General features: G+C 41.1%; 5 protein-coding genes across 18 annotated transcripts in view; 2 read left to right on the forward strand and 3 right to left on the reverse strand.

Moving 5' to 3' along the window:
- Positions 1-2,255: 2,255 nt before the first annotated feature.
- On the reverse strand, positions 2,256-24,644 carry immt (inner membrane protein, mitochondrial (mitofilin)). 5 transcript variants are annotated; one of them, XM_061251093.1, is made up of 14 exons: positions 24,451-24,644; positions 21,012-21,085; positions 20,520-20,709; positions 19,978-20,101; positions 18,033-18,161; positions 17,234-17,350; positions 16,874-17,010; positions 16,352-16,455; positions 14,021-14,156; positions 13,736-13,865; positions 6,899-7,122; positions 4,296-4,427; positions 3,734-3,863; positions 2,256-3,453 (listed from the first exon to the last, which is right to left on the reverse strand). In XM_061251093.1, the coding sequence occupies exons 1-14, from the start codon at positions 24,490-24,492 to the stop codon at positions 2,846-2,848; spliced, it is 2,277 nt and encodes a 758-aa protein (XP_061107077.1). In that variant the 5' UTR covers positions 24,493-24,644; the 3' UTR covers positions 2,256-2,845. The 5 variants fall into 5 exon arrangements, with proteins under 5 accessions (XP_061107077.1, XP_061107076.1, XP_061107074.1 ...); XM_061251092.1 differs by having other exon boundaries at positions 17,234-17,347; positions 24,328-24,644; XM_061251090.1 differs by having other exon boundaries at positions 6,899-7,119; positions 24,328-24,644.
- Positions 14,934-16,019, forward strand: LOC133134728 (uncharacterized; the record flags this gene model as incomplete). Its single annotated transcript, XM_061251061.1, has 2 exons — positions 14,934-15,063; positions 15,253-16,019. Coding segments are annotated over 2 exons (897 nt in total), but the record flags the coding sequence as incomplete, so codon positions are not given.
- A 6,616-nt stretch (positions 24,645-31,260) lies between the features above and the next one.
- mrpl35 (mitochondrial ribosomal protein L35) lies at positions 31,261-35,555 on the forward strand. The gene is made up of 4 exons (XM_061251001.1): positions 31,261-31,382; positions 32,244-32,442; positions 34,903-35,047; positions 35,227-35,555. Exons 1-4 carry the CDS (start codon positions 31,355-31,357, stop codon positions 35,413-35,415), a joined length of 561 nt encoding a protein of 186 aa, XP_061106985.1. The 5' UTR covers positions 31,261-31,354; the 3' UTR covers positions 35,416-35,555.
- Positions 35,556-36,214: 659 nt separating this feature from the next.
- On the reverse strand, positions 36,215-116,013 carry reep1 (receptor accessory protein 1). Of its 9 annotated transcripts, none has more exons than XM_061250993.1 (10): positions 115,877-116,013; positions 89,488-89,560; positions 88,847-88,923; positions 85,164-85,284; positions 80,579-80,692; positions 58,166-58,216; positions 54,102-54,273; positions 51,262-51,297; positions 43,759-43,979; positions 36,215-40,508 (listed from the first exon to the last, which is right to left on the reverse strand). In XM_061250993.1, the coding sequence occupies exons 1-10, from the start codon at positions 115,906-115,908 to the stop codon at positions 40,437-40,439; spliced, it is 969 nt and encodes a 322-aa protein (XP_061106977.1). In that variant the 5' UTR covers positions 115,909-116,013; the 3' UTR covers positions 36,215-40,436. The 9 variants fall into 9 exon arrangements, with proteins under 9 accessions (XP_061106977.1, XP_061106976.1, XP_061106980.1 ...); XM_061250992.1 differs by having other exon boundaries at positions 43,738-43,979; XM_061250996.1 differs by lacking the exon at positions 115,877-116,013 and adding an exon at positions 97,498-97,576 and having other exon boundaries at positions 43,738-43,979.
- Positions 116,014-132,801: 16,788 nt separating this feature from the next.
- The window catches only part of chmp3 (charged multivesicular body protein 3), an 11,906-nt gene continuing 528 nt past the window's right edge, over positions 132,802-144,179 (reverse strand). Inside the window, exons 1-6 of one of the 2 annotated variants that reach the window (XM_061252116.1) lie at positions 143,592-144,179; positions 141,523-141,583; positions 140,054-140,233; positions 139,754-139,875; positions 134,621-134,735; positions 132,802-134,283 (exon numbers count right to left, since the gene is read on the reverse strand). The exon at positions 143,592-144,179 is cut by the window's right edge and continues 330 nt beyond it. In XM_061252116.1, the coding sequence (XP_061108100.1) occupies positions 134,144-134,283; positions 134,621-134,735; positions 139,754-139,875; positions 140,054-140,233; positions 141,523-141,550 (585 nt within the window). In that variant the 5' untranslated portion in view covers positions 141,551-141,583; positions 143,592-144,179 and the 3' untranslated portion in view covers positions 132,802-134,143. The remainder of the gene's footprint in view (positions 134,284-134,620; positions 134,736-139,753; positions 139,876-140,053; positions 140,234-141,522; positions 141,584-143,591) is intronic. The other variant, XM_061252115.1, reaches the window with a different exon arrangement.

Below are 144,179 nucleotides of genomic sequence, written 5' to 3' on the forward strand. Positions count from 1 at the left end.
CTGAACCTTAAACCTGGAGTTTTGCAGGTTTGTCCTCAAGACACTGTCGTCCTAGCAACAAGCCCGTCTAAATTGTGAAATCCCTTTACAAAACCGAACGTCCTGACTTCAACAACATCAACAATCTAATCGGGCTAACAGAGTTAGTGACATACAGTTGTGTTCAAAATAATAGCAGTCCAACATGACTTACCAGATCAATCACTGTTTTTTTAGAAAATATATTACTACATGGCAAATAATTTACCAGTAGGTGTAGTAGAGTCATAGAAAACCAACAGACCCAACATTCATGATACACATGCTCCTGAGTCTGTGTAATTGAATAATTAATTGAAAGAGACGTGTTCAAAATAATAGCAGTGTGGGGTTCAATTAGTGAGGTCATTCATTCTGTGAAAAAACAGGTGTGAATCAGGTGGCCCTTATTTAAGGATGAAGTCAGCACATGTTTGCATGCATTTCTCTCTGAAAACCTGAGAAAAATGGGTCGTTCCAGACATTGTTCAAAAGAACAGCATACTTTGATTAAAACGTTGATTGGAGAGGGAAAAACGTATAAAGAAGTGCAGAAAATAATAGGCTGCTCGGCTAAAATGATCTCCAATGCTTTAAAATGGAAAGCAAAACCAGAGAGACGTGGAAGAAAACGAAAGACTACCATTTGAATGGATCGAAGAATAGCCAGAATGGCAAAGACTCAGCCAATGATCAGCTCCAGGGTGATCAAAGACAGTCTGAAGTTACCGGTGAGTACTGTGACAATTAGAAGAAGAGCCTGTGTGAAGCTAATCTATCGGCAAGAAGCCCCCGCAAAGTCCCACTGTTAAAAAAAAGACACGTGCTGAAGATGATACAATTTGCCAAAGAACACATCAACTGGCCTAAAGAGAAATGGAGAAACATTTTGTGGACTGATGAAAGTAAGATTGTTCTTTTTGGGTCCAAGGGACGCAGGCAGTTTGTCAGACGACCACCAAACACTGAATTCAAGCCACAGTACACTCTGAAGACAGTGAAGCATGGTGGTGCAAGCATCATGATATGGGGATGTTTCTCTTACTATGGTGTCAGGCCTATTTATCGCATACAAGGGATCATGGATCAGTTTGCCTATATCAAAATACTTGAAGAGGTCATGTTGCCTTATGCCGAAGAGGAAATGCCCTTGAAATGGGTGTTTCAACAAGACGAGCAGCATCTTGGTTCCAGACCAACAAAATTAAAGTTATGGAGTGGCCAGCCCAATCCCCGGACCTTAATCCGATTGAAAACTTGCGGGGTGACCTCAAAAATGCTGTTTTTGAGGCAAAACCAAGAAATGCAGAGGAATTGTGGAATGTTGTCATCATCCTGGGCTGAAATACCTGTTCATAGGTGCCAGAAGTTGGTTGATTCCATGCAACACAGATGTGAACCAGTTCTCAGAAACCGTGGTTACACAACTAAATATTAGTTTAGTGATTCACAAGATTTTTCAGTTTATACAGTAAATATTTGAGTTTGTAAAGAAAAATGCAGACACTGCTATTATTTTTTTGAACAGCCCAATATTCATTTTTCTTCATTTTCTGTAAAGTAATTAAAAAATTGACATTTTTCTTCATGTTTTCATTTAGGATATAATGTGCAGTATTCCCAATGCATCAAAATAAAAACTATTATAAGGATTTTGAGCTTTACTCACGTTTTTAAACACACTGCTATTATTTTGAACACAACTGTACATGAAATAGTTAACTTTGAGAGTTGAAATCGTGCAAGGTAAAGTGTAATAAACTCAAACTAATGTTCTTCTGCAGTTTAATGCCGTGTGCCCTGCAATGAACTGGCACCCTGTCCAGGGTTTATTCCTGCCTCTTGCCCAATGCATGCTGGGATAGATTTCAGTCTCCCTCAGTGACCCTGACCATGTCCTAAATGTTTTACTTGCCTACAATATAGTATAAAAGCTGTATAGAACTTGTATTCAATATTAGGTCAGTAAACTGTGTTTTTAACACAGCCCAGGAATAAGCAGGTTAGATAATGGATGGATGCAGTTTATGTCGGAGTCCGTAAGCTTCAATACTGCCACCCTGTCGGAGTCCGTAAGCTTCAATACTGCCACCCAGTTTTGGGAAGGTGGGTCGTTCATATCTTTGAACCAGTGTTATTTCATTGGCCATCGCAGAATAGTCCCCAGTAGTGGTACACAACTGGCTGTGCTAGCATCACCATAAATGAAAGGAAATAAAGTTTCAAAACATGGTCAGTCTGGTTAATATCTTCCATGTTTTATTGATATGAAGAAGTGCTGAAGGGAGGGGGGAGAAATAGTGTGTCAAAGATAATCATAACTTCTTTTTACAAAGTCTGGCCAAAAAAAACAGAAAAACACAAACCATCTGAACAAATCATTACATAAATCTGCCATAAACCATTAACATGGTGGGCATCAGACAGTGAGGTCTAGGAAGTGGCTTTCTTGAATAAAGAGAGTGATCAGATGTTGCACTGGGAGCTCTCATGTCTACTAAACTTGCACACTTGCGTTTCACTCAGGGCAGAGTGCTCAATAGGAGCATGGAGGTGTGTCACCTGTACTTTACCGAAGGGACAGCTGGAGGGGTGTGTGAGGTAATGTGCATCTGAACATCACAGTGCAATATGAGATGCTCCCTCGCACTGGTTTGGTGGAGCTGAAGGACAACGTTCTGTGAACACACCTCTACTGGCACCATATTATGTCCAATTTATATTCATTTGTATTTTCCACACAGATAGATAATTTTTTTTAACTCAAAAGGACCTGAACCAGCTTGTTTGAATGAGATCTCTCCCCTTAATCAGGACTTCATCCATTCTATGGAGCCTGGGTGGTGCCCAGCCCAACCGCATTGGCGTAAGCGGACAGTAGACTGACCACCTGCCGCGTCTCCAGGGTGAGCCGTGCCTCCTTCAGCCAGTCCTGCGCCACTCGCCGTGACTCGCCCCGCAGCTGGTTGACCAGCTTCGCCGCTAACTCCAGGTCGCCGTGCTCCAGGCAATAGGTGGCATAAGAGAGTAGTTTGAAAGTGTCATGGTCTTCAGAAGAGAGCTTGGCTGGGGGCACTGCCTGCTTCGGCTCAAAAAGGAGGACAGACTGCAAATACGACAGGAAATACTGGTACAGGCTGTTGCGCGTCTCATCGATCATGGCAACGCGGCGTGCTAGCTGGCGGATCCTGTAGAAGCGGGCACGGAGCGAAGCCTCACTGTAGATGCCGCGCTGGAGCGACTCTTCAGGCAGGGCAGTAGTCAGTGCCAGAGCAAACTCATTATCGGAGCAGCTTTCCCGTACTGCTCGAACTGCTGTCTCCAGGGGCTCGGTGGGGGCATTAACGCCCACCAGCCTCAGGGAGTAGTTCAGGGCCTCCACCGAGAGCCATAGCTGATGCGCCTTCCTTGCCTCCTCTTCAGCAATCATATGAGCTGGAGAAAAGGCAGAGTAGCATCACTGCTAACCCCTCACAGACTGTGTAGGGTGTACACATAACTACACAGTATTGGCACAAGTACACATAGTATACCCAAAACACCGTAAACATGGCCTTCGGGATGTGCATTGTGGGTCTTTCAATGAGTGCCAGGTCTTTGTTCTAGCTTAAGTCACCTCACTTTATTGGAGGCACTGATTACATCAGACCTCAAAACACCTGATGAGAGGACTGTGATGCCTGAGATCAAAGAGCCATGCAAGATGTCTACTTACTGTCGATGGCCTCCTCCATGCCTTTGAGTCGAGCGTAGGCTGCATTCATGTCCAGGGTGAAGCCATCCAGCTGCTCCTGGGCTTGCCGCCGGAACTCAGTCTCCTGATCCATCAGCTTATTTGACAGATTCTATAAAGCAAAGCATCCCCATCCCATCAACATCAGGTAGTCCTCGCATAACCCTGTGGTTTGCACTTGCCAAAGATTCAAAACATAAAATGGGAATTTTCAATAGGCAACTTAGTTAAAATAGCAGAACTTTTCCTGGATCTTATTTTTTAAGGTAAGAAAAGGATGGAGGGGGGACCCCATACCATTAGGCATTAGCACTCTATTATTGATCTATTATCCCTAGTAGTTAGTGTGTGCCTTAAAACTATTAATTTCAGTGAGATCTTAAAAATCAATGGGAGTGAATTTGGAGCAGGACAAATGGGAAATACGGCAACATCGATAACAGTTGGGACAGCTGTTGTTCTACTAATTTTTGGAAGAAGCTGGTCTCAGGTACTGGTGTGGAACAGGCAGGTCAAAGGGGCAGGTTTCGGACATACTACTTACCTCCTGAGCCTCTGCATGCAGCTCTTGCTCCTGCACCTTCAGAACATCCCGTAAGTGGTCCGTATGAGCAGCGGCTTGTCGACGCAGCTGAGTCCTCATCTCTGCCTCCATCACCCCCCGCACCTCCTCCACCTGTGCAGACAGATTTGGCATGGTCCAACAATAAGGACTGCCCGATTGCCCAGGACAACTAAAAACAAGCATCTGGCTAGTCACTGAAATGCGTGATCAGACAAATGAAATGCAATCGCAAAAACAACAATAACATAACAAGAACAAAAATGAACCAAACAAAGTACATTACAATGTTGCTAAAAGCTACTGCCGGGTAGGAGCAAGGAGTCTGTCACATAGTCCAGAGTACAACGAAACAGAATGGAGAATCCAAAATGCGTGTACAAAAACCATAAAAGGAAACATGAGTTTCTTAATTTGTGGAAAACGCAATACACTTGAAAATGATGTGGCCATACCTGCAATGTACTGCACTGTACTGGTATGCTTGGACTGTAGAAAATTTGAGGTAACCACTTTACTCTGGCGGTAAGATTCAATTAGAGTTGAGGATTAGATCCAACAGGGCTGTCTGGCTGGCTGTGCTCAGTCAGTTGAATCAAATAATCGAATTATCAATTTAATTAGGGTAACTTGTTGATTGAGTATCGGAGGGAGCAATTACACATGATTGATATAGGTGTTTGATATTTTAACATTAAATAAATGAAATAATGTATAAAGTTTACTTCGGTTCAATTTTTGTCCAATGATCTGAAACCATTCAGTGTGACAAATATGCAATAACAGAAATGGGACAAATACTTACTATATGTATGATGCTCTCACTTCGTACAGACAGTACGTACTACAACATACAAGATATAGTTCTTCTTGCCAAACCACATTAATACCCAACCAAATTTTTATTATGTTTATTTCATTTATGTTGTATGCTTGAAAGTAATGCAATTTAAAAATACTCCATCAAATTTATCCTTAGATATACAATCAAGTGTCATATTGGATGTAGCAATAATACTTAAAAGAAATAACCGATTGTCTTCGAGAGGACACTAGTATAATATAAACTACATTTGCATGTTTGAAATACTTTCAAAGTAAATGGGGCCCAATGGGAGCAATTTTCCATTTTCAAATTAACTATTGTTGCCAAATATCCACGTTATCAGTGTAATTTTAAGTGCAGAGGGTGAGGTAAAGCATCGTAATACAATCAGGGTTCCCACGCCTTCAATGACTTTCAAGGATCAATAGCCTAAAATTCAAGGATCCTTTGCGGCATAGTTTGAGAGACTAATCTTTATAATCAAAACAAGCAGCTCACAGACAACAATTAAAAAGAAGCTTGAATGTGTGTTCACTAGGTCTGTAGGTCTCTTGCCATCTCTAAGAACACCAACAAAAATATGTGTAAATTGAATAGAGACTTATTTACGAGTCTCGAAACTTGCAGTTTCCAGGCATGATACTAGTTGACAGTTGATATAGCTTTTTAGCTTGCTTGGCGCCGCTAGCTTTTTAGCTCTTTATATATAAAAACTTACATTTCCATTATTTTATATATATATATATATATATATATATATATATATATATATATATATATATATATATATTCAAGCACTTTCAATGACCCATGTCTATTTTCACAAACTTTCAAGGCCTTGACTTTTTTCCCCCTCAAATTCACTAACTTTCAAGGATTTCAAGGACCTGTGGGAACCCTGTATAATTTTTCAGGCTTAATAATGTTTTTGTACTATTTATATCCTTCTAGTCTAAGTTTGAGGCTGCAGGAAGATGGTGTGACTTTGCCTCAGGCCTAGGCTGCATCTGAGACAGCTTTGCTAGTGTTAACCAGCATGCAGACCACACCAGGAGAGAACTTGGGGAAGTTCCGTGAAGAGATGTGAGATGGGAAGTTCCACACTGGAGTTTCTCCATTATAACTAGGAATCTGACACCCAGCAGACTGCAAGAATATAGAGCCCCCCTTGATGAAAAAAGAAAAATAAGTATATATGTACATTTAAACATAAATTTGTACTCGGTCTTGCAATCTATGGGTTCAGTTAGCCAATCCATACCCTCAATTTTGTAAACAGTGCGCTCGTTGTACTGAGGGTAAGGATTGGCAAATGTTTGCAAAACAGTGTACGGATTTCCACATTGAAAACATACATTCTTTTTATCATTATTATTACAATTTATCTTCTCAGGGTATGATATTGGGAGAACAGGGAGGATGAGCACCAATCACAAGACAGTACCATAGCAAGGCATGGCTAGAACTACAATATACAGTTTGCATCAATTGTTTCATAGTGTAGGCTACTGCAGTCTTTAAACCATGTTTAAACCATTTGCAGCAATATTTTTATCTGTCAAAATTATAAAACCGATAAAAAAGCAGAAAATGACAGTAAATTTTTGGTTAATGAAACCCCCATCTAGAACCACACTGACTACTGACTACTGAAACTGACACTGAATACAAGTACAGCTACTTTAGTGCAGTGTCATGGCCCATTGTATACTGGTAGGAGACGTCCAGCTTGAGCGGACACTCATTTGTGCACCCTCACCTTCCTCTGCTGCTCCAGGCGCATTTCTTCACGGTTATGTTCCAGAGCCGTTGCGACAGCCACCTCCAGAGCCTTCTTGTTCTCCAGTTTCTGCTGTTCCAGTGCCGACTCGATGTGGATCTGCTCCCGCACACGCTGCTCTGCCAGCTCTCGGTTCAGCTGGTCGATGCGCCGGTGTGCGTGGGCAATCAGAGAGTTCAGGTCATCAGCGGAAAGCTTACCTGCTGGACCGCACAGAGAGAACTAGTCAAACAAGAGGTTGTGGGGGAAAGGGGGGGGGGGGGGGGCTGTGGGGCAAGGAGGGGGGCGGTTGGAGGGCGTGGCACAGGGGTACTTTGCTTGTTTGGTAGTGGGGCTTTGCTACAGCCATGGTAACTATATGATCTGAGGGCAGTGGTTCATGGTCCTCTGCCTGATCATCTGCACAGGCTGCCCCAATGGTCTACCTGCCCTAGAAAATGATCCCATTCTCAAGCCAAACCCTTAATCTTTGGGATTTAAAATCTGTACACACACACAGATAAAGACTTTGATTCTCCACCATCATCAATCACATTTTAAATGATGGATTCATAAGGTTTTTAGGAAGCATGCAGAACATCTTAATGACCATAAAGTCGTAACAATACAAAGTGGGTATATGCATGTTTTGTGGACATTTAGATGAAAGTGTCTGACTATGTCAGCTATCATAAAGCTGAGGAGCTTTTCTTGAATGCATTATGATTATATTATTATTATAATGCCAGGCTAGTGAACATGCTATGCATTATGAAGGCACTGTGAAGTTATGCTGAACAAATTGCCCACACTGCCATCACCAAATCATAAAATTAAACAGGCAGAAGTCAGGAAACTAATACACTTGCAAGCCTGCACAAGACCATGGGAGGCTTAAATAATTTTGGTATTCTTGTTACATTACATAAACACTAGAATAGATTAATTTATTTGCTGGGAACCTACAGTGAGAGCACCATGATTCATTAGCCAGTGACATTTTTTTAAAATTTTGGTTCTGTATTATACCACTTTGGGTTTGAAACGACACATGCCAATGAGGTTGAAGTGCAGAATGTCAGCTTTAATTTGAGGGTATTTTCATACATATCGGATTGACCATCTATAAATTATAGAACCTTTTGTCCCCCCAATTTTCAGGCATTAAAAATATTTTACAGTTTAACAAAATAATTTTTAATATTTGGCTCGCTAATCCTTAGCATCCAATAACTGCTTGAAGTCTGCGATGCATAGACAATATAGACAATTAGGGGCGGCACGGTGGTGCAGTGGTTAGCCCTGTTGCCTCACAACAAGAAGGTCCTGGGTTCGAGCCCGTGTCTGTTTCCTCCGGGTACTCCGGTTTCCTCCCACAGTCCAAAGACATGCAGGTTAGGGACTACAGATGAAAATGAGCTCATTAGCTAACTCGGGTGCATTTATGTGGAAACCGAAAATGTTGATTAATGTGCACTGTCTCAGATAAATAAATAAAAACATAAACACCAGGTGCTGGGTATCTTCCCAGGTGATGCTCTGTGAGGCCCGTACTGCAGCCATCTTAAATTCATGCTTAGTTTAGTTTCAGGAACTTTTTACCTTCAGTCTCCTCTTCAACATGTATGCTTGTTCAACGTTCAATTGGATTCAGATCCGTTGATTGACTCGGCTCGTCAAGGATTTTCCACTTTTTGTCCGTCAAAAACCCCTTTGTTGCTCTAGCAGTATGTTTCGGGTCATAGTCTTGTTGCATGATGATGTGCCATCTAATAAGTTTCATTTGGTTTTATCTGAGCTGATAAAATATTTCTGTAGACATCAGAATTCATTGTTCTACTTCTGTCTGCAGTCACATCAATGAAGACAATGAAGACATGTTTCAGGGATGAGGTGGTATGCTTTTGATCATGGGCACTTCCTTTTTTTTTTTTTTTCCTCTCCACACTTTACTCTTTCAATCACTCTGGTATATGTTAATCTTTGTCTCATCTGTCCACAAGACTTTGTTCCAGAACTCTTTTAGGTGCTTCAGGCTTCAGTGGTTTGCATCTTGTAGTGTACACTCTGTAGTCCAGCTGGTGTAGTCTTCTATGTATAGAAGACTTTGACACATCTACATCTGCATCTGCATCCAGGAGTGCTTTTGAGTGTTTTTGTTAGACCATTGTCAGGGGGGTTTTCTTCATCACAGAGGGTATTCTCCGGTTATCCACTACAGTTGTCTTCCTCCGCCTACCGGGTCTTTTGACAGAATTGAGTTCGCCAGTTGTTTTTTTTCTTATTAATAATGAACTAAACTGTTGACTTGGATATGACAAGGGTTTTTGCAATGTTCCTGTGATTGATTTTCATTTCTAAGCCTTATGATGGCCAGCTTAATCTGCACTGACATTGCAGTCTTCTTCATGTTGTTACACCGTGACAGGCAATTGCAAAGTGTAGAATCAAGACTAGACATCAACAGCTCTCTTCTGCATTCACTAACAACACAAATGAATACACCTGCATAACAAAACACGTCTGCAAAAAAAAAAAGAATAATAATAAAAATTTAAAGAATTTAACAAATACTTGTAGTACCTTATAATGGGGGGACCATATACAAAAAGTGCTGTCATTTGTAAACAGTTAAAATTGACAGTACTGACTGTACGCACTTCAACCTCATTGTATCCTTTCAAACTCAAAATGCTAGGGTACTGAACCAAAATAACAAAAACTGGGTCACGGTCCAATGAATTATGGTGCTCACTGTATGCTTCCATACTTTAAGACAATGACTAACTTACAAACTTCTTTGAACTTGCATTAAGATATTACGTAACTGAACCGCCAACACTGTCACTTAAAAAATTGGCTACATATCTGGTGTTGTACTAGCTATGTCCTAGTTATAGAGGGTCAGAAAGTAATGCCAAAAACACAGTTAACAAGCGCGGTTTCCAAATTTAGCACGATTTATTAACTGAAAATAAAGATTTAAGAATCGTGAACATGAACATAATAGCGTCTATGGACACACTATTAACCCTTTAATGTGTACGGCCACACGGGTGTTACAGCTCTACACTGGTCATGATTCAGCCCCTTGAAGTACCAACAGTTGAGTCGCTATCTAGTTAGCTAGCTAACATTACACGGTTGAATCTGTCATAATGAGCAAACTACATGCTGCCACAAAGCAGAATATAAATGTTCAGTCAACTCATAAGTGGTTAAAATATCGGAATAAACACTCTAAAAAAGTTTGAAAAGAATCCGACAATAATACTAGTTCTTCCGCATTCAACCAAAGATAATGTGGTCAGAGATGCTGCACTTCCTCCTAATTTAGCTTATCAATAATAGGGTAATCATGTGGAAAACAAGCTAGTAATCCAAGTCACGTTAACATCTTTGGTTTGACCAGATGACGTTATATTGCTGTGACCGTGTGAAGTGTTCAATAACAGTTGGGTAGTTTTACGTCTATGTTAGCATATCGTGATCGGTACAAGCCTCATAGACCTACACAGACCGATTACATAACATTATTGGCATTTGGCAGACGCTCTTAACCAGAGCAATGTACATCAAAGTGCATACCCATAACCAAGGATAAGTGCGCTAAAAGAGGGAAGGAGAATTTCAAGTGCTAGTACATCTAGCGTTGTTTGTTATATTCCTTGTATATTTAGCTATATTGAACAGAATTAAATGGTCAGATATCCAATGGATGTGCACATACACAACCCCAAAATAATATAAATGTTCAGTCAACTCATAAGTGGTTAAAATATCAGAATAAACACTCTAAAAAAGTTTGAAAAGAATCCGACAATAATACTAGTTCTTCCGCATTCAACCAAAGATAATGTGGTCAGAGATGCTGCACTTCCTCCTAACTTAGCTTATCAATAATAGGGTAATCATGTGGAAAACAAGCTAGTAATCCAAGTCACGTTAACATCTTTGGTTTGACCAAATGACGTTATATTGCTGTGACCGTGTGAAGTGTTCAATAACAGTTGGGTAGTTTTACGTCTATGTTAGCATATCGTGATCGGTACAAGCCTCATAGACCTACACAGACCTATTACATAACATTATTGGCATTTGGCAGACGCTCTTAACCAGAGCAATGTACATCAAAGTGCATACCCATAACCAAGGATAAGTGCGCTAAAAGAGGGAAGGAGAATTTCAAGTGCTAGTACATCTAGCGTTGTTTGTTATATTCCTTGTATATTTAGCTATATTGAACAGAATTAAATGGTCAGATATCCAATGGATGAGCACATACACAACCCCAAAATAATATACATGTTCAGTCAACTCATAAGTGGTTAAAAAAATCAGAATAAACACTCTAAAAAAGTTTGAAAAGAATCCGACAATAATACTAGTTCTTCCGCATTCAACCAAAGATAATGTGGTCAGAGATGCTGCACTTCCTCCTAACTTAGTTTATCAATAATAGGGTAATCATGTGGAAAACAAGCTAGTAATCCAAGTCACGTTAACATCTTCGGTTTGACCAGATGACGTTATATTGCTGTGACCTAGTGTTGTTTGTTATATTCCTTGTATATTTAGCTATATTGAACAGAATTAAATGGTCAGATATCCAATGGAGGCAAAATTTAATAACAGCAGCTGCAAAACAGCAGAATTCTAGAATAGCTTCTGCAAACAAAACAAAAAAACACGCTGTTGTAGGGACCAGAAGACAACGCACAGCCCACGGGAACATCCCAGCTCTGCGCATCTGCCTAGCACAACGGTTCACATTACCATCGCGGCTCCAACCAGGACAGCACGTCTTTTGGATCCAGCAATGCGTATGGACTCAGTAAGACAACAAACATTCAGGCATAGCCAGTGTTTAGTTTAGTCTTAACTGTTGTGAATCTGTGTTTCTATATTTGCTTTGTCATTTGAATGTATTCGGTCAGCCGTAAATGTACGTGAATTGACTCGCCATCTTTCATGCATATACAGTAAACTACGCAAGTCGTCGCTCTTCTCACAGCTAACACTAAAGGCCCTTCCACACCAAACAGGATTCGGATTGCGGTGCGGAAATGCGGAAAAAAAGCGAATGCGAAAATTCCGCACACAAGGTGTCCACACCAGGTGCAGTGCGATTTTTTCGCGTTCTATTTCGCGCTGCTTTCGCGCCGTGACTGTCAGTCGCGAAAGTGTCATTAGTAAAGATGTCGTCAAGTGATGGAAGATCTCATAGTGATTGATATGTTAGTGAATAACAAAAAAAGAAAGTATTGGGTTCACCAATAGTTTCATCAGCTCATCCAAGTTGATGACACTAACTACTGATGCCTGTATGTATGCCTGTATACTACAATTGCCGAAACATAGCCAGCTTGGTAGCCTCTAGGCTACTTCTGACCATAGACAGTCTGACACTACCTCAGCAGGCGATTGGCTAATATTCACTATGTTTACACGTTGTTAGGCAACCATTACCACTTTTGTCGAGCTATCCCAGCCCATACATTGTCCTTCAGCTCGGTGTCGATATAATCTTGCCGATTTTTGTCGAATAAAGGCTGGGTACTGGCTGACGAGGTTTATCAATTGCTCACCCATTCCCCCCCCCCCCCCCCCCCCCCTCTGCTTTGCGTTCTATTATGTCATAGTAGAACACAATCAAATCCGTATCTTATTGACCAGACACATGCGAAATTTCGCATCAAAACGGACTGATCCGATATTTTTTTCCGCGCAGCGAATTTCGCCTTTTGGTGTGCACAGACTCATTAGAACACGTGTTTGTTAATCTGCGAAATTCCGCGCGGAAAATCCGCCTTGGTGTGGAAGGGCTTTAACACTTTTACCTTTCCTTTGTTCAAGGGACGCGCGCGCACACAAGTATCCTAACATACCTTACCCTAGTAACCTCCCGTTAGTCTAACCCTATATCTGTTCTGTGTTTGAACTTTTGTTTAATAAATAGATTTTATTAAAGCCGATGTCTGTTTTGGCGTCACATAGACATGAGAGCAGAGTTAAAGCAGTCTTTCAAAGCACTTCCAACCTTCAGGTTATTGGTATGTTTAATCATTGATATTGGTTATTTTAATTATTAAATAAATACTAAATTTGTGGTTATATATTTCTGATAAGAGTCATTTTATGAGACTGATTACCTTTTGCAGTTATACTGCTCCATAACGGTTTCGTATAGAGTAAAATCCTTAAGTTATTTGGCGGCCTGTGCGAATTCCACTACACTGTGTAGTCGTTGGAATTATTTTAGAACTTACGTGCAAAAGGGTAAAGCATTGTTCTAGCCAGCTTTCCAACCTTGCGTGTCAAAATTCCATCCATATAACGCTATTAGCGGGTAGACTTGCCCAATGATAAAATAATTATAACAGTAATAATACTGTTAATATCTAGTTAGTTTTCTTAGGTTTTAGTTAGGTAGCTTGTGATGAATTAAGGTGGATAAGGGCCCTGAATAGCTACCGTTATCATTTTAATGTAACTTGCATTAATTGAAGTTTTAACTGAATATACTATCCCAAAGCGAGTTTTCATCTGTAACCGCAGATTCGATTGCAGACCCAATAGTCTCCAGTGTTATCTCAGCCAGAGAAAGCCTGCTGAGATTCACTGGTTTCAGTATATCTAGGCATTATTATGGTCCGTTGAGCAATGCTATTTTGGGTTCAGCTGACATACTGAGGAACCCAGAGTAAAATTACTCAAGAATATCAACCAAATGATTTTTCAATGCCGTTAGCCCTGTTACAAATTTTGTCTTTGTGGAGAGTCTTCTGAATATTCCTGGGTAAATCATGTACAGCATTCCTGCCCGTCTCGACTTACTGAGGCCTTTCCAGCCAGATTGGATCTCAGGGGTGATGCTGTCAAGCTCCTTCTGGAACTGCGTCTTGGCCTCAGTCACAAGCTCGTTGTACTGGGAGAGGATTTTTGCTTCACCCTGAGCCGTTGTCACCTGGAACATATGTGTTGTGAAATGTGTCACCATTTTTCACTTGAATAAATGTTTTATTATTTTTATGTTTGGCTGATTAAATATTTGCATTAACAAGCTGGTGTACAGGTCTACCTAATAAAGTGCTCATTGAGAGTATATAAAGTTAAACTCACCTTGTTCACCATGTTGTCCAGATCCACCAGCATGTTGTGCAGGTTTTCCTCAGCTGCCAGGATCTGAGCACGAGCTGAGGACAGGTTAGCCTTCTTTCCGTGATCGATGACTCCCCTGAGCTTCTCCAGTTCAGTCCTGTTGTGCACACAGGTTTTATTTCACAAAAACATGCACACACAAAGAGGATACAATATGCACAGACACACACACACACACACACACACACACACACACACACACACACACACACACACACACACAATATGTTCACACAGAATGATGTGTAAGCAAAAAATAAACTAACAAATAAAGCATTTATAATGAAACATAGGCCAAACTACTTCTCTCAGCCAATGAAACTCCTCAGTTGCTTCTGCAGTCTGCCACATTAATCCCCTTTCAGACTCAAATAGTTCCATCAATTCTGAGACACCATTTACTGAGATGCAATTTTACATTTAAGAATTGTAAATGCATATCTATTTTGCTTAAGAGCTGGGGCTAGTCTTGTTGCCCTTCTCTGTATTAAATGTATCCAAGGATATGCAAGGAGGGCCATATTTGCCAACCGCCACTCTTACGTATGTAATTAGCCATATCAATCGGCATCCGGCATTTCCGGCATCCTCCAAGAGGGCCCACATCACTCCGCTGCTAAAAAAGCCTACTTTGGATCCCTCCATCATCCAGAACTACCGCCCGGTATCTCTTCTTCCTTTCCTTTCTAAAACTATAGAACGAGCCGCTTCTACTCAACTTTCTTCTTTCTTTTCTAACAACAACCTGCTAGACCCCCATCAGTCTGGCTTCAGTTCGGGCCACTCGACAGAGACTGCGCTCCTCTCCGTCAGTGAATCACTCCATGCCGCACGAGCAGCCTCCCTCTCCTCTGTCCTCATTCTTCCAGATCTCTCTGCTGCCTTCGACACTGTGGATCACTCCATCCTCCTGTCTGCCCTGTCAGCAATGGGCATCTGTGGCACAGCCCTGGACTGGATTGAGTCCTACCTCTCTGGTCGCTCCTTCCAGGTTGCCTGGGCTGGTTCGGTATCAACACCTCGGCCCCTCACCACAGGAGTTCCCCAGGGCTCAGTCCTAGGCCCGCTTCTTTTTTCTCTTTACACTCGCTCCCTTGGCCCTGTGATCAATGCACATGGGCTATCCTACCACTGCTATGCGGACGATACCCAACTCTTCGTCTCGTTCCCGCCGTCTGATACGCTGGTTTCAGCCCGTATTTCTGCTTGCCTGAGGGACATCCAGAGCTGGATGGACAACCACCATCTAAAGCTCAACCCAGGCAAGACTGAAATGATATTCATCCCTGCTAAAACCTCTCCCCATCTGGATCTCTCCATTTCCCTCGGGGATACCACACTCACGCCGTCACCCAGTGCAAGGAACCTCGGTGTGGTGATGGACAGCAGACTGTCCCTCTCCGAGAACATTGTGGCAGTGACTCGGTCACGCAGGTTCTTCCTATATAACATACGGAGAATCCGCCCCTTTCTCACTCCCTACTCGACCCAGCTCCTGGTCCAAGCGATGGTTCTGTCCCGCCTGGACTACTGCAATTCCCTCTTGGCTGGCCTCCCAGCTTCCGCCATCAGACCCCTCCAACTTATCCAGAATGCAGCAGCTCGTCTGGTCTTCAACCTTCCCAAATACTCACACGTCACCCCCCTGCTTACTTCCCTCCACTGGCTGCCTGTCATGGCTCGCATCAAATTCAAAACATTGGTGCTAGCCTTCCAAGCAGTTAAAGGGTCTTCCCCAGCTTATCTACAAAAAATCATCAGACCCTACACCCCTGCCAGACCTCTTCGTTCAGCCTCCACAGGCCGCTTGGCACCTCCCCCTCTCCGAACCTCCACATCACGCTCACGACTACTGTCTGTTCTGGCTCCACGGTGGTGGAACGAACTCCCCGTTGAGGTCAGAACTGTAGAATCTCTCCCCACCTTCAAGCGCAAGCTGAAGACACACCTCTTCAAGCAGCACCTCTCCCCATCCCTCCCTACCTCCGTGTGAACCTGAATTGTTGTCTCTGTGACTTGCTTTGTGTATTGGTATTTTTAGTTGGCTAGGTAAGCAGTGTTTGGATAGTTAACTTTGGTCACTTTTGCTCTGTTTGTTTGTTTCTTTGTTCTCAAAAAAAAAAAAAAAAGTTGAAATTGTACTTCCCTCTAGGGTCTTTCAGCGAACTTATCCCTGGTTATGGGTATGCACTTTGTTGTACGTCACTCTGGATAAGAGCGTCTGCCAAATGCCAATAATGTAATGTAATGTAATGCAATCGAGACCTGTGTGAGATGTCCCCATGTACTGACCTGGCAGTCTGCAGGGCGTCAGCAGCTTCATCCACCGTCTTACTGCGCTCCTTCAGTGCATCTTCAAGAACACGCCACTGCATAGCCTTTTTATCTGGGGAAGCCTAGTCGACCAAAACAAAGTACAAGCAATTTTAGAAAGCATCAGGACAGCATGGTAACTGAGCAACAGTGCCGTGATGACAACATGATTCTGTGGCACTAGTGTTAGAACATTGCTGTGATGTTGTCGTAGAAGCTTAGCGGCTCACACAGGCCTGTCACATACTCGATGGGAGAAACCCAAATGCCAGCACAGACTCAGGACATAAGGAAGTTTCTTTCTTACGTACAATACTCACATTAACTGGCTTATTAGGCTTACTAAACTAATCTGGTTGGAGTAACATTTTGTGCCTGCTGTTTGCGTAGCTTATGAGAAATGCCCCTCGCATTGCTCCTCGAGCAGAGTACGTAATAGCCTTTAGAGTAGTATTCTGGTGGTGCAAAAATGCTGACACAGTGGCAACCATGGTCCCGTACCTCTTCATCCTCCATGGCATCCTTCAGTCTCTGGGTGTGCACATTGATGGCCTCAATCGCTGCATTCTGGGCTGCAAGGGCCTTCAGGGTCACTTCGGCTGAACTGCCGAGAGCCTCCTCCAGTGACGCAGACAACGCTGTGCACACAAAGGCATCATCATAATCACCACCATCACTAACCTAGATCACCATAATCTCACCATAATCATCGCTACAGCCAAGATTATCAAAATAATCTTCATGGACATCAACATAATCCCTAAGAAATGTTAATATCGATAGAACTAATAATCGTCACTGCCCATATCCACCATAAATTCTGAGATTGCACTAAAGGTATAAGAAAGCAAAAACACCTACAGGCCAGGTGGTCCTCTTCAGCCTTGTCCTGCTCAGCAAGGCGGGCGGCTACCTCCTCTGGAGGACGCTCTTTAACTGCGTGCTGAGCCTCATGAGCACACTCGGTACACTCTCCTGCTACAGGCACACACAAACATATTCACACAAAACTATACATTTGCAAGTACAGACACACAAAGATATTCACAAACATTACACACCCCATCCTAGATGTATTGCATACACGCAATTATATTCACACTAATACCCCCACCAACAGACACTACATTCCTACAATGCACACTCACGAACACTCGCATACAAACACACACTGAATGCTAGTTATATTTACACCTTTATACTGCCCAGTGAAATGATATGCACATACACAACCCCAAAAGGCAAGACAGACACAGACAGATGGGTCATGCAGTATGACCACTGGAAACCCTGCACCGCGGAGGTTAATACAGATGTTAATACAGCAGACGGTGTTATGTAGTATGCGCAAAACAAAAAGCTTCCACAGACACAAACAACGAGAAGATGGAAGAATGGAAAGGACACGCCCACAACCGAACTTTCATGCGCGCAACGCAGGGCAGTGCCATGCTGGGTGGAGTCGCATGCACCCAGGTCTACACCCACACAACGGACTCAGGCTGGGCGGAATCGCATGCACCCAGGTCTACACCCACACAACGGACTCAGGCTGGGCGGAGTCGCATGCTCCCAGGTCTACGCCCACACAACGGACTCAGGCTGGGCGGAGTCGCATGCACCCTGGTCTACGCCCACACGACGGGTTGTCTCCTCTGACCTGCCGGGGCATCCGGAGCAGCCGGGGGCAAGGCCTCAGGCTGGGGCTCCGGCTCGTTGATGACAGGCGCAGGCACAGAGGGCACTTCGCTGATGGTGGAAATTATGTGCGCCGCCTCTACGGAGGCCTCTGGAACACAGTGGCGGGGCGCCGGGAGTGAATGTTCAACTCAACACATCCATGCCAGGGACATGCACTCCAGTAAGCTTATATCCAAAAACTACGCAGCTCCAAGACGGAATATTCAAATCATCAGACCCTGCAAGTCAAGAGCTGGAAGGGTAATCCTGATCGTGCTTGAGCGGTGGAAAATGGTCCAATTTGAATGTGTTCTCAAGCAGTCAATATACAGCCTAGCGCTAGTTAATTACTCCAAACTGTCGGTTAATGTTCAACATATTTATTTGTATGGCTTTATACCATTGGAAAATTCAACACAACACAAAATAACTGATTTGAATGTCTGATTCTGAACAAAGGTTTCTTGCAAAGGTATATTTCTATATAGTAGTACCCATTTTGCCAGTTGTTGAGCAACCTACACTGCTTCACAATGTTCATAGAAGAAAAAAAAAAAACTGGCAAAACAAAAACATTTTCTGAGGAGAGTATGGCTGTGCAATGCACACAGGCAGGCACGTATCTACATATACAGCTCAATCATAGAACATAGAACAAACATATTAAGTACAGGATTAGCAAGTGGGGACTCCAATCTCAGGAAGCACACATAACCTCACATAACTAACTGGCAGTTCATCCACAGAGGGGCCCAGGAACAGAGAAAATGAATACAAATATGTATAGTATTTAGGCATTGTTAAGAGACTTGTAGGTAAATGTTGCTGTGATCTGCACTTAATAGTTAGTAGCCTTCTGAACAGTATACCCTTCATCACTTTAGTATAGTGTTAAAATTTTCCTTTTGTTATTTTTAATTCATTTGCACCATCACTTAAAGGCATTGCCATGAAATGGTATTGCACTTCTCACCTGACATAGTCTCATCTGGAATTGCTTGAAAAAATCATATTTGGGAGCAACAACAGTTTAGGGCACCATTTCTCATTATCAACATGGTTTTCCACAATTACTATATTGCCATTTACATACCCAAACATAAACTAAAATAGTGGACAGTTGTTGAAACTGAGGGCTTTCTCTTGGTCACCTGACAATACAGAAACCCCTAGAAAAGCCACTTCTTCCTTTGTCTGCCAGTACGCTTTGGCTCAGCCTAAAATCATTCATTCATTTTTCGTTTACAAGCTTCAGCAAATTACTCAATTGATTCGATTCACTAAAACGTAACATTTTTTTATAGCTAGTAGCCCTTCACTTAGCTCTTCACTAATGGCTGAAGTTGTGTGTGGATCTTAAAATGGGATATGTTACATACTGGTTATGCAAAAACATGTTTAAATTCAGAAAAGGGCCATACTTATCTGATCATTTTTTAGGACTGGGAACTTGGTAGTTCAAAAACCACAATGTGATACTGCATCTCAACCGAAGGCTAAATGTGTAGGCCACACAAAATAAACACTTTAAAAATTCAACTTCAAGAACAAAGGTATGCTGCTTGGCTGCCAATTTATTTATTTGTTTCACCAAATTGTTTTTTACTGCCAACTACATTTTTAAAGAAAAGCACCAGCATTTTGTGATTTGTCAACAATCGTATTGCAACATTACTCTGTGATACATCAGTCTTCCTTTTTTGTGTGCTCAAACTAGCCTCAGTAAATCATGCCCTATGGATTAATCCTATGGAATATTCCTGCTCTGTGCATTTTCATCACATCCGACATGGTAAGACTGTACTGTATCACAAAAAAAAAAACTGTAAACACCAAACAAGCCAGTGGGAAGTGGTAAAGTTTTTCTGTGTAAATGACCCCTGGGACCAGAACATTTTCTGTGATGCAGACCGTAACATGCTCACCCTCAGTGGTCTGTGGAGGGGGTAGGGGTGGAGATGGTTCCAGAGCAGCGGGTGCCTCTGCAGGCTCCTCCTCAACCTTGGATTTGCCCATCACTTTAGGTGGCTTCAGCTCCTTGGAGGAAACCTGCAAGGGTTCACAGTTCACCTTGAAACATGAAAATCAGACAGGTGACAAAAGCAGTAATGCTGGTTTCCAAGTGATTTCCTAAATGTTTGCAAAGCAATTTGTCGCTAAATGTTAAGGAATTTTATACAAACAATTTATCCACTGGTAGTTTGTATCCTACATCGGTATAGTGTCCTCAAACTATTCACACCCTCGATAAAGATGTAAAGAGAATCAGCATTTTATTTTACTCTCCTCAGTTGGAAAATAGTTGTCTGTTTATTAATTTACAAGTGGGCCAGTCCATTTAGTTCAGAGAGTTAAAATGTCATCCAGAGTATGGCTGTAGTCCTACTATTATTGTGGTTTCTCGTAACTCTTACAATTGCTATAAACATTGCATAAGTATCCAATAAAAACCGATCTGTCCTCTTACCGGCTTCTTTGGCAATGGTAATGAATATGTGGACGGACCCAGGGTCATTTCAAAAACCTGGTCAGAGTAAGGAACAGACTTCTCCATATTGGCCCTGAATTTGGGATCCCATTTTGCATACAAGATTGTGCCTCCAAGACCGCCACCCACAACAAGCAGGCTGGCTCCCACGATCTTGCCTGCAGTCACCCTGCAAACACAAAGAGAACCATTACCAATAAGCAGAAATTACTTTTCCAGGACCGATTTCAAACCAATACATTAATTTCCATCGAATGATTCATTAATCTCTTAAGAGTCCAAAGACATCCTTGAGAATATGTAATATAGTGCACCACCCCTGCATCTGCACTGAGGCAAAAAAAATACCCCATTCTGGGGTCAGTGGAAGCAACAAGATGGAACTCGAAGTACTTTTTTTGGTGGGGCTCTGATGTCACAAACTTATCCCAGCTGCCTCAACCTCCCCCCTGACAGTCAAACTGTACCTACCCAGTGTCTCCTGCTGAGGTGTACCGGCGACAGGGCTGCAGGGGCCGGAGCGGCACATTCCCACACAGGCACTTCTGTAGGAATTGCAAAACATACACTTTCATATGGTTGCTCGTTGGCCACAGCCACAACTTCACATTCACTTTCACTGTTCAAGGAGCCATGTTCAACTAAACCCCCCTTTTTAGCCCATCTTCAAAAGTGCCATAGAGTAGGGAATTGCACTCACTGGCTGAAAGCTAATGGCGTGAAATGTTCTTTAATTTGTTGAGAGTAAGTCCAGCTGGAAAATTGTGGATTCTAACTTGCAAAGGACAGCAGAAATATTTGGGTGGTGCCCGGTACCAGTCTCTTGCCAGTAAGGATGTTTCTTCTTCTACTCAGAGCAGTTCTCCTGCACTTCACAGCCACCCAAATTGTGATAATGCACATGAAATGCCGATTTGCTACAGTAAAGTACAGTAGTACAGTAATTCCCTCAGTGCTTAATTGAAGTGTATATGCATCAATGGCAGCTACTGAGATTGAAACAGAAAAGGTATAGGCCAAAAAATGTATTTCTCAACCCTTGTGGAATTCACAGTTCCTGAAATTTTCCAAATGTGTTGATATCAAGTTGCAACTTGCATGCTGGTTCAATTCGGACAGTGGTGAGGTATTAAACTCTGATCATTAATTCACAGTTGATTTGGTTAGCATTATTAAATGTCATCAGATCATTACTTGCATTGTATTATACGGTGCAACAAATTACTGAATCAGGCTGAGACACCAAGGACTCCCATAATTGTGCTAAGTTACACGGGAAGCCATGGGTGGTAGGGGACATTAAGATGCACATATATAAATTCAGTTGCCTTTCATTGAAAGTTTGTAAGCAATAATGGGAGAAAATATGACAATGACTTAATACTGAGGAAATAATCAGAATGTAGTCAGCTATTGCATCCAACATTGTATTCAGCTCCGACCGACTTAAGTATACACACAACTGCAGTGGGTGCAACAAAAGATTACTATTCAGATGTTGGTGTACATGAGAGATTTTTCAGCACTGGTCAGTACTCAGGAGAAATTATCAACGGGTGGGTGACACATTGTGGGTCCTGTGGGCCCCTGTATATGCTGGTTTTCTTTCCAACAATCGCAGAATTTTAACAAGTAATGCATTTTATTTAATTAGCTCCTTTTTAGGTTTTGAGGAAATATTTACCCTCTTAAGCCATATTATTTCTGAAATACCATGCGCGCCATGATGAATAAAAGTCCCATAATCACATTGCGCTTACTGTGCTATATTGAACGACAGAGGTTAAAAAATTTTTATTTATCAAATTAAAGACCCTTGAGGTGAATCAAAAGGCTCCTAATTAGTGATAGTGCAGACACCTGGCTACTAAAACTAACCATTTGGTAGATAAAGAATTAAAAAACAAGCAAGTGATAACTTCTGTTAATAAAGTTATCACCCCTCCCATAATGATTTAAATTAATAAGGTCACAGGTCACAATAAGGTTTTACTATTTGAAAACAATGGAACGGTATAAACCATCATGATGGTGTAACTTATTTTGTAACAAGTGGTATGGCAAAACAAGCTTTTGGGGGCCTCACCATCAATGAGTTTCATAAATCCAGACAACACAAATCAGGGTCAACTTGGTCAACCATATCACAGCAAGTTCACTACTTCATGGTTGTTAATTCCAAAAATGTGCCAATTTAAATAGGATGTCCACCATTTACTTAGAATTTGTCCAGAGGAATTATCGTTGCGGTTTGTTTTGTAATGCAGAATGCTCACTTTTGGAGAAATTGTCATTGAATTTGAAATGGGATTTGTCCTGTTTTGCGGCTGTGGCTCCATTGTGTTTCCAAGCCCAAAACAACAAATCATTTAGAATAATGTCCCATGAACCATGCAAATACACTGCGGAATAAAACGCATCCAAGAGGGGAAACCCACGGGCTGACCAGGCACCCGGGGCAACCAATACCAGTAAGTATTCAGTCCATCACCTAAACGTATAGTTGCTGGCTGACTTCACACGTTAACGTTAGGTAGCTACGAACTAATTAACTAGGATTTTACTACGCTTTTCGCAGCAACGGTTGTCGTCGTGTATAGGTACTTCCTATTTAGTGTTTATTTCGTTCAACGTCATACCTGAGCTAGGAAGCTTCCCAGCAAGAACTACCTATGTATCATTCATACGGCTAGCTAACGTTGACTCACCTTTGGTGTGTGTGTGTGTGTGTGTGTGTGTGTGTGTGTGTGTGTGTGTGTGTGTGGGCAATCAAATTCCTTCAGTTTTCATAAAAACTTGGTAGGAGTCACTCACGCAGGGTAATGGTGTTCCCCAGCGACAGTGTGGAGGGGAAGCTGTTGCTAACGCGAGACCACGAGCCGGCCAGGCCAGGGGTAGGCAACCCTGGTTCTGGAGAGCCGCAGGGTGTGCTGGCTTTCGTCTCCACCTTAAAATAAGCAACCGATTCAGACCCAAGAAACCAGGTGAGGCGAGTTAACTGTGTAATCAACGCCTTTCATTGATCAATTAATGCCAAGTAACAACGAAAGCCAGCACACCCTGCGGCTCTCCAGGACCAGGGTTGCCGATCCCTGGGCCAGGCTTATACGGCAGTTAGAGCAGAGCAGGTGCTGTTCGAAACATCTTGAATTGGAGTTCGAAAAACTACCATTGAACTGACGTTAAATTCTAGTAGAAGCGGCCGCTTCCCTGTGTTCTGTTCTACGTTAGCTTTCTCTGAACTCTAACTTACTGGCAAGGTCATGTCCTCCTGCGTAAAAAAATACCAGTTGCTTTATCGATATGAACTCTTGGTCTGCCGTCATTTTAAACGCAGTTCTTAATATTCTAAATCACGTTGTGTATAATGCGCTGTCATTTTATGGGAACACAAGACAAATCGGCTTCATCGTGTTAGCTAGCTTGACGTGTTGCCACTCGAGTTTCGTCATTGAAGAGAAAAGGAGCGCTGTGTCCAATCCAATCTTACACCCGTACCGCATCTTGGCAAGCCAATCGGCATATAAGCAAAGGGAGCTTATTGGTGGAATTGCCTGTCACTCTATGAAAAATTGGCGGTCATTCGTTAAACCTTGACGTCAATTAGCGAAAAAGAAACACACCGGCGCGTCGCTTTCCGTTCACGCACGCGACATAAAACCTTGACATACAACCTACTAAGTGGCTAACGTTCGCTCTAAATGTATTTGTTTGTATAAACATAAGTCAACGCATTAAAAGTCATGCAAAATGAATGCCACACACTGTTAAATAAAATATATCCTACCTGATACCGTTTAAAATGGCTTCCACAAAGCGATTCAATTTTTTCTATTTGTGCAGCAGGCCTAGAGCGCTGGGTCAGTGAATGACAGTAGCTAACCAAGTCCCATTCTAGAATTGTCCTTACCTGAGCTGCAGCACTTGCCGCTTTCCTACAGACACGCAGCATGTTTGTGATTACGCCTTTTAAGTGTTTACTATCGGTAAAAGAAAAGTATCTTTGTTCAGTAAAACATTATACAAACGATCAACCTCAAAAGCAGGTTTTCACTGACCACCGTCTCCAACCCCGTTTCGCCCTGTAACAGAGACAGACCATACTACGCATGCGCCATAGGCACGCCCAGCTGCGAAAAAAAACGTCATGAGTTCACGATGTCTTTTTTGTTTTAATAGTAGACAATTATTAACATTAAAAACAATTTCCATAGAAAAAAATATCTTTCCTCCTAAGAAACCAGCATTATGGACCGTGTGCAATCAAAATCATATTTTGATAGCTACAATGGACTCCAGAATTATTGGCACCCTTAATAAAAATGGATAAAAAAGGCTGCATATAATAAACAACAAGGATAATAATGTATATTTTATGTTCAAACAAAAGAAAACATATACTTTTATTTCAATACATTTGCTTTCATGTTTCAATGTTTTTTATTTAATAATCTAATTCTTTCTGAAAACCACACGTGCCAAAATTATTGGCACCCCTAACAATTATTGTAAATAAAATCATACAAAGTGAAATTGGTAATACAATTTTACTTAATATGGTTAATCCCAGTCTAAAGGAAATATATTGTGTCATTCCAATACTTCCTGTTTCACTGGTGTATAAAAATTAGGTAACAAGCATGCAAAATCCCTTTGACAACCATCTGCATGGGAAAAGCCAAAGAGCTGTCAATTCAGAAGACACAGGTAGTGATTGATCATCCAAAGTCTGGTAATGAGTAAAAAAAATACATAAACAGTTAAACATATCATTTTGCACTGTAAGGGCAATAATAAAAAGGAGTAAAACATATGGAATGGTTGCAAACTTGCCAGGAAGAGGACACAAGTGCAGATTAGTCCCACAGATGGTAAGGAAGATGGTGATAGAGGATAATAACCCAAGGATCACAATTTAAGAATTGTAGAGATTGGTTGCATCTTGGGGTCACCAAATCTCAAAAAGAACCATAAAATGGCACCTCCATACCAACAAACGTTACAGAGCACAATACACAAAGCCAAGCAGCTGGAGTTTGCCAAACATAATTGGAATTATGACTGGCGAATGAGACAAAAATGGAATGTTTTGGCCATACAATATGAACATGTTTGGTGGCAATAGTGGTATGCACATAAGGAGAAGCACCGACTGTTAAGTATGGAGATGGGTCATTGATATTTTGGAGATATGTTGCTGCCAGTGGTCCAGTGGCACTATTTAAAATAAACGGCATAATGGCAAAGTATCAGGAAGTTGTGGGAGAAAAGGTGTCTCTGCTAGGAAAATGGGACTTGGTCATAGGTAGATTGTCTTGCCAGAGAATGACTTCAAACATAAAACATCAAAATCACATACATGAAAATCAAATAACATACATGTTCTGCAATGACCATCCCAATCTCCATCCCATCAAAAAGCAGTGATTTGAACTGAAGGGGAAGGGGGAGGGGGGGTCCATGAGCACAATCCCAAAGATATCAATGACTCTGAAAGTTTCTGGATCGAGGAATCAAAAATCCCTTCAAATGTGTTCTTAAATTATAGTAAAAGATTGTCATCTTTGCCAGGGGTGTTTGCACAGTGTATTAGCAAAGTATTAAACCAAGAGTGCCAATAATTCTGAAACCTGTTTTTTGGGGAAATATATTTTTTAATTTGAAAAATGTAAGACTGGTTGAATCAGTAAGGCTATTTGCTTAAATTTCCTGATGATAGAGGAGAGTAATGCTTAAATTGATGGAAATTTCATTAGAAGAAGAAGTTATGTTTGTCTCAGTGAGATACCATACCTGAGAGAGTGTTTTTAGATTTTGTCAGCTATAGGGTGAGGGCATTTGAAAGGGTTCTACTGAATTGCTTTTGGGGTCAAAATTATGGTCATGTGGCAGCAGTAAGTAGGAAAGGGTGTAGGGGAAAATTCACAGAACGAAAGATCTCCCTCCTAAAAGCATGATAACCAATCACAAGTCAAAATCAGACTCCACCTTAGTGAGCAGGCTGGTTCCTCCAAAACTCTCGACGATGTGTGCTAAAAGTTTATCAATATATCTGTATTAAAGTATGATATGTACCCTGTATAGTTTCAAACGGATTAACTGCTAAATTGTGCTAGGATTACACAGTGAGCCCAGCCAGCTGGCAGGGGGGGGCCTGTCTTGAACTGTGTAGACCAAACTGTCAAGGACACGGGCAGAGCAAGATCTGACTGTACAGCTGATTTCTCCGGGACTCTCGATGTTTTATGCCAGAAGTGTATCTATTTGACCTAGAACATTAATTATAGCTGAGCTTATGAAAACGCAAGAAACCACAGTGAAAACTGTTGAAATGAGAGTAAAGAATGCTACGTACATTTACTCCCTTAGAAGAGAATAATGAATCAAATGTTTAGTATGTCTGTATATTAGAAAATATATTAGAAGTGAATATTAATGAAATGTTTAGTTTGTCTGTATATTTTAAATGATTACTGCTGCTTAGTTTGTCTTATAAAAGCGAAAGATACAGAGTGATGTGTATGGATGACGTGTTAGAGGGAGGGCATCCAGAACTTTATGAGGTCTGGTAGTTTGCCAAGAGCAGGTGTGGGGTGAAGTGAGGACACGTAGTTGGCAGAATGCCCTGAACTTTGTACAGAGTTGGCAGAGCATAAGGACCGTTGGCAATTTGCCACAATGACGTTGTGGGAGGAGCGTTGGGAGGAGTTACGATAAGAAAAGTGTGGGTGATTTGCCAGAATGAGGTTTGAGGAGGAGTTGTAGGTGGAGTAACTGTGTATAAAATGGGTGTACAAATGCCAGTCGGGGTTCAGTTCTGATCCAGAGCTGATCCGGCTTTATGCACGTGTGCTAATAAAGTCTGATTTTCCTGAAGATCTTGCTGCCTGGTGTCGTCTTTTCCCTCGCAAAGATGTTTTTCGACAAATTGAAGATTTGGACTCTGTCGTTTCCTAGACACGACAAGGGTTGCAAAGTTCTAGGAGGAGTGTACAGAAAAAGAGTGCTAGCTATCAAAAGAACAGGCTGTATGTTTGCACGGCAACCATGAAGTAGGTGCAAAGCAATGTGAGAGGAAGAAGATGGAATGTGAGGTTGAACAGGCTAGAGCCCAGTATAAAATGTAATATGCAGAAGCAACAAGGAGAGTGAAGGAAAATAAGGGAACTGGGAGGAAAGACAGGCCTGGGTCAATGGGTAAAAAAAAAAACGGTACCTGACAGAGGCAATAAACCGCGCTAGTGAAATTGAAACTAATCAATATTTGGTGTAACCACCCTTTGCCTTCAAAACAGCATAAATTCTTCTAGGTATACTTGCACATAGTTTTTGAAGAATCTCGGCAGATAGGTTGTTCCAAACATGTTGGAGAAGTAGCCACAGTTCTTCTGGGGATTTAGGCAGCCTTAAATGCTTCTGTCTCTTCATGTAATCCCAGACAGACTTGATGATGTTGAGATCAGGGCTCTGTGGGGGCCATACCATCACTTCCAGGACTCCTTCTTTACACAGAAGATAGTTCCTAATGACATTGGCTGTATGTTTGGGGGTCATTGTCCAGCTGCAGGATAAATTTGGGGCCAATCAGATGCCTCCCTGATGGTATTGCATAATGGATAAGTATCTGCCTGTACTTCTCAGTATTGAGGACACCATTCATTCTGACCAAATCCCCAGCTCCATTTGCAGAAATGCAGCCCCAAACTTGCAGAACCTCCACCATGCTTCACTGTTGCCTGCAGACACTCATTCTTGTATCACTCTCCAGCCCTTTGGCGAACAAACTGCCTTCTGCTACAGCCAAATATTTCACATTTTGACTCATCAGTCCTGCTGCCATTTTTCTGCACCGCAGTTCCTGTGTTTTTGTGCATATGGTAGTTGAGTCGCTTGGCCTTGTTTCCAAGTCAGAGGTATGGCTTTTTGGGTGCAATTCTTCCATGAAGACCACTTCTGACCAGACTTCTCCGCACAATGTTGCCCGTTTCTTTGTACTTCTTCAACAGAGCTTGGACAGCACATCTGGAAACCCCTGTCTGCCTTGAAATTTCTGCCTGGGAGAAATTTATATCGTTTTATACATTTATAATGTGGCTGATGCAGTATAACTACCTGGTGCCTTGTTGCTGTGCTCAGTCTTGCCATGGTGTATGACTTCTGACATTAAACTGTCAGCAACCTCACCTTGGAAGCAGAGTTTGGCTGTTCCTCACCCAGTTTTAACCCTCCTACACAGTTGTTTCTGTTTCAATTAATGATTGTGTTTCAACCTACATATTAAATTGATGATCATTAGCTCCTGTTTGGTATAATGGGTTAATCACACACCTCACTATCCCTGGCTTTGTGCAAGTGTACCTAGAATAATTGATGCTGGTTTGAAGGCTAAGGGTGGTCACACCAAATATTGATTGATTAAATTGAGATTTTTCTTCTGTTCACTCACTTTGCATTTTGTTAATTGATAAAAAATAAACTATCAACATTTCTATTTTTGAAAGTATTCTTAATTTACAGCATTTTTTTGCACCTGCCTAAACAATTTGCACAGTACTGTATAGATACAGTGGTGTGAAAAAGTGTTTGCCCCCTTCCTGATTTCTTTTTTTTTTGCATGTTTGTCACACTTAAATGTTTCAGATCATCAAACAAATTTCAATATTAGTCAAAGACAACACACGTAAACACAAAATGAAGGTTTTTATTATTAAGGGAGAAAAAAAATCCAAACCTACATGGCCCTGTGTGAAAAAGTGATTGCCCCCTAAACCTAATAACTGGTTGGGCCACCCTTAGCAGCAACAACTGCAATCAAGCGTTTGCGATAACTTGCAATGAGTCTCTTACAGCGCTGTGGAGGAATTTTGGCCCACTCATCTTTGCAGAATTGTTGTAATTCAGCCACATTGGAGGGTTTTCGAGCATGAACCGCCTTTTTAAGGTCATGCCACAGCATCTCAATCGGATTCAGGTCAGGACTTTGACTAGGCCACTCCAAAGTCTTCATTTTGTTTTTCTTCAGCCATTCAGAGGTGGACTTGCTGGTGTGTTTTGGATCATTGTCCTGCTGCAGAACCCAAATTTGTTTCAGCTTGAGGTCATGAGCAGATGGCCGGACATTCTCCTTCAGGATTTTTTGGTAGACAGCAGAATTCAAGGTTCCATTTATCACAGCAAGTCTTCCAGGTCCTGAAGCAGCAAAACAGCCCCAGACCATCACACTACCACCACCATATTTTACTGTTGGTATGATGTTCTTTTTCTGAAATGCGGTGTTACTTTTACACCAGATGTAATGGGACACACACCTTCCAAAAAGTTCAACTTTTGTCTCGTCAGAGCACAGAGTATTTTCCCAAAAGTCTTGGGGATCATCAAGATGTTTTCTGGCAAAATTGAGACAAGCCTTAATGTTCTTTTTGCTCAGCAGTGGTTTTCGTCTTGGAACTCTGCCATGCAGGCCATTTTTGCCCAGTCTCTTTCTTATGGTGGAGTCATGAACACTGACCTTAACTGAGGCAAGTGAGGCCTGCAGTTCTTTGGATGTTGTTGTGGGGTCTTTTGTGACCTCTTGGATGAGTCGTTGCTACGCTCTTGGGGTAATTTTGGTCAGCAGGCCACTCCTGGGAAGGTTCACCACTGTTTCATGTTTTCGCCATTTGTGGAAAATGGCTCTCACTGTGGTTTGCTTTGAGTCCCAAAGCTTTAGAAATGGCTTTATAACCTTTTCCAGACTGATAGATCTAAATTACTTTCTTTCTCATTTGTTCCTGAATTTCTTTAGATCTCGGCATGATGTCTAGCTTTTGAGGATCATTTGGTCTACTCTACTTTGTCAGGCAGGTCCTATTTAAGTGATTTCTTGATTGAGAACAGGTGTGGCAGTAATCAGGTCTGGGTGTGGCTAGAGAAATTGGACTCAGGTTTGATAAACCACAGTTAAGTTATGTTTTAACAGGGGGGGCAATCACTTTTTCACACAGGGCCATGTAGGTTTGGATTTTTTTTCTCCCTTAATAATAAAAACCTTCATTTAAAAACTGCATTTTGTGTTTACTTGTGTTGTCTTTGACTAATATTGAAATTAGTTTGATGATCTGAAACATTTAAGTGTGACAAACATGCAAAAATAAAAAGAAATCAGGAAGGGGGCAAACACTTTTTCACACCACTGTAAGTATATACACTCAGTGAGCAATTTATTCAGTAGACCTGTACACCAGCTTGTTAATGCAAATATTTAATCAGCCAATCAAGAAGCAGCAACGTAATGCATAAATGCATGCTTTTAGAGATTCAGCTGTTATTCTGACCAAATGTCAGAATGGGGAAGACATGGGATCAAAATGACTCTGACTCTGAGATTGTTGGTGCCAGGGTGGTTTGAGTATCTCAGAAACTGTTGATCTCTTGGGATTTTCATGCACAACAGTCTCTAGAGTTTGCAGAGAATGGTGCGGAAAACTTTAATTTAAAAAAAAACATCCAGTGAGCAGCAGTTCTGCAGGCAGAAACATGTTCTTAACGAGAGAGGTCAGAGGAGAATGGCCAGACTTTACATTAAAACAGTGGTATGCAGAAGAGCATCTCTGAACACACAACACGTCAAACCTGGATAGAAGAAGACTTAGTAAGTCCAAGATAAATACCAAATAAAGTGATCTTTGTAAGAGATCATCTAATATATCCAGTAGGTGGCGGTAATGCACAAATTGTTTTCTAACAGCCGTTAAACCTCACTAAAGAAGAAGAGCAAGAAGAACAAGAACGAATGAGACACCGTAGTACAGTAGAGGTCAGTGTGGATCGGGAACATGGCGACGAACTTGGTGAAGCTGTCAGGTTTGTTCTACAAATGATTAAACATTGCTGATTTGGGCAACGATTATTGGCATATAATTGAATGAACCAATATAGCAATGTAAATATGAGTGAAAGTATGAGTCATGAAAAGTATCTCGGCCGCAACTACATTTGAACGCCCAATTAACTAGCCAGCTAGGTAGATAGACATTGGATGGACGGTCGGTAGTAAGCGAACACCTAGGCAGGGGCTGGTTTCACGAAAGCGATTTGCGAGGATTTTCACTTGCAGATCGCAATATCTTATCAAAACGAGTTTCACGAAAATTCGTCACTTGTGAATCACACATAAACCTGCGACGACTACATACCTCTCGCAAAACCTATTTTCTCCCTCGCAAGTAGCTATGCGTTTTCCTCTGATAATGCACATAGGCTGCATAGACAAGCTCCAGAAAGAATACAATTTATTCTAAGATCTGCATCCTAAAACACTTTCATTATTTTAAACCATTTACTTCTGGGAAGTACAAAGGAAGGGTATTTAAAATAGCCTCTACTGTCTGGGACTTCGTTTAGAAAAAGTACTTTTGGCCTATTTCTCTAAACATCTTTTTTGTAAGGGTTGACCGCTCCGAGCAACCCTTTTCTTGGGGTTTTCGGGGAATGGAGTAAGCACATTCGTCCAGATACATCCGTAAAGCGCCAACTTGCAAAAACTTTAAATTCAGTTATCCGAGCCCATCACAGTAGTCAAGTGAAATTCCGCACTACTTGGTCTCCCAAAAGACCTTCGTGGTTATCTAGCTCCGCATTGTGTTCGTTTTTTAATTAACGGAATATCTCAGTGTATCTCCACTCAGACACATTACAATGAATGCGCCTCCCTGTCATATCTAGGTCTGCTCAGATCAGCTCTGGGTACCGGGATGAAGGTTTCTGTTTGCCGAGATGCGACCAAAGCAGGTCCGCTGTACCGCCTCTTCTCCACTCCACGTCCCAGGCAGGAGGTTCCAAATCCAGCGCAAATCCGCACATTTCGGACCCAGCTGTCACCGGCTAACATCAATCTCGCGCCCTGCTACAATATCCTCCAAAGGTGAGGGCATTTAAGACTGATTTAACTTCACTGATCATGGAGTCTTATTCTGAATCTATTTTAAAACCTCTCATCACTCCTTTTTACAATTCTAAGGCTAGTGTGTCCAAGGCCTATATGGTGCCAGATTAGAGACTTTATAGTTGTAAACGGGGGAAAAAATTGTAGTTGAAAGGTAATAAATGCATGGTGAAGTTGAGGAATAACTACAATTCTTTGATCTCATTTTCATTTTATGTTTTTGTCATGCGCTTCCAATGTTTTTCCACACTCGATCAAGTCAACTTTTCTTTCGACCAAAGTTTTGTCTCTTCTTGCGTGGAGGGTAGAGTTTAGAGGAGAGGGGTGAGCCAAAATACTGGTCAAAAAGTCTTATAATTTATATAAGTGAACAGACGCGAACCTGACCTAAATGGTACAACGTTAAACATGTCACATTTCTTCAAATTTTAAAGCAAGATAGCTTTTTATTTACATTTTTTACAGTTTAAAATATTTTTAAAAGGGAAGAAGGCCCTGTGCAAAAGTTTGGCAACTCTGTCAGTTGATACTTTGTAACTCTTTGGGCGACTATAACAGCTTGGAAATGCTTCCTGTAGCCAGGTCTTTCAATTCTCGCTTTTAGAATCATTCCCCATTCTTCCTGGCAGAACACCTCTAGCTCAGAAATAGTATTTGGCCTTCTTGCTTGTATGGCATGTTTGAGATCTCTCCACAGACTTTCAATAATATTCAAGTCTGGAGACTGTGTTGGCCATTCCAAAACCTTCATCTATCTTTCCTGGAGGTACTTCATGGCTCGAGGTATGCTTTGGATCATTGTTTTGCTGGAATACCCAACCTCTCAACTTCACTGTTTGGACTGAACTTTAAACATTAGCCTCTAGAATTTTTTGATATTTGGTGGAATCCATTCACAATATTTCCTGTGACCCCAGCTGCCACACAACCCCAAAGCATAATGGATCTACCTCCATGCTTAGCAGTTGGCAAGGTGTTCTTCTCTAGAAAGGCTTCATCTTTTTTTCTCCAAACATACCTTATATGGTGGTGACCAAAAAGTTCAATTTTGGTTTCGTCAGTCCAAAACACATTGTTCCAAAAGGCTTCAGGCTGTTTTCTTTTGCATACACTTAATTTTGTGTTGAGGTCATTCTTTCTGGTGACTCTGCCATGTGCATCTTCGTAACAGACATTTAAACCAGGGGTGCCCACATTTTTGCACCCCACTGTAAGATCACTGTGTGTGGGTTCTTTTGAGCATTTCTCACCAGGTGACATAATGGCGAGAACAGGCCATTCAGACTGGCAATGCTTGCCTTTTGTACCTACTGCCTAAATTGCCTAAAAGCTACATGGAATCTAACACCATTTCAAGCCTGGTCTTGAAAACTCCCAGTGATTCTGCCTCCACTACATGCACTGGCAAGCTATTCCACACATTGACCACTCGCTGTGTGAAAAAATACTTCCTAAAAAATACCGCCTAATGGGCAGCCTGTAGCATAGTGGTTAAGGTACATGACTGGGACCCGCAAGGTCGGTGGTTTGATCCCCGGTCAAACCACCAATGGCTGTGCAATAAGCCATTTGGCCCTTGAGCAAGGCCCTCAACCCTGCATTGCTCCAGGGGAGGATTGTCTCCTGCTTGGTCTAATCAACTGTGCATCGCTCTGGATAAGAGCTTCTGCCAAATGCCAATAATGTAATGTAATGTAGTAATATCTGTACCAAATTTCTCCTTTGCCAATTTCCATTTGTGTCTTCTCGTTCTGCTTAAACGGATCCATTTATCTTCCATTTTCTAATAATGTTTCTGACAGTGGAAATAAGTGGCTTGAAACATTGATTGTAGCCTTCTCCTTCGAATGAACCATCTGAAATCCTTGGAGGAAAATCTGAAATCCTTTAGAGGAACCCATGGTTGTTAACATCAGACAGAACAGCCACTGCAGTTGGGTACTTTAGAAGGCATGGAGTTACTTAAGAATAAAGTTCAGCCCTGGAATTATACTCGCCTGACTCATTGAAGCCCTAGCACAGGGCCCTTTTCTTAAAATATATATGTATATAATTTAGGAAAATAAAAAGCAGTCTTGCTTTAAAATTTGCAGAGTTCTCATATTTAACTCTGTACCATTTAGAGTTCAGGTTTCAGGTTTCGATCACATACATATTCATTGTAACAGACATTTAAACCGGGGGTGCCCACATTTTTGCACCCCACTGTAAGATTACTTGGGAATCATGAGCAATAAATATTGTAATCTCATTAATTTTTTTAAATGTCATTTATTATTATTTCTTTATTTTATTTTATTTTATTATTATTATTATTTTATTTTATTTTTTTTAAATAAAGGAGTTACTTAATCAGAATTCAACACCTGAGTGTGTTGACTTCACATCAAGTGATGACTTCATTGCTTAGAATTCTCTTGAACATGCCTCCTGGTCCAGGATACAGCCCCTGCTGCCCAGCTTGGCATCACAGCCTATCAGAAGCCTTACCTACTACAGTATAAAACGTGGGAAGAGGAAGACTGTGAAATCAGTGGTGAAGCGGTTCCTGCGTCTGCACTGCGGCTTGTGGTTGAGGAGAAAGGTAGTATGATTCAGGTTCACTTTAAGAGCAGTGTTCCTCACTCCTGGTCCTTTTGTTTTTCTTAAAGAGTACCTGTACCCAAAATGAGCATATGGCTATATCTTGAAAATAGAATTTTTTCTGGTATTGCATAAAACATTTTTTATTTACCTCTGTCCCCCTTTTTTTCCCCACAAAAGTCTGGGTACAAGAAGAAGCTGTGGAAAAAATTGCCAGCCAGAAGAAGGCGCCTGAGGCAGCATGTGTTCTGCAACAGAACGCAGAGCAAACTTCTAGACAAAATGACTACATCTTTCTGGAAGAGGAGGAACTGGTACCTCAATGATCCCTATCAGAAGTACCATGATCGCACTAACCTCAAAGTATAAAATATTCAGTCACCCCTATTAGAAATACTGTGATAATACCAATCTCTCCTGAACTCTCCAGGCTCCAGAAAGCAGTAGAAATCCCTTCTGTTCCCCCTATTGTATTGAACATTTAAATAAATTAACAATGTGGATTTTCATCCTCGTGCAGTTTTTTTAAATTTGTAGGCAAATGTGAATTATCTTACAGAATGTGCATTATTAACTACTGCTTCTGGGCTTTCAAAGCAACTAAAATTGTACTCTGGTAAAAACACGAACAGGAATGAACTGTTCTAGATATTTTGTGAAAGCTGAATGGGCACCCTTATAAAAAAAAAAAAAAAAAAGGAAAGCTGTTAATTTGTGAATTGTGTCAATCCAAAATCAGCGTTAAATTGAGTCCTCAATCAGAATACCTAGTCATCTTGCCAATGCACATTACACAAAGTAACTAAATAAATGTCTGACTGAAAATTGAATCAAACCCACGGTTTCATTTATTCTTACGATCTTGTCTCAGACTGAAATTGTGGTTCCACAGCCAAAATTTTAAATGTTACATAGAAAAAAAATTACATATACCCCTCATAGACATATTGATACATTCAGAAAATGTTTTGGTTCTGTGCCACAGATTTGACAAAGACACAGGCCAACATGTCCTGTGGCCAGGAAAACTTTTTGTCTTAAGTACCAAATTAATAACCATGTAAGTTAGGGTGGGTCCCAATTACTCCTGGATCTGGAGATCTTCCATCTGGGTTCAACTGTAGATCTGTTATAATTCCTGGATATGAGGAATGAACACAGGAACTGGTTTCATTATTTTGTTTTAATGGCTGTGGTTAATTAATACAGAAATACAGAATGGGAAATGTGCAACAGAGAACGAAAGTAAAAGCACTTTGTGAGGTCATTTCATGAAGTTACTTCTACCTGTCTGCTCTGTTAGCTGTCAGGAATGAGAAACCAAGCACAACATGAACAGTGACTTTAAGAGAGATCTTCTGGCCTGCTAGACAAATGTGAGATGCACTGTAAATCAGGAATCACTAGGGAGAGCCATAGGGACAGGAAGTAATCATCTGTTTTGGGAGAAATGGAAAAACATCTAGTTCTGTGCTCAGATTGGGATAACCTTTAGACAGTTTCAAAACGAGCTTTGGAATATACAACACCCAGAGTCCTCAACACAACCATATACAGTCTACAAAGAAGAAAGTCATGCTTTCTATGCAAAGAAATCACAGTCACAAATGATCAGCATATGTACATTAGGAACAGGAAGCTGATGCACACTTATTTAAGGTCAAAGTCTGCCAGGTCTTTATGACTGACACAGAAGTGCAAATATGTAAAAAATAATGTAATGTCAGTGCTGCTCAGTGCCAGTCCTAGAGGGCTGTACCCAGCTAGTTTCCCTGCACACTTAAAAGTACCTTACTAGAAAAAAGGGATAAGTACCATGGCCAACAGAACCTGTGTTGATAAGTGCTGCAGACACTGCAGCCATCCAGGACCAGGTTTAAGTAGCCTTGCAGACATTGTAGGCCTGTAGAAACAGCATTTAGTCACCTCATGCACACTGATGCCCTCTAGGAACAAGATTGACTACCCTTGAGTTAGCATTTTTTCAATGCTAGTGCGTTTTTAATACTTCTTGTAAAATGAATAATGTTTTATGCATGTGACCTTTTTTGAACATGGTCTAAATCCAGATTGGGTTTTTGTCACTGAAAACGGTCACATGAAGTTGTGAAACATTTAAAATACAACAACAGATGTTAAGAGTGTTACAATCAAAGGAGGCATTGTGCTCCAGTAAGGTCAGTTATTAATGCTGTTATTCTGTATCTCTTTCCATTTTCTCATACATTTGAAGAGAAAAAGCAGTTCAGACCCAGCCCTCTAATCTGAAATGAAACTTCCTTATAGTTACAATGTACAACATCCATGCTTTTTGATCCAATTTGCCCCATCTAACGCAAGACATGTTGGCCTTTATTGCAGAGTGAATTGGATGAGTTGGTGGTAGAGGATAATTATTGAGAGACAGTTGAAATCATCATAATCTGAATTCCATGTAAATGATGAATGAGCAGGGCTTTATGAAAGCCATTTTCTGTGGTTTACTGGACTATTTCCTCCAAGTGTCTTATAAACATATCTCATAATTTCAAATGTCCATTTAACTTTATTCAAGAATATGAACCAGATTAAGTACAAGACAATATAATATACAGTCCAAAGTAAGTAATCAAGACTGCTGACTCACTATATTTGTTTCAGGTTTAAATGTATGGTGAAGGATGATTTTCCTAAAAAAAAAAGGGACTACATACAACATACACAATGTAACGTACAATGCAAAATCTCGCATCACTATATGCAGTGTCGTAACCTGCCTCTGGGTGTCAGCAGTTATATTTGCCTCCCATAAATACAGTGTGGAAAACACAGATTCTGTTATTATTTCAGCAATGTTTTTCTGCATGTTTCACTCACAATTTGGATCATAAAATTGTCATTTTTCACCTGAAATTCAGTAAATCCAGTATACGTCACCAGAAGTGCTCTACCAATTTTCACTCAAACATAATGGCCAGAAACAAGAGCAATTATCAAACATTTGTAAATGTGTCCCAAACAAGGGAAAAATGGGCCCTTAAAATATTTAAGCACAAATTATACATGGATATATACATGTATAATTATAATGTGTGAAATTGTCATAGAAACCTTTTGTATGTAAGCAACACTGTATTGACCTTTTTCACAAAAAATGTCCAAAGGGTAAAGCAACAGATCATCCATCCACCCCATCATTTTGAATAATTTATTTGAGTGAGGTGATTATTTGAAGTAGTACCATATTCTATAGACATGCCTCTTTAAATACCTAGACAATCCCTGCTAATTCTCATTTCTTGTGTTTAGTGTTCAGTTTTCTTTTATAGTTATTGATATAAGTTTTATCTATGGATTTGATCATAGCCAAATGCACTACCACAGGATTGAAATATTGAAACATGGGAGGGCCTGAGGTCATGCTGTACAAAACAGTACTTTAATTTATCTTAGCGGTCACAGAAATTCCACAGAAATTAGGAAAAGAAATGTGTGCCAATAACTCTGATGCATTTCAAAACAATTTTTCTTGAGGGGACCCTTCCAAACATAAATTATTGTTGGGCCAAACATAAATTATGCATTGCACTGATTAACAGAAGTTATTTGTGCCAACAAATGTGTAGTGTGACACAGTCCTCTGACTCTCTACATTTGAGCTTTTTCATCTGAAAAGCAAAGGGATCAATATCCGTATCCCAATCTCTTTGGCTTTGTGCACAAAACCAAGATTATTCCTCACATGTAGTATATGGGAAAAGACCCAAACTTCTGACTATAACCAGATTGTCAGCTCCATGTTCTTTGTGAAAATTTCTGTCTCTGCCATCATTTAAGTGTTGTGATTCATTAGTTCACTATACATATTTATGTAGACAATAAAACAGTATCTATTGCTAGTCAAGCAGCCCACACAGCACCTGAACCTCCTTTTTCCCAAGTGGAACCTACTAGCAATTGAGAGAACTCAGGTGCCAGCCATCTTATTTGGTGATGGATATTTGTATTACTGGAGGTAGTATAGTCCATCTGAAATGCTGACTGTGTTGTGACTCAGGTTGCCATGACAATGTGGGCCTAGTGCTCAAAGCCTTCATATAGTATTGCAATGTATAACCTTTAGTCAGTTACTGTAAATATATGGTCTTAAATATTACTAAGCCATCACTTTAATAATATTTACAAGCTACAGTACATATCCATAATTATAATTTAACCACCAAAGAGCAATATATTATTTTCTGTCATAGTTTTCCGAATTAGGTAAATGCAATGGAGTGTTTAAACACCAACATTAATGAATAACAATTAATACATAGACAATGCTCTTTGACATAATTTAATCGTACATTTTCCCTATAAATCAACATGCCAAGTTTTTGCATTTAGTACATTTCTCTTACTGACTTTGACATTAATAGTGCCATTTTATCAAGGAATACCATATATTTCACCAAATTGTACTTTAGTCAGATTAAGTAAATGTTATATTCAGTTAATTTATCTAAATTCATTCCATATGCCCCTTATGAAGAATAACATGTCAAAATGTAATCTTGAATGCAAATATTGCTAATTGTATTTGACAGCATGTTATTTTACAACATAAATTATGTATATGGAAGGGATGTTTTGGAAATAACACATGCTGTATATTTTTATGCGCTTTAAATATTTACTTTTTTTTGTATGTATGGTAATTTCTGACTGTTGAGGGTTATAAGCTGTGATTTACTACGGGATTTAATGCATTACCAGTAAATTTAGATGATGATGATTAACATGTCTTAATTGAAAATAGAACACACCTCTAACTTTTCACAAGTGGCAGAGCACAAGCAGTGACCACAATTGACCAGAAGTTGACCATGTGTGAGAAAAAAGGTATTCCTTGTAAAATAGCATAGAAATATCATTGTAAGTAATAGGAAACATATTTTGGGCACACAATAAGAATACTGTATTTGCTCTGAAAATGAAAATAATGTTACCAATATATTTAAACCTGTTGCCCACCCCCAACTCCAGATGATCTCTTCTGTCATGAGAATCATATCACCACATGGCCTTGTGCTACATGTCACTTATGAAACTGGCCTGACACTTCAGACAGACACGCATGTGTCAAGAAAAATGACAAACAATTCATATTGGCACATTACAAAAAGAAAAACACACAAAAAGAAAATGCTTCAGATGATGAATGATGCAAAGAAGGAAAGAACCCTGCAGATAAATTACCAGGGAGACGTTCTCTCCAAGGGACACTAAACCAGCAGGACATCTTCAGGCTTCTTCAGTTCCTTCTGAAATGTAGCGGCGCTTTTTTCGTCATTTCTCTTTTGTCTTTATTAAGGCAGATAAGCGATCTGGGAGTGTTTTGATTGACTGCGTCCAATGGCTTCACACCTTCACATGGTTGCACTGTTCGCAGACTGAGTACCCTTTGATCTGGGCCGGAGCCTCAGGACTCTAGGAGGTGGCTGAGTTTAAGAGTGAAAAAGAGAAAAAAGGTAGAAAGGGGAGTGGTTAAGCCTAAATTAATTCTCAAAAAGTTAATATAAGCCAGTTTAGGCTCAAATATGAAATTCTACATTCTGCATATGGGTATGAAGCATCAAAAATATATAAATGATATTCCTTGATAATCCTATACATATTTTATGAATATATTTTCTGATTACCTCATTTACCAGGCTTTTAGTTAGAGGAGAGTTGCTATGAGCTACTATAGGAATGCATGCCATCTATGCATCACTGAACAGTTCAAACAAAGGTTTGGTTGTAATTAGGATATAACAGCTCAATCTACAGTACATGCCATAACACCAAGATGCTTACCTCAGACACTAAGTTAGGGAAAAATGCAAACGTTGAAGCACATTGCTTTTGACACATTTCAGACACAAAAGGCACAAAATCAAGGTGCACATCCCTCCCCACCCACATCTTCTTCAAGCGTGTAATACTGAATTTTACTCAACTTTAAATAAAAAAAAACAAGGGCCATATTTTCCGGCCGGCATTTGCTGCGAATGTTGTTGATTTCACATTTTCCGGATGATCCAGATGCCTCTGGTAATTTCGGGACTCGTGGCACGCTGAAGTGGGAGGAGAGCCGCTGCTCAGAGTGTGTCAGTCAAGAGTGAGCAGCTCATTGCCAATTTGGTGTAGCTTACTGCAATTTTCCGGTCAGCATTTCACCCTTTTGCCACCCACCTGCTCAACCCAGGTCTAAGGCACAAGTTTCAGTCATTAACAATTTTTGTGGAAGCTGTTCAGTTTGTCTTTGCTATAGCTAAATCCCACAAGCAGGAAAACTGCATTGGCTACATTGTATTTATTGTTAATTTCTTCTTTATACTTTATGCTTAATTCCTGTATTGATTTTGGTTATTCTCATTGTAGACTGCGCTCCCTGGGGTTCTGTATTTTGTTAATTTTCTTACACCTGTTTGTAATGAGAAGAATGGCATAACGCAACTTTCATGTTAATTACGTGAAAGTAGTTAACAAGTTAGCAACAATAGGGCCTACTGACACAAATTATGTAGACTACAATTGATCTCTTGGCATAATAAATGTAATAGGCCTATGTAATAAATTAAATATCAATGTACATGTGAAGACATAATTATTTGTTTTAAACAAGCAATGATTATTATGTCTGCCATTATGTAGCCTACTGGTTAACATCAGTGAGAACTAAACTGCACCGTGTTTGCAATTTCTGCCAGTACTGTATATGCAAGCTCTCCTAGCATATCTTCCTCGTGAATATAATATCATTTGGTTGTGCTCAATATCAGTCCGCTAAAGAGCAATTGTTATTATTTTTTGTCTGGAGGGCAGGTTACAAATGTAGTTCAAGTGTTAGGGTGAAGTTCAAGTTCAAATAACCAAGGGTGCAAACCCCAAACGCCCATTTCCACTCGAAAGAAAATCGTTCAGTTCAGATTAGTAAGCATATACATATGAATGAATGATTTAAGTTTTTTTTTCTTTTGTTTGAGCAACAGTTCATACCGAGTAATTGCCTGCTGCAAACGGCTTGATAGCCTGTGTTGTGATCTTACCTGGTTTTATTTTGTTTTGTAAAAGTAAAAAAATACTTGAAAAACGTGTCAGTATCTCTTAGTTATAGAATAACGCGTTTGAGTATTGTTTCAAACATGTTTAATGGGGAATTAAAACTAGCCCATAATAAATGTTTCGGTGATGTTTTATAAAAATTCTGACAGGAGAAAATATGTAGCCTACAAATGGATTTTCAAGCGGATATCTCTTATTTTTTTAAATAATAAATAAAGAAATCAGCACAAGTCTGCACCTGCTGCAAAATATGTTTTTGGGAGAAACATCTGCCTTATCCTTGTCTTCTATTGAAATTTCTAGAGACTAGCCTATGGAAATTGCCAATACAGCCTACGCAATATACATGAATCTTAATGGTAAAAGAGTTCATTCTAGCAGTCGGAGGGTTGCCGGTTCGATTCCACCCTCAAGTGTCCCTGAGCAATATGTCAAAACCACCATTGCTCCTAATAAGCTGGCTGGTGATTTGTATAGCAGCCAATCACTGTTGGTGTGTGTACGCAAATGTGTGAATGAGAAGCATCAATTGTACAGTGCTTTGGCCAAAGGGGCATTTACCATTTTCCACCTGCGCCACGCACCTTGACCTAGCTTGACTGCGAAAATGGCAACAGCCAATAGCCACGCCATTCCACCAGGTGACTGCTCCATTGGACTGTGCAATGTTGATTCCAGAAAATATGGCCCTAAAACTTCACCAAGAGTATTTTACTACGAGACTCCTTACTGGGACAACATCACAGGAAGTAGCCCAAAATAAGAAATGGTGGAGCACTCAGAGCTCAGAGCAATACACACTAACTCTGATTTTTTTGAGAAAGACATCATAGAAACGTCAGTCTCCCTTGTCCATTAAACAGTGTGTAGTGTGTACTCATCAAACCAATACTATAATACCGATGCTGTATCCTCTTTTGTTCTGTTGTCCCCCATCTTCATCTTAAGTGCTGTACTGTTTACTTCATTGTTGTCAATAAATAAGTCAATAAATAAATATCCTTTTGGTTCTGCATACCCAAGAAATGGAACCCCTAGATCAAGCAAAGCATTGCAAACAGCCGAAATGAAGCTGCACAGACTGCAGAATAGCACACACTGAACAGAAGTGTAATGTCTTGCATGAAAAACATCTTCTGTTTTTTTACCTGCATTTAATTTCTCTGTGATTGAGGTCCACAAGTGATCCACAAGCCAATTTTTTTACATTGAATATCCTCAGAATGCCTCATGATTTCTTTACAGTACAGTACAGGGCTCCCCAACCCTGCTCCTGGACATCCATCATCCTGTAGGTTTTCATTTCAACCCTAATTTGGCACACCTGATTTGACTAGTTCATAGCTCAACAAGATCTCTAGCTGTTGAACGTAAACTAAGATCCAGCAAGATAGCCTGGTTGCAAACTGGCCAGATTCAGATAGGTGTGGGTACTGCGAGACCTCAGGTGTGTGACAGACTCTGGGCATGGTCACGTCAGGACTTGGCATGTGTGGAAGTATGGGGCATGGCTGTGCAAGGTAACATCGTGTGCCCTGTGTCCTTGGCCAAGGTTTGGGTGAAGTAGTGGGTTAGTCACCGCACTCGCGAACAAGGCAGCCAGGCCGCAGAAAGCAATACCTCAGGCGCCCTCCTCTTTACCAGCTTGAGCTGTGGGGCACTGGCCCGTGAGTCCTCCTTCTCCCACTTGTCCTCCACCTCTACCCCTGGGGCCAAAATGGGTACGGTTTGGAGGGTCGCAGTGGTATCAGGATTTGTTGCGGGCACTGAGGGCTCAAAAGGCAAGAACCGCATCTCCTCGTCACACTGTTCTGTGCTCAACACCTCGTACTCATTCATGTCAAAGTCTTCCCCTGGATGCCCTGCACCAGGAAAATGGCAGCAGCGGAACATATATTAGTAAATACTGAACAAGGATCAGTCTGCCCTCATATGTATCTAAATAAAATACACATACCTGTATGTACATAATGCAAATACAGGTGCACACACACACACACACACAAGTACATGTTTGAGCATTGGAGGGAAACATGAATTTACATGGAACAAAGTTACAGAAGGTGCAGAGGGAGGCATACTAAAGTTCTTTGTCTGTATTGTAAGCAGAGCTTTTACTACATTTCCTGGTTAATCTACCTATTAATTTAAGGAATGGAACAAAATAGACAAATATTACTTTACCTACATTAAGCGGTAAATTAAAGCTGGGTCAACAACAGTGCTTAAAAATGTATTACATATGTTGAGAAAATAAATTAAAACATGATAATCAATTTAAGTAACACTTTATTTGACAGTGGTTATTGTGACATGGGAATGAGTGTCATTGCCATGACATAGTACTTGTCATCAAGTGTCCATTCAAAAAAGATGACATACCATAGTTATGAGGCAATCTTCGGTTCATGTTATGACACAATTGACATGACAACCTGTACAGAAGGCTCAAAATGACAGGGGTGTCATATTGAACATTAATGCATTATCTATCAAGATGAACTCTTCCCAACCTATACAGAAAATAATACAAACTCATGACAAGCTGTTTCTGCATGATCTATCACTATTTGGCAGTCTGGCACATAGCGACATAGCTTTCAGCTATTAATTGACATTGTCATTTTCAAATGTTATGATGAATCAGTGGCATGACACCCCTGTCATAATAAACCTTTTATGCTGGTTGTTATGTCAGTTGTGTCATAACAAGAACCGAAGCTTGTCTCAAAACATCTTTACATTACATGTTATTTAGCTGACGCTTTTATCTAAAACGACTTACAGTTGATTTCACTAAGCAGGGGACAAACCCCCCTGGAGCAGTGTGAGGTTAAGGGCCTTGCTCAAGGGCCCAACAGCTGTGCAGATCTGACTGTGACGACACCAAATGCACATAGTTTATGAATGTCATGATGACCACTGTCAAGTTAAGTGTTATTTCTCCACCATTGTCCTCAGTACTTCAGTCAATTCTGGGTACTCCCTTGATACATATTATTGGTTCTGAAGCTGTCCGCACCTGCACGAGAACAGATATGCATTACAACTCATACCCAAAGAGATAATCAAGTATGTAACCATCTGAACTGTAAACCTGAAATTCAGCAGTTACCCTCCAGGGGCCTAATGTATGAAATGGTCTTTTGATCAAACTGTGTCTGAAATAGTGGTTTGTGCAGAAAACCCATGTGTAGAGGGGCAGTGTAGTTACAGTGACAGCTGCTGGTGGAGAGAAGGGGGAAGTGGTTTAGCCAGCCAACAGCTGCAGGTGTAGGCAAGTTGATAATTAACATTAACCTTTATCTAGCCTCCAGTGAGATCAGGAGCTCCTAAATATGTCATCAATAATCAATAGCAAGGCATCCCAATTGATTTTATTCGATCTGAACCTTTGCAAACCTGAAAGGAAGAGGCTGCAAGTGCATGCTGTCCCCATGCTCAGTGATGGTGTGAGAACCCAACAGTCACAGTTAACTCCTTCTGTTAGTGCCCCCTTTTAACACAAGGCTGACAAAAGTAATCCCCAAAATAAATTGATTGCTGGAACCCTTTTAACCAAAGGTGTAATTCAGGTCACTTCTGAAAGATAACCCTTTGGGGTTTGTTTTGCCAAGAGTCAGAACTGTAGAATTTACTGAAACAAAGTAACAGAAGCTCAAACACTATGTAAGTGTTTTTTGTCACCTACAATGTTTTTTTTGAGTGTATGCAAATGCCTGAAATGAATGCCTTATTTATGAAAGCTACAACTCATTATGCAATCAGCAACTAGGACTGTCTGCGAAGAACATTTTGTGCATGAGGCAGATTAAGCACAGTTAAAACGTGTTTAGTGCATTGAATATCTATGTATCGGCTGCCACATAAAAGCGTATCCGGTGCAGGACAAAATGTGTACATAATCCAGCTGTGGCGGCTATTGTTTGAATGAATCCAAAATGTGAGATGTAACGTTGCAATGAGCTTGACTATTGCTGGTATAAAATGTGAACTTTGTGTGGGAGGTTCCAAGATATATTTTATTTCTCAGAGAAGCGCAATTATTTGTACGGCTGGTTGTCACAGAAGTCTTTCCTCAAGATTCGGAGCCTGTGTTTCTGTCTTACTTCCTTTTACGCCTGCTCTTTAAAAGTGGAGAAATCTCACGCACAAATCGACCGTTTCACCAAGTAAAATCAACAGAATACATAATCAGCCACAATTCTAATATCTCTGCCTTTTATTTGCATGATCCACCCTTAAATGCATTAAAAAGAGAAGCACACCTTGCAATGACTCGCCAAGATGACATGCCTACACTGATTAAAGCCCTGTGCGCCAGTTTCATGCATAAGATGCAAAAGATTTAGTCCATCTGGCCCTTGGTAACCAAATTATATCATGTGTCACGGTGGGGGGGGACACAGAGGAACAGGGGTGTAGAAAAAATGGCAGGTTTTAATTAGGGTCAGACAGAGCGTAATCCAAACAGGGGATGGTTCAAAGGCAATCCAGAAACAGGCCAGAGGTACAGAGTCCACAAAAACAAGCGAAGACTCCAGGGAAGCAGGCAGGGGTCATACACAGGAATCCAGGAAACAAAAAAAACTACGATACAGAATGTCACAAGGGCAAAGGCAAGGGCAAGGGCTTGGGAACAAGGGCTCGGGAATAAGGGCTCGGGAACAAGGGCTCAGGAATAAGGGCTCAGGAACAAGGGCTCGGGAATAAGGGCTCGGGAATAAGGTGGCTAGAACTGGGGTTGAAGGAATAAAAAACTCAGGACTCGGAAAGCAGGAAATGACGAACTAGCGAAGTGCAACTGAGAAGGACAGGTATAAATACACAGGGGAATGAGACAACCTAGGCAGGTTGGGATTATGCTCGTTGGGATTAGTATATTAGTGCTATCTACAAACAAATAGAGAGAAACCAGGACGTAAGAACAGCGAGACAGAATGAATCGTGGGAAACTGGTCAATTCCAAAATCCAACAAATAATGTGGGATTACTCAAAGTTTTCCGATGTCAGTTTTTTCGTAGGAGCCGAACAAACTTCACTTCTTCATTGACATTTGTATTGTGCGCGGAAATGAAAGATCATGGTCGTAACGTGTTTTGTTATTTTATTATTCCATTAATAAATATTTTATTAATATATAATATATAAAATATTTATTTTATTTAGAGTGGCTAAATTATTTTGATATGCCGATTGGATATTATAATTATTCATATCATATAAAAACGCAACAGGATTCAACATTAAAATGGTGATTATTCTGTCTCTCGGTTTGTTGCGTAGTTTGTGGAGGAACACTGCCATCTAGTGGCGCAAACATGCATCAGCGTTATGCTTAAGTAAGTTCGGGAAGTGTTTTTGTTATCAAGTTCTCAGTATAGTGAAGACGGTGAAAATTCTGTGTCTTCGGTGATACGTACTGTGTTTTGGCACGAGACAGTCTGTAAGTGTTAAGTCATCTAACATTAAGGATAAAGCTTTAGACATGTATTATTTGTAGTCTTACATGATAGCTTGAATGTTAGCAATGTTTTAGGTTAAGGCGACAGCCACATATTTAGCAATGCTAAGCGATGACTAGCTTCGGTTGGGGCATAGAAAATGCTGGAATTACTAGTAAACTTGGAGTATATGATTTAGAAATATGCCATTGTTTAAGCACAAAATGATGCTTGTTTATTGAAAACATATCTTTTTTTTGTATTTTCAGTTTTACAAATTGTGGTTCAGTAAACACTATGAAACCCATCTCCAGTGTCTTGAGAAGTTGCCACTTTGTTTAGCTCGCTGTCTAGGCTGTGTAGAGCCACATAGCTGAGGGCAGAAGAGTGATGTTTCATTCAATCCTTAAGTGGATGTTTCATTAATGCTTAAGTGGAGTTGAATATGAATTCCATAAAACACATATGGTGCATGGCGTACTACGCCTACGAAACAACAAACTATAACGGTGAGATCAAGTTCAAGTTACACCTGCAAACATCATGATAGGCTATAGAAGTGGCATGACATGTGGCTAATTTGTTTAAGTTTTTTGCCTCGTGTTTAATTTCAGAGGTTGATGTGAACTGTTTTTCCTAGTCAGAAGGAGCTAATTCATTCTTTCTAATATGATGTGAAAGCAGCATTAGGCTTCATTGCTATGGCTTTACATTACATTTACAGCTTTTTTAGAAGATTTGAAGCATGGGCACATAATCACTTGGTTTGAGGCTTGTGACCCCTCCTTCTGGCTCTCTGCAAGGACAGGGAAAATGTAGCTATAGGCTATTGCTGATTCCAGATAACGACATCTCCGACATTTGCCAATGCATTCCTCCAGCCCAATGTATACTCTCTCAGTGAACCCTGGAAGGTAGCAGCTTGTCGAAATAGTAAACTACTTGCGACAGGTTTAGCAAACTAGCAAGCTCAGATAAATACAGATACATTTCATAAAAATACATTAAAGAAAAGTTGCTAGTGAAGTAATAATATGTACACATAATCTATGGTTGGCGGAGCTGAAACTGTTGCCTTGCAGACATCACTGTGGGAAGGAAAGTGCCAAATGTGAAACCATTTTCTTTTTATCTGTTGCATAGTGTGTGTACTTGAGAAAGAGTTTACAACAGCTAGGCTATACACCGTGTTCCAAATTATTATGCAAATTGTATTTAAGTGTCATAAAGATTTAATTTTTAGTTTTTCAATTAAACTCATGGATGGTATTGTGTCTCAGGGCTCTTTGGATCACTGAAATCAATCTCAGACACCTGTGATAATTAGTTTGCCAGGTGAGCCCGATTAAAGGAAAAACGACTTAAGAAGGACGTTCCACATTATTAAGCAGACCACCATTTTGAAGCAATATGGGAAAGAAAAAGGATCTCTGCTGCCGAAAAGTGTGAAATAGTTCAATGCCTTGGACAAGGTATGAAAACCTTAGATATTTCACGAAAACTTAAGCGTGATTTGTGGCTGATTCAGAGCACACACGGGTTCGTGCAGATAAAGGCACAATGAGGAAGGCTTCTGCCAGACAAAAACATCGGATTAAGAGAGCAGCTGCTAAAATGCCATTACAAAGCAGCAAACAAGTATTTGAAGCTGCTGGTGCCTCTGGAGTCCCGCGAACATCAAGGTGTAGGATCCTCCAGAGGCTTGCAGTTATGCATAAGCCTTCTATTCGGCCACCCCTAACCAATGCTCACAAGCAGAAACGGCCCAGAAATACATGAAGACTAATTTTCAAACAGTCTTGTTCACTGATGAGTGCCGTGCAACCCTGGATGGTCCAGATGGATGAAGTAGTGGATGGTTGGTGGACGGCCACCATGTCCCAGCAAGGCTGCGACGTCAGCAAGGAGGTGGCGGAGTCATGTTTTGGGCCGGAATCATGGGGAGAGAGCTGGTCGGCCCCTTTAGGGTCCCTGAAGGTGTGAAAATGACCTCTGAAAAGTATGTGGAGTTTCTGACTGACCACTTTCTTCCATGATACAAAAAGAAGAACCGTGCTTTCCATAACAAAATCATCTTCATGCATGACAATGCACCATCTCATGCTGCAAGGAATACCTCTGCATCATTGCTATGGGCATAAAAGGAGAGAAACTCATGGTGTGGCCCCCATCCTCCCCTGACCTCAACCCTATTGAGAACCTTTGGAGCATCCTCAAGCAAAAGATCTATGAGGGTGGGAGGCAGTTCACATCCAGACAGCAGCTCTGGGAGGCTATTCTGACATCCTGCAAAGAAATTCAAGCAGAAACTCTCCAAAAATGGAGATGCAAGAATGGATGCAAGAATTGTGAAGCTGCTATCAAATAAGGGGTCCTATGTTAAAATGTAACTTGACCTGTTAAGATGTTTTTGATTGAAATAGCTTTTGATTTCAGTAAATATGACCTCCTAATGCTGCAAATTCAACAAATGACCATTTTCAGTTCTTTACAACCTATAAAATGTTTTGAAACTCTGTTGTGCGTAAATCAGAGAAAAATATCATTTGCATAATAATTTGGAACACAGTGTATTGCCAGGCTTTAGACTTCCACAGCTCTGACAATTCACTGCTTACACTACGGAAATAAAATACACCGATCAGCCAACCAAATGCTTGAAACCAGTTTTTCATGATTAAAAATGCTTTAAACAGTATACACTTAATATTTCATTATATGATATGCATACTTATATAAGCAGATAATCATAAGTGAATTGCAATGTAGAAAACCAAGGTGATTTAACAAGCAAAGAAAACCTGATATGCACCATCCTGCTGCTGCAGAAACTTGGCAGTAGGGATCTAATACCATGGAAGCCTGAAGTAACAACCTGGCCAGTGACATCCTCATGTGGGTGGTGGGCTGGCCTTCCCAACAAGGAAAGACAGTGAGCTGCTCCTCTACCAGGTCACAGGGCAAACAGGACGTCCTCCTCCAGGACTCAGGAAGGACAAAGGGGTGGAAAAGCGAGCTCAAGCCAAACAGGATGTTAATTGCTCTTATCCAGCAATAGTTGCAGAATTGTACAGTTTCAGCACTTTGGATATCCAAATTTTAGGGAAAATATGCTTTAACACATTCATCATCAACAATTCATCATCAATAGATTTTTGAGGTCTAATTAAATGTATTAAAATGTACAGACAGAAATTACAAAAAGCACACATGCTTCTAAATTACAGACATAATGTGTCAGGATCCATTGGATTTAAACATAGTTATTTTTGCACAAAAGCATCTTAATGTTTTGTGCTAATTTTTTAAGGGTAGCCAAAATGGTGAAACGTAGCAATACTAAAATCATTTGGCGAGCCCATTGCCATTGTAGTAGACCTGTGAAATGGCATTGAGATGGAGATTGAGATTGAAATGGGTGAAATATTGAGGTTCAAAATGTGCTATTTTGAATGGAAGTGCCAACCAACGCAAACATATAGTGCGCTACTGCACCCGCTATAATATGGAAATATTGGGTCAAGCCCCAGGTGGACCTGTAGTCCACTTGTAGCAATCAAGGACTCCTGGAATGGGGATGGGATTCACAGCCAAGCATGTGTGCTCATGCAGACAGGGCATGTATCTGCTCTCCTTCCTGATGCACACTACACCACGGCACACCATCTGCATGTGCACCACAGTGGAGGGTCCACTCACCTGTCAGAACACTACAGTGTCCACAGTTGGCACAGCCTGAGGGGACAGGACATGGTCACATCCTCCTCACAAGTCAACAAGCATGGGGCTTTATGTCATCTACTCAGACTGTGCTTTTTATATATCCATAGACGGGTCACTATTTGGAATATTCTGAAATTAATCTGGAATTGGCTCAAATTTGGCAAGACATTCTCATGTGCTCATCAACATTAACACTTTTACTTGCTGAGCCCAAGATGAAAAACAAAAAGGTCAAATGTGCTGTCAATACTGTATCTGTCAGGGGTAGTTTAAAAGCTACAAAGCTCATCAATAAAATTGCTTTAGTGAGCTCATCAGCAGTAGGAATTTGGAGCTGTATTCCACATAATGCCACCATTGACAATAGCAAGATTAATATGCAATGTTGGAGGTATTTGCTTAAACCTGAGCAAATAAGTTGCGTCTGTACACTTTAGAATTAATTCTGCTGCTCACCATCAATGAAGACAAGTGAGCCAGTACTTTTGTCTCAATGATGTTCTGTAACAGTCATACATGCCATACATGCTAGTCATACGATACACATGTTTCAAATTAGCTGGGGTGCTTTGTATCTTGGGCAGTTCTTTTTAGCCATACACTTCCCATCACTCTGATACAATCTTGGTGTCTGTTCAGTAAACCCTTTCACCCTTTTCACCCTTACACATTTTCTCTGCATTTTCATTACTGATACTGGTCAGAGATGCTCGTACTTGGGCTCACCATGTTCCAGAGAGCCTATGCAAAATGTAGATAATAGCATTGCCTTTGTTGATGAATACAGCTGCAAAACGGACAACAATGATTCCCTCAGAGAGAAAACACGTTAGTTAACACGTTTTTAGAATGATAAACTCTTATGGATTTGGTTCACTGGACCCTTGTCATGAAAAGGATACTGACATTACCTTATTGTTTGTGGATTTCCAAAATGCAGAGAAGATGAGGTCCCCCCATGCTTGTTTTATTACAAAATAAGGAACTGTTCTTGCTAAAGCAATGGCATCTTACAATAGGTTATACAGATAGAACCATAAGTTCTGGCGCTTTCAAGCAGTATACCCTGCTACCATAGTGATTGAAAATTGCACCATGAAAAAAAGGAATGAATGCAGAAAAAATGAGGTGAAATTGAACCAGATTCAGGGTCATGACTTTTCTTTATTATTGTTATTGACCAAAGATTATTTTAAGTGAGTTATTTTCATTTCATCTTTTTATTTCCATATAAATTTCATTTATTGCTTATTATTGTTTCTAAATTGATTATGCAGTATGCAAGACCAACTATAGGCTTCTTACATTCTACTTATGAAACAATGAAATAAGTAGCTACTGTATCAAAATAAACTAATCACAATAAGTATAATTAAGTGTTATGGAACGAGAACCTGTGGTATATCGTGGATATTGGCACAGCTAGTGGGGTGGTTATGCATGATGCAAAGCAGATTTTTTTTCGTTCCTACTCCTCCCCAAATCAAAGGACACTTTAAACTCACTCATTTTATTTAACTTTGGTAGGCTAATAGTGTCAAGATGATGATAAAGTCAGGTTACGTTCATTTCAATAACAAAGTAGATAACGGTGATCTACAAACGCAGAGTACTATTAAAAGATGTGTGAACATTCCATTTAGCTGTGCGTATATCAGGGATATTGGCACGGCTGGAACGCGAACTGACCAATAGAGCCAATGGACCAGACCTATCCATTGTATAATAAAAAAATAATGGACATCTTACAAACACAATAATGACCGCACAGTCTGAGAAACTTGGCCTATGTGTTCACTGAATTTCCAGTTTTTTTTCCACCCTAGCTCCCCTTAATGTACTACTGTTGAGGTAGGTTTCTTATTGAATATTCGTAGATATTCGTTGTATACTGTAATTATAGTCTCTTGTTCAATGGACATGAAGAAAAATAAAGCGCTGTGTTTCTCGGCTCATAAAAAAATGCGATTAGAAATGGTATTTAAAGTTTACCATGATGGTTTGGTTTAAACCTACCTGAGCTGGATCAATCTTTATCACCTGATTTGAAATCCACTGTTGTGGAACTGAGAATTCTGGACATACTGCATCTAGCTCAAGCAAGTCAGACTTCAAGTTTATACATTTATTGAGCCTGCTTTCTGGAACAGATCCCAGAAGGCCGATGTCTCATTGAACACAACACAGAAGCCACTCTCAGAAGCCACTGTATGAGTGCAGAGGTATCTTCACTATGTCTCTGTCTCACTGTATTGGCTGGGAAGACACTACTGACAGCGCTTCCTTTTATGCACAGGGAGATGGCCCCGATTCTTCTGGAAAACACCCAAGATGTAACGCAACCTTTCATTGCCTGGAACATCTGTAAACATTTGAGCACAAACCTACCAGTAGCGCACAGCCACGCGCACCCTGAAGTATTTGTTTTTCTAAGTATCACAACAGTTCCTCCGACTGGGATGTCAAAGTGTTCTTTGTGTTCGTTGCATTTCATTTTCAATAGTGAGGGGAAAGTCTTTTGAGCTATCATGAGTTACCAGTGATACACTGATTCAAACTAATCCTAATTTCTGCCAGGGAGAACAGTTAATTAAAACAAGCTCATTTTCCAGCCATAATGGGGTCTATGAAGCCTCGCTCCTTATCTCTAGCTTTTTGTCAATCACATACCAGAGTATGCTTTTCTGTTATTACACTATGATAAATATATTTGTCAATGAAAATGAGTGAAGTAGGTTCTGATCCTGGGATCAGAGTGGATTGGGGCCCTGGAAAAGAGAAAAATATTTAGTAGGACTGGCAGGGAGGGGACTCACCCTTGCTGGAACCGGACTCTGAGTTGCTGCGTGTAGGAGCACGGGCCCTTGGGTGTCCTGCCGTGGGTCGGGATGGGGCAGATGCACTGCTCTTCAGAGGAGCTTCCTGGTGGATGGAGGACAGGTCCTGCATACTGAAGCTGCGCAGCCGCTCTGACAATGCCCCCTGGCCCTGACACCAAGACAGGAACAGGGATGCAGGCACACACACAAAGAACTAAATGGTCAGCCATCTATTATTGCACTTATATTATGTAGGATACCAGGCCAAGCCTGGTATCAGAAATGTTTCTGCTTTTGCGTTATCCAAGCCCTAACTATTTCAACATTAAGACTGAATACTCCAAATCCATTCCAGAAAAGGCCCAGCCCTGTAAGAGCCCTACATCAGCAACAACACAAATATTAAGTCCAATGTGCATTCTCATTTAGGCTCTGGCCTTCACAGTGGCTGGTTATATACATCATAAAGATGAAATAGGTCTTGGCACAGCAGAGATTACACAGAATATGTACTGATAAATCAGTTCACAAACAAGTCTTGTTTATGCTGCTGCTTGCTGTCAGACCCTGTGCACTTTGTGGCCATTAAATATGGGCTTAACCAGCAACACAAAACTTTTTATGCCATAACGGATAAAAATAAAGGACAAAAAACAGAAATGCAGTGTAATGCAGAGTTGATTTCACTCCAAAAATTCATTAAAAATAGGAAATTGCTAAATAGAGCACTACAATAGCACATGGCTAACATGCCAACTATATTTCAAGTGCATTATTTTATATTGTATCAATACATTTTATATTGAACCTGATGGTCCATACTGTAAGTCTGCCTAGCTGAAGACATTTGCTAAAAAAATAAATAATCAAACACAGTATGCTGAGTCAGCTTTGTCGGGAAGACAGCTGAAACACAAGGCATGAAAGTCACAGCACAACACTCCAGCAGTCACAATTCCACACAGATGCATGCCTGTCACTCTGCAAGCATGCACAACACACATCTCTGCCAGCCTTGCCATCATTCCTCCAACCTCCATTTTCATCTCTTAGCATCAGTGAAAGAGGAAATCAGAGTGATTACATGTTTACTTTCATAAAAGTAGCTTAATAGAATTACTTTTCCAGACAAGTTTCTATTAATGATACAGTATTTTCCAAGTGCCACCAATTGTGGCAGCAACTACTAAGAACTTTTGTGGCATGCATCAAAGCATGCAGACGTGGTCAAATGGTTCAGCTGTTTTTCAGACCAAATGTCAAAATGGGGAGAAAATGTGATCTAAGTGACTCTGATCGTTGGTGCCAGACAGGGTGGTTGAGTATCTCAGAAACTGCTGATCTCCTGGGATTTTCAGGCACAACAGTTTGCAGAGAATAGTGCAGAAAAAAACAACAACAATGAGCAGCAGTTCTGCGGGCAAAAACATGTTGTTAATGAGAGAGGTCAGAGGAGAAGGGCCAGACAGGTTAAAGCTGACAATGACAGTGACACAAATAACCACACATTACAACAGTCAACAGAGCTGAACACACAACATGTCAAACCTTTAAGTAGATGGGCTACAGCAGCAGAAGACCAATAAGTCTAAAAAATAAATTGAATAAATACCTAATAAAGTGCTCACTGAGTGTATATTACATTCATTTAGCAAATGCAGTTATCCAAACTGACCTAGAATGTAGAAGACACTACTATATTTAGAAAAAAAGAAATATTGAAGTTGAAGTGTCAATCAAGCTTTATTAAGAAAACATACAGTGCATAAAAATAACATGAATGAATTTGAAAATTAATGCAGAATGTATGCCTTTATGTGATGTTGTACACTTGATCAACAACTGAACCTTCAGACAGGCAGCAATCATGACAGCCAAAATAACATATCTACTATAACTATGGATGAGTCGTAGCACATTGGCATAGCACACTGAAACCTTGCCCTTCAGTGTGCTTAGCATAGCACATTGGTATAGCAACCTCTATGTCAATCAACACATCACCTTTCCCAAAAAACGACGAGAGGATACAAGATATCCACTGTTGTCTCTGAAGCTACTGGCAGCAGTGTGCTTCACCTGCAGGCATTGCAGAAGTCAAGTGTAGAAGTTGGTGTTTTTCCAGCCCTCAAGGTATGATGCATGATTGAGTACATGCAATGGACAATTGAGGAGTTAGAATTTAGTGTTGAAGTTACACATCCCTCTCAGAGCTACTGCTTTCATCAAGGGCCCTTTTTGCCTTTCATTAATTTTCATGATATTTTCTTTCATGAATTGCAGAACTGTTTTATGAGAGGCATTACAGATGACAGCAACTCTTTTTGGCTGAAATCTATGCATAAATCTCCTTGTTGTGAGATGGAACCCAAACACATGATGACTCATCATGTATTTGTTAACCCTCAGATATTAACCATCAGATGGTTTAAATTTACCAACTCCGGACAAGTGCTTCTCAGTACTGCCATGTGCATTCATTTTGCTACTGATGAATTAGATTTCACCATTGAACTGTATAATAACTAGAAAGGAAACATGGTCACGTGGTTCCATTCAAGGTCATTCAATTTTATTCTTCCGCAAGTGGCAGAAACGCAAGATCGCTGCCATGACGCAGAAATAGAATTACTGATGAGCCTGCCTTTCATTTTCTATGTGTTGTCTAAACTCATCATACTCGCTCCAGCATGAATTACAGCCCCAAAGCTCACATTCCAGTCATCATTAGAAGCAGGCAATATTCTTTTAAATTTTTCCAGGGTCAAAATGTTTTCTAGTCTGAACCAAAAAGAAGGAGATCATCAAAAATAATAAAAAAATCACTGAATCAATGCGATGAGCAAGCAAATTTATGGGAACTGATTAGTTGAGGCAGTGGCTCATGCGGCTGAAGTTGCATCACAGTTTCATTGCATTACATAAGCTAGCCTGCAATTGGCTTACAGCTAATTAGCTTGCTGGCTACTTCTCAGCAAACAGTTATAAAGCTTCATAGCCGGAGACACAACATTTACTAGCCGTAATTGCCACTGTTATCTTGAGCATAATGTCTTCAAATACATTGACTGTTGTAATAGTTCTGAGGACATACTTGACATCGCAAGTTAAATGTTGGTAATGTTAGACTATATACAACAATGAAAAGTATTTATCGAGAAGCCCATTTACTCAAATAGCAAACGACTCTGGGCCAGCCAGTGCAGATAAGTAGTCCCTCACAGTCTCGGTAGCTAGCCAACTTTTTGGAGTAGCCCACAGCAGGTTGTTGGATAACAGTTAGCCTGTACCAGCCGATATGAACAATGAAATTATGAGTAGCCAAATGGTAAGCTAAACAGCTTAGTTAACCAGTTATTTCAGCAAGCTAAGTAAATTGTTATTTTATTGTCCAACTGCCATGATTTAAACTGGCCTATTCTGTCAACAGTGGAAGTCACATTCCTGGGCTGTAAAATAAGCTGTTTTATTCTACCGGGGGAATTTCGTAAGCCCATTTGTGTATAATGTTAGCCGATAGCCGTGCAAGGCTGGTGGAAAGCCCGAGACAGCAGTTGGGTCCTTCAGCTCTATAGCTAGTGCCATTGAAAGTCATGGAAGTCATTATGAGGCTGAGACATAAGCCAGAGACAGAGGCCAAGCAATATGCTTACCAAAATAAATTGTTTGGAAGATCATTAAGATTATTGATGTATATACCAACTATTTTACATAATTCATAAGGAATGCAGCCTTAGTTTGTGTCAAACATATTCCCTATCCCTAGGGCTCATTTTCTAAATATAAACAATATTATTAGATTCAATTACAATAATACATATTAGATAACGAATAAGATTTTGAGAACAACCCTAGTAAGGCACGGAAGCCCATGGACCTTCTGCTGCATGGCATGTTAGTAACAGGTGACCTTTGTGCCACTGAAAGCTGTTAGAGATGGATTCCTTGGTGCAGGACCAACAAACACCTGCTGGGTTAGTAAAGACACAGACCAGCTGCTGTCAAATGCTGCTCAGACTATTAGCCACTGCTTGGGTTGACTCATGCTGCGGGTGGGTTACCTGGTATAAAGTAAAGTCCCTGCATGTGACTATTTCAAGCAGGTGGGAGACCTGGTGAAGAACAGATGCTGATGAAGATGAGTTTCAGACTTTCTAGTCCGGTTTCAGGGCCCACCACAGCTCTGAGACAGCATTAGTCGAAGTAGTGAAGGACCTTAGAATGCACAGTGATACCTGAAAGTTCTCTGTCATTGTTCCCCTAGACATCAGTGCTGCCTTTGATACAGTTAAACATAATATCCACCCAGGAAGATGAGAAAATTGGGTTTGTTCAGATCATATTTGACTAGTTGAGTTCCACATTAGAAACCTCAGAACCATTGCTAGGGTTCATCCATTTATGTCTGAAAAGCTACTGCACACTTGTATCACTAGCAGGTTTGATTATTGTAATGCTCTTCTCTCTGGCCCATATCATAGCTATCTTAAAATCCCAGCATTGGTTACCTGTTCATTTTAGAATTGATCTTAATATCATTTTAAATGGCAATGCACCTGCCCAATTATCTGATATGCTGTCTAGATGTGTGACTCCCAGACTGTCCAAGAGGTTATAACTAAAAGGTATGGTGAGGCATTGTGGTTATTATGGCCTAGCCTTTAGAATAGCCGGTGGGACTACAAGACTTCATATCTGTGGCCATTTTACAAGCTATCTTAAGACACACCTTTAACACCTTTTTAGGTGGTTAAAGGTGAGTCTTAGTTGTGTTAAATTATTGAAATACAGGCTTTTACTTCCATCTAGAGTGCCTTGGACTTCCATTGGTTTGCTTTGTTTTGCCTCTGTTTCATTTATCTCTTCACAATTATTTTACTGACAAACCATAATGGCTTTGTCAGGGAACTAATAGGAAATTCAAGGGCCAGCTCACAGTGTGCATGTGTCTGTCTAAATGGGGGCGGCCTAGCAGACCTCATGCTGACATTCTACTTTAACATCCCAGATCTTGCAACAGACCTGGATTTTACTTCTGTTTTTGAGTTGGAAGTTGGCATCTAAGTCCTGCACCATGGTCTGATGTTCCACATTTCATCTGTGGCCTTTTGTAACATTTGTCTTCTGGTTTTTGAGCTTTTAATTTGGCTTTCTTTGGACTGCTTTGGGAGGAAACCAGCTGTGGGTTGGTATTGTCTTCCATCGATTTCCGTTGTGTCTGGTACTTGTCTGCGTCTGTAACCTTCATTGTTTTAAAGTAGCTTAACCACGTCTGTAGATAAGACGTGCAAATAACTTAATAAATGTCTTATTTCTCACCTGGTAAAGGTTGATCCAACAGGTTGCATTGCCTATCAACAAATTTGGTGATTTAATTGAAAATGTTCTGTTTATCTGTGATCATATCAAATTCAATCAAAAAAATATATTTATGAGCCGCGGTGGCGCAACAGGCTAAGACGCAGCAGACTTGCGGTTGCAGTTTGCTGCAGTTGCACACAGGGGACTGGGGGTTTGATTCTTGGTCCTGCCAAAAAGCCAAGTTTGGCCGGCTCACGTGGAGCAGCAATAATTGGCTCGCTGCTCCAGAGGGAGAGACTTGGCAGGGTTAGTAGATCGCTGCAAAAACAAGCACCTCGAGCACCTCGAGCACCTCGGAATCACAGTCAAGTGAGAGGAGACGGCTTGAAGAAGGTGTGTTGCTCTCCTGCCGGCCGCCGAGGGACGGGGTGCGGGCGGTGTATCTAATACTAGCTCTAATTGAATCAGACGAGGTCCAATTGGCTACCAAATTGGGAGAAAAAGGGAAAAAAAATCAAAAAAAAAAAAAAATATATATATATTTTACATGTTGGTTAAGAGGTGTTTTAACTGTTGATACACTTGTGTTCAGTATTCAGAGTGCCGGACATTAAAACAAGGGTCTTGACGGTTAAAATCGCTGGACACATAAATTGCTGTTTTAAATACAGTTTACTTAATCCTCGCTTCCCCGATAGCTTTTTGATATATTTGTATTTCATCCTATTTGTAAAAGCACCTTTTTGACTACCTTTTGATCCATGCAACGCTCATTTTGAAAAGAGGCTAGTCCTAGCTCTGTTCTCTTTTTTCACTTTTTCACTTTTTTTTGGCATGGCTACAAATACCATTTTCTTCACTGAACAAGGCTATAACATTATTATTCAAGAATCCCTGACTCATGGGGAATCACAAATTGAGACACCTGATGTTTGTATCAAAATACTGGAGAGTTCTGTATTTCTGTATTTTCAAAACACTAAAATACTTTTCCTTCCCATCCTTAAAATTCTGTCATTTCTCCTTTCAACTGTGGGCCAAACCAAGTACTTTAACTTAATTCCAGGGTCCTGGAATTAACCCTCTGGGGTCGGTGGTGTCGACAAGATCAGATCAACTTTCCTTTCTATTTGGATGATTAACTTTGTGAGATTTTACCATAAAGATGCAACGAACATATTGACAGAAATCTTAGAAACTTGACTTCACAATTCACCTATTGACACATAATATTAATAGTTTTAAAACGTTTTAAATGAGATGAATAAGGCCACTGCGATTTCTTAATCCTTACTCAGTAATATGTGAGTTTCGCCCTGCGCAAATTCTGGCCCACTTAATTCAAATTGAAATGAGGTGATAATTATTCTTTGGCAGGGGAGGGGCGATGCCATGTGCAAGAATACTATACGATACACGATGACATGCCGCTTTCTGGGAATCATCATCTCCTAGGACCTCAAGTGGGAGCTGAACATCAGCTCCCTCACAAAAAAAGCCCAGCAGAGGATGTTCTTCCTGTGGCAGTTGAAGAAGTTCAACCTGCCAAAGACAATGATGGTGCACTTCTACACCACCATAATTGAGTCCATCCTCACCTCCTCGATCACCATCTGGTATGCTGCTGCCACTGCCAAGGACAAGGGCAGACTGCAGCGTATCATCCGCTCTGCAGAGAAGGTGATTGGCTGCAATCTGCCATCTCTTCAGGACCTGTACGCCTCCAGAACCCTGAGGTGTGCAGGAAGGATTGTGGCCGACCCCTCTCACCCTGAACACAGACTATTAGAAACACTCCCCTCTGGCAGGAGGCTGCGGTCCATCAGGATCAAAACCTCTCGCCACAGAAACAGCTTCTTCCCATCTGCAGCTGGCCTCATCAATAAGGCCCGGGGGACCCCTCACTGTCACAGAACCGTTACAACCATTACAGACACGTTACATCAACGCACTGTCTCCCTGTGATTAATGTCAACTAGGCCCGGGACCCCCCATTGTCACAGACTTTTATCCCGCCCCCATAAACTTTATATTTTATATCTTGCACTTAAACAATACTTCACATACCTCGCTTCAGCATCATGTCGTTGTCAGGGTTTGTAGGTAGTTCCAGTGGTGGTCACCAGGGGGCTTTATTATGTTCACCTGACCGTCATTAGTGCCTAGGGGGCCTACCTCCGGAGGGTATTTAAAGCACTCTATGACAGTCAGTCAACGCTTTGGTGTTACTGTTCGCTCTAATACCAAGCCGGTATGCACGTGGTAAGACTCTGAGCCCTATTGAGTCAGGTATCGTGCAGGTTCGGGTTTCTGTCTCATTCATGAAACAAAACAAAACGAAAAGAAAAGGTAAAGAAGACGCTTAGCCTGTTGGTGCTGTGTGCACAGCTGACGCCTTCTGTCTTCTTCTTCTTTCGTATATCGTCAGATGGCCAACTCAGTGTCATGCAGCCACGCTCTCGTCTCCGGTCCTAAATCGAAAAGGCCAGCTTCTGAGGGTGGGCTGTATAGGGGGCAGCCGGTGATTATGTGCTCGGCAGTCTGTTCAGGCTCGCCACACTCACATGCCGCACTAACCGATAGGCCCCACTTCTTCAGAGATGACTTGAAGCGTCCGACGCCAGAGCGCAGACGGTTCAGTGAGGTCCATAGATGGCGTGGCATGTCTTCTCCTTTTACACCGCCTCCTGGGTCCCGGATGTATCGTTGAATGCGGGAGGGCCCAGCCGTCTCCCACGTCTGTTTCCAGGATGCTGCCAGCCAGCAGTCCTCAGGGATAGACTGTAGCATCTCTTGTGCTGCCTTGTTGTAGGGATGGCGAGACTTAAGCCTGCATGGTGGTGCCGGTGTTGTTGTGGCTTTGTGTAGGATGTGCCAGTCGTGCTTCTGGGCTTTTCTTGCCAGGGCGAGGGTAGCCGCATCCCGTCGGAGACTGGCTGGGGCGATTCCAGCAAGGACTGGCAGGTAGGACACAGGGGTGGGTTTCAGACAACCAGTAACTATACGGAGGGCGCTGTTGATGACCGTATCTACCTTGTTCACATGTGGACTTCTGCTCCAGGCTGGGGCACAGTATTCTGCTACGGGTAAGACCAGGGCTTGCGTGGATATGCGTAGGGTCTGGGGGGAAGCTCCCCAAGTCGAACCCGCCAGGCGGCGGATGAGCGAGACCCTTGCTGTTGTCTTGGCCTTCACTTCATCCAGGTGTTGCTTGTAGGACAGTGTCCGGTCCAAGCATACGCTGAGGTACTTGGGGGCTTGCTGGAACTCCAGGCGGTTGTTGCCAACATGCACGTCCAGTTCCCTTCTTGCTTCCCGATTGTTAAGGTGGTAAGCTGCAGACACTGTCTTGCCCATGCTGAGCTGAAGGTGCCACTTCTGGAGGTAGTCTGCCAGGATGCCCATGTCTCGGTTGAGGCCATCTTCCATCGCCTTCCATGTTGGGCGTCGAAGCATGATGGCCAAGTCGTCCGCATAGCCATACTTGGTCGATGTTGTATCTGGCAGGTCGTGAATGTATATGTTGAACAACATTGGTGAGAGGACGGAGCCTTGCGGGACACCGTTCTTCAACTTTCTGAGCCTGTTGGTCTGGCCATCACTGGTCTGTAGGATGAAGCTACGGTTCGATAGCATCTCCATAATGAAACTCACCATGTGCCGGTCCGGGATTGTCCTCAACAGTTTCAGATGTAGTCCACGGTGCCACACGGTGTCATAGGCGGCTGTCAGGTCCAGGAATACTACTCCAGCTTTTTCGTTATCCTGAAAGCTGTCCTCGATGTCCTGAGTGAGTAGCGTTACCTGATCCACTGTTGACCTGCCTCGGCGGAAGCCGGCTTGTTCCGGTGGGAGTTGTGGGTCCACCACTGGCTCGATGCGGCTGTGAATCAGCCTCTCCAGGATCTTATATGGGACACAGAGCAGAGAGATGGGCCTGTAGGACTTCGGGTCTTCGGCGGGTTTGTTCGGCTTTGGCAAGGCTATGACAGAAGCATGGCGCCAGGTCTTTGGGAGCTTGGACCTCCGGAAGCATGATGAGAAGAACGAGCATAGCCAGTAAGATGTTCTTTCACTTTGGTGTATGACAAACTCTGGGTGGATATTGTCTCGACCTGATGACTTGCCCGGCTTCAGTTTGTTGATTGCTGCACTTAGTCCGGCTACTGTGAAGTCTCCTGAGAGGTTAGCATCAACGCTGGCTGCCCTGGAGAGCAGCCAGCAGGCAGCAGGCAGCTACACTCCTCATCCCAGCCCGGGATGTAGTTCTTATTGTAGCCACGTGGGATGTTGTGCTTTGCTGCCCTGAGGAGGACTTCACAGTAGGCGGCGTATGCAGCATCCACATCAGCTGCTTCTGGGTCCAGGAGACCAGCAGTTCTTCTTTCCGTTTCCGCCATAAACTGCCACCACTTCCTGAAGTTCCATCTCCTGACCGGTTTGCCAGCTACCGGCTGTACCAGTGATGGTACTTTGATGATGGATGGCCGGTGGTGTGAACGAGGGAATCTGTCCAAGACACGTCTCTCCGGTTTCAGGTCGTTACTGCGGCATACGGCAAAGGCCAGGTCTGGGTTGGTGTGAGAGTTCCAGCGTGCAGAAAAGAAGCTTGGGGGCTCCTTTGGGTCGAAGAGCAGCAGTGCCTCAGCGTTAGAAGCCCACTCACTCAGCGCTTCACCATCCTGTGATGTGTGGTTGTAACCCCAATCTGTATGTTGGCAATTGAAGTCACCTGCATAGATGGCGGGAGGAGTCACAGATGGTAGTGATGATACAGTCAGCACAGTTGGTGGGGGCTTGTATACATTCACAACAGATGTTTCTTGGATTTTGGTGACCAGCCACTCAATGTTGCAGCCGGGTGGAGATTGACTGGTGGCTGACCAGCTCAATCCTTCCCGGACAAAGGTTGCCATTCCATGCTTCCTGCTGTGGATGGATCCGGTGAGGAAGAACCCAGGCAGTTTGAGGTTGTCGTCAGGAACCCAGTGTGTCTCTTGCAGGAGAACAGCTGCCACTTTGTTGGAATCGGCGAGATGCCTGATGACTTCGAGCTTGGCGATGGTAAGGCCCTCGACGTTGAGTTGGAGCACCGACAGACCTTGGTTTTCGATGGTGGGGGTGTCCGCCTGTCCTGGCGAGGACGTTCTCTGCCTTGGTCTTGACCTCGGCTTGTACCTTGGTCCGCCAGCTCGACGATTCTTTGGCGACATTAGTTTCATGAGTTGGTCTCGCACCATTTCTCACTACTCACAGGAGAGGCCGCGTGAAGGCTGTCGTCTTCTCCCCACGCCTTCTGTAAGGTTCTTTGTTCTTTGGAGAGCGTAGAGCGGCCCCCAGGTCCTGATTTGCCCTCTCAGTTTGACCATTGGACTGAGGGTGGTAGCCCGAAGAGAGGCTAGCTGTGGCCCCAAGGGCCACGCAGAACACTTTCCAAACCTGGGAGATGAATTGGGGCCCCTGGTCTGAAACGAAAGGAGGGATGAATGGGCCCATTGCAGCACCTGTGTCCGAGCGGCTGAGGGCACGTATAGGCGTAATCCGGGGTTCGATCTGGGATCGGGCTCGTCCCGTAGAGCCCTCTGGATCACCGACTCGATCCTCCAAGTGACGGACCCCACGGTGCAGGAGGCCGGCAGGATGGTCTCCGGAGCCTCACGCTCAATACAGGTGTTAAATTGGCGAGAAAGGGCGTCAGGTTTAACATTCTTGGAACCAGGACGGTAGGTGAGTGAAAAGTTGAACCTCCCGAAGAACAGTGCCCATCTGGCCTTTTGGGAGTTCAGCCTCTTGGCTGTCTGGAGGTATGCCAGGTTTTTGTGGTCGGTCCAAACAATGAACGGCTTCTCGGCCCCTTCCAGCCAATGTCTCCACTCCTCCAACGCCAGTTTGACCAGCAGTTCTCGATTACCAACGTCATAGTTCTTCTCCGCCGGGGACAGCTTCTTGGAGAAGAAGGCGCAGGGGTGTAGCCGGTTGTCCGGGGCCGCCACCTGAGAGAGCACAGCTCCCACCCCCGTGTCGGAAGCATCCGTCTCAACCACAAACTGGCGGGTGGGGTCGGGGTGTACCAGGATGGGCGCGGAAGAGAACAGTCTCTTGACCTTGGTGAAGGCCGTCTCAGCTTCGGGGCTCCACCAGAATGGCACCGCAAGGGACGTGAGCTTGGTTAGAGGGGAGACCACTTGACGAGGAACGGATGAATCTTCGGTAGAAGTTGGAGAATCCCAAGAAGCGATGGAGTTGCTTACGTGAGGTGGGTGTGGGCCAGTCGGTGACCGCCAGAATTTTGATGTTGTTCAGCTCCCTGTAGTCGATGCACAGGCGTAGGGAGCCATCCTTCTTCTGTACGAAGAAGAATCCCGCACCGACGGGAGAGGAAGATGGGCAAATTAATCCGTTAGCCAGGCAATCACGGATGTATTTCTCCATAGCCTCCCTTTCTGGTCTGGAGACGTTGTATAGGCGACTTGAGGGGAGTGATGAACCGGGAAGGAGCTTGATGGCGCAGTCGTAGGGTCGATGAGGCGGCAGTGACTAAGCTTGAGTCTCGGAGAATACTGTGCCCAGGTCATGGTAAGGAGTGGGAACCCTCTCCAGGGAGGGCTTGGGAATCTGTGGTAGGGCTGGTCCTCCCTCTGCTGGTGGTGGAGCGGAACGCAAGCAGGACAGATGGCATTTAGGATTCCAGGCTTGCACTTGGTTAGAACTCCAGTTGATCATGGGGTTGTGTTTCTGGAGCCAGGGTAATCCCAAGATGAGTTGGTCATTGGGGGACTGGATGACGCGGAATTGGATCATCTCTCGATGGTTCCCAGAAATGACCAGTTGAATGGGAATGGTGATGTGCGTCATGCGGCAGAAAGTCCTTCCATCCAGCGACCGCGCATTCTCAGGGTGGGGTAGAGGGAGGGTGGGGATGTTCAGTTCAGACACCAACGCTTCATCAATGAGGTTGGCGTCCGCTCCAGAATCCACCAACGCGTTAACCCGGGTTGTTCTGTCGGGTAGAATTAGCAGGGTGGTGAGCGTGGGACAATGGTTGTCTCTATTAGAACCCTCCTGTCTGTTGAATGCTCTCACCTCCACTGGTCTCTTGGTCTTGAAGGGGCACCGAGCCTGAGACAGGTCCCTGGGTTCGGATCCCTCAGGCTGCTGCTCCTCCCGTCGAGGACTAGGCCCATGCCTGGGGTACGGGTTGCCGGGAGGGATCAGTCTCTCAGACCAACGTTGTCTGGCACGTCGTCCAGGCGGATCATGGTGCGCACGAGCTGGTCGAACTGGGTGATGGGGTCCAGTCGCGCCAACTCGTCCTGGAGCGTCTCACTCAGGCTGGCCAGGAAGAGATTCGCCAACGCCGCATCGTTCCAGCTAGTAGCCGCTGTGAGGGTGCGGAAGTCCATGGAGTGGTCTGCCGCGGTCTTCTGTCCCTGGCGCAGAGCAATCAGTCTCTGGGATGGCTCCTGGTCGCTGGATGCGTGTTGGAAGACTTTCCGGATCTCATCGGTGAAGACTGGGTAACGATGAGGGAAAAAATCCCCGGACCACACCGCTGTAGCCCAGTCCAACGCCCTCCCCTTGAGTAGCCCCATCACATAGCCAATCCGACGGTCGTCGCTGTTGTAGGTCTGGGGCTGTTGCTTGAACAAAAAGTCGCATTGGAGTAGGAACGCCTTGCATCTCTCAGGTTCTCCACCGAACCTCTCCGGAGGGGGTTGTTGGGGCTCCCGGAATTGCCAGGTTCCCGTGGGGTTGAACGCCGGGGATGCTGGTGGGTGGGTAGGCTCCTCCTGTGGTTGTGGCCGAACCGCGACGGCGAGCCTCTTCATCTCTGCACACAGTTCATGAATCTCCAGGTGAAGCTCGGAGATTCCTTGTGAATGCTGCCAGACGATGGCTCCTTGTTCCTGGAGGGCGTGGAACATGGCAGCAGAGTCAGCAGGGTCCATTGTGGTAAAATTGTTCTGAGACGGGTGCGTGGGGGTTGGACCCAAAATGCACAACTCAGAAACAATGGTTAGATAAAGTCCCGGCAGGGCTTTATTCGGGACGAATCCCAGGGGCGTAGTCAAAACAAGCAAAGTCCATACATGTAGATCCAGCCAAACAAACACTAAACAAACAAAAAGCACAGTGCCGAGGGAAGAGGCAAACTCGTAGTCGGTAGACGTGCAGGAAGGTCCGATAGCAGGAGAGCCGTCAGCGGGGCAGAAGTACAGGCAGACGGCAGGCAGAGTCGTAGTCGAGGGCGATGCGGAAGTCGAAACCATGAAACAATCAGCGAGGCAAAGGTACAAAAACGGTAGGCGAAGACGTGGTCAGAAAACAAATGATGGTCAACGAAACAGAAATCAATAAACAATAGTCGGTAAAACAGGCTTGGATCTTAACGTGAATCAATCAGTAATAATGCTCAAGAGTTGCGTTGAAAACAAGAGGCAGACAATTTCGCAACAAACAGTAGCGCGACTGGGATATAAATGCAGGTGTAGACAAGTGTAGATAATTAGTTCGAGCGCAGCAAGGAAATAGAAAAGAGGTGCGATGGATGACAATTCTAACAAGGTAATTAGTAATCGTTAGTAATAAACCTATCCTGCCCTAGCATTAGTAAATTAGTAGATGACATGCACGAGAAACGTAAGGTAACATGAACACATGATTGGTTTGTTAGTTCTACCCAATCCTGATCTAGTGTTGGTAGTTTTAGTAAATAGACAAATAGAAACAATTAGGGTGTGAATGACAGAAAGAGAGAGAGAGAAAAGGCGGAACGCAAGGTTTGCGGAAAGACATGTAAAAGTGTATGTTTAAACAGTAACCAGTCCACGTAACAATAAACATAAATCAAAACATAACACAAAACGAAACTAAGACGATAACCACTCAACATAACAAGGTAATATAATCGTTACGAAACATAACTAGACATGACGAGAAAATAAATCGTAACAAGAAATAAACTAAACAACATGACGAACCTAGACTAACATAAAACAGGATAAGACAATGCGTGACTAAGACAAAATGAATAAACATAAAACATGGCAAAACAGACCTGAAACGTGACATTTTCCTCATTTTGCCCTCAAACCCGAGAGGGTTAAGGGTATTGCTAGGCGGTTGCTAGGGTGTTTCTATGTGGTTGCTAGGGTGTTGCTAGGTGGTTGCTAAGGTGTTGCTAGGTGGTTGCTAGGGTGTTAATGTAAATACTAAAGTTCCCCCAGAGTACCTAGACCTGCAACAGGCTTTCAGCCATTCCCGTGCCTGTTCAATTCCTCCTCATCGCTCATACAACTGTGCAATCAACCTTCTCCCTGGTACCACAGCCCCCAGAGGAAAACTTTACTCCCTGTCTGCACCCGAAACCAAGATCATGAACCAATACATTTCTGAGTCCCTTTCCTCGGACTCGAGACGCACTTGAGTCACACATACACGGACTCCAGTCCCGACTCTGACTCGTCCAAAATTGACTTGGGACTCGACTTGGACTCAAAAAGGACTTGTGAACAATAAGAGTCTGCCAAATGGCATCGACAAAGTGAATAATGTCACAGCTAATTTCAATTATTCATATGAAAGATATTCCTTAGTTAAAACACACTCAACATTGTTTTACGCGCCACACCGTGTGTCTTTTGGTTGCAATTATAGCAACACCCTATGCTGTATTTCTTGCAGCATAGCTCACTGAGATTAGCAACAGTTCTGCATGTTGTGACCTTTGAGTTTAAATAATTCAGGCTCATAGAGCCAAACAAAATAATTGCAATTTGCGAAATGTGGAGAATTAAAATAAAAAATGTGGGAGCATTTCAACAAATATTTGAAAACTCATACGAAAAGCTAAGTCAGTTTACTAGCACCAGAACTGATCCCACCACTGTTCAGTGTTGCATTAACGTAACTTGGCTAAACTGTTGTGTTGGCCAAATGATGCATTTCAGACTCAGTATAATGTTTGTGTCAAGGTTTAATCAGCATAACAGAAGCGCATATGTTCTTATATTGTTGACTGCCAAGCATTGGCTCGCACTTCAAACGGTTGATCTTGAAAAGTTATGCAAGTTACAGAACCATGAGCATACAGTAACATTAAAAGAAACTTCTTCAGGTTGGCTTGAAAAGCCCTGTGCATTTTCATTGTCAATGTAGTTCACACAAGCAGCTGCATTTAATTCCTCAGGATTCAAGGTTTTCCTATAGCATAATGTAGATGTCCCAAAATCATAGCTCCTGATTTCTAGCGTAAACAATATCTAGCCTCATTAAATTTTTTTGAATGATTAAAGTAAATGCTTAACAGAGTATATTAATAAACCAATACTGCAATGTGATTCAAATTTCAACACTTCGTAACTTCATCGAGAAATAAAGTTATAATATAATTACTGAGTCGCAGATACAGATTAAGCCTAGTCCTAGCCCCTGGTACTACTGCTTCTTCAGTTGTCCTACACTCGATGTCATACACAAAATATGTCTTCTACACTTCATTCGTAAGTTATACCTTAAGCTCCTACCTTAACGTTTCAGCGTGTTTCCCGAAACATTCTTAGCTATGTATACCTTCTGTATGTCGTACTTCCATAAGGGCGGTCTGGGCCACTCTTAGCTATACCTTATCGATGTTGTCAGCTCACTCCGCTAGTGGCCACCACTGTTACGACCACAAAGCCTCTGAAATCAGCTGTTGCTCTTCATTACATCTCAATCTGTAAAGCAATATGTACACTAATAATTCTACAGTTGTAGCTGGCTAATATTATTACTGAAATACCACATTAATGGGACTGTTTTCATGCAAAGGATAAAATTGGTCATTACGAAGGATGCATGTTGCACTTTATTGAACATGTTGCCTAATTGCCTTTTAAATTATATTTATAAACTGACGATTTCCCACTCTCTCTGTGGGCTGCAGCAATGTTTAATCATAGTTCTTTCTTTGTTTTGTTGGACACCGTAGTCCTAAAACTGGGAAATAATGTTTCTTTATTCAGTCCTCTAACAATATTTCCATTTTATTTGCTGTGAAGCTGTGGGACCGCTTCATTCGTTTTTTGTTTTTTTTTGCCATAGCTTATGTCGTTTTTGTGTTGGTGCGTTTTGCCAGTTGGTGCGCTTTTATTGAAAATGTCAGCTAATCAGAGAAAATAGTGAATTATAGCAGTGATGTGATGGTGCTTCTAGCAAATCAACCATGATTGGAAAGTGATTTAAGGCACCATGACATGACAAAGATATTAAAATTATGTAAATAAAACATGACATGCCAAAGAAGGCATATTGCTAGGTGGCGTAGCCACAAACCGTATGACTAATCGTATATATATATAATTTGGTGAAAATCATATGGTTGGATAATTGAGTTTTTAAGTTTTTCATTATATTAATAAGTTCCCACCAGTCGTGATAAATGCAATATTTAAAAGTATTCCTGCAGTGGGAACGCTACTTTCTCTCATAACGCAGTCAAGCAGTCGCAGCATGATAATCGATCTTAGAGTGAGTTGATGGGCCTAGTAATCTAGTAATGTTGCAAGTAGAAGCTATCCCTTAAGCTTCACCATTGTAGACCATTTTTCCAAGTCCGTCCACTTTGTTGCCCAAATCCTTTTGTTGCTGTAGCACCAAGCCTGTCCCTTTGCCTGACAGTGCCACCCATTGGTGTTCCTGCCATCCGTCAACCTCATCTCTGCTTCAACTTTATAATTGGACATTTATGTACTTAATCTGGTTTTCTGTTTAAAACCATTCTTTCTACAAACTGGTGTCAACCAGCGGCAGATGGGTTCCCCTACTGAGTCAGGTTCTGCTCAAGGTTTCTTCCTGTTGCCAGGGAGTTTTTCCTTGCCACTGTTGCCCTAGGCGTACTCTTGGGGACTGGTTTCTCTGTAAAGCTGCTTTGTGACAAAGGCCCTTTCTGAAAAGTGCTATACAAATAAAAATTGATTGATTGATTGATGGATTGATCACAAACCACTTGCAGTACTATGCAATTCCAACGAAGGGAAGAAGGGTGAAACTGATGTCAGATTAGATGCCAGGCATTTCCTCTTTGGCATACGGCAATATAATCTCTTAAAGTATTTTGATGTATTCAAACTGATTCATGATCCCTGGTATACGAACCCAACACCGTCCTATGAAAAACATCCCCATATCATGATTTTTGCGCCACCATGCTTCACTGTCTTCACAGTGGACTGTGGCTTGAATTCAGTACCTGGGGGGCGTCTGACATACTGTCGATGACCACTAGACCCAGAAAATAACAATTTTACTCTCATCAGTCCACAGAATGTTACGCCATCTCTTTGGGCCAATTGATGTGATCCTTGGCAAATTTTAAACGATTCTGCACATGCCGTTTTTTCAACAATGGTGCTTTATGGGGACTTCTTGTTGATAGCTTAGCTTCGATCAAACATCTTCTGACTGTAACAGCACTTACAGGAAACTGTAGATCATCTTTGATCTTTCTGGAGCTGATGAATGGCTGAATATTTGAATGGCTGAATGACTATTCTTCAATCTGTTTTAACAGTAGTTGCTAATTTTCTTCCACTTGTTTCAGGTTTTTGTTGCCATTTTAAAGCATATGAGCTCATTTTAGCTGAGCATCCTATAATCTGCTGCACTTCTTTATACGTGTTCCCCTCTCCAATCAACTTTTTAATCAAATGATGTTGTTCCTCAGAACAATGTTTGGAACAGCCCATTTTACTTAAATATATTTTATAACAATATGTTATACATTTGCTTCCCTTCTTCCTTAATAAAGGACAATTAATGACACTTTTTCACAGAATTAATGAATTCTCTAATTGAACTCCACACTGCTATTATTTTGAACACATGCCTTTGGGGCAGCCTGTAGCGTAGTGGTTAAGGTACATGACTGGGAGCCGCAAGGTTGGTGGTTCAAATCCAGCCACAATAAATGATCTGCACAGCTCATTGGGCTCATGGGGCCCTTGAGCAAGGCCCTTAACCGCACGTTGCTCCCCGGGCACTGCACTGTGGGTGCCCACTGCTCCCAATAACTAGGATGGGTCAAATGCAGAAAAACTAAAATTACCCCACAGGGTTCAATAAAGGTAGGGGAGACCGGGGCATGTTGTCACACTTTTTACACTCTTTTATATATCTTGGGATCAATACATCATATTAATTTAGTGTCAGGTCTCAAACTTCACGAGTCAGACTCGTCATCAGAATCACAGTTCTGGCACACATAAACTGCTTTGCCAGGGGTGCACTCTTCATGAGCCCACTGTTTGCATTTCACACACTGGACCCAAGTCTCTCCTGGACGGCTGTTCTCAAATGGCTCCATACAAACCAGGCATGGGTACTCATCATCATCCGATGAAGAGGTATCCAGGGTCTTTCTTTTTATACCTGCCTTCTGCTTTTTTATTACCTTCTGCTTCTTTGGTATTTTAGATTTGGTTGCCCTGCGTTTCTTTTGAAAAAGATTATTTTTACCTTGTTCCTGCTTTTCAGCCTCAAGTGCCTCCTTCACTGGTGTGTCAGTGAGAATAGCAGTTTTTCTTGTTTTCTTTGGTTGGCGGGCTAGTACTCTTGGACCGGCTTTTGGGTATTTAATTTGTAATGTAGCTTTCTCACCTCAGTTAGCGACAAACCAAAATAGATGTCAGCTGATCTCATAAGGTACTTCTCAAGCTGCAGCTCCAACTCTGGGCTAAAAACCTTCCGTGGAGATTTATACCCAACCACCTTAGTTGGGATGGCTGTCTGACTTCCTATTTCAGCTGCGGTGAACGTCATGCAGTATCGAGCTAGTGTACGGTAGTTGATGTTAAAATCCGTAGCTGTACTCCGGATAGATTTTTTGGCTAACTTCACCTGCCTCACTACCCTTTTCTGTTTTTCTTTGATAATTCCTGACCATCTCAACTCTCTTGCTTCTTTCCTTCCTTTCTTTCTTTAAAACCAGAATCACACAATTCAATATTACTATGATAACCATTGACAAGCAGACCCTCTGTGTCTACATATAGCCTATTGGCAACTTTGGGGTAAGTTGTCACATGTGACAACTTGCTCCAAAATCACTGAGACAAGTTGCCCCAAACTGCCATGTTTGCTAATATCTTAAAATGAGCTTAAAGCAGGACACTAGCTAAAGTATAACAAGACACACTATTCTCTCCTCTAACAAATGTATAATTGTTAAGATTTTTAACTAGAAGAAGATTATTACAAAACATATCAAGTTGATATTTCCCATTTTTCACATTGAAAAGTAAAAAATATGTGCTCACCTCACTTTACAGTGTGCTCTGGTTTTCCCAGACAGGATATGACATCAGACCATATAGAGGCACAAAACTAGTATTCCACTTTTAAGTAGCGCCCTCTGGTTGTGAAAATATTAACAGTGTGACAACTTACCCATGTGACAACAAGCCCCGGTCTCCCCTATATATTATATATTTCAATTAATGAGTCAATTACTCAGACCAAGCAGCATGCATGTCATGACAGTCGGGTCTGTTGTTTTTCTATTACACTACTACATCTACAAGTAAAGTATTTTGCCATGCAGAAATATCACTACTACTACTAATAACAGTGGTTCATCAGGTTACTTATGTTGTACAGCTAATTTGTTGAACACTGTATATCATCCACAGCCAGAACCTGCAGGTTCTTCCTCTATAATATATGCCGTATCCGTCATCATCTCCTGACGGAGAAAGCCACCCAGCTCCTAGTCCAGGCGCTTGTCATTTCCCATCAGAAATGGCTTGTCCCATCAAGCCCCTCCAGCTGGTCCAGAATTCTGCAGCCTGCCTGACCACCAGTCAGCCCAGGTCAGCTCATGTCACACCACTCCTCATTGACCTCCACTGGCTTCTATTTTGGTTTTGGTCCCAAATGTATTGGCTGGATCCAAATTCTATATGCCTCACCAACTGGAGTCATTTTCGCTTGACTTTCGTCTTAAAGGATTTCTCCATCACAGCAATATATTGTTCCCTTCACCATTATATGATAGAGCTTTCAGTATCTGGCGCACAAAAGGCCTGTCTCAAAAAAGGCCTGTCTCAATATACCCAGGTCCCACTTTTTACGTTATTTACAGATAAGGAATTTTGTGAAGGCCAACTCCCCCAATGTATTTCCCGCACTAAGTCTACTGTCGACAGGATTCAGTATCAAAATACTGTATTTTATTTTGATACATATATTGGTTGCAGTATTTTGTAGTTTATATCGATACATTTACATTTGGGGTATTTTGTATTAAAATACATTTTGATGTATTTTGGCCCCACTGTTAACTCCCCCCAGGTCCCAGGCTCAGGTCAGGTGAGTGCACCAGACGTCAGGGCAGGGTTGCATGGCTGACACGGATTCAGGGGTGGAGGCTGCAGGCCCTCCCCTACTCTCTCAAGTGACTGACTTTGCCCTTGAACACTATCGGGATGAGACACAGAGTCGAGTAATTGACCAAGTGATCAAGCTTGATGGGAGGCTACCTGACCAGAAAAGGCCAGTGTCATACCCATATCTTTGTATCATTAAAGACAAATTATCCAGGGCAAGTTTGGAGCTACATACAGGTGAAGACAGCACACAGCTTTTAGTGCCTGCTTTTTCAGGTGGCTCACAGCAATCCGATGGCAGGTAATTTGTGGCAGGATTAAACACTTAGCCATATAATGGTCCGATTTTATTGGCCAGGTTTACAGGGAGACATATCTGTTGGTGGGGTACGGTGTGTCCGGAGTGTCAAAAAGTAAATCCTGTGGCCATTCTAAAAGCACCTTTGCATCCAATACCCTTCATAGAAGTCCCCTTTGAAAGAACTGGCATGGTAAATGGTTGGCATTTATATAGCGCCTTTATCCAAAGCGCTGTGCAAGTGATGCTTCTCATTCACCCATTCATACGCACACTCACACACCAACGGTGATTGGCTGCCATGCAAGGAGCCGACCAGCTCGTCAGGAGCATTTAGGGGTTAGGTGTCTTGCTCAGGGACACTTTGACACAGGGGGATCGAACCGGCAACCCTCCGACTGCCAGACGACTGCTCTTACTGCCTGAGCCATGTCGCCCCATGCATGGCCCTCGTCGGACCATTAGAGTGGAGCACAAAAGAATATCACTTTGTATTAGTCCAAGTAGGTTCCCCTATGCAATATATCTGCTAAGACTATTGTGCCAAGACTGAGGCGCTGTTTCATTTTTTCTCCCATGTGGGAATCCCAAGATAGATTATCACAGATCAAGGCATGGACACTGAAAAAGCTGTCTAAATTCTTGGACATCAGGTCGATTCGAAGCAGCGTCTACCACCCTCAAACCGACAGGCTGGTGGAGCGGTTCAATAAGACGCTGAAGACAATGATTTGTATGTTTATTTCCACAATATCCGAAATTGGGATAAACAAATTGACCCCCTATTGTTTGCCAAAAAAGTGGTTCCTCAAGCCTCCACAGGGTTTTCCCCCTTTGAGTTATTGTACAGGCGAAGGCCCTGTGGCATTTTAGACCTGTTAAAGGAAACTTGGGAGGAGAGTCCAAGCCAAAGTAAAAATTCAATATGCATTGGACTTGTGAGCAAAGCTATACTTACTTGTAAAATTGTATGCTCCCATTTGGTCTGCATGGGGCTCCACAGTCCTTCCAGTGTCTGATGGACAGGCTCTTAAGATCGCATGTTGCATATGCCACTGCCTATCTGGATGACATTATCATCCACAGTAATGACTGGCACTGACATATGCAGCATCTGCAAGCCGTCCTGCCCAGGAGTTCCTCTTGGGGTGGGGCCGGTCAGTCCTCAACCCCAACTATTTCAGCATGTTCCCAACCCAAGTCAAAAAAACAAGGGAGGTCATTCCTGGTGCTAGCGAATTACTATCACTGGTTTATCCCAGATTTTGACCATTGCCTGTTTCTGGATCTGCCCTATGTCATTAATCCTGCTATTTTCCTGTTACCCCTGAATCTGTGCTTGGTTCTTCTGTTCCCCCTAACCTGACACTTGCATTATGCAGTAACACCTCACCTCTGTGATTGGCTGTTGTAAATGCCTAGCTACCACATAGCAACTGATTAGTAATACCCTAGCAACTTATATAGACTTACGTAGATGTACTATATAGGCTTCATAGACTTTCATTAAACATATAGGCTCATATGCTAAAATAAATGCATCTCATTGTGCAAGAATGCCTCATGCCTGTGATTGGCTGTTATGAATACCTAGGAACCACTTAATAACTGACTGATAATAGCCAAGCAACTTATATGGACATATAGTCTTCATAGACTTTCATTAAACAGTTATGCTTCAATGGTTGATATAGTTCCATTAAACCAATTGCCTTGCATTATTCAGTAGCACCTCACCTCTCTGATTGGCTGTTATAAATGCCTAACAACCACCTAGCAATGGGCTAGTAATATGCTAGCAACCTAATTAGACTTACTGCTTACTTACTGCTGCCACACGACTGGCTAATTAGATAATTGCATGAATAAGTAGGTGTATGGGTCTTCCTAATAAAATTAATGTATATGGACTTCTATAGGTTTCATAAGACTTTATTAAAAATGTATGCTTATATGGTTGATATAGTTCCATTAAACCAATTGCATTGCATTATGCAGGAACACCTCACTTCTCTGATTAGCTGCTATAAATACCTACCAATTACCTAGTAACACCTTAGCAACCACCCAGTAACAGCCTAGCAACCCCCTTGTAACTCCCTAGAAACCACCTAGGAACACCCTAGCAACCACCTACTAACACCTTAGCAATCACCCACTAACACCCTAGTAACCACCGAACGTCACCCTAGTAAACATCTAGTAACACCTTAGTAATCATTAGTAAATTAAGAATTACTCATTCACACCCCAAACTATTAGCCCTACTAATACAGAACTACTGCTAAAATACTGCAATACTGGTGACTTTTAGACTGCTGCTACTACTATGATAATTAACACAACTACTACAATCACTTTTACATTTGCGCTGCCATTACTACTGCCAATCTAGCTTTCAGCTAGTCCACACAGTTTCTTCAGGAACTGAACTTTTCTAGTTTTGTTTTATTCTTTTATTTAATTATTTACTTTTGTTTTGTTTATATATCTTCTGTGTTTCTTTATGTTTCTTTCTTCATGTCCAGCATATTATGTTGCAGATATGTATGAAATCTGCTATGCAAATAAAGCTTTGCTTGTTTGCTCGCTAAAGTGAGGGTAGGGCAGAGATGGATGAGATTGCTTGCAGATTCAGGCCAGGGTAGTTAGTTACACTGGAGCTCACTCAATGACAACCGTTTCTGAGGAAACTGTGTTCTGCAGTAAACAATACAACCTTACTGGTGAAGATGTTGGTGCAGGACTAGAATTTGGTTCAATTACTTGTCTGTCTTCATTCCCACCATTCTGTTAGCCTTGTAGAGTAGCTGTACTGCTCTCATCATGCTGATGTCACACAGTTGATGTCAATGCCACGCCAACGCCCAACGCCCTTTGTTCTGGACTTTTAATTCAGTATGTGGGTGTGTGTGGGTACCACTGACGTGCACACACAGTACAAGACAACAAAGGCTAAATAAGAGCAACAATGGGAGTCTTTCAGAGCTTTGTTGAGCCTCACCACTGTACATGATTTTTTAATGAATGATACATCAAGTTTATATTGGGCGATGATTAATCAGAGTTTTCACAAGCTTTAGACCAGACCACATCTTCATGGCAGGGACAGTTCCCTTACTGTTTCTGCTGCCAGAGGAATGAAGCCCTGCACTTTTCACCCAAAGCAATCGCCTGTTCGGACTGCTGTAATAGTACTCCGTGGAGCCTTGAACAGGATAATCACCAGTATCATGTGACCAAAAGGGATCTTGTGTTACATATTACAGGAAAGAAGAGAGGGAGGGCTTCACCAGTTTCAGATTAATCAGGCACAGAGCAATTATATAAGACAATGTCCTTGAGCCACTACTATAACTAGGTTTAATAACATTTTACCATCATTCATTTCATCATTTTCTTGATTACACGTGCAGTGGAAATGCTAACACGTGCAGTGGAAGTTGCATCGGCCCGTATTCGTGCTATAGTCGGTGCATCTGCTTTCATTCCTTTGTTCATGGTGAAATTTTCAATCAATATGGCCAGAGGATATATAGTTTGAAAGCGATGAAACACAGTTCTGTCTGTATAAACTTGGTTCCTTATTTTGTAGCACTTTCAGGTTGCAAAACAAGCATGGGGGACCTCTCTGCATTTTGAAAATCAGGGTAAATTCAGTGCTTCTTCATGGCAAGGGTCATGTGAACCAAATCAATAATAGTTTCTATGTATGTATGTATGTGTTTGGCGGCATTGCAAATTAAGTGAGGGCATTTTCAGTGACCCCATTTTATATTGGTGAGCATCTAATTACATTCTCAAAATATTTGATTATTATTCGGTATGCTTATAAATAATGTACATGCCTGCTTTTGAATAATACATGGATTGTGAAATTGTTGGATGTTTGACTTGTTAATGGGGGTTGGGTATTTGACAAAAATGTCACACAATGGAACTCAATCAATATATTAGTATACAAGATGTTATTTAAACATAAATATAGCCGTAACAACAGTATTGTTTTTTCTAACTTCATGATCAGCTGCTGCCAGAGGGTGGAGCAAGGACAGTGAGGTTGAGAGGGAGAGGTAGGGGGAGAGTGACAGTCATGGGGGCAGCACCTCTTCCAGGATAATTTTAGTATGTAATATATATAATAAAGTATTTTACTCTTACACTAACACCCATAATGTAATTTCGTTACCATGTGTCCTTGTCTCAGATTGCCTTTTTGCAAACCTGCCTAGCTTAACGTAGAAAAAACTATGCAGAATGCTTATTTATGGTGATTTGAAAGGAAATTTGATCAAATACAAAATATATATTTGGTGTGAAAAAAAAATCTTAAACTTTCACTGTTTCGGCTTCGGTAACTTAGCTTAAAAAAAAGCAACCCCCAATGGTTACCTTTCAGAGGAGACCATAATTATTCCTGTAGTCAAAAGGATTCAAGAATAATAGCAGCTTAATTTTGGCCATGCCATTTCCAAGCATTTGTTAAGAAAAGGGGGGATACTTAAAGCAAATTACTGTTTATAGTCTAGTAATAGCATGAGAATTGTACAATTGTTTTTTTATTGGGAATCACATTCCTATTGATGGTAAAAAACAAGAATGACTTGAAATATGATGGGAGTTCTATTTTTTTCAGCTGTCACCCTGACTAACATGTACAGTACATGTACAAGTACAATTGTTTTTGGCATGGAGAACAAATATGTCATGCCAATATACACTCACTGAGCACTTTATTAGGTATCTCTTATTATTTTTTAGAATTATTGGTCTGACTTATTTCTGCTGCTGTAGCCTATCCACTTAAGAGGTTTGACACATTGTGTGTTCAGAGGTGCTCTTCTGCATACCACTGTTGTAATGTGTGGTTATTTATGTTACTGTCATCTTTGACCAGTCTCAGTCTGGCACTTCTCCACTGACCTCTCATTAACAAGGCCCACAGAACTGTGTTCACTGGCTGTTTTTTTGTTTTTCGCACAATTTTCTGGAAACCCAAGGAGCTGTTGTGTGTGGAAAATCCCAGGAGATCAGCAGTTTCTGAGGTATTCAAATCTCCCTGTCTGGCACCAACAACCATTCCACAGTCAAAATCACTGAAATAAAATTTCTTCATTCTGACATTTGGTCTGAAAAACAGCTGAACCTCTTGACTATGACTACATGCTTTTATGAATTGAGTTGCTGTCACATGATTCTATGTTATAAAGTGCTCAGTGAGTGTATACCTATTTTGCATGACCACATGCAAGAGCCTTACATCCATAAGAAACATAGTAAATTAAAACATTTGCCAAATGTGAATGCTAGAGCCATGTACACATGGACAGTACATTTAGTGTTGTGTGTGCCTGTTTTTTTTTTAAACAATGGCATTGAGATAGGTCATCTTAAAAACATACATTTCCTGGTTTATGCAAAAAGTTGATGAAATATTTCTGAATACCTAAAGGGAAATAATAGTATTATTTCAGTACACATTGTGAGAAATTATTGTTTGTTGCTGTTACCTTGGCAGCAGCCGTCACAGCAGCTGTGGCTGCAACATTCAGCCCCTTTCTTCCAAAGTGCACCAGAGCATCGTAACTCTTGTCCTTGGCTTGGCACAGATAGTCATCAATATCCTGTGAAGAAACACATGCATTAGATAGATTAATGGGCTGTACCAAAAAGCATGTTCTTTCCTTCCAACATATTACCTCAGGCAGGAAAGAAGACCACAGCCTGTGCCCTTGTGACCTCTCTTCCTTAACACAAATACTGACAAGAGAGGAAACTCAAAGCTGCCCAGCACATTTCAGTACCATGTGCTCAAAAACCAAAATGAAAAAGCCACCAGTCAAAGTATAGCAATCTGAGCTCATAGAAACTGAAAGCCACCAGTCATAGTAAGTGACATAGACAAGCATAGTAAGACTGTTGTTAAAGGGTTTACAAATAAATCAGCATAATATAAACAACAATAATTATTCTCTTCAGATAGGAATTACAGTGGACTCGCTTATCCTGAACAGGGTTGCTGGAGCCTATCCCAGCATACATTAGGTGAAAGGCAGGAATGCACCCTGGACAGGTCGCCAGTCCATCACAGGGCACACACACCATTCACTCACACACTCATACCTATGGGCAATTTTATACTCTCCAATCAGCCTAACTTGCATGTCTTCGGACTGTGGGAAGAAACCGGAGTCCCCAGAGGAAACCCACGCAAACACGGGGAGAACATCCAAACTCCACACAGAGAGGCCCCGGCCGACAGGGATTCAAACCCAGGACCTCCTTGCTGTGAGGCGGCAGTGCTACCCACTGCACCATCTATGCCGCCATATGGGAAAACTATATACTTTTATTTCAATACATTTAATCCCATGTTTCAATGTTTTTTTATTTAGAAATCTATTTTTTTCTGAAAACCCCAGTTGCCAAAATTATTAGCACCCCAAACAATTATTGTACATTGTACATACAATTTTACTTTAATTTAGTTAATCAGTCTAAAGTAACTATATTGTGTCATTCCATCACTTCCTGTTTCACTAGAGTAAAAATGTATGCAAAATCCCTTTGTCAGCCATCAGCATGGAAAAAGCCAAATGGTAAATGGTTGGCATTTATATAGCGCCTTTATCCAAACTGCTGTACAATTGATACTTCTCATTCACCCATTCATACACACACTCACACACCAATGGCGATTGGCTGCCATGCAAGGCACCAACCAGCTCGCCAGGAGCAATAGGGGCTAGGTGTCTTGCTCAGGGACACTTCGACACATCCAGGGTGGGATCAAACCGACAACCCTCTTACCACTTGAGCTAATGTCGCCACTGTAATAACAAAACGGCATAAAACATATTGAATGTTTGCAAACTTGCCAGGAAGAGGTGGCAATGCATATTATCCCCACAGACAGTAAGGAAGATGGCGGGGGAGGCCAAAAGTAACCAAAGGATCGCAGTTCGCAGAATTGCAGAGATTGATTGTGTCTTGGGGTCAACCAAGTATCTTGAGTTTGCCAAACCTCATTGGACTTATGAGTAGAAGAGCGTGCTATGGTCAGATGGGATCAAGATGTGTTTTGGTCATAAACAATATTCACATGTTTGGCGGCAAAATGGAATGCATACAAGGAGAAGCACCTCCTGTGAAATATGATGGGAGGGGGTCATTGATGTTTTGCTGGGCCTAGGGGCCACTGCCGTACCAGGGACTCTTTGCAGAAAATCTGGTTGCTTCTGCAAGGAAGCTGAGTCTTGGTTGTAGGTAGATTGTCCAGCAGGACATATACATCAACATCCACACAGGAATGGTTAAGTAAAAACAATAACCATGTTCAGCAATGGCCTTCTCAGTCTCAGTCTCCATGAAAAACCTGTGGTGTGAACTTAAGAGGGGGTATCCCAATAATATCAATGAAGTCAAGGACCAATCCAGAACTACTTTATATTTGTGCACAAACCTGATGTCAACTTGCGTACAAAATATAGTACCGATATCGACAGGCATTCAAATTCCACTTGAGCTGAAGTGTCCCCAAATCTCTCCAAATACAAAACATCTGCATATCATTTTGTCCAGACATATGAATGATCCAAAAAAATTATTTTTCTATTAAAACAGATTTTTCACATATTTCATTCACATATACAGTGCATCCGGAAAGTATTCACAGCGCTTCACTTTTCCCACATTTTGTTATGTCACAGCCTTATTCCAAAATGGAATAAATTCATTTTCTTCCTCAAAATTCAACACACAACACCCCATAATGACAACATGAAAGAAGTTTTTTTGAGATCTTTGCAAATTTATTAAAAATAAAAAGAGATCACATGTACATAAGTATTCACAGCCTTTGCCATGAAGCTCAAAATTGAGCTCAGGTGCATCCTGTTTCCACTGATCAACCTTGAGATGTTTCTACAGCTTAATTTTTGCAAAAATTTCAAAAAAACTTATTTCATGTTGTCATTATGGGGTGTTGTGTGTAGGATTTTGAGGAAAAAAATGAATTTATTCCATTTTTGAATAAGGCTGTAACATAACAAAATGTGGGAAAAGTGAAGCGCTGTGAATACTTTCTGGATGCACTGTATACGCTCCTGTATAGTTGCGGCTAATGCCATGTATTCTGCTTCACAAGTGGACAGTGCGACAGTTGGCTGCTTCTTAGTTCTCCATGAAATCAGAGGTTCATTCTCATTAAGACTCACACAATAACCAGTAGTGCTTCTCCTATCAGTTTTGTCAGCTGCCCAATCTGTATCACTGTACGCTTGTATCTGCAGTTCCATATCATTTTCACATTTTCTGTAACACAACTTGTCACTGGTACCCTTAAGGTAGATTAACACATGTTTCACAGTTACCCATTGCTCTTCTGTAGGCTCACTAAAGTACTGTGAAAGTTTACTCACTTGTAAAACTCAGATCTGGTCTTGTACATGTAGTCAGATAGATTAAACTCCTAACAATTTCTCTTTATTTCCTCCCATCACACATTTTCTCTGCATTATCAGTGTAATCCAACCTTTGTTCACAAGGTTTTGACTTTGGGTTTACAATCTTGCATGAGAGATCTCAAATATGCCGTACATCAGCCATTCATCATTCTCTGCAAATTCATCTGCATCTCAGTTGAACTGTCAAATATGCTGTGCAAAAATATTTCTGGGCTAGAGGTGTTCCGCCAGGAAGAATGGGGAAATTTTTCAAAAGCGAGGATTGAAAGACTGTTAACTGGCTACAGGACGCGTTTTACAAGCAGTTATAGTTGCCCGAGGAGGAGTTACAAAGTACTAACTGACAGGTCCTTTTTCTTTTGTTGATTATTTTTAAACTGTAGAAAATGTAAATAAAAAGTAATATTGCTTTATAATTTGAAGAAATGTGTCATGTTTAACATTGTACCATTTTGAGGTCAGGTTCGCTTCCATTCACTTAGATATTCATTGTAAAAGGCCTAGGTCAACAGGTAAAGCATGGCAGTAACAGGGGTTGAGAACTGGAAGAGAGCAACTGTGAGGTTGTAGGCAGAGTAGGCTCTCTAGAAGACCAGGTCCAGCTGGCTGCTTGCCTTGGATGCAGGAAATCGTAATGTATAAAACAGTGATGTGTGAGCAGACATGTACAGGGAGGTAATGTACAGTATGAGCACTGATGTATAGGGTAGTGATGTATAAGCAGTGATTTATAGGGTATTACAAAACTCACAATCTGATTGGTTAATAGCAGTGATCCTGCAACAATGTTGCCAGGATTTGCAAGCAAGCAGGGAGGCAGAGCTACACTAAACACTGCCTCTGCTTCCTCATGATGTAGAAACGATCTGATCATGGGGAAGGTGAGGTAAGAGAGATTTGTGTCTCGAAGCAGGAAGAAGTGTGAAAGAGCAAAACTTGGAGACCAGAAAGGGTGATGCACCTTCTCAAAATCATAAAATGAGTAGACCTACGCTATGTGATCCTACTGATGCTGGACAATTTTCAATGTTTGCACAATGACAACATAGAAATAAACACGAATAAGGCATAAACTATTGTTTGCTCAATAACGCTAGCTAGATAGCTAGTTATGCAGAACAAAAGAGAGTTGGCAGTACTTAAGGGCAGCCAGGAACTACATTTTTTGTAAATTAATCTTGTCATGATATTATCCATAAAAACTGTTTTAATTAGACTTTGTCTATCGAGGGTTTGGTGCACAAGTTATGTCACTTACACCCCTTGCACCCCAAACCCTCATTATGATATGTATATTATCATATTTGGTCATTGTTTTATATTTATAGCAATAACTCACTCTACATCTTAGTGGGTTGTGGTCCTCTGCGGCATGTCAGGCTGACAAACAGCCTTGATAACATCACAATATACCACTGCCTGCCGTGAGTTATTGCTTAAGTGACACAGTATATGAGCAGTGATGTATAGGCTAGTGATATATAGCGTAGAAATACATGAGCAGTGATGTACAGGGCAGTGCTCTAAAGGCAGTGATACATGGAATATTCATGTATTAGGTACTGTAATGTGGATAGTGAATAACCAAATGGTGACACAGCATGAAAGAAAGCACAAGGGATGATCTCACCTTCTCTTTGGAGGACAGCGTAGGATGGACAAACTTCCTGTACAGCACACTGGATCCCTTGGTGTAAGGGGACAGTAACCACACCACAAAGGCTATCTTCAACTCATAGTAAAAAGGAAGCCTGCAAAGAATAAGAAGTAAAAATGTTCCCTTAAAATCAAGCCTCATGACCCTAAATAAGTACACTGGGTTTTATTTTGACAGTCAATACACAACTGTGAACCTGTAACGAATTAGGATGTCTCCAACTCAGTTTTTCTAAACAGGTTTTATCCTTTCAAAACAAGTGTGATAAAGGCATAGTAAACTAGCAATTTTGTCCGGTCGGATAAATTTGTCCTGGAGGATAAGACATGAATGACATTTCAAACAATCCTCATCCGGTAAATGGTGTCAAGACGGTATGCAGGAAGAAAAAGACACAGGCCTTTTGTGCATTTAGTGTACAGTATTGCATACTTCAAGTACTGCATTTTCATCATTGCACATATGCCTATTATATTGCTTACTTATTACTTACTAACATGTGGTTAGGATGGAGAGAATGACAAAAAGTAAAGCAGGGATAGTGAACATTAAGGGGCATAGCCATAAAAATGTAACTGATATAGATTATTCCTTTGCAATTGCAATAGTATCTACTGTCTAAGCATTATTCAATGACAATGGAGGGGGCGTGACAGAGAGACCAAGTGCTAAAAAAACAAATGCTTTGCTCTTGAAAATAGGCTTCAGGCCTCTGAAGCATACAGTTGTGCTAAAATGTTTGTTCAGTTGAGGCTCAATCCATAAGTCTGAGGTTTCATTTTGCTATGCACAATGTTTTTCACTTTCTGGTCTTTGTAATGGAATATGTACTTGGACACCACATCATGATGCATTGAGTATATACTGTATTAATCACAAAAAAATATGTTTTAAGTGAAGTATTTGCAGTTGATGAAAGCCTCAAAAGACAATAAAATTGATCAGCCCTAACGCTAACAACAGCCTGCTCTCCATCAAGGTATCAGCACAGATCTCTGACAACACGCTACAGCCATGTACAATGTCTACTCTATGCCAAGCAACATGTGCTGATTCAAACATCTCAAATAATTCATAATCTTAGAGTAGCGCACTGTAAAGTATATACAATTTTGCATATTTCATATATTTTGCCAACTTAGTTTGCACTCTTCTAGACTCTTTCCAACATGTCCAATGTGTGCTCTTTGGGGCCACATATCTTGTATCACTCTTTCAACATAGCTTGCCCACAAGCTGTCAGCATACACTTTTTAAACTAGTGTGATTAATTGATAGATCCTGCGATAAAGTCTATATTGTAGATTATAAAACAATTCATAGCAGTGATCCAGTTTCTATATACCACTGTTGTGCATCCTAATGCAATGTTTAGAGTTCTGTTTCTAGCATCACTCTGTGGCAAAGCTGCAACTCAAGTCAAAATGAAAACCTGTAAGCACGTATATAAACTGCCTCCGCCTTGAAGTGATTTGGAAATTATCCTATGCAGGTTATGACTTGCGAGAGAGATTTGTGTCCGTAAGCAGGCAGAAGTACGAGAATTTCAGGGTGACTGAAACTTGGTGGACCGGAGAAAGCAGAGCAGCGCTTCTTAAAATAATAAAACAAGTAGACCGACTCAACATCCATCCATCCATCCATTATCTGAACCCGCTTATCCTGAACAGGGTCGCAGGGGGGCTGGAGCCTATCCCAGCATACATTGGGCAAAAGGCAGGAATACACCCTGGACAGGTCGCCAGTCCATCGCAGGGCACACACACCATTCACTCACACACTCATACCTACGGGCAATTTAGACTCTCCAATCAGCCTAACGTGCATGTCTTTGGACTGTGGGAGGAAACCGGAGTACCCGGAGGAAACCCACGCAGACACGGGGAGAACATGCAAACTCCGCACAGAGAGGCCCCGGCCGACGGGGATTCGAACCCAGGACCTCCTTGCAGTGCTACCCACTGCACCATCCGTGCCGCCGCCCGACTCAACATGCTCCCACTAATTTTGGACAGTTTTTCAGTGCTTGCAATGGAAATGTACAAATAAACATCAAAAAGGCATAAACTCTTATTTGCTCACTCACGGTAGCTTGCAAGATAATTAGCATGTGATTTTAGCAGAACAACATTACAGTTTACTAACGTTGCATGGCAACCACCTGGCACTACTTACTAATATAGGGTTATCTTTATTATTATGTTTGGTAACTGTTTTATAAAAGTAATAACTCACTACAGGCAGTGGTATAGACATTTTATCACAGCTAAGGAGTGTTGATCAGTACAATTGCTTTTGTATCTGTTGCATTTATCAAAATAATAATATGCTGCCATGTTAATTATATGCAAATAATTGGGTATAAATTAGAAAGTTTGCTCAAATCTGCACAAACTGAATATAAACTACAGGGCTGTAGCATATTGTCAAAGATCTGTGCTGATACCTTGATGGAGAGCAGGCTGTTGTTAGCGTTAGGGCTGATCAATTTTATTGTCTTTTGAGGCTTTCAGCTGAAAATTTAGTTTTTTGTGATTAAAGAATCCATTCGGCCCACTTGCCAACATTGACTAGTTTTTCTCAATCGCTTTGGCCCAATTGTCGAATGACAATTAATATTCTCAAAACAATATGTGAACTCTCCACACTATAACATCACTGGTTCACAACAGAACACAATTTCTCATTGCATTCTACAAATTGCAAATGCGAAGCACATTTATGCAGAGAATAAAGTACAATTGACCCAATTATCAATCGCTTAAGTCTTGCTGATCACAATAGATGATGTTGTTTTTTGTATTTCTTACTCTCAAACACATCTGTGCAACTACTCTTTGTGTATGTCATCATATGCAAAATGGTCCATCCAACCATCATAATACACACTAAGCACTTTATTAGGTATTTATTAGACTTATTTTTTAGACTCCTACTGCTGTAGCCTATCCACTTAAGAGTTATGATGTGTTGTGTGTTCAGAGATGCTCTTCTGCATACCACTGTTGTAATATGTGATTATTTGCGTTACTGTCACCTTCCTGTCAGCTCTGTCCAGTCTAGCCATTCTCCTCTGACGGCTGTCATTAACAAAGTGTTTCTGTCTGCAGTGAATTTTTTATTTTTTTTGCACCATTCTTTGCAAACTCTAGAGACTAGTGAGTGTGAAAATCCCAGGAGATGAGCAGTTTCTGAGATACTCAAACCACACTGTCTGCCATCAACAATCATTCCACGGCCATCATTTCCCCATTCTGATGGTTGATGTTAATATAAACTGAAGCTCCTGACCTGTACACACATGAGATAATCGTATGAATAGGTAGGTGCAATAATGAAAAATATTCCTAATAAAGTGCTTGGTGAGTGTATAAAGCATATTTGCTTATTGAATATTGATTACTTATCAATATTCAATCTCTAATCGTTAAATTTTATTAAGAGTGAAATAAGAATTGAAGAAAAGTTTCATTATTTCTGATACAACATAGCAAAAGATTTTGTAGCCATTATTTCTGAATGACTGAGGTGACATGACTGTGAAAATTTGCTGTTTATCTGGTAGCATATCAATTGACAGGTCGGGGACACCACATGAAGGGTAGACTGAATTTAATGTATCAGCTCTTGATGTGAGTAAAAGTTGTGGGTCTCACCAGCAAATAAATATGTCCGTGATTGTTTCTGCAGTGGTGAAAAGTGCAAATATAATCCAGTACATCATCCATTTCACCTGTTTGAAAGAAAAGAACACTTCAGAAAATATTTGCACTCTGTCTTTATTCTAGGCAAAGGCAAAAGAGACTATTTCAAAATCCGCACCAACATGATCAACATTCTAAACCATGCTGAATCAGACCTTGCACATTGTCAGACCTTGCACAGGTCGAAACGTTGATCAAATTGAGGTGCACTGCAAAAATATTTTTTTGGTTAATTGGTATCTATTATTGCAGTGTGCAGACTGCACTGCCTTTAGTTATGCAGTTTTTCACTCCTGTACCTGTATCACCAGTTTGAATGTGCATGTATTATTACTCAGGAGCATATTCAATATAAATACAATGCATCACTGATATCTTCATGCTCCAAGTTCAATTACAAGATTAAGCAGATATTATTTTCAATACTCAAGCAACATCGTTTTGCAATCTATAATGTTTCCAAAAACTGTTATATAAGTGCCATCAAAGCAATTCAAACCTCATTTTGTTATTTAAAGTGAAGCATAGAGCATTATTGCGGTTAGACTGGATCTGGGTCATTTCCCACACACACAGCCCTACTTTGTACTTACGTATTCTTTCACATCCTTGGATCTGACAGCTTTGTATGACGAGTAGGCTGGGTATAGCGTGCCAAAAATCAGCCTGAAAGAGTCACAAAACACAAGACTTTAATCATGTAGGGCTCACAGGAAAAAAGCTGTGCAACCTGAAAACAGCACTGTATTGCATTAATAACATTTTTCATGGTGCAATTTCCAATCACTATGGTAACAGGATACACCATTTGAAAGTGCAACTCAAGGCTCTATCTGTATAACCTATGTTAAGATGCCATTGCTTTAGCGACAAACAGTTCCGTATTTTGTAACGTGGGTAGCAAAACAAGTGTGGGGGAACCTCGCTTTCTGTACATTTTTGGAAATCCATAAACGACACAAAGGTACTGTCAGTGTCCTTTTCACGGCAAGGGTTCAGCAAACCAACTGTATAATAATGCAATTCTAAAAACTTGGATTCTCTGTTATAAAAACAGAGAGTCAACCAGGTTGATGTTCTACAAGAAAACATTTATTTTGCAATGCATACGTCTAAATAGAGGACTTCATTTGGAGGACTTCCAAGGAATCTTTCATCCCTTTAGTCTCTCAAATATTCTTAAATATTTCTGAGGAAGACTGTGAAAGCACCTTTGGCTCTATTACAGAGGGAATTTTAATTTATGTGACCCCATTTTATATCAGAGAGCATCTAGATATATTCTCTAAATATTTTATTATTCAGTATGCGTATAAATAGGGAACAAGCCTGCCTTTGAATAATAAATAGCATGTGGAATGTGTTTGACTTGTTGATCGAGGTTGCGTATATGACTTCTTCAATGGACCTCAATCAATATATTAGTAGACAAGATGTTATTATTGTACTTATTTTTTATAATCTTCTCAACCTGTTGCTGTCTGAGGAAAGAGTCTCTGACCTCTAGTATGCTGCCAATCAGCATAGAGACTCTCTTCAGGCTACACCTTTCCCTCCCTAACTCACCATCATGATTAGCCTTATATATGCCATAGACTGTAATGGCACTTATATAGTTGTATAGATATTGCTTTTGTTTTTTTTGTATTAGCTATTGTATTGTTGTACTCGGGGTATTCTAGCTGCCAACTGTGGTATCCCAGCGTGCGCCATCAAGCCCCTCCAGCTGGTCCAGAATGCTGCAGCCCGCTTGATCACCAGTCAGCCCAGGTCGGCTCATGTCACCCCGCTTCTCATTGGCCTCCACTGGCTTCCTATTGCCGCACGCATCCGATTCAAGGCCCTAGTGTTGGCATTTCAGGCTGCTAAGGGGACTGCCCCACATTACATACAATCCCTGATCACTCCCTACTCCCCAGCTAGACCACTCCGGTCTGCCAGCTCTGGTCGCCTTACGATTCCCTCTCTACGGGCACCTGGCGGTCGAGCTGCACGTTCACGCCTGTTTTCCGTTCTGGTTCCTCAGTGGTGGAATGACTTGCCTACCACTGTCAGGACAGCAGAATCCCTCCCCCTATTTCGACGCAGACTCAAAACACACCTGTTCAAACTCTACCTTAGTCCCCCCTCCTGATTTACCCCGCCCCCCCCCCCAAAAAAAAAAAAAAAAAAAAATTGCACTTATGATGACGACTATATGTTTAGAACAGCAGTCCAGGTGTATTTTTCTAGTTCTGGATGTGATGCTTTGACTTGTGGTAGAACCTATGCACTTGTAAGTCGCTTTGGATTAAAAGCGTCTGCCAAATGACTAAAATGTAAATGTAAATGGTATGCTGGTTTGGAAGTTCAAGGGTTCCGATTGTATCCGTATGGTTACACTAGGACTCGGAACTCTACTGTCCTCTCAGGTCCTCTTTGCACTTGTACTTGTGTTTGATCTGCACTTCGTTGTACGTTGCTCTGGATAAGAGCGTCTACTAAATGCCATGTAATGTAATGTAATGTAAGCACAAGGACAGGGAGAGTTAGGGGGAGGGTGACCCTTTTTTCAGGATTTTTAAAGTTGTATACTTTAGTAAGCAAAATACAGCATTTTACACCTCATAAGTCCCATAATATAATTTTGTTTCCATGTCCTTGGAGTCTCCAAATGTCATTTTGTAAAACTGCCTACACAATGCTTAAAAACAATGCAGAATGCTCATTTTTGGAGATATGTTCATAGAATTTGAAAGGGTGTGAAAAGGGGGTCTGGTGTTTTGGCTGTGGTGCCAGGCACCTCCACAATAATCTGTATCCACTGAAAAACAGAAAATCTTTTCACTTCTTTTGAACTTTGTTTTAGTAATACTTTGAGTAATTCTGACTCTTGGAAAACAAACCTTTCAGATGGCACCAGGATTATACTTGTAGTCAAAAAAAGACAGAACAAGACACAGAGTTGTTCACCTTAACCAGTCAAGTGATGGTTATTTACAGATAAATAAAGAAGCAATGATACCACTTTTCACTATTAGGTTATTAAGAATTAGGTCATTAAGAAGTTTAAATGAAGTTCCCAAACCACCTCGAGGCAGGTGGTTTGTGAAGCAAAGAAAAAAAACAATGGCCTCAGCTGGATATCTACAAATCAAAACCTCATCAGGGATACAAAGTCTCCAATTCTGATTATTATCACATTTATTTCCACATATGATTGAGGCCGGAAACACATCTGAGAATATCTGATTCCATGTGCCTTTTTCATGTTTACATATTCATAATATATATCCGAACTGTGAATGGTCAACCCCCTCAATCCACCAATCTCATAAAATACCACAGAAGATGACTCTTTACCAAGGAAACAGTCGCAATGCAAAAACAGTTTTTGTAGTGCTCTGTATATTGCCGAGACACGTCCTAATTTGTAGCAGATTTAATATGTAAACATCATAAAATACTTCACAACAAGTAAACAATCATATTGGTGAGTTTCATCAGGTGCAAATGGATGAAACATTTGCACCACTACCCAGCTTTGGTAGCTTCCTGGTCTGCAAATAAAGCTAGAGTCACAAAAATACAATTATTTCATTATTTAAAAATGTCTGAAAACTGTATGACAAAATATAATATAGTACAGTAGTCTGCAAAAATGTGTTCACCCCTGGTCAAGAAGCCTTTTACAATGAATATCTAAGTAAGCAGAAGTGAACCTGACCTCAAAATGGTATAATATTAAACATGACAAATTTCTTCAAATTTAAGCAAGATTACTTTTTTCTTTTTCAAAATAATACAAGGAATGGGAACCCTGTCAGTTAGTACTTTGTCAGTCCTCATCAGGCAACTATAACAGCTTGTAAACACTTCCTGTAGTCAGATAGAACATCAGATCGAACAGCCACTGCAGTTTGATACTTTAGAAGGCATGGAGTTACTTTAGAATAAAAGGTTCAGCCCTGGAATTATACTCAACTGATTAATTGAAGCTTTAACTAGTAAATCACCTGGGTCTGGGCCTTGGAATTCATCTTTTTAAACAGTAACAAAGAATAATCCAAAAGGGCTCACAAACTTTTGCACAGGGCCCTTTTCCTTTTTTATCATTTCTAAACAGTAAAAAAACAAAAATAAAAACCAATCTTGTTTTAAAATTTGCAGAAAGGTCTCATGTACCATTTAGAGTTCAGGTTTGCTTTCGATCACATAAAGATTCATTGTAACAGACATTTAAACCATTTTTTGCACCCCGCTGTATATACTGTGTTATATGATAATACAATAGTAACACAGCATTATGTAGTGAACATTTTAATATACATCTGATCTGTTACATATATTCTCAGAGAAAACCTCAACAGGACAAAAAGATATTATGAGGTCCTGAGGAAATTAAAGCAAGCAAACTTTATTTGTCTGGCACATTTCATACAGAACTGCAACACAATGTGGTATATAGGAGATAAAAACAGATTTATTTATTTTTTTTAGATAAAAAAATATATATTTTTAAAGACAATAATAAATAGTTAAAACAGAATGTTAAAAATAAAAGAGATCTATTTGGGGTCCAACCCTCATTGTCAGCAATATTGTCAGCAGTCCAATCTCAGATAAGGCACCTGGGGCGGTCTGACCCCCTCAAGAAGTTAACACTTAGACGCAACTTAGGTAAAAGCAATGCTGAAAAGATGTGTCTTATGATTTCTTTAAAAAGATTTAACAGCCATGTGATTAGATACAAATGCACTATTGATTTAACTGTGCTATTTCTGTTCATAATTGTTATTACATTAGTCTCTTTGTAAATACCCTCAACTAGAGAGCACTCACTCCAGTTACATGGCTGAAACTTTACTCAAAACATTCAGTTCAATTCTGTGCTCAGTACACCACCTCTGAGTGAGTACTCTCTATTGGCAGCATACTAGATTTAGGGCTGTATTAATCAATTCTGAAGCAAGTTAGTATGAGCTCCAACTTGATTCTCTTCGACTTTTCACAGTCTGGGACCTCTGTAGTTAATGCCTAGTCTGCTATGCTTTGCCTTTTGTGTCAGGTAAGTCATATCTGATGCATCAGTTACACTGCCAACGAGCAGTCCCATAATTCACCCCGATACATGCAAACACTTCTCATCGAGCTTGACCTTCTCTTTCCGTCAGCTGCCGGCCCTCACGTCTGTTACCTTGAAAGTTGCATGAGAGTCTGTCTGCTCGTCAGGGCCTCTGGGCCACGTGTCAGCAGCAACTTATCATGCTATCATGTTACCACTGCAACTCTCTCATATGTCGCCTTTGACCCCTCGCTCAGTGGCACGGACACAGGGCACACAGGCCAAATACCAGGCTACTCAGTCACAAAGCATCCGCCCAGGCCTTAAACCGAAAGGCTTATTAAATACACAGAAGATGAAGTATTATCTTTCTGAAGAGTAGGTGCAAAAAAATAATGACATTTTTAATCAATTATATCTTTTTGACATTTGGGAATTAAATGTATAATCAGAGAAGCATTAGCTTGGTTCAATAATAATGATTGTACCAAAGATTGTACCTAGAATCTCTAAATATCAAAAATATCAAGAATATGATAATTAAAATGACAGCTGAGTAATTATATTATTTATTTAATTATCTTTTTTCCTTTTGCTCTTATTGATGAAGCAAATAAATAATAATCCCCTTCTCTCAAAAAAAGTTTGAAAATGACATACTCAAAATAAAATGTTGACTACTCTTGAATCCTTGTGACTGAACAATCCTGGTGTCTTTTGAAAGGTAACCATTGGGGGTTTGTTTTCCAAAAGCCAGAATTACTCTATATATTACTAAAACAAAGATACAGATGCTCAAACACAGTGGAAGTGGAAGCTATTTTTCTCACTGAAAATATTTTTTAGATTTGAGTGGATACAAGTGCTCATGGCTGTGTCTGTGAACTTACAGAATGGAACCACAGCAAAAATGCTAGACAAATCCCTTTCAAATTTTATGACAATATCATCAAATATGAGTATTCTGCATTGGTTTTTCTAAGCCATGCCAAGGTGGGTTTCCATTTGGCCATTTGGAGACTCCGAAAGGACACAAGCAAACGATATTATGGGTTGTCTGTAAGGTGTAAAATACTACGGATTGCGTACTAAATCATAAAACTATTTTTATCCTGAAAAATCTTTTCTGACTTCCCCCTGCCAGTCACCCTTCCACAATATCTCTCTCTCAACATCTCTCTCCCCATCTGGCAGCAGCAGGACCAGAAGATTGTAAAAAGTACAATAATTCCAATGATAACAACACAATTTCACATGCCATTTATTATTCAAAAGTAGGCCTGCTCCTCATTTTTTAGTGTACAGAATAATAATAAACCATTTTGAGAATGTATTTAGATGCTCACTGATGTAAAATGGGGTCATATCTGTGGAGTCAAATGTGTTTTCACTGTCGTCCTCAGAACTATTCAATCAGATAAGTCTTCCATTTAGACTTAGACAAAATATTTATTTTTGTTGTAAAACATCAACCTTTATAGGCATAAAGTTTCAAGAACTTCCAGCACGTAACTCTCAGAGTGTGTACTGAAAATGAAAGGACAATGAAGTCAGCGAAAAAATCTGTGTTGTTTTATGCAAGCTCAACAAACAATACAGCATTGGAAACGTAACGATGATCAAAAGTCATAATGTTGGTGATTGCTCACAGAGATGGGCATTGTCTATACCACGTGACTGTATTACTGGGGCTGGTCAGAAAACCTTGCAGTTCCTGTGATCTTGTTCCAGAGAGCCAATACAAAACGTACCTTTGTACACGTATGCAAAGGTTAAATGGACAAAAATGATAATTCCTCTGGAGAAATTAATTGAACAATGGGCATTCTATCAATGTTTCTCCAAGTTTGTTATTTTTGGAATTATAAACTATTATGGATTTGGTTCACTGGATTCTCACCATGAAAAGGACACCAACACTACCCTGATTTGTGTAGCATGTCAATTCCCAAAAGTGAGATCCAACCCACATGTTACAAAATATAGAACAATAGAACTAAAGCAATGACAGTAAAATAGTTTAAATAGACAGAACTGAGTTTTAACGTTTTAAAACAATATATGCTGTTACCATATTGATTTAAAATTGCGCAATAAAAAAATGTATTCAAAAAATTACACTGCGATTGCAGCCCGTGCAACTTAAGGGGTTAAACCAAGAGGCTGTATTTGACCATGTCTCTCACGGAGAAATGTCTTGTGCAAGAGAATTCGTTAGCAGAGATTTTTACATGCAGAACACAAACACTGTGAGGCAGTAGATTGTGCATCTTATTGTCCATGTTATATATAATTCAACCTCTTCTGTGTCATATATACCTCAGCTTCTCTTTCTGCCTCCACAATCAATTATTTGCACAATTTCCCTCTTGCCCTGTGCATGTGGTGCTAAACCCCCTCCCCACGCTTTTCCTCCCGATTCCCTATTCGGTCTTGAGGGTACAAGCCTCTAAAAGAAGCTTCTGTTTGTGGCACCAAAACCCAGGCCTGTCAATCCAGGAAAACAATTTCTTCTATGTTTAAACAAGCGTTTGTTCACATATGTACATAAATGGACACTGGGGCATATTTATGGAAAGTGTGATATGTAGAATGCTCTGGGCATAGACTATTCTGACTTTCAGTCTGGATTTTATTTCAGGTTACAGTCACCTGACATGATTAACAAAAGGGTGTGTTTTACAAGAAAACACATCAAAATACATTATGTCCCGAGGACTGGGGTTCGACTCCCGGTCCTGCCAAAAGCCAAGTTTGGCCAGCTCACGTGGAGCGGCATAAGTGGCTCGCTGCTCCAGAGGGAGGGACTTGGCAGGGTTAGCTGATCGCCACACAATAAGCACATCGGACGCCTCGGAATCACAGTCACAATTGTGAGACGAGACGGCTTGAAGAAGGCGAGGGATGGGTATGGACGATGTATCTAACAATAACTCTAATTGGAGTAGAAGCGGTACAATTGGCTACCAAATTGGGAGAAAGAGGAAAAGATGGCAGAGGACAGGTTGCCACAACATAAGGTTAGGAATGTATTGATTCTATTAGCTATGTACACTCACCAAGCACTTTATTAGGAACATTATTATACCTACTTATTCTTGCGATTATCTAATCAGCCAATTGTGTGGCAGCAGTGCAATGCATACAATCAGTTATGTGTCAGTAGCTTCAGTTAATGTTCACATCAACCCTTAGACCTAAGTGACATTGACCGTGGAATGATTGTTGGTGGCAGACAGGGTGGTTTGGGTATCTCAGAAACTGCTGATCTCCTGGCATTTTCATGCACACTAGTCTCTAGAGTTTGCAACGAATGATGTAAAAAAAACAAAAAAAATTCAGTGAGCAGCAGTACCTTGTTAATAAGAGAGGTCAGTGGAGAAGGGCCAGACTGGTCAAAGCTGACAGGCAGGCAGATAACGCAAATAACCACAACAGTGGTATGCAGAAAAGCATCTCTGAACACACAATGTTCAGTGGATAGTCTACAGCAGCGGAACACCAATAAGGCTAAAAGATAAGCCTAATAAATACCTAATAAAGTGCTCATTATCCTTACCCTTTTCTGTAGTGCTGCTCCAAAATGCAACCTGACGGTCTGCTTAGTCAGTTATTTTGTAAAATAGTGGAGAAAACTCACCATGGGGAAAAGAATATCTCAAAAAAGTCGTACTCGTACACACTAGCACGAAAAACTTCCTGGCTCCTTAAAACTGTCAAATCCACACTATCAGGGGTTACAAAAAGTTTTACAGAAGTTTGAAATACGTTTTCAAAATCCATAAGTGGTTTTAGCAAAAGCATAATATGTACACAAGACACATACACACAGACACAAAGATATGTGCACATATGTATACACAGGAATATATACAGGCACACGCACAGGCACATACCTTACTGTGTAGGGATGTGTATAGACACTGCACTCTTGGTATGGTCTCAGGTAACACGACAGGACTGGTATAAGGCAGAAGTAGCCTGACCTTATCACACTCCACCCAGGAATTCTCTCTCTCACAAACACACACACTCACACTCACACACACACACACACACTGCACTCTGCTTCTATTAAAATATTGTCAGTGAGAAGTAGGTCATTTACCCACCCAGTTTAAGTGGAGAAAGCATGCATGCTCAGCCATCACGATACGTTTTTATAACGTTGCTCTGCCACTGTGCTGATGTCGTAAGATCACTGAAATGTCAGGGCAATGCTGTGAGAGCATTGCACCACATTGAAACACTACATGCAGATGTTGGCCTGACAAATAAGTGGATCCCTTTAGTGTCCGCCCTCTTTATTGTTAAATCTTTTATTTTTTTGTAGGGAGGGAGCAGAAGCACTGAAGCAAAAAGGGTGGGGACAAGGAGAGCGATGAGTCATGCTTCTGTGTGCTCTCCGGCTCACCATGTAAAAACCGCAGGGCCACCTCTGTCTTCGGGCCCATGAAAACAATAGCTTACTTCATCTAAACACGTGGAGCAGTGTTAACTCTGCATTTGGCACAAAGTAGGCTTCTCCTCTGAAAATTTTATCACAATCAAGTATTTCTCACAATCCTTTGGCTAATCTGATTTCTGTAGCTGGACTGGTTGAATTTGGGAATATAACATGAATATAGCATGTTCGGGGGGGTGCTACAAAAAGACTGCATGGGGTCGTGGCCTGTAAATAATGGCCCGTCCATGATGGAGGAAATGGCTGCTGACCACACCTTCAGTTATGACCAGATAAGTGAGAAAGTATAGGCGTGGATGAATTCATGGTTCACGTGGGGAGAAAGCACAAGTGTGACAGGTGATGTGTGGAAATATGTGTGAGTATATTTTGTGGCTGAGAGATTTGGAACACAAGGCCTCTGACTGGCACACAGGCTTCTCAGACCAGCATATTTTCAGTAGTGCGTAAAACATTACATTGGTTATGAATCTGGCCAACACCACTGCTGACAGATATGAAGTACATCACAACACACATTCAAAATTTTAATTATAAAAAGAAACAATCAAGTGCATAGAGAGTGAAAAGAGCATTATGATTCAAAATGATTTAAAGGGGAATTAGATAAATTTGTAGGGGCATAGAATTATTTGTGAATGTTTCCAGGAACACCTGAATGGGAAATAGGAAGTGAAACCCAGGAAAGGGTTCAGGTAAACAAGCCCCCTTTTTCTAATTTTTGATATCAGCTCGAAAGAGCTTCAGGTGCCCTTAGGTACCACATGTTGCTTTCAAATGCAGTAAAATGCAGTCCTCACCGATCATGGGTCTACTTAAAGAAGAGTTCTCAGGCTGACAGATAAAGTTTTATACATGGAGAGAAAACCATGTTCACATGAACCATCTCAGTCTCAGGGCGTGTGGCTTGAACCCACAGCAAGGAGACAGCCCACCTAAGCCGTAATGTGCCATGGCTTTAGACTGAGGAGGACAGGTGCCAGTTATTTAAAGCACAGCTCATTCTGAGGAAAAGATCCAATAGCACTAAATATATTTCTCACTGCTGAACAGGAGCCCGGAGCTTATATCAGATATATTAAATAGATTTAATGGTGGGGGAACAGTCACCCACTGTGTGCCTATACAACCCATGAAGGCCCACTGTTCACTGTTCCCATTACCTATTCCCGCAGCAGTGCTTTGCGAATGGCACCTTTACAGGACATCACCCGCCCACTCAAAATGCTGTAGCAGTGGGCATGTGTCTTCCTAGCTTTTACATAGACAGTGTAGTGTAGGGGGCCTGTCTATGTCATAGACAAACTTCTGAGGGTGTTACATTAACTGAATGTAATGTAAGACAAAGAATTTATTTGTAAGCAGTTTCAGACTTCCTGTTAACACCATTGATTGAATTATGGGTGTCTCTGTGGCACAATGGTCAACAGAAGGGGCTTGAGAAGGATGGGGCTTTTATTTCAACATGGGAAACTACAAATGTTCTATCCTTTTAGCCTCTAAATGCCTATTATTAATAGACAATACTTAAATAGTAAGTGCTGTCCAATTTGCTTTTTATAATGGCTTGCTGTCAATGAAGTAAATAAATCTGGACAACCGACAGTGGTGAGTGGGCACAACTCACTGCTCACACCTGTGGACAGCTGACATATGGCACCAACAAGTGAACACAGAACCAGTTTGACTGGAAAAGACAGCAGTAATAGGAGCTTCTTGTGAGCAACAACACAGAGCATGAGAGTGCTAAAATAAGCCCAAACAGCAGTGCATCACAGCAAATGCTACCCCAGTGCTTGGTCAGGATAAATCAATTCCATTCCTATGTTTCTCTGCCACTAGCACCCAACTCACTGATCTCAGGTCAGCCTAGTTCAGAGCATGTTGTGGCTGTCTACCAGACAAAGGCTGGTCAGCTCAATACCTACCTGTGTTTATTAACTGACAAGATGCATTTCATCAACTAGCCTAGACTATAGAAAGTACACCACTCTCTGTGCTCAAAATGTGGAGACTTAGTCTGGCATAATCAGGGAAAAGATTTTAGCTGCCACAAGGATACAAGTGAAAACAGGTGCAAAGGCACCTGCTGTAAATATATACTGATGTATATAAGTTCACAACAGGATTTCAGGGTGGCAGTGAGTTGCATTAAAGAATGTTGTCATTAATGAACTGGATTCATAATCTGAAGGTTGCATGTTCAGTTCTCAGGCTACTGTAGTTCACCTCAGTGACATGCAGTATGTGACCCATCAAGCTGGAGGAAACTTCCAGCCATGTATATAGATAATGCATACACTACATTGCCCAAGGGTGCTTAAACAGATATAAAATGTAAATTTTATGCTTAAATCTATGCTCCTTTCTACAATCCAATAGTACTCTGGAAGTCTTTTGGTCAGGGTTTAGAAACTGCTTTTCTTAAAGTGCTAAATGATCTACTCCTCACTTCTGACAATGGCTGTATCTCCTTATTTGTGCTTCAAGTGCACCCTTACTATCAATCATCTTATTCTCAGGGACTGACTTGAAAATATTGTTGGCCTGAGTGGACAGGCCCTCTCCTGGTTCAGGTCCTATCTATCGCTCTAGAGTAAGATATGGAATACCACAAGAATCTGTGCTCTTCTCCTTATGTACAGTGCCCTCCGTAATCTTTGGGACAAAGACCCATAATGTATTTATTTGCCTCTGTACTCCACAATTTGAGATTTGTAATAAAATGAATCAAATGTGGTTAAAGTGCACATTGTCAGATTTTGTTAAAGGCCATTTTTTTAACATTTTGGTTTCACCATATAGAAATTGCAGCAGTGTTTATACATAGTACCCCCATTGCACCATAATGTTTGGGACACAGCAATGTTATGTAAATGAAAGTAATTTAGTACAGCCTCAAACCACTGTGCTGCTGGCAGATATGCAGTTGATACAAAAATAATTGTTTCTCCTGAATATTTTTTTCCATTGACTTCAACAGGAAACTATTCTTTTTCAAATCTACTGCATATCTGGTGCGGCAGGGATGGTGCAGTGGGTAGCACTGCTGCCTCACAGCAAGGAGGTCCTGGGTTCGAATCCCCGTCGGCCGAGGCCTCTCTGTGCGGAGTTTGCATGTTCTCCCTGTGTCTGCGTGGGTTTCCTCCGGGTACTCCGGTTTCCTCCCACAGTCCAAAGACATGCAGGTTAGGCTGATTGGAGAGTCTAAATTGCCCGTAGGTATGAGTGTATGAGTGTGTGAGTGAATGGTGTGTGTGCCCTGCGATAGACTGGCGATCTGTCCAGGGTGTATTCCTGCCTTTCGCGCAATGTATGCTGGGACAGGCTCCAGCCCCCCTGCGAGCCTGATCAGGATAAGCGGGTTCAGATAATGGATGGATGCATATCTGGCAGCAACCCTTGGTGACTTGAAGTCATTTAGCTAACAAATATGTTCCATACTGTATCTGTCATGATCTGTGTTTTGTGAGTTTATTTCATTGTTTATGATCCTTTATTTTTTTGTAATTCATTATTTTTCATATTTATGTTTCATGGTATGTATGTCTTAGTTTGCCTGTGATTGTCTGCCTCACCATGTGCTCTTGTTTTTCCTTGTCCTGACCCCGCCCTCACCTACCTCTGTCTGCCACTCCCCTCAGTTAATTTACATAATCATTGCCCTGATTGGTTCCCCCTGTTCCTCGTTGTCTCCTGCCCATTATTAGCCTCCCTCTGTTATTTAAGTTCTTCCCTTCTGTTCAGTCTTTGTCAGATTGTACCAGTATCTGCCCGTAAGGCTGGTGAGAAACGCTGTCAAACTTTTGCTCTGCTTACCTTTGTGCTGTTCTGTTTGTAGAATATTTTTGTTCCACATTCCCTGGAACTTCTGAGCTTTGGATTTTTGTGTTTTTCTAGTTCTGATTTTTGGAGAATATTTTTGTTCCACGTTTCCTGTAACTTCTGAGCTTTGGATTTTTTGTGTTTTACTTTTTTCCCTGTGGTCGGCTGTCGTGCATTGTCCACTTTTGAGGACTTAATAAACTCTGTTTTTGCGCTCCATTTCTGGTCTGCATTTGGATCCTTTACCGGCATTCCCATAACAGTATCAGCATAATTTACAGCTGAATTTAGTCCCACCCAATAGACATCCATTCAAAAGCGAACAGTTTTAGTATTGCTTGTAGGACAGTCTGAGAATAATATTCTGATGATATTGATAGGTCACAGACATCAGGAAGTCTGGCATGCAAAGGATATGCAACAAAATGCTTATGATATTTCATTAACATAACATTGCTGTGTCCCAAACATTATGGTGCCTTGCCATGGGGGAACTATGTATAAACACTGTTGTAACTTATACATGGTGATGCCAAAATTAATTTTATGAAACTTTGACAATGTGCACTTGAGCAGGTGATTGTTTTTATTACAAACACAAATTGGGGAGTACATAAGCAAATAAATAAATGATGGGTCTTTGTCCCAAATGTTATGGAGTGCACTTGGCAACATCATCTGTAATCATGGCATAAACTTCCACTGTTATGCAGATGATATCTGGCTGTACATAACAGCCAAATCCTCCATTGTGAAACTATCAAACATGGAAGCCTGCCTCAAAGACATCAAGGAATGGATTGCCCAAAATCTTCTCCGTCTTAACTCTGGTAAGACAGAAATATTGGTTGTTGGCCCAAAGTCCATGAGAAACAAAATGTCTGACATTACATTACACCTTGGTGGCGTCTCTGTGGCTTCGATTGCAGTCATCAAAAACCTTGATGTCACTTTTGATCCTGAGCTCTCTTTTGAAACGCATATAAAAAACACTTCTGGGATTGCTTTCTTTCACTTGACCAATATAGCCAAAATTAGTACAAATGTTTCAGTACATGATACTGAAAAGTTAGTCCACGCTTCCATCCAGATTGGATTATTGTAATGATCTGAGACCGGTGCTATTCTGGTTTCTTCCTCTTAGTCAAGGAGATTTTCCTTGCCATTGTTGCCCTAGGCTTGCTAGTCTTTGAATTGGATTTAATGACATCTTTCATTTTGGATTAACTTGATAAAAAGACAAACTGAAATCCTGGGTTTTTACCCCAAAGAAAGACAGCAGGGTAAGAGTGACGCCTCTTTGTATATGATGCTTGAGAGAGTGTTTTTGGACACCTGGATGGCCCAGTGTCAGAGCCTTCTTCCTGCAAATGCATCAGTGCAGTAGGGGCCAGGATGTTAAAGCAGACTGCCCAGACCAGACAGCCCAAGGGATCTTCTAGCAATGAGCCCCTCCCCTCCCATGCCAAGCTATTTTTAATTCCTCTCTGAGACACTCCAGGGCAGAGCAAGGGAAAGGGACACAGCCTAGAGGGACACAAGACACCCTGTCACCAATCGATTGCAAGATGGCCACACTCTCAGTCCAGACACAGCCTGCATGGATGTCATTTGAAACAAACACATTTAGGAGATCAACAATATAAGCAGTTCTATCGATTCCCAAGAATACTGTCATAAACTGTATCTGTGATTGTAGCAGTACACAACCATTTAAGCACTGGAAGGTCTGAATACCAGCTTCACTTAAGATGGGCATACACTACACCATTTTAGCAGTTCCAGACAAATTGTCATGATCAGACTGAAATTCTGGGATCATTAGAGAAATCAGCATGAGGGCAGGCACATGACTGGAGGACCAAAGATAAATAAGAGGATGAACCGATAATAGCCATTCTGACCTCCCAACCAGTCAATGACTGATAATTTTTTGAGGTGTCAGAAATGTCGGCTGCACACATTTGCTGCGGTTCAAATCCTGGTGTAGAGAGTGAAAGTGTTATGGTTCTGGTATTACATTTCATATAATACACATCACCAGGTGTATGTAGCCAGGTGTAAGTCTGTACTTCCTATTTTCCAACCAATTTGATCCCATTTTGTTCTGCCCGGCTTCCCTCATTGCAATGGAGGAGCAGCTAAAAACAAAGGAGGCTAGGGCAAATATGTGGCTTGTTCTAACAAAACAGGTTTCATTAAGACCAAAACATGTTTAGTTTTATGCATCACTAGAGAGCTAGCTTTGTTAGTGAACTATTCAATTCAATAATGCTTTGTTTTCATGACTATGATGTTTTATAAGTAGGGTGACTAGATGCAAACCAAATGAGGGACAAATAGTAAGATTCTGCGGGACAATGCGGGACAGATTGATAATGTTGATTCTTTATAGATTACCAATGCAAAAATGTAAAGACATTTACAGAATAATGCATATTGGGCTTAGACACACATATTGCCTGCAGTTACACCCTTGCCCATGAGTCAGCACACACAGTATAATATGCTCAAATAACTATATAAATATAAATTAAATTGCTAATGATACAGGCATGACCAATGCCAAATAATAAGTGTGCTCTTTATTGATACATAATTTAGATCAGTGTGCAATAAAAATAATAGCATGCAATATAATTATAAATGAACAGCCAGCAGTTGGAATTAACAGAATTAATCACAGCCTTTTAATCCTAACCTAATTAGGCATAAAATAAAATAATCTTGCAAATCTTGCATGTCAAAATTAAATAACTATGTGACAACATGAATTGGATAGTTATGAGGATTTCAAAATGAAATACAAAAATAAATCAGCTTTTGTACAACCACATAATATTTTCTTTGCAAAATGACAGTAGCTTGCTACCACAATCAATGATATTGGCACAACTCCTATTGATCCTATTGATACCCAACTGCACAGAGATTTTGTGGCAATAATTTGAGCACATTTTGTTGTAAGGATTAAATATTTGCACAGAAAGGTAGCCAAATAAAAGATGAGGGAACTATGCCTGTAATCGGGAAACTAGTAATGCTAGGTTGTTGGGCTGCTACTGAGCATTCCTAGGTTCCCCATCTTTTATTTGGCTACCTTTCTGTACAAATGTTTTATCCTTAATTTGGCAAACAAATTAGGTCGAACTTTCCTCCTAGAGGAAAGAGGAATAAGGCGTTTCTTGTACTGAGAAAACTTATCGGAAAGGACAGCACTATCTGAAACCTACTAACATGGCAGAGTACAGTGATGAAATGAACTGGAAAATAAAGTTGCCCCCACTGCCGATTGGAGCAGATGTCTCACGACACTTCAGCTGCACCATTGAAAAATAGCATGGGGAATGTCATGGAGCCCGCAATATGTTGAGTAGACATACATATTCACATAGATTATAGTTTTGGGCACGCCCACACTCATACATTATTTGTATATATTATCGACGCTACATTTAGAGAAGCCTTTTGTCTTAACGACTTTGTCAATTTATACTCAATTTACATAGACAATAGTAGGCAAGTAAACAGTTTCGGTCTATGACTAACACCAGTATAAATCATGTGATATTTATAAATCATAGACTTCCAAGTTTCTACCGGAAATCAATCACAGGTTTCCACCAGAGTCAGTCCCTGGTCCCTTGAAGTTTCTGTTATTGATAAAGATAAGGCAATTTCAACCTTATCCATCATATGACAATGTGCTATCCCCCAGTATTAATTTCATTAACAAAAACTATCAAGATAAAATGTTCATCGATAACATTTTTTCTATGACGAAAACAAAAGAACTAATTTAACTTAGACGAAATGTGTTTAGATTTTCGTTAACAAATAAATGCTGAACTTAAATTTTGCTGACAGATGACTGGACAAACGGTGTGAGTGCCGCTGCACAAGCCGCAAATGAAGTCACTGAACTGGTATAATATGACACAGTTTCAGAATGAAGCTAAAATATTTTTTTTACTCTCATAATAAACAACGCAAAAATCGTCATGTGCTTTGCACCATCAATTGCTACACATGCACACGACATCATGAGAGCGGCCCTTTGACACTGAGGGCTCGTTCCAATCGCTTGTTTTTCTCCCCTATTTTCCTTTCCTTGTTCCTGACCTTGAAATCGAATGAGGTCCGTCATCTTTAAGGACATTCCAACCCCTGAAATGTTCCTTCTTGGAGCTAGAAGTAGAAGTGAAGTTAGGAACTCTCAGGCTGTGTCCCATTATTCACAAAATGCATAATCCTTCTCTCCACTACCACTGTCCTCCTCTCCGTGCCCTGGAAACCGAAGTTTGTGGACTCCCTCCCTCCACTGTCCTATTATCGAAATAGATGAACAAAGCGGCTTCAACTCCACCCTTCTCCACTCCTCCGGTGGAGTATGCAACGGTGTACGTTTTAGTGGAAGTCTTTTCACATTTCTGGGTGACCTCATCATACTCACGCCCACATAAACTCAACACACAACATCTGACAATATCTAGATCCAGGAAGCGGAGATTACATTATTGGCATTTGGCTCACGCTTTTTGAGATGGCAGGAAAGTAGAATTCCCCCAATTATGCAAAACATTTAGCCAAATTTGTGTGTCATTATTATCGCGCATAGCAACCTACCCGGAATGCGATATGTCCGCTTTTCTGCCTCATATCCTACAAACAAATTTGGCTATTTAAAATGAGGAAGTAAACATAAACATAAATGTTTCTGAATTTGCATATGTGAGATGCAACTGACAATAGCCTAACATAAGCTGCTACATTAGACTGCCTTTGGAGTCTGTTATTGATGTTGTCAGTCTGAGGCCCAGAGTTGTGCCAATGACAGTCAAATATTCTTTAAAATAAACTGTGTTGAACATCATTAAGAACTAAGAGAGCACTAGTGCATGATTGGGATCATTGCCTTGCTGTGGGATGAAGCACCGTTTGAGTTTGGAGGCATTTGAGCAGATAAGATGCTTCTTTACACTTCTGCAGTTACTTCATCAAAGGGAACTGTCTGCATTTTAAACTCACATTTTATTATTTAATCTCAAATCCAATGCGCTGCACTACAGAGGCAAAAGGACAGAAACTGTCCAAATACATGCAGACTGCACTGTAAGTAACAAAAGCGATGGTGTGATGGAATAATGATGAATCTAGCGGATGGTTTAGAGGATGGTTGGTATTTAATATTAAAATTTTATGAAGATTGTTAGTTTTTGTTTACTAAATCGACGTACATTTTTGTGGACTAAAACTGGACTATGACTGAAAAATGACTAAAACAACATTTTATTTCGTTTAAAGACTATGACTAAAACTAATTCAAAATTTATGGTCAAAATTAACGCTGCTATGCCCAGTCTGTCACACACAATCACTGTGCATTCAGATTGTAGAGGTTATCTCCTGATCACAAAAAAAAAACTTTTGTCATGTTGAGATGAAAAGATAAATATACCATGATTCGAAGAAAACAACTTTTGTTATGTCAAGACCACAAGAAATGGATTTGTGATTTCAAGACCAAAATATTTTTTTTCACAGCCTAAAAACAGGTTCAGATCTTTTTCTATGGAGGGCAGCTTGTTGCTTGGATATTGGCATTTGCTGAGTATAGCACAATCAATTTTTCTTATCTCAGTGTACCAAATCAACTTGTGTTACCTTGGATACCACAAGGAGAGATTTGGGCGATGGCACAGTAGGATCCTATCAGTCAGTCTGACCACCCACACCACCTCAGCAAGATTTTCAGTTAATAAAATTGACGTTTTATTAACAGTGGCTTTTTGACAGTCGCTTAGGGTATGCCTGGCCTTATCAGCTGTCAGGCCTGATTGCACATGTGGTGGCATCTTTGGTGGAAACTGGATTAATGTATGCACAAAGACTGATCAAAAGCAGCAAAATCCACTTAACCAGCTCACGTTCAGTAACCACATGAGGGACAAGCAGGTAACAGGTCATGAATCTCCTAGCAATTAGGGGCCTTTTGTGTATGCTCACCTCGATTAAATCTACAGTTGTCACCAGGTGTACAAAAGACCAGCAGAGTGAGAGCAGTAAAAAAGCATAGCTGCACAGATGGCACAAGACATGCTGAGTCTGTTCATTAGCTATCTGACTTATCTCATTCAACACTGTGATTCGTTAATTTATCTTCCCAGTCCCCACTGAGAGTGAGTCAGCATCTCCTGGAAAAACTCCCATGATGCTTGGCTCCACGGTTACTCCATCACATGTTTACAACACCAAACCATGTTCAGTTGAGCAGCACATGCTTATATTGATCCAACTACACAATACCATTTTTTATGTGTAAAATCACAGTGAGAGACGGTTCAAATTTGCAACACAGATTCAGAATTCAACAGCTCAATTACACATGCCATATGACCTGTGAGATTGTATCTCTTAAACAGGACAGCATACAAATGTACAGATCCTTTACTGCTCCAGTTTAAATCTGTTACAACCCCGCACATAAATGGAGACTGGTGTCTCAGAAATCATATAGCCACCCTTTTTTAAAAAGTTGTAAGTCAGTGTTCTATAACAATTGCTTTCCCCTACCAGTATTGATCGATAGATAGTAGTAGAAGAATATTCTAATCACATAGTTGTGATGCTACAGTATAATTTAATAGAAATCCACCACAGAATGCTTTCGCCAAATGTCACATCCCCCTCAGTTCAGCAAGAAGAATCAGTTTGATTCTTTCAGTTTGAAAATCCCTTTGTCATTAACCTTCTGCTCACTTCAAAAGCCAAACATAATAGAACAGAAACACATCAAGTACGGTATGACCTGATTAACTGAACAAAATACGAACTATCCACATTCATAAAAAAAGACTATGTATAGGACTGTAAGTATAAAGGTGGCCCCTGGTCAGTGCTACTGTTGACACAAAAAACATATGACAGAGAACACTGATACTACACTGCACTGCAATAGATATGCTTGTATCACATGATAGATTTGCTTAATTGTAAAAGCACCCTCAGTAATCTAATGTCTTAACTTTCAGTACATCTACAGGTATGTGTTAAACAGAAAAGCTTAAGGCTTACACAACAGATTTTTATGACAGGCAATCCTTACATTAAATATGGGGCAAGCACAGAGAGAAACATATCCTCCTAAGATCCCACCAAGGGACATGAGTCTCTGGTCTTAATCTCAAGAACCATATATCCTATTATGCTGAAACCTACATGACATTCAATACAAATAAATAAGTAATATTTCTGAATATTATTTAGGATTTTGTTTTAACTGCAACATACTTTTGTTATCCAAGATAACTGTATTATGTCTACAATAGTTGTTTTTCTTCTGGGCCTCAGGAGGAAATAGGCAATTCAAGGTAGAGGGCGGGGATGGTCACATTATTATTAGGCTCCAGAACAATAGGCACTCTTAAAAATGAAGACAGGCTAAACAGCACAGATAATAATCTTTGTTATGTTCAAACATTATAGGAAAACTATATACTTTTATTTCAATACTATATACTTTTATTTCCTCTCATGTTTCATGGTTTTTTATTCAGTAATCTCATTAGGTGTCAAGATTGGCACTCCTAACAATCATTGTAAATAAAATCAAAATTGACAAAAACATTTCAGTCTAAAGGAACTATATTCAGTCATTTCATCACTTCCTGTTTCACCAGAGTAGAAAAAGTTGCTAACAAACATGCAAAATCCCTTTGTCATCCATCACCATGGGAAAAGCCAAAGAACTGTCAATTCAGATGGTAATTGACCATCACAATTCTGCTAATGGGTACAAGCAAATATATAAATGGTTAATTGTTTTCAACCTTCTCCTCTCTTCTGGCTCATCACTCACACCTGATGACTTTGTCTCCTTCTTTGAAAAGAAGGTTGACGCCATTCGCAATTCCTTCTCCCAACCCTCTCCCCCTGCTGACCCTCCTACCTTCCCCAACTCCCTAACCTCCTTTTCTCCCCTCTCTGACTCTGACACATTGAAACTCCTTACATCCCACCACCCGACCACCTGTCCTCTTGACCCCATCCCCTCTCCCCTTCTACAATCTATATCTAATGACATTCTCCCTTTTCTCTCCTCTCCAATCAACACCTCCCTCTCTTCCGGCACCATGCCCTCTTCCCTGAAGAGGGCCAGAGTCACTCCCCTGCTCAAAAAACCTACTCTTGACCCCTCTGCTCTGAGCAACTACCGGCCTGTCTCTCTTCTTCCCTTTCTCGCCAAGACTCTGGAACGGGCGGTCTGCTCCCAACTGTCCACTTACCTTCTTCACAACTCCAACCAGTCCGGCTTCAAGAGTGGCCACTCCACTGAGACCGCCCTGCTCGCGGTCACTGAGGCACTCCACTCTGCTAAAGCCAAATCCCTCTCCTCTGTCCTCATCTTCCTCGACCTGTCGGCCGCCTTCGATACAGTCAACCATGAGATTCTGCTCTCATCGCTGTCTGGGATGGGTGTCACAGGATCTGCACTTGCTTGGTTTTCCTTCTACCTCTCTGGTCGTTCCTACCTGGTGTCCCGCAGGGCTCAGTTCTTGGTCCTCTCCTCTTCTCGCTATACACCATGTCTCTTGGTTCTGTTATCTCTTCCCATGGCTTTTCTTATCACTCTTACGCCGATGATACCCAACTCTTTATTTCCTTCCCCCCCGATACCCAGGTCACCACACAGATCTCTGCCTGCTTGGCTGATATCTCTGCGTGGATGACTTCCCACCACCTGAAGCTTAACCTTGCCAAAACTGAGCTTCTCTACATCCTGGCTAAGTCCTCTCCGTCAATCAACCTCTCACTGACTGTTGAGGACTTTGTAGTTTCCTCCTCCTGTACGGCAAAGAATTTTGGGGTAACTCTTGACAACTGCCTCACCCTGGCTCCACAAGTATCCTCCACTGCCAGAACCTGCAGGTTCTTTCTCTACAATATACGTCGTATCCGTCATCTCTGGACGGAGAGAGCCACCCAGCTCCTAGTCCAGGTGCTTGTCATTTCCCGCCTGGATTACTGCAACTCCCTCCTAGCCGGTCTCCCAGTGTGTGTCATCAAGCCCCTCCAGCTGGTCCAGAATGCTGCAGCCCGCCTGATCACCAGTCAGCCCAGGTCGGCTCATGTCACCCCACTCCTCATTGGCCTCCACTGGCTTCCTATTGCCGCATGCATCCGATTCAAGGCCCTAGTGTTGGCATTTCAGGCTGCTAAGGGAACTGCCCCACCCTACATACAATCCTGGATCACTCCCTACTCCCCAGCTAGACCACTCCGGTCTGCCAGCTCTGGTCGCCTTATGGTTCCCTCACTATGAGCACCTGGCGGTCGAGCTGCACGTTCACGCCTGTTTTCTGTTCTGGTTCCTCAGTGGTGGAATGACTTGCCTACCGCTGTCAGGACAGCAGAATCCCTCCCCCTATTTCGGCGCAGACTAAAAACACACCTCTTCAAACTCTACCTTAGCCCTCCCTCCTGATTTCCCCCGCCCCCCTTTCTGATATCCCTATCCCTCTTGTCTAACCCCCCCCCCCCCCCCCCCCCAAAAAAAAATAAATAAAAATATGATGACTATATGTTTAAAACAGCACTTCCTATGTATTTTCCTAGTTATGGGTGTGATGCTTTGACTTCTGGAAGAACCTATGCACTTTTAAATATACCACTTAGCACTGTAAGGGAAATTTTAAAAATGTCAGACATATGGAATGGGTGCAACCTTGCCAGTAAGAAGATGCAAGTGAAGATGGTGAGGGAGGCCATAAAGAACCCAAGGACCGCAGTTTAAGAATTGCAGAAATTGGGGTCACCAAGTCTCAAAAACACCACCCCCAAACCAACAAATTCTTTGGAAGGGTGGCGTGACTAAATCCCTTACTGAGCACAATAAAGTGCCTGGAGTTTGCCTAACATTATTGGGATTATGACTGGAACTGGTACTGAAAGTTAAGTTAAAATAACATCCATGCCATCTCAGTCATCCCAGGCCTAGTTGACCTTGATTTTGGATCAAGATGACAAGAGGAATAGAGGGCTCATTACTGGGGCATAGACAGCTGCTTCAAACACAAAGACTGCTCATTTATGGGAAATCCATATTTGGAGTCAGAAGTTGTGGTTGAAAGTGTCACGTTTCAGGTCTGTCTTGCCATGTTTTATGTTTATTCATGTTGTCTTAGTCACGTAGTGTCTTATCATGTATTATGTTAGTCTAGGTTCGTCATGTTGTTTAGTTATGTTTCGTTACGATTTATTTTCTTGTCTTGTCTAGTTATGTTTCGTACGATTATATTACCTTGTTATGTTGAGTGGTTATCGTCTTAGTTTCGCTTTGTGTTATGTTTTGATTTATGTTTATTGTTACGTTAACTGGTCGTTGTTTATGCATACACTTTTACATGTCTTTCCGCAAACCTTGCGTTCCGTCTTTTCTCTCTCTCTCTTTCTGTCATTCACTCCCTAATTGTTTCCATTTGTCTATTTACTAAAACTACTAACGCTAGATCAGGATTGGGTAGAAACTAACAAACTAGTCATGTGTTCATGTTACCTTACGTTTCTCGTGCATGTCATTTACTAATTTACTAATGCTAGGGCAGGATAGGTTTATTACTAACGATTACTAATCACCTTGTTAAACTTGTCATCCATCGCACCTGTTTTCCATTTCCTTGCTACGCTCTAACTAATTGTCTACACCTGTCTACACCCGCATTTATAGCCCAGTCGCGCAACTGTTCTTCGCGAAATTGTCTGCCTCTGTTTACCATGCAACTCTTGAGCATTATTTACTGTTTTGATTACACGTTACGATCCAAGCCTGTTACCGACCATTGTTTATTGATTTCTGTTTTGTTTTTGACCATGTCCTCGCCTACCGTTTTGTACTTTTGCTTCGCTGATTGTTTCATGGTTTCGACTCCCGCTTCGCCCACGACTACGCCTCTGCCTGCCGTCCGCCTGTTCATCTGCCCCGCTGACAGCTCTCCTGCTACCGGACCTCCCTGCACGTCTACCGACTACGAGTTTGCCTCTTCCCTCGGCACCGTGCTTTTTGTTTGTTTACTATTTGTTTGGCTGGATCTACGTGTACGGACTTTGCTTGTTCTGACTACGCTCCTGGGATTCGTCCCGAATAAAGCCCTGAGGGGTCTTTATATAACTATTGTTTCTGAGTCGTGCATTTTGGGTCCAACCCCCACGCACCCGTCTCAGAAAGCACACATTTGATGATCATGATGCTCATACATACATTAGTGTGATATGTAAGAAAAAACAGAACTGCAACTCTTCCTCAAGTGACCGAGAATGTCATTCCACTGAATGGGTTCAGATCATAAGACAAAATGCAATATGAGACAGGGAACGTCAGTAAACAAAAAACGTTTAAAGTTAATTTTACTTATTTAATTAAAAGGTTATCAAACACCCAAATCGCTCCAGTTAAAAAGCAATTGCCTGCATAAACTTAATGATGTAAAGCCTCCTGAGCTAGTTCAGGCAACTCGAGAATTGCCAATTGCTTAATAACATGATACTTGCACCTTAATTGGGATGTCTATTTAACCCTCCTACGTCACCTGTGCATGCCTGCTTATTTGCTGTCATTGCTGCTGCTGTTTACTGCCTTGCCTTGCATAAAGTTTCTTGTGCTCCCACCACTTCCCCAGCATCCACCTGTAGGCTCTGCTTCTATATATTTTTTATCCAGGGGGGATTTGTAGTGGTCATTCCCTGTAATTAATTTGGCTGGCTCATAGCAACAATTTGCCTTCAAACAGGGAGTGAAAAGAGGCAGAGCCTGATGCCAAATTTTGCATTTTATTCATTATTCATCCATCCACCTCAAGGTTCGACATGTTGTTCTTTCTAAGATGCTTTTCTGCTCACCACAATTGTACAGAGTGGTTACCGTAGGCTTTTTTGTCAGCTCGAATCAGTCTGGCCATTCTCCGTTGACATCTCTCATCTCATCAAGGCATTTCCGTCCATAGAACTGCCACTCACTGGAGGCGAGTAATCTCTTGAGACTGTTGTGCGTAAAAATCCCAGCAGATCAGCAGTTACAGAAATACAGAATACAGATCATACTATGGTCGAAATCACTGAGATTAAATATTTTTCCCCATTCTGATGGTTGATGTGAACATTAATTGAAGCTCCTGACCCATATCTGCATGGTTTTATGCATTGCACATGATTGGTTGATTAAGTAATCGCATGAATAAGTAAGTGGACAGGTGTTGTCTGGATGTCTATGTATAACTGATATCAAATTATAGGGAGCATTTGGTTGCAGTCATTTCTGCTGAAGGTGGCACAATCAGTTATTAAGTATAAGGGGTTAATTACTTTTTCCACAGGGGTGATATGGGTGCTTGATCACGTAAAGGAAATAATAATTTCAAAAAAAGTGTTACTTTACTCAGGTTCCCTTTTTGTCTAAAATTTCTTAGAAATTAACGACACTATATATCATTTTCCCAGATTTCCCAAGTGAAATAAAAAAACCGTCAAAAACAAACAAAAAAAATAACAACGTATATTTTCCTGAATCAAATGACATGTTTTTAAAATGGACGTGGGATACAGGCCTTTCTTTGTCCAACGTTTTACATGATGTGTTGGCCTAGGCTGAATTTTCGATCAGTGGTGTTATGCCCAGCTTGTCTAAATTACCTCCACATTTTACCACTCATAGAATTATAATTACAAAGGCCCAAAGCTGAATGTATAGATGGTTCAACGAAACACACAAATATAAATATATTTCGACCAATCAGATCGAAAGTATCTGGTAGGTTCTCCTTTAAAACGTAATGGCTAACCAAAGGAAACGCAAAAGCGCTTTAAAAGCGCATGTATCTTGTAAGACGATATGCTACAGGCATACACATTAGATTTTCATAGAATCATTCCTCTGAATAATTCATGTATTTGGGGTGTGAGTGCAATATATGGTGAATATATAAATATGCCAGCTATCTAGCGAAGGACAGCGCCTATTACGACAGTGTAAGCATGAATAGGATTTCCATCAATTTAAATGCCAGGTTTCGTTTCTTTGTCCGAAATAAAATTGATACTGCCTGTCAAAATTTCACAAGCACATTACATTACATTACAAAGGTTATGACATTGCACAAATCAGTTCATACTGCAATTGAGATGCCCCAGAGAAATAGCTGCTGAATGGACGCGGCAACAAAAGGGTTCTGAGCTCGAGCCGACGAAAAACCAGCTATATATATATAGCTATATATATTCTGATACATTTCCACAAACAGGAAGGTTATTAAAACTGACAACAAAATATAATAACTGATAACAAACCAAAACAGAAGTGATCAAAAAAATCTGTCATACATATTAGCTGTTACCTTACCACTGCTGGAAACAAAAACCCAAATGAAAACACAGACATTTCAATGCCTGTCATAGCTGCCGTAGAGAGATGTAGGCTATGCATGTTATTGCCCGCCCTACACCCCGATTCACAGTGTCGCAAGCAGTTATGAAAATAACATCTGCTCTGGAATATGTCAGAAGCACAGTTGTGGTGCTCCGTCTTCCATAGAACTGTCAGTGCACTGCAAGTAAACGGATCGTTATGAAAAAATAGACAACATAAAACATTACTTACACCACAAGTCTAGAGATAATCCATGAGACCATTTCGGTGAGAAGGCAGATTACGCGTGCTTTCGGTAGGGAGGAGTTTCCTATTTTTCAGCATTAACAGTTAAACAAGCGGCTCTTGCGCCTGTCATTTGACAGCCCCTTCGGCGCAGGCGTCGCAATCTCATTACAGCCACCAGGGGGAGCACCAGCGCCTCGAAGAAGAAAAAGATTTCAGAGGATTCCGCGACCACTTTGTTGGTACTTTTTTATTCTTTTTTAAAAATTATTCTTTTATTCATATTCCAGTAAACAAGGGACAATATAATATATACCACATAACAATAACCATGACACAGTGCCCTTTCTGAGTTTTTCAGCATTTTTCTTTTTCATAAACTATGAGGCTTCAAAATAACTTAATAAAATAGTAAACAGGCACAGTAATACATTTTGATTTGTGAATAAAGAATTTCTCCAAGAGTAACAAAACATCAATGAAAAATTCTGCCTTCTCATTTTTTGGTAACATGCCAAAGACAATGTTATCTCTTTTATTTTTATTTTTTAGGCCTTTTTCAGCTTTATTGGACAGTATAGTATAGAGAGACAGGAAGAATGGGAGCAAGAGAGAGGGAAAGACATGCGACAAATTGTCGGGCGGTCGGATTCGAACCGCCGACGTCGCGGTCAGTGCTCTACAGGCTGCGCCACCGAGACACCCATGTTATCTCTTTTAAATAGAGCCATTGAACATATGTTGATCTCCATCCAATCAAACAGGTCTTCCCCTTTTGGGATAAATACAGTAAAAAACAAAAGAAAAAGATTTCACAGAAGGGGTAAACATTGCTAAGTATTTTGAAGATTTTAGGGGCAATTGGAAAGCTAATATACAGTGGCTTCAGAAAGCATTCAGACCCCTTCACTTTTTGGAACACTTTGCGCACTTTGTTGGAGATTTCATTTTAAATTGATAAAACTGCCCATAAATCTACACTCAATAACCCATAATGACAAAGTGAAAACATTTTTTTGCAAATGTATTAAAAATCTAAAATGTAAATCTCTCATTTATATAATTATTCAGACCCTAAATTCAGTACGTTGTAGAAGCAATTTGGTAGCAATTACAACTTTGAGTCTTCTAGCCATAAACGCCTGATTGATGGAATGCTGCTGAAATGGTCATCCTTCCAGCAGGTTCTCCCATCTCTGCAGAGGCTCTGTTAGAGTGACTGTTGGGTTCTTGGTCACCTCCCTGACCAAGGCCCTTCTTGCCCGGATACTCAACTATAGGAAGAGTCCTGGTGGCTCCAATCGTCTTCATTTCACATTTATTAAGGCTTCTGTGCACCTGGGGACACTCAAAGCTTTATAAATGGTTTTATACCCTTGCCCTGATCTATGCCTCGCCATGTTCTTCATGTTCCTTGGAATTCATTTTTGTTGTGACATGCAGGGTGAATTGTGGGTCCTTATATATATATATATATATATATATATATAAGGTGTTTACCTTCCTTAACTATGTCCTATCAATTCAATTTGCCACAGGTAGACTCCAATCAAGTTCTAGACACATCTCAAAGATAATTATACCAAACAGGATTCACAATAATTTGAAGTGCCACAGCAAAGGGTCTGAATACTTATATAAATTCATTTTAGATTTGTAATACATTTGCAAAAATGAATTTTTATTCATTTAAAATGAAATCTACAACACAATAAAGTGTGTAAATGTAAATGGGTCTGAATACTTTGTCTGAAATGGCAGTGTAACAATTTGTTTGATAGTTTCTCAGCCATTAAATTATGTCCATCAAACATGAGTGATGGACGCACAGATGAGCCAGTAGATGGATCTACAATAGTATTTTGGACCATCAATATATTAGACTTTGAAACGGCCCTCAACACACAATCAAATTGACGATGCATATAAATAATGTTGTATTTTGAACAAAAGCTGTGGTATCCCAACAAATGTCCCCTTTCATCCATCAAATGTGCCACTGACCAAATATCTATTTTTAATCCAATCAAAATATATCTATTATTCAAAATGGGAGATCTATGTGGAGTGACACTGTAAGTGTACATCATTTTGCACACTTATCTAAACCTTGAAATCCAAGATATTGGCCATCTTCCAATCTGCAATCAGCCTAAACTGGTCAAGCGGGTTAATCTGTGTTTTTTATACTTTTAGCTGCTCAACCAGCTGACCGGTATACAGTCCCCTCAAAAAGTATTGGAACAGCAAGGCCAATTATTTTGTTTTTGCAATATACTAAATACATTTGGGGTTGAGATAAAACACGTGACATGAGTTCAGAATTTCACGTTTAATTTCTGGGTATTTACACCTAGATGTGTTAAACTACTTAGAACATAGCATCTTTGGTATCAGACCACCCAATTTTTTGGTGAGCAAAAGTATTGGAACAGAGAGTATTTAAGTAAATGAAAGGAAATATTTGGTGCCATATCCCTTACTTGCAATAACTGCATCAAACCTGTGGCCCATTGGCATCACCAAACTGTTGCATTCTTCTGTTGTTATGCTTTTCCAGGCTTGTTGTTGTTGTCTGAATCTGCAATCAGCCTAAACTGGTCAAGCGGGTTAATCTGTGTTTTTTATACTTTTAGCTGCTCAACCAGCTGACCGGTATACAGTCCCCTCCAAAAGTATTGGAACAGCAAGGCCAATTATTTTGTTTTTGCAATATACTAAATACATTTGGGGTTGAGATAAAACACGTGACATGAGTTCAGAATTTCACCTTTAATTTCTGGGTATTTACACCTAGATGTGTTAAACTACTTAGAACATAGCATCTTTGGTATCAGACCACCCAATTTTTTGGTGAGCAAAAGTATTGGAACAGAGAGTATTTAAGTAAATGAAAGGAAATATTTGGTGCCATATCCCTTACTTGCAATAACTGCATCAAACCTGTGGCCCATTGGCATCACCAAACTGTTGCATTCTTCTGTTGTTATGCTTTTCCAGGCTTGTTGTTGTTTGTTTCGAGGGAGTTTCCCCTTCACTCCCCTTCAGGAGGTGAAATACATGCTCAAACTTGGCCTGTCCAAAACCTTCCACTTTTTCACCCTAATGAAGTACAGTTGTGTTGGCAGTGTGTTTTGGGTCATTGCCTGCTGCATAATGAAGCTCCTAGTTTGGACACATTTCTCCATAAATTGGCTGACAGAATGTTTTTGTAGACTTCTGAATTCATCCTGCTGCTACCATCATGAGTTACATCATCGAAAAAGATTAGTGAGCCCACTCCAGAAGTAGCCATGCAAGCCCAAGCCATGAGACTTCCTCCACCATGCTTCACAGATGAGCTTGTATGTTTTGGATCATGAGCAGATCCCTTCTTTCTCCACACTTTGGCTTTCCATTACTAGACGTTAATCTTGGTCTTGATCTGTCCATTGTTCCAGAACCTTTGTGGCTCATCACTGTACTTCTTTGAAAATTGTAATCTCGCCTTCTAATTTTGACTACTGATGAGTGGTTGCATCTTGTGGTATAGCCTGTATATTGCTGCAGTGTAAGTCTTATTTGAACGGTTGATTGAGATACCTTCACCCCTGGCCTATGGAGATTGTTTCTGACTGATGTTGTTGGGTTTTTCTTCACAGCTCTCACAATTTTTCTGTCATCAACTGCTGTTGTTTTCCTTGGTTTTTCTGCTGTTTTCCTTGTTCAATATCTGTTGCTTAGTACGCCAGCGGTTTCTTTTTTTTCCAGGACATATCTTGTACAAGTTGTTGTACAAACTATCCCCAAAGACTGCTCTCTTGTCTTCATGTTGGTTTGTTTACCTTTTCTAACACAAATGCAGTCTTCATGGCCAAAACCCAAGACTAAAACCAGGAATAGACATTCAGAACAATACATTTTTTAACCAGTCAATCTAACAGGACACATCTGGGCAACAAGAAACACCTGTCAGTCACATATTCCAACATTTTTGCTTACCAAAAAATTGGGTGGTCTGATACAAAAGGATTTTGTCTTAGCTTTATAACTATGTAGCTGATTTGGCAAGCTAAACTGCGTTCACTGCATAGACTGTTAGCTAAACAGCAACAAGGTAAAACTACATTACCGATCAACTGCCACTTGATATATAACTGATTATATAGCCTATATATGATATATACACTCACTGAGCACCTTATTAGGAATATTTTTACTGTATTACACCTACTTACTCCTGCGATTATTTAGCCATTTGTGTGGCAACAGTGCAATGCATACAATCATGCAGATACATGGTCAGAAGCTTCACAATGGTTCATCTTAATGTTCACATGAACCATCAGAATGGGGAAAGAATGTGACTTTGACGGTGGAATGATTGTTTGTAGCAGACAGGGTGGTATCTCAGAAACTGCTGATCCCCTGGGATTTTCCCGCACTGAGTTTGCAAAAATGGTGCAAAAAGCACCGTTATAAAAATTTTTTTACGTGAGCAGACAGAAATGCCTTGTTAATGAGAGACGTCAGAGGAGAATGGCCACACTGGTCAAAGCTGACAGGAAGGTGACAGCAATACAAATAACCACACATTACAACAGTGGTATGCAGAAGGGCATCTCTGAACACACAACGCATCATAACTGTAAGTGGATAGGCTACAGCAGTAGAAGTCTAAAAAATAAGTCTAATAAATACCAACTAAATACCTACACTGAGTGTATTTGACCTGTGAATTGTCTTCAGTGTAAAGCAGAAACTAAAGAATTGACCTTGCTGTTCCAATACTTTTTGAGGGGACTGTATATCGTCTGCTAGTCCACCACTTGACCACCAGGTTATTGTGCTTTCACCAGCTTTGTCCAGCTAGAAACTAACTTTAACCAGCCAGACACCATCTGACAAGCTAGAAGTGTTGAAAACACAGCTTAAACCATATCTTAGAATCCCGTCAAAGACGTCCAGTCTTAGATGAAATTTTCAGCAGGTTTTGGACTAGACATACACTCACTGAGCACTTTATTAGGTCCACCTGTACACCAGCTTGTTATGTGCCAGCAACTAAATGCATAAAAGTATGCAGACATGGTCAAGAGGTTCAGCTGTTTTTCAGAACAAATGTCAGAAGAAATGTGATCTAAGTGACCATGGAATGATTGTTGGTGCCAGGTGGTTGGCATTACATAGATCCAGTTTAGTGAAGAAACAGCTGTGCTGAAGTGATGAGAAGGCCGAATGAGGAGAGGTATGGGATAGCGATTCTTAATGGTTACGTTGTTAAGGCCTCGGTAGTCTATACACGGTCTCAGGGTCTCCAGGTCAAATGAGGCCAGCAGCTCGCCAATCACTAATGTAGTTCTCTCTGTATATGTTGTTTGTAAGCAGAGCATGTCTGTCAAAGAGACCTGGTCTCAGTATGTTCTTCCCTGTCGAAATAAAGGTTTCTACCCAGCGTGGCGCCTGGGTGTAGATCAATGGTGCAGTCTTACGGGCATTCAGGCGGCAGGGAGCAGGCTCGGGTCTTGCTGAACATACTACGGCGATCGTGGTAGAAGGCGGGTACTTTGGACAGATTGATGGGCCCCTCCTTGACGGGAATGGGGGTGGAAGGTCCAGACAGGGATTGAAGGCAGGAAGCATGGCAACGTGGGCTCGAGCCAGTCCCCTGAACCCAGTTGATCTGTGGATTGTGTTGCAGAAACCAGGGTCGACCCAACACTACAGGAATGTGAGTGTCACATCCGTGCCCTTTTACTGTTGTGTTTTCCCTGTACGCACTCCTTGCTCCCCTTCCTAACATTTTTTCTATTTCCTTTGCATTTTGTGTCTTATGTCCCTGTTCTCTTTCTGTAGTCCATTCCATTCATTCAAGAGTGACCTTTTCTGTTCTTGTTGCTAGTTCATTTTATCACCAGATTCTGTATATTTCCTGTCCCCAGTTCTAGACTCCGCTTCCCCGTTCCATCACCGGTGTGGTATCTGTTTTGTTTCTGTTTTGGATTTCCTGTTTTATTATCTCCGCCTGGCTTTGGACTCTTTGGACTTCGTTTTTGTACCTTCGCCTGTGTGGACTGCCTTCCTGTTCTTGAACGCTGCCTGTTATCTGACTACTCTTCTGCGTGGCCTTTTTGTCTTTCTGCCTGGATTGTGACCATTGCCTGTTTCTGGATTGGATTTGGATCTGCCTTTTGTTAATAAAGCTTGCCTTCTTCACATCATCTCTGCTCTTGGTTCATTTGTCCCGCGTCCCTGACAGAGAGGTGATTTCGTGACGAAGGGATTTCTTCTAGATGATTCCCTGATATCATTGGATTCTGATGCATGTTGCGAATCTCAGACTCATGTTTGCCCAATCTTTGTCCCTGAAGTCAGAGGGCTGGTTCCATAGTTGGCTAGATTGTTCAGGTGGGGAGGCAGAAGAACCAGTAGCAACTAGGAAGTGTGCTGAATACAGGCTTTTATTCAGACAATTTTATTCAACAGAAAGGGTCAATCGGCAGCAGACAGATGTAGTAAGGGTAATCCAAGACATTGTTGATGTCACAAGCAAAAGTTTGTTTCCCAGCAGGCAGTCCGACCAGGAAAAATTAGCAAACAGAAAACAAAAGTTGAGGTACACAAAACAAGTCAAAACACGGGTTAGACAATCAAGAAAGCACAGGAAAGTCAGAGTTGAACACATAACAATCTAACAATGAGACACAGGAAATAGAGAGGTATAAATACACAGGTTAATTAACTAAAATGACTAACAGCTGAACCGAATAAATGAAGGGCAGGACTATGGAAAGCAACAAGGGATAAAACATGTGAAGGACATTGGAGTGTCAGAAATGGCCTAGACACTTAGAAATGACTTTGGAGTGGCCTATACAAAGTATTTCCTTGAACCCAATAGAGATGCTGTGGCACGACCTGAAACAGTTCATGCTGGTGAAAGACTGATTATAATTATAAAAAGTGACCCCCCCCCAACCCCCCGGGTGTCTCGGTGGCGCAGCCTGTAGAGCACTGACCGTTGCTCATTGCGAGCTGCGACGTCCACGGTTCGAATCCGACCGTCTGACATTTGTCACATGTCTTTCCCTCTCTCTTGCTCCCATTCTTCCTGTCTCTCTATACTATACTGTCCAATAAAGCTGAAAAAGGCCTAAAAAATATCTTTAAAAAAAAAATTGTGACCCCTGTGTCGAGGACCCGGCCCTAGACCCCCCTGATGAGAGATTGACGGGGGATGGGTTAGGAAGGAATGCATTGTTAACCCCTCGCACACGCCATCGAGGTGGTAGCAAGCATGCCCGTAAGAGTGAAAATATGTGGTTCAGAGATAATGAGCAGCCATACTTGTCAGAAGAGGAGTCTGAATTTGGGGGACTTAGATTTAGAGTACTAAGGAGCAAGGTTCTGACTGAGGCCATGCATAGAATGAGTTCCAGCATAACCTTGGAGGAGATTCAACATGCTGAGCGAGCAGTCGGGGAATACCCCAACCCTACAGGGGAGGAGCACAATGCCTGGCTAAAGCAAAAAGATAAGGAAAACGGAAGGGATGTCAATACCGAAAGAATATTAAAAGGCTTTAAGGGCCTTCCTGATTATAATCTGATAATTTATTGGATAGATTCAAAGGACTGACTGTAGAAGAGTTGGGGGATGATTTACACTCAGCTATTGGTTGAATGTCCTTTGTAGATCCCTTAAGGCGCCGAGGAGAGGGGCACCTGAAGAGTGTGTTGAGATGGTGGAGGTCACTAACTTCTAGCTTGTATGAAATCAAAGTTTGGAGAGAGTCCAAGGAGAGATTATGACAGGGAGACAAATACCAGTGATGAATAGGTTCATTGAAAAATTACATCAGAGCTAGTGTTTTTCCACTCGTTCGCTCCCTCTGCCCGCCACTCCAGGATCTGGATATGGAGAACAGAGTGATGTACGCAGTGCGGACTTAGCCCAAGAGTTGTGGCAACAGGACTGATGTCGAAAGAGCAACGCAGAACAACTATAATCAAGCTTGAGTGGTAATTACTAATCTATATTAGTTCAACTTTATAAATTTCCTTTTATTTTTATGTCTTTTATTTCTCATTAAGGTACTATATAAGGTAGAAAAATGTAGAGAAGTTTTTATAGTTTAGATAAATATAATATTCTAGGAAGTTTCTTTTAAACGTCCAGAAGGGGGAGCTATAGGATAAGGCTAAGGCCAAAGAGGATGGGTATTTGAGGGGTGTACCTTGACTTTTAAACATCATGGTGGAAAGGTAAATTAGAAAGAGCTAAAGGGGTATATGTAACTTGCATGTGATCAGCAAACTGAAAGATGATATATATCCTGTAATCTGTATAACTCTATTCTTTTGATTGATTATAATAAAGTATATCTTACTATAATCATATGTGATAAAGATTCTTTTAGAGGAATACATTGAATACAGGACATCGTATACCAGATTTGCATCACACCCTTCACTTCGAGACTGGGCTGGAAGTTCAGTAGAACTTACCAGGGCTCCAGAACGTTCGGAGTACTTGAGTTCGTCCCCGAGACACCTCATGGTGAGGTACTGCTCGTGGGAACGTGAGGTCTGAGCTCGGCAAGGGGTCCGTGGCTCACGACACCTGGATAAACTTTATAGAAGTGTTTTTTTAGCATTTTGTACAATAGTTAAAATGGGTGTACAAAGTTTGAGCATGCCTGATGTAACAGTGAAGACGAATCAATCTGTTTAGAGCAGCAGTGCTTTTCTTTTGCATTGCCTGCATGATTTACTAGTTAGGGATGTGCACAAAGATTATGCCTTCATAAGACAAAATTAATGGAAATGGTATCATAAAAATTCTAAATAGCTGAAAAAACAATATTTAATTATTCAAATCGCACTTTTTTGCACATGAGACAGGAAACCTCATTTCAAGCTATTGGTAGTGCATGTTTCAGTATACAGGAGTGTGCAAAAATGTGGGCACCCCTGGCCAAAAACCCTTTTACAATGTATATCTAAGTTAACAGAAGCGAACCTGACCTCTAAATGGTACAACATTAAACATGACACACTTCTTCACATTTTAAAGCTTTAAAGCTTCATTTTAATTTTAATGTTTTACAATTTCAAAATAATAAAAAAAATTTGTGAGCCCGGTCAGTCAGTACTTTGTAACTATAACAGTTTATAAACGCTTCCTCTAGCCAGGTGAGTCTTTCAGTTCTTGCTTTTGGAATTTTACCCCATTCTTCCTGGCAGAACACCTCTAGCTCAGAAATATTCTTCGGCCTTCTTGCATGTATGGCATGTTTGAGATGTCTCCATATATTTTCAATAATATTCAAGTCTGGGGACTGTGGTGGCCATTCCAAAATCTTGATATTTGGTGGAATCCATTCTTCCTTCCATTTATTTACAGTATTTCCTGTGCCTCCAGCTGCGACACAAGCCCAAAGCATAATGGATCCACCTTCACAGTTGGAAAGGTGTTGAATTACAATGAATCTGTATATGATTTTTATTTTAACAGAAATTTAAACTAGGGGTGCCAACATTTTTGCACCCCACTGTAAATGTTCAATTCTATATGAAAACTGGAGTACACTGTGCCATTTCAAAAACAGTTACCAAGCAGAAATGCCATAACCTGTAAAATAAATACAATGAAACTGCATTACTTGCAAGTGGGGTTGCCACATTTGATTTGTGAAAAACGCGCGACGGGGGGCGTTAAACCATATTTGCAAATATACTATGTTAACAGTTGTAGGACTCCCTGTTGCCTCTCTTACCTCTATTTGTCCTGACGAAGATGCACTCTGTGGCAACCAGAGATGGAATCGGAGAGATGTGCATATAATTTAGAGTGAGACACAATACCGTTGCAGTTTTATTTTTTCACAAAAAGAAGGCTCAAAAAAAAGAAGAAGAAGAAAAACACAGGTTCTTTCCCTCTTCTGAGGGTATTAAGACACCTATGTGCAGTCACCAGCCTCACGGGGTTGCTCGTCTGACCCTGACCGGGTCTCCTTGGGTTGGCCTTATCCATTCAGAAAAGTGCTCTCTTTTTGCCCTTTGAATAACGGTTTTGTTTTGTTTTTTTGCGGTTGGTTGCTTGTCTGAATTTGTTCTCTCGTCCGTCTCTCCCCCCATTTTATAAAACCGACAAAAGAAATAAAAAATACATCAGAATTATTAGGCGATTACCTCTAGGCTAGTGGCTCGCTGAACTTTCCCACGGTGGGGTCGTTGAAGTGAATGCACGCGCCAGACTGACAGCAGTTGCTAGGTAATAAGGTAAACTTTCGTATTTCTGCTACCATTTAAAAAGAAGTATCGGCATATGGCTAATCTTCGCTGTGCTTTACTCACTTTTACCCGTTTACAGACACGGGACTGGATGTCAAAACGTAAAGAGGAAAAAACAGAATAGCAGTAGAAGAGTCCGGTTTTATTTGGAACTCTGACATTTAGAAGTAGAAAAAACTTGCGTTGCTTGTTATTGCCAAGATCACAATTCAGTAGAGATGGGACGATACACTCAGCTCACGATATAGGGTTCACCATACGATACAGTCATGATCATAAATAAAACAAGATGAAAAACTGAGTAAACAATAATACTTATTTATTCCTTAAAGTAAAATAAAATGTTTTTACAATGGCTTGTTACAGTGCAAGCTAAAAGTTTGGCTGGACAATTCTAAACAGTTGAACACGAACAGGGACACTGCTTTCCTACACTATTCACTATCTCTAGGCTGACTCTTCGCACACAGCCAAGGAGGCCACTGACGCGGGTTACCTGCAAGCCTCGCTGGGTAGCTAGATTTAGAGTGTGCGCTAAACACTTGATATGGGGTCGGAGACCGCGATGTCCATATTACGCGCGTTGTCTGTAACAACAGCAATGGTGTTACTTGGCCTTTCCAACTCCCATTCTTTAACAGCCTATTTCAAGACTTCGGCTATGTTCACTCCGGTATGCGACTCGCATATCCGGCGAGTTTGCAGAACAAAACTTTCCATCTCCCAGTTGTCGTTGATGATGTGAGCTGTGATGGTGACACAGGGCAACCAACCGTCAGTGGTGAGGGAGATGCAGTCGACATTCAGACACGTTTTGTTTTGTTTCTTTGTAGAGACCGGGTATGGCATTGTGCGAAAAGTGTGCACTGGATGGTATATTAAATTTGGGCTCCAGTGTGTTGATCATTTTCTGAAATCCCTTGTTCTCGACAACTGAAAATGGCCTCTGGTCGTGTGCCATGTACTTGCCAATGGATTTAGTTATTTATTTTGATCGCGCACTTGATGGGGGTAGAGCTGGTACAAATTATTGTTTAAGTGTTGCCTGTCCTTTAGGTCGTTTCTGTGCTGGGTTCTGCTTTATTGTATCTTTGTGGTGCCGTTGAAGATGATGATTCATATTTGTGGTGTTGGACGTGGTGTACGGGATTACGGCTTTGCATATCTTACACGCTCTGCTTGCCTTGTTGATCACTCTATTACCGTTTTCTTTGATCACAAAGAACCGTCACACAAATGAATTATTTGTTGAGGCATCCTCAATTTCCATCTCAGTGTCCATGTTGACTGTAAAGTTAGCCCTTCGTCGCGTGCGCATCCGGGAAATTTTGCTGAGAGGCAATGCACTGGCGATTGTACCCTCTAGTGTACAAATGGTGTAATGGAAAATGAAACGCAGTTTATTTCGAGATACATTTTTCAGCACCAGATGCGTGTCGTCACGTTTTTGTGTCGCGAAATTTCGTACTACGATATTTCGTCCCATCCCTACAATTCAGCTTCGCTTTTCCTGAAACCTACAAAAGGCTTTGTTCAGAGTGAAGCAGTCTGACATTAACACAGAAGACTGCATCAGAGTCAAATTTCATGGCATAAATGCTGGGAAAAGGAGTCAGTTTTACACAAAGGCCATCTCTTACATCTCTGTCCAAATGGGTCAAAGGAAACAATAAGAAAAAAGAAAAGAAAGGAGAGCTTTTTTTGTAGCCACAAAGTCCCTTGGTAAAGATGGCATGATTCTCAGGCAGGGAGCTGTTCAAAACAAAGCCTAGAGGAAAGAAGTTAACTGAAAGTCAGCTGTAAGAATACTAATAAAGAGCTTTGTACAGGTTTTAAAAATTTCAGGAATTTAAGGAAAATAATCGGAATCTTTTGTTCATTTGTTCAAGTCTTTTTTCAAGCTATTGATTTTGTTAAGCCTATTGTTTGGCCTATGTCTCTGTCTGTTTTTTTATTGTTATTATTTCTCGGCCTCATAATGGCTTCATTGACTGGCATTGGCACAACTCTGGTCCTAATGTTGACAAATGCCAATAACAGACTACAAATGCTGAATGCTACAGTATACAGTACCTATACTATACAGTACCTGCACTAAGGAAGTGTTTGAATACACCTGCCTAAACAGCCAACTGTCCAATTACTTTTGGTCCAGGGTCTATCACTTCTCCCTGGTTATGGGCACATTACATTACATTAATGGCATTTGGCAGACGCCCTTATCCAGAGCGACATACAGTTGATTAGCCTAAGCAGGAGACAATCCTCTCCTGGAGCAATGCAAGATTAAGGGTCTTCCTCAAGGGCCCAACAGCTGTGTGGATCTTATTGTGGCTACATCGGGGATCAAACCACCGACCTTGCGGGTCCCAGTCATGTACCTTAACCAATACGCTACAGGCCACCCGTTTAGTTTAGCACTGAATATGTCAGGACCAACTTGATGTCAACTTATGTACAAAATATGGTAAATATATGGATATGCATATACAAAACATCTGCTAACTTTTTGTCTTTTACTTTTTTGTAATTTGTGATAGAAAATGTAAAGGAAATTAAAGGTACAATTGGTCATTTCGGACATCTAACGGTGAAGAGAGGAATAGCAGCAACAAACACCTTCAAACCACAACACTGTTTATCCCTCCCCCTTCTCTGTAAATGTGGTGACATTGAAACGCCATTGGCTGTGGCAATTAGAACCAATTTTCAACCATTGAGCTTGAATTATTGTACAGTTATACAATGTTTTGGTACAGAGTGTCGGGACGTCAACTTTATTTTGAAACCCGACTTTAAGGACTATAAACACAGGTAGAGGGTGAGTAAACATGTCAGTGAGCCTTTTTCAAGAATAGGAAGAGATTTACAATGGTCTAGTAAAAATGCTTTAACACAAAAATCTTACCTAATCTTACATTTAACCTTCATGTGTGTTTTATTCACATTTATGAGAGTATGTTTTTATAAAGCATTCCCAAAGTGTCAGAAAAGGTCTCCATTTAGTCGCCCTAATATTTTTTAACCAACCTGCATCACATTTAAACTGGAACTTTATTTCAAAATTATGTTAACCAGAGCCATGTTAACCCCGTTAGCCAGTACAATTACAGGTTTGTCTATCTGCTAATTCATTCTGCTATGCGAACGGAGTGATATTCCTGAATATCGGTCCAGAGGTAGGTCCAGAAGCACCTGAATATGACACATTATACCTTGTTGGAAAGGATTTGAAACCCTGTACAAGAAGTGTCGTGTCTAGGAAACAACAGAGTTGACAGAATCAGACTTTATTAGCACATGTGCATAAAGCCGGATCAGTTCTCCAGAACTGAACCCCGACTGTCGTTTTTACACCCATTTTATACACAGTTACTCCACCTACAACTCCACCTCAAACCTCATTCTGGCAAATCACCCACACTGTTCTTATCGTAATTCCTCCCAACGCTCCTCCCACAACGTCATTGTGGCAAATTGCCAACGGTCCTTATGCTCTGCCAACTCAGGACTCCCCCTGTCCTCACTTCACCCCGCACCTGCTCTTGGCAAACTACCAGACCTCATAAAGTTCTGGATGCCCCCCCTCTAACACACACGTCATCCATACACGTCACTCTGTATCTTTCACTTTTATAAGACGAACTAAGCAGCAGTAATCTTTGAAAATATACAGACATACTAAACATTTTATTTAATATTCACTTCTAATATGCTTTTCTAATATACAGACATACTAAATATTTGATTAATTATTCTCTTCTAAGGGAGTAAATGTACATTGCATTCTTTGCTCTCATTTCAACAGTTTTCACTGAGGTTTCTTGCGTTTTCATAAGCTCAGCTATAATTAATGTTCTAGGTGAAATAGATACGCTCCTGGCATAAAACATCGAGAGTCCCGGAGAAATCAGCTGTAAAGGCATATCTCGCTTTGCCCGTGTCCTTGACAGTTCAAGACGCCTCCCCCCCCAGCTGGCTGGCTCACTGTGTAATTCTAGCACAATTTAGCAGTTAATCAGTTTAAAACTATACAGGGTACATATCACACTTTAATATGGATATATTGATACACTTTTAGCACACATCGTAGATACAGCGAAAGATACAGAGTGACGTGTATGGATGACGTGTGTGTTAGAGGGGGGGCATCCAGAACTTTATGAGGTCTGGTAGTTTGCCAAGAGCAGGTGCGGGGTGAAGTGAGGACAGGGGGAGTCCTGAACTTTGTTCGTAGTTGGCAGAACGCCCTGAACTTTGTACAGAGTTGGCAGAGCATAAGGACCGTTGGCAATTTGCCACAATGACGTTGTGGGAGGAGCGTTGGGAGGAGTTACGATAAGAACAGTGTGGGTGATTTGCCAGAATGAGGTTTGAGGAGGAGTTGTAGGTGGAGTAACTGTGTATAAAATGGGTGTAAAAATGACAGTCGGGGTTCAGTTCTGGAGAACTGTTCCGGCTTTATGCACGTGTGCTAATGAAGTCTGATTTTCCTGAAGAACTTGCTGCCATGGTGTCGTCTTTTCCCTCGTGAAGATGTTTTTCGACAAATTGAAGATTTGGACTCTGTCGTTTCCTAGACACGACAGAAGCTTGTCATGTTTTTCATTAGTGCTGTACTGCAAGAACCTAGCAATGCATTTACACAACAACAAGAAACAAGGTATAGAGCCGGCAAATAGTTTTCTCGAAAATGGCAGAAAGGATTATGAAATAAAGCGGTTTGCTTTATTTTATCATCTTAAGAGAACAAGCCAAAATTGTGATATTGCAAGGTTGCTGATTTTAAATTTACACTTTACAGAGATAGACTTTAAATGGCCAGATGCCCTACCAGTAGGATTAATGAGCATGAGGTGTACCCCTAATAGGAAAACTACGCTTCCACATTAAATCTGAATGGAACAACCACCTGTGGACCAGAACCAACCCTGATCCAGAATAGAGGTCCAGAAGCAGTTGATCACTGTTGTGTCACCAGAACCAACGTTGACCCAGAGTAGAGGTCCAGAAGCAGATGATCGCTTTTCATTGACACCAGATCTAATACTGACCAAGATCGAGGTCCAGGAGAAGAAAGGTGCACAAAGCCTACATAATCAAATCACTTTAAAGGAGTGACATGCTAGCAACCACTCCTCTCCTCTACATTTATACTGATACACAAAGACCATCTTCAGAAACCTCAGCACTCTGCCAAATATATCTCCCGTCAAAACCCTCTTGGGCAATGCACCCATCCAGTACTCTAGCCTGTCAGGCATGCCCACCCCCACTGTGCCCAAAGACATTAGCTTAGGAGGTAAAAAAAATGGTTGTATGGCAGTCGAAGACTTGCCGGTTCGATCCCCCACCCAGGGTGTGTTGAAGTGTCCTTGAGCAATACACCAAACCCCCAATTGTCCCTGACGAGTTGGTTGGTGCCTTGCAAGGCAGCCAGTTACCGTTGGTGTGTGTGTATATGTGTGAATGGGTGAATGAGAGGCACCAATTGTAAAGCAGTCCATAAATGCAGTCAATTTACTATTTACCTCAGTGAACTCACACTTGGACCCACCTCCAGCAGACCCACCAATTCCACAGCCCATTCAAAACTTCTAACTCAAAACTCAAGCCTCCAATTGCAGTAAAGCCCACCCTACGCAAACAAATGTTGAACTTCACCCTCTTGTCAGAGTCTCCACTTACTCCACCCATAGACTGGCCTGCCTCCTGCTCAACCTGGCACTGAGGCTAATGCTAAACCCTGCTCCCTCCCCTGAATCACTGTGCATATCTCCTGCTACAGCCCAGACCAGCCCCCAGATAACATATTCAAAGTCTTGAGGAAGCTGACTCCTTTATTTATCTAACCTTCAAGCCTTTATTTTGATGTTTTAACTTTGGTCTTCTATATGATATTTTTGCTTGCTTACAGGTTAAAACATGTCTTACTTTGTTCTATTTTATTATGGGTGGACTTTGAGCATCATTTTTAATACATGGACAACAAAGACATCATTGATTGGGGGAGTGTGGAAAACTTTGTACACTTAAGGGATAACTTTTAAGCAATCACATCCATGCTTATGTCAGTTTGTTTGTCAGTCAAGTTTTGCCCAGCCGTAAGATAAAAATGCTTTGGTTCAGAGTTGAGCAGGAACAAGGGGAATATGTACATGGCTGATAGAATGTGGTAAGTTTATAGTTTTCACGTAAAACACAGAGTAGAGAGTTTGCTGCTTTGTTTCAGAGAACGCACCGTGCTGATATATTGTGAATTATCTCCATGCTGCATGTAATAAAGAGTGCTTTATCACAGTGGTCCTTTCCTTAACAATTTGAATTAAAGTTTGTATTGTATTCTCTAGCACTGTGTCCCCATCGCAGTGCAAGGGAATTTAATGTGTATTTTAAGGGAAGCGTATACCCTACTGGGCCACCAGCACCTATTCCAGCAGCAACATAGGCTGTGCCAGAATCAGCGCACTTGTCCACTGTTGATATACAACTTGTATAATCAATAGTTGGCAAGTGTGCTGAGTCGGATGCAACCCTAGTTCTCATGAGAGGTCTCCCATCCAAATACTACCCAGGCCAACATCTGCTCAGCTGTAGCAGTGAGGAGGATACAGAGCAGTATGAAGTTGTTATCAATATGATAAGAATAACTACCAATAAGACAGAGTTGTTTTTTTATTTAGTGTACTAGATATGACAATACATATATTTGAGTAATTTATCTTTTCAAAGATAACAGCTTTGTGAAAGTGAAAAGTCTACAGACTGATGGAGAGAAATCAGATTATATATTAAAATACACAAACATAAAAACACTTAAAAGAAGAATACAAAATGTATCAACAGTAAATAAGGCTTCATAAGCAATTACAGTAAAAAAAAAAAAAGAACTCAGGACCTTGATTCTATAGTTGAGCTCTGCATTAGGATTCTTAAGCAATTACAGTATGCTGTAAGGTGGTATAACGGAAGTTGCACAAAAAAGGTTGTCTGTCCTTTATTTAAAATAATTTGTTGAAAGCATATTTTATTTTCCAGAATGATATCATGTTACAGCAACATGACAATTTAAAAAAAGTGTACTGTCCCCCCTCATCTTTTCACAATTTCCATGGCCGATTAACAAAAGAACAGAAGGTTGCAGATTTCTCAGAACAAAGATATGAGCCAGTGATCATTTAATGCACAATTAGCAAATCAGGTTTATTGGCCCCTGCATGTTTGTGGATTGTAAATGTGAAAGGTGGACTGAAATGACAGTGAACTCCTATTATTCCAATACAATGAATTAGTGTTCTGAAATTAGAACACATTTAAAAAACCAGCCCCTACTGCAGTATTTTCAGTCATATACAGTTATATCATCAATTTTTACTGTGAAGATTTTAGAATTCAGAACAATTGAGCTAAATGTAGCAAAACAACAAATCTATCATCATATTACAAACCACCACCACGCAAAACCACCGCCTTTTCTAAGAAGGCTCTTTAAGAGACACATTGATAAATCCTGGATAAATGCATACAAGCATGGTGCCACACAATCAAGTGGCAACAAATCGTGCTCTTTAATCACACTCTTTTCTAAAACTTTGTCATCATGGGCCTTATTTTATGAAGAGAATATGTCAATATGAGATCCAAATCCCAAGAAGAACACATCAGCTACTGCCAACTTGCATATAAGCCAATACCTTGCCAATTCAGTTTACACTTTGAAATATACTCTATAATATACTCAAGATATAGCACAACATATAAGTGGGAACATTTGATTTCCCTGAAATGTGCAGTACACTTTGAAATGAATGTAAAATATTCTCCTTACATTTGGGATTTTACATTTCATCATATCTTATGTCTGAAAAGGGAACATACTGCAAATTAGAGATGGTGAAGCTGGTTTTAAGTGCAGGATTTAGGGCCTGAAGAGAAGCCTCACATGGACAGTCTCTGCACAGAAGTGCGTGTGGCTGGGAGGAGTGAAACTGGAGCCCTCTTAACTCCGCAGGGCCTCCAATCTGGACTGCATCTCCTCAAGGTCTTCCTCTGCCTCGTCCTCCGATGCTGCTGTTGCCCCTTGCGCCTCCACCTCTGGGAGGGCATCAGTCACTTTGCTGGGGGCTTTTCCAAGTGCACCTGAAATAAGAGAAATCACATGATTATTTTCAATTTGGCACCAAATTAAGTGGCAATAGGAGAGCAAGACTTCATGAACATCATGATGGCTAATACAATTTTCTGGAACTGTTTTTGCAAAACAACGCATTATAATTAGTTCAAACCAGCAAGTTGCAGAAAATACGTGAAAGCTCCTCCTCCTGTAGGGTTCATGCAACTCCTGAAATTGGGAAGATACTCATTGAACCCAAGCCCTTTTCTGTGTGGAAGTAGCAATTGCATGCATAATGTGCATCAGATCCAATTTACGTGCCTTGTATCACCAGTTACCTGCAGTGTGGAGAAGGTGACTTACCTGCTGTGATCTCGAATAGGATTTTGTCCACTTCCTCCTCTGCTGCTTCCTCCATCTCATCCTCATCCTCCATGCCTTCAAATGTGTCTTCCAACATCTCTTCAATTATTCCAGCCTGGAGATCACAGCCATTCACTTTTACTTATTTATTGTGGTTTTCATTGAGTGTTAGTTGCTTAATGTTGCCATTTAACAACAGTAATAGTAGCAGATGCAGTAGTGCTTGCAGTAATAGAATGATAGACCAGTATTGCATTACATTACATTACATGCATTTAGCAGATGCTCTTATCCAGAGCGACGTACAACAAATTGACATATATATATGAAGTATAGAGGGACAATTGCTGGACACCTAATGTTGGTAGTAGCTATGTAGCTTTAAATGGATAAACAGAAGACCGACTTGAAGTAGTTCACAAAAATTGCCTACACTGTTCCGAAAAAGTGGAACAGCAGCATTTGCTGTTGACGAATCCCACATAAGAGATCACAGAACACATGTAAAATGTAGGTCGCTCTGGAGAGGGCCGTCTAATGTATTCGTTAAATTAGCCTGATTAATATGAGTAATACAGTAGCCTACTAACATCATCTGCAAACATGCCGGTGTTAAGAAGCCGGGGAGCAGCCTCACGTTAAAACATCAGTGCATGTTAATTACAGATACAGTCGTATGAAAACGTTTGGGCACCCCTGACAATTTCCATTATTTTAATTTATAAATCATTGGGTGTTTGGATCCACAACTTCATTTTGATCTATCAAATAACTGATGGACACAGTAATATTTCAGTAGTGAAATGAGGTTTATTGGATTAACAGAAAATGTGCAATATGCATCAAAACAAAATTAGACGGGTGCATATATTTGGGCACCCCAACAGAAAAATCACATCAATGTTTAGTAGAGCCTCCTTTTGCAAAAATAACAGCCTTTAGACGCTTCCTATAGCCTCTAATGAGTGTCTGGATCCTGAGGTATTTTGGACCATTCCTCCTTACAAAACATCTCCAGTTCAATTAGGTGTGATGGTTGCCGAGGATGGACAGCCCGCTTCAAATCATCCCACAGATTTTCAATGATATTCAAGTCTGGGGACTGGGATGGCCATTCCAGAACATTGTACCAGTTCCTCTGCATGAATGCCTGAGTAGATTTTGAGTAGTGTTTTGGGTCGTTGTCTTGTTGAAATATCCAGCCCAAATATCCAAAGTAACTTCAACTTTGTGACAGATTCTTGAATATTGAGTGGAATCCATGCAACCCTCAACTTTAACAAGATTCCCAGTACCGGCACTGGCCACACAGCCCCACAGCATGATGGAACCTCCACCAAATTTTACTGTGGGTAGCAAGTGTTTTTCTTGGAATGCTGTGTTCTTTCGCCGCCATGCATAACGCCCCTTGTTATGACCAAATAACTCAATCTTTGTTTCATCAGTCCACAGCACCTACAAAATGAAGCTGGCTTGTCCAAATGTGCTTTTGCATACCTCAAGCGACTCTGTTTGTGGCGTGTGCGCAGAAAAGGCTTCTTCCGCATCACTCTCCCATACAGCTTTTCCTTGTGCAAAGTGCGCTGTATTGTTGAACGATGCACAGTGACACCATCTGCAGCAAGATGACCTTGTAGGTCTTTGGAGGTGGTCTGTGGGTTATATTTGACCATTCTCACCATCCTTCGCCTTTGCCTCTCCGAAATTCTTCTTGGCCTGCCACTTCTGGCCTTAACAATAACTGTGCCTGTGACCTTCCATTTCCTCACTATGTTCCTCACAGTGGAAACTGACAGCTGAAATCTCTGAGATAGCTTTTTGTAGCCTTCCCCTAAACCATAATGCTGAACAATCTTTGTTTTCAGGTCATTTGAGAGTTGTTTTGAGGCCCCCATGTTGCCACTCTTCAGAGGAGAGTCAAAGAGAAGAACAACTTGCAATTGGCCACCTTAAATACATTTTCTCATGATTGGATGCACCTGTATATGAAGTTCAAGGCTTAATGAGCTCATCAAGCCAATTCTGTATTCCAATTAATCAGAGTTAAGTAGTTACAGGTATTCAAATCAAAACAAAACAAAATGACAAGGGTGCCCAAATTTATGCACCTGTCTAATTTTGTTTTGATGCATATTGCACATTTTCTGTTAATCCAATAAACCTCATTTCACTACTGAAATATTACTGTGTCCATCAGTTATTTGATAGATCAAAATGAATTTGCGCATCCAAACACCCAATGATTTATAAATGAAAATAATGGATATTGACAGGGGTGCCCAAACGTTTTCATACGACTGTAGTGTTACGGTTCCCATTTTGAAATGAATTGGTGCCAAAGGCTTACCGTCAAAAGTTTTGGAACTGGAGAAAGACGGATAGACACGTGGAATTTCCTAGAAATTTGCTTTTCTAGGTGGTGTACGGCTTCAAATGTTACAACCTTTTCAGAGTTGTGTGATTTAGTTGTGCCGGAGCACAAGAATTCAGTTTCCACAACATATCAGCGAATGTGGAGCATGTCAGAAAAGCTGCATGTCAGAAAGCTGCTACAAGGTGTTCACGGCGGGTGCGGTGAATTGCACTTTAACCAGAGCCAACCCTGTGTCTCTGCTTGAACAAATTAAAGAGAAGAGCGGTCTTCACAGGGACAAACTCTCTGAGACATTGCCAGTCACCCCCCAAAATCCACAGAGCCACTGCAGCCAAAAGGGGAGCTAGTGGAACTCTCTGGGAATGTCTCCAGTGTAATGAAATCCCTGAAACTACTCCAGGTGACTTTACAAACTCCACAGAGCCACTGCAACTTAAAGGGTAACCCGTGTCCCGAACACTCTGTGTCCCCCCCATTATCCCATGAGGAACTGATTGCAGAGCAGACAGGTGATCCTACTTTTACTGCTCCCTTTAACATGGTTGGTTCTGAAGTTTTTCCTTGTTTTATCCAAGGTGGTTTATTCGTGCAACAATGGGCAGCCCACCAAAATTCTTTGGGTGGTGGTCCAAAGAATAACTGTTTGGGGACGCTATGTTACGATAATATTAGTGCTAGTCATGCATGATGATCATTTTTGGACGCTGGGGCACCCCCCTTTAATGGGTGGGGGTGTTACAGTTCCCAGTTTTTTTCGGTTTGGTTTCTCCCTATTGCTTTGTTCTCAGGTGATGTGCTGGGTGGGGGTGTGGCTGAAGATAATTGTAAGCACCTTGTTGGACTTGAGAAAGCCCCAGGAAGGCCCGCTTCCTTACTTGCATCGTGTCTTTGGCATTAGAGCAGGAGAAAGCTGAAAATGTGTACTTTTTCAATCTACTTTCAGATTTCATAATAAATCTTAGATAAAAGGTTATGGTCGTTCAAAGATGCTAAATCGAGTCACTTGCCTATTTTTTTTTTATATTTGAAGTTCAGAAGTCATACACCAAGTGGTACTAGTAAGCCATCAAACATTGAAAGAAAATTGTTAAGTGGCACGATTTAGCATTTATTAGTGAGCATAACTTTCTATCTGAGCAGTAAAAAAAGGAAAGTAGACAGAAAATTACATGTTTTTTCCTGCTTTAATGCCAAAGATATAATACCAAATAGATATAAGATATAAGGCTAATGTTTAGCATTTTCTTTGTTGAATATATAAAGAACATTTTACACAAATCTTGACAGTGTACAGTAGTTACAGAGCCAAGTTGCTACACAAACATTGCATTTTAAAAGGTAACGTTGAATGGAAGCAAAGCGGTGTAGCGGGTTTCAGACAGCAGAAACCCACTGTGACAACATTATCAAGTGAGCGTTCTAATGATGCGTTCTAAGCACATATTTGTGATCGTTTGGGCCAGTTCTGGAGTAATCTCAAAGAAAGGGCTAATTTTATATATTCTTTGTCGGATGTTAAATAAGTTGGATGTGGCCCTGCTAGCGCCAGCACAGGGGATGTGTATTGACCACCAGTCGCGGTCTTTCTAACAGTGGATACACTCTTAGAAAGCCATAAAAGGTGATGTGCATTCAACTAAGCTATATGATATTTTAGCTTTCAGAAAATAAGTAAATCCCATCTACTCTTCCCTGTGTTCTGTTTGGAAGACAGTGAGTCTAAGTTAGGCTCCAGGCTCCAGGCTCCAGGCTCCAGGCCCCAGCCTAGGGTGGCCTGTAGCGTAGTGGTTAAGGTAAATGACTGGAACCCCTCAGGTCGGCGGTTCTAATCCCGGTGTAGCCACAATAAGATCCGCACAGCCGCTGGGCCCTTGAGCAAGGCCCTTAACCCTGCATTGCTCCAGCAGAGGATTGTCTCCTGCTTAGTCTAATCAACTGTACGTCGCTCTGAGAGAGTCTGCCAAATGCCAATAATGTAATGTACATGACAATAAATATATAGGTTAAATATTTAAATATACCTAAAGCCTTAAATACCAAATACTTAAAGACAGAGAAAACAACCAATAAATAAACAACTTCCCCCGTGCGTGAAGTTTTTATGAAAACGGAAGCAAGGAAATGTGTGAATGAATAGGCTAACTAGGTACAATGTAGTCTTTTATTTTAAAATGACAGGATGCTTTCACAGGACTGCAAACAACACTAAATCAAAGAGCATTTTAGTGTCTGGGATAGTCAATAAGCAACCATAATCATAAACCCCATTCCTCAGGAGAAAAACTACTATTGTACAAATGTTAACTTCTGGTGAAAGTGGTCACTTCCCTGTGTTCTCTTCGTAACACGGTGAGTTTACACTATGCTTATACAAATAGCCCAAAGCACCCCCGCTAATTCCACCTCCGATTGAGTAACTGTGAGAAACTGTGACAACCGCTCATAAAATTTGATTTCACAAAACCACTTCTGTCAGACACACATACTTTAATCAGCCATATCTCCAAAACTGATTGGCCAATCCTGATAAGTGATACCTCATTTTGTAGCTCTGATCTTCTAGTTTCACTGATATGCGTGATGTTGGCATCGCGTCACATATTCAGAACAACGTCCTTCCCAAGTGTGTGGCAGTTGGCACAATCAAGTCCGCCCATCAACGACAGACATCTCCTAGCAACAGTCAATCTCCTCTGCCTGGAAACCAACCAATCTCTCCAGAGCACCAACAGGGCAAGATGAGTGTTTGCATGTCTGACCTTCATCATCTCCTTGGAGAGCTCCCTCATGGTGGCCTGGATCTCTGGGATTTTCACCAGGCTTTGCATGGACTTCATGACCTCTGTACTCTTCTGCAGAGAACCAGCCACACGCAATACAGCTGCACATGAAAACAGAACAGAAAAAGTACCCATTAACCCACCAACACAGCTGCACAACACAGTGCAGTGCATGTCAAACACTACATAATGCATATAAAAAAGCAGGAATGTTTTAACACAATGCATTTTTAGATAGATCCATACATTTTTCAGTTTTAACACAGCAGAACCACTCACATAGCTGGTTCTTCATGCTGAGCAGGACAGAGTTCATGTGGGCCTTGGACGTGTACAGCTTGTTTACAGCCCGTTTGGACTGGACCATCTCCTTCGCCAAGACTATGCACACATCCCTCTGCCCCTTCTTGGCAGCATCTTTGATGGACCTTTTCACCTTCTCCTGCTCCCTTTGAATGTCTGAGATACATATTCAGACAATGTTACCCATGAAAGACCACTCCAAGGTCGGTTTCAGAGAAAGTCGGTTTTCCATAGCCCTTATGCAAAAATATGCCAACTCCAAAAGATATAATGCAAAAATTAGTATTTCATGATAAACTTTGCCTATATCATGAAGTTAATCAATTTCATTCATACATGAAATTATAACAAAGATGATCAGAAAGGCTGTTTAAAATGAATACAGGGAATGATCAATAAAGTGTAAGTACCACAAGCCACGTGACAGTCCATACACAAACACTGACAACGCACATCTGCTTCCTTATGCCTCTCTTTCCTCCCGACTAACATTCTAATTGAAACTAACATTACATTTAGTGAGTGAATAACTGGATTAGTTACAAATATCACTTATGAGCCAAAGTGATGCTTCCCTTCTTGGCACTGCCGAAAGCAATACTATAGGTAAACCAAGTTATTCAGCCATGCCGATTCCACCACTACACATGCTAGGCAAACACAGCACCCCATTTTCCCTGCTCCCACTTCTGCCTTCATGCACACACTCATCTTCCTCAGTTAGCATTGTAATACATGTTTAGATTAGTCCATGTCTCTACTCTGTTTGTAGCCTAGTTAATATCTTATGTTTTTAAACCAGTATCTTTTTTGATGTTGCATGTACATGAGATAGCCTATCAAAGAACTCCATCCTTCAGATTATCCAGTAAATCTATGATTTAACTATATTTGATCGTATATACAGTACTGTGCAAAAGTTTTAGGCAGGTGTGAAAAAATGCTGTAAAATAAGAATGCTTTCAAAATATTTGTGCAATTTCTGCAAATGGAGTTGGGGATTGATACTTGGCAGATACTTGTCTATCATGCAATAACATCAGGGAGGCATCTGATTGGCCCCAAATGTATTCTACAGCTGGACAATGACCCCAAACATACAGCCAATGTCATTAAGAACTATCTTCAGCATAAAGAAGAACAAGGAGTCCTGTAAATGATGGTATGGCCCCCACAGAGCCCTGATCTCAACATCATCGAGTCTGTCTGGGATTACATGAAGAGACAGAAGCATTTGAGGCTGCCTAAATCCACAAAAGAACTGTGGCTAGTTCTCCAAGATGTTTGGAACAACCTACCTGCCAAGTTCCTTCAAAAACTGTGTGCAAGTATACCAGTGTCACACTGAATGGTGTCACATTTTTAGACAAAATGAAGGACAGAAAAGGACTACTGAAAAAAAGAAATATAAACATATAAACAATCAGAATTCTGCCTCAACTCACCTCGAATTTGCCTGTCAATCACTCGCATCTCCTTCCTGATTTTGACTGACCATTCATTGACCTGCAAAGGCAGGCAGACGTCAGGTATAAAGAAATGTGATGGCTGCATTTATAGTTCAAATCTAATGGCAGTGGATTTCACCATCCTCATACACTAGTCATACACTGCAAATTACAGAAGAAGCATTTGCATTTTTCACCTTTTTTACTTCAATCCACCTTTTGGGTCCCCAGGGGCCATCATTTGCATAAATAAAAAATGGAGGCCACTGATTTATGCAAATAATCCTACATGGTGGACTGAAGGAAAAAATATCTAGGGGTCTAGGCCAGTGGATCCCAAACTCGGTCCTGGGTATACCCCTCTGTATGCTGGTTTTTGTTCCAACCCTAATTTCCTTCAAATAACTTTAACTAGCAATTAAAGAGTACCTGTATCCAAAATGAGAATATGCCTACATCTGTCCAATATATCATAAAAATAAATTTAGTCATGCATAACAACATTTCATTTATTTTTATGGGACTACATTGGTCCCGTTACACTTCAGTGAGCAGATATATTGCCGAATACTTTCTGGAAAAAAATGCCAATCTTCTCCTGCAGCAATAGGAGGTTTAATTGTACCCACAACCAAGGGGTCCAGGAGGACAACTAAGCGACGAGTAAGTAAATATCTACCTTACAAGCGGCATCAAAATCTTGGTTGTGGATACGTCTTCCAATTAATCCTCCTATTGCTGCAGGAGAAGTTGGTAAGTACTGTAGGATCTAGCAAGGGTTCAAAGTTATTATTGGCAGTAATCCGTGTTCGGTTTCTGCCAATAGCCGTTGCCCTCAATCCCATTCATGGCAGCAAAGTCTCTCCATCTCGGTAGGTAGGTTTCACAGTCCCCACACTGACACCAATTTCTGTTCTCACTCCTCTGCTCTCTGTTAGCTTCAGCTGCCTCGTCTTCCGCTGTCCATCTCTGTAAATTCCGGTTCAAAACTGTAAGATTGTATTTCGTTGTCAAAATCGAAAAGCTTGTCCTCCAATTCGGCAAAGTCAGAGCTGGGCACCATATTGCTCAGGCTAGCCAAGTTAGGTTACATGATATTTGTATGCTAATGTTGCCGTATTTTCATGGGAGTGTCATGTGATCGCCTGGATGGGTGGCCGCCCATAAACCAGTCTCAGCGTTCAAAGGTGATTGAGTTCGAGCACACGTTACCTTCTGGGAAACACAGGCTGGAGAATCAAGTTGTCAAGTTTTGCCCCATATTTAGGAAACGGCTGCACTGACACGAGATTTTTAAAAGGCCTACACGCAGAATGTAAGCATTTAATCCAAATAATCTCAATTGAAACAAGCATGACAGTGCCCCTTTAATTAGGTAGCTAAATATGTGTAATTTATCATTTTTACCCCATAAATGTATCAATACAGGGCAGGTTTGCCTTGTTATAATTTGCTTTGCCTTCAAATTCTTCATGAATTCCAAAGGGATAGTTTTGGTGGCCCGGTGTCAACACTTTCACGATTTAGGAGCCTACTGATTCACTCCAGTCTTTTATCAGTTAAATGTAATTGAACACTTTTTATAACATTTTTCTGCAAAATCTTGCAATATAGTTCAATAACCACAACATGAACATTGAAATTTTATTCTTTCTGGTATGCATACCTATTTGAAAAAATGTGGTTTAAGGTGGTAAATAATGTGAAAAGTACCTAATTACTTAAAATTAACATCTTGTTAAAATTCTTGAATTGCAATTGTTGTTTAAAGTTGGAAAGAAAACAAGCATTCACAGGGGTACTCCTGGACTGAGTTTGGGAACCACTGGTCTAAGCTACAATCAGGCATTCTTCTATAATTTGTAGTATTTGTTGGCTTAGTTTGGGGGCCTACTAAATAATTACTTTTCATAGTAATATTAATGTAAAAACCGATTTATTGTCTTTGAATTGCATATACATTTTAGACATTTAACTGAAACTCTTATACTGAACAACTTTCGATACAATCCTTTACACACAATCCACTTTAGCTGGATATTGATTGATGCAGAGCAGGTAAGTACCTTGCTCAAGGGTTCAATGGCAGTGCCTCAACTGGGGAATTGAACCTGCAACCTTAGATTTCCAAGCCCACTTCCCTTGGACTTCCTTAAAGATGGCTTTCCCCATTCCCCCAAAAATCCCACAACCAGGATTTTTGCAAGCAAATTTTAATTAGAAAATTTCAAGCGTGTTCACGTGTAATGGCTCAATGTTTTGCCTTAAATTAACCTAAACATTTGCATTGTCAGCCAAATGAAAATACATCCAAAGACAATGTAGTCATTATTTTTAAACAGCAATGTCGTAACAACTATAAATGTCATACAAGGTAACATGCAAATAAAAAAAGAAATTAACTGAACAAAATGATAACATATAACATGTTCGAACCCAATGATATAAAAAAGTAATGTGCGCGTCAGAGCAACCAACTCAAGAGGAAAATCACACTAACTAAAAGTTTATATATGCAATTTATTTACAAAGCTCATTATTTCGCAAATTGTGTAACGCGTCTCCAGACCACGAAACATTCGCTACATCCCAACTGTAACAATACATTAGCTAGACTAACTCAGCTACGTTACTGGCTGCAGTATTTTTGTTGC

Source organism: Conger conger, chromosome 8 (genome assembly GCF_963514075.1).
Source record: "Conger conger chromosome 8, fConCon1.1, whole genome shotgun sequence".
NCBI lineage: Eukaryota > Metazoa > Chordata > Actinopteri > Anguilliformes > Congridae > Conger > Conger conger.

Bases quoted from the DNA above. Each gene is read 5' to 3' on its own strand.
- immt (XM_061251089.1), bottom strand. From the start codon at position 24,492: ATGCTGCGTGTCTGTAGGAAAGCGGCAAGTGCTGCAGCTCAGGTAAGG. The intron at 21,086-24,327 runs GTAGGATATATT...CAATTCCTACAG, and splicing joins GCCATTTTAAACGGTATCAG to AAGTGCCTGTGTGGGAATGT. The intron at 7,123-13,735 runs GTAAGTCGAGAC...TGTGCGGTCCAG, and splicing joins ATCTGGCTGGAAAGGCCTCA to CAGGTAAGCTTTCCGCTGAT.
- reep1 (XM_061250992.1), bottom strand. From the start codon at position 115,908: ATGGTCTCATGGATTATCTCTAGACTTGTGGT. The intron at 88,924-89,487 runs GTAAGTACAAAG...TCTTTCAAACAG, and splicing joins CCAAGGATGTGAAAGAATAC to GTGAAATGGATGATGTACTG. The intron at 51,298-54,101 runs GTGAGTCCCCTC...CTGTCCCCTCAG, and splicing joins AGAGTCCGGTTCCAGCAAGG to GCTGTGCCAACTGTGGACAC.
- mrpl35 (XM_061251001.1), top strand. From the start codon at position 31,355: ATGGCGACGAACTTGGTGAAGCTGTCAG. The intron at 31,383-32,243 runs GTTTGTTCTACA...TGTCATATCTAG, and splicing joins GAACTTGGTGAAGCTGTCAG to GTCTGCTCAGATCAGCTCTG. The intron at 32,443-34,902 runs GTGAGGGCATTT...CTCCTGGTCCAG, and splicing joins TGCTACAATATCCTCCAAAG to GATACAGCCCCTGCTGCCCA.